A 117,350-nucleotide genomic window follows, 5' to 3' on the forward strand; every position below is an offset into this window, starting at 1 on the left:
TCACAGGTGAATTCTATCAAACATTTAGAGAAGAGCTAACACACATCCCTCTCAAACGTTTCCAAAATATAGCAGAGGGAGGAACACTCCCAAACTCGTTCTACGAGGCCACCATCAGCCTGCTACCAAAACGAGAAAAGATGTCACAAAAAAACAAAACTACATGCCAATATCACTGATGAACATAGATGCAAAAATACTCAACAAAATTCTAGCAAACAGAACCCAACAGCACATTAAAAGGGTCATGCAGCATTATCAAGTTAGGTTTATCCCAGGAATGCAAGGATTCTTCAATATATGCAAATCACTCCATGTGATGCATCATATTAACAAATTGAAGCATAAAAACCATATGATAATCTCAATAGATGCAGAAAAAGCTTTTGACAAAATTCAACACCCATTTATGATAAAAACTTTCCAGAGAGTGGCCATAGAGGCAACCTACCTCAACATAATAAAGACCGTATATGACAAACCCACAGCCAACATCATCCTCAATGGTGAAAAACTGAAACTATTTCCTCTAAGATCAGGAAGAAGACAAGGTTGCCCACTTTCAACACTGTTATTCAACATAGTTTTGGAAGTTTTAGCTACAGCCATCAGAAAAGAAAAAGAAATAAAAGGAATCCAAATTGGAATAGAAGAAGTAAAGCTGTCACTGTTTGCAGATGACATGATACTATACATAGAGAATCCTAAAGATGCCACCAGAAAACTACTAGAGCTAATCAATGAATTTGGTAAAGTAGCGGATACAAAATTAATGCAAAGAAATCTCTTGCATTCCTATACACTAATGATGAAAAATCTGAAAGAGAAATTAAGGAAACACTCCCATTTGCCATTGCAACAAAAAGAATAAAATACCTAGGAATAAGCCTACCTAAGGAGACAAAAGACCTGTTTGCAGAAAACTGTAAGACAGTAATGAAAGAAATTAAAGATGATACAAACACATGGAGAGATATACCGTGTTCTTGGATTGGAAGAAGCAACATTGTGAAAATGACTATACTACTCAAAATAATCTACAGATTCAATGCAATCCCTATGAAACTACCAATGGCATTTTTTACAGAAGTAGAAACAAAAATTTTACAATTTATATGGAAACACAAAAACCCTGGATAGCCAAAGTAATGTTGAGAAAGAAAAACAGAGCTGGAGGAATCAGGCTCCCTGACTTCAGACTATACTACAAAGCTACAGTAATCAAGACACAAAAACAGAAATATAGATCAATGGAACAGGATAGAAAGCCCAGAGATAAACCCATGCACATATGGTCACCTTATCTTTGATAAAGGAGGCAGGAATGTACAGTGGAGAAAGGACAGCCTCTTCAATAAGTGGTGCTGGGAAAACTGGACAGGTACATGTGAAAGTATGAGATTAGATCACTCCCTAACACCATACACAAAAATAAGCTCAAAATGGATTAAAGACCTAAATGTAAGGCCAAAAACTATCAAACTCTTAGAGGAAAACATAGGCAGAACACTCTATGACATAAATCACAGCAAGAGCCTTTTTGACCCACCTCCTAGAGAAATGGAAATAAAAACAAAAATAAACAAATGGGACCTAATGAAACTTAAAAACTTTTGTGCAGCAAAGGAAACCATAAACAAGAACAAAAGACAACCCTCAGAATGGGAGAAAATATTTGCAAATGAAGCAACTGACAAAGGATTAATTTCCAAAATTTACAAGCAGCTCATGCAGCTCAATAACAAAAAAACAAACAACCCAATCCAAAAATGGGCAGAAGACTTAAATAGACATTTCTCCAAAGAAGAGATACAGACTGCCAACAAACACATGAAAGAATGCTCATGAAAGATGGTTATGTGTCTGTGTGTGTTCTTCCCTTAATCTTTTTCAATTTTCCAGAGCCTAAACATAATGAAAATTTAGGGCTGGTTGTATTCTGAATACACAGCATTCCTTTCAAACCCAGCTGTGTCATCATCCATCATCTAAGTTGCTTTATGCTGCTGCTGCTCTTGCTTATTGTTTCTGTTCCTTTTTTTCTTTTTGAAACCACACTACCTTCTCATGTAAATTGGCACTTCAGGTCTTCTTTCTGTTTTCATTTCATAGAACACTCAGTCTATCTTGGATGGTTATCACTGTACTTCTCCTCTCACTAGAGTCATCTTTCCCTTCTCCCAGGTGGTTGTGCCATGACCCTTCTTCATTGCACTCATCTGTTTTGGGGTCTTTCTCCAACTAGAGCAGTCCAGAGAAGGAGTAAGCACCTACAGGTAGTCTGGTTCCCTGCCAGCCAAATATGAAAGGATTAGGTCTTCCTCCTCTTTGAAAGGTTTTGTCAGGGAACGTTGCTTTTGAATACATTGTATTGGCTGAGGATGGGGTCCCCTCAGCCACCGGCCATGTGTCTTTTCAATTCCTTGAGAGACCCTGACCTTGGTAGAACCAAGAGATGGACCCAGGCCCCTGAAGGCACCTCAACCCCCTCCAGAGCTTTTGGAATTGCTTCCCCAGGACAGACAGGCTTAACAATACAGCTCTGAGACAATGAGGTGGACAGGATAGGTGCACACCTTTGTGCCATATAGGTGACTGGACCCTCTTCAGGTCTCTATAGAAACTTTCTTTAAGATGATGATGGACTGGTGGGGCAAGACCTACTCATCTTGCGGCCACCCAGGACAAACATTGGAAATAAGTTCCTTGGCTTGTGACACCTACCTCCTACCAATATTGTGTGGTCTACCCCTTCTCGAGTTTCTCCATGGTACATGAGCAAGGGGGCAGGCTTCAGATCACACTTGAAAAAGCCCCAAATTGTTGAGGACTAACAAGCAGACCCTGTCTCAGCAGTCAAACTTAGTATATGAATTATCAGGAACTCAAAGCCCAGGAAAGGAAATGCTTTAGGGATGGGATGCAGTGAGGACCAGGAGATGATGAGAGATGTGGGAAACATACACAAGGAAATCTAGGCTCTAGGCTTTCTCTCAATTCTGGTGGCACGGGCAGCTGAGGGGTAAGGGGGTCACATGATGCTGCACTTGGCCTGAATCTTTGCAGCAGGGAGGAAAACCCAGTGGTAGACCCCAATTGCCAGAACCTTTATACCCACCACCCAACCCTCCCACATGTCCACCTTGCAGCTGTAAGACAGGGTGTCCTTTGTATTTTATCAGTTATCTGTTTGAGAATCCCTTTAAAAGGAAAGAATGTTGTTCTTTAACTTGCACCACACACAAAACTCAACTCCATACCAATGAAAACCCAAATCAAGGACCTGAATCTGTAACATTCCTAAAATAAAAGCCAGTTCCTATGGTCCTTGACAAAAATGTCCATCTGAGGATAAATGGATTTAAAAAAAAATTAACAAATACATCTTCAAAGGAAAAAGAACAAAGATGAAGTTTCTCTGGATACCAAAAAATGACGGACTTAGAATGTAGTATGGTCCCAAAATAAGTCAGAAGCAGAAGACAAATTATCTATTATTTAAATGGTATGGGGACCACAAAGAAAGAAAGAACGAAAGAACGAAAGAAAGAAAGAAAGAAAGAAAGAGAAGAAAGAAAGAAAGAAAGAAAGAAAGAAAGAAAGAAAGAAAGAAAGAAAGAAAGAAAGAAAGAAAGAAAGAAAGAAAGAAAAAAGAAAAAAGTAGTCATGAAAAAAATCAAACTACAAAAACACAAGTTTAAAGATTCACAGGGCTGAGCTCTGCATTTCTACTGGGAAGATTTTCAAAGGAAGTGCCCTATGAGAAATTGGAGAATAACAGTATGATATCAGAAAGAAACAAAGTGCTTTTGTTTGCTTGTTTGGTTTTTGGTGAGCATGTATATGAAAAAAAGAATTTCAAATACAGTGTTGTAAAAATGAAACCTCTAGACTACTGTTCCAGTGATTCCTAGGTAAAAACATAATATCAAAAGGCGTTACTCCATTGCCTCAAGACACCTCACTACTTATTTTGAGTATTGTTCTACCTCTCTGAGGAATAAGGGGAACCACCTTATTTAGAAGAAACCAACCTTAAATGCACCTCGGCTTCTCCTATGTGTCAATAGGTTCTCAGAGAAGTGGGTGCTCTACCACCTCCACTGGAAATGGTGTAGCAACCAAAGGACTCAAGCAGGATTAACGAGGAAACACCTTGCCTAGCTGATTTTTATAGGGCTTTAAGGTCACGTGATCTCCTTGAGAATTTCTCACCCAAGGAACCTCATCTCTCACCTTTCTTCACACCTTACATCAAAGGATGGGACTGCAATTTGTGTTGCAGTGTTTTCATGACCTTTCGGCTTAGCCAGACAACTGTGTCTCATTTCCCCAGTACACTTATTTCCGGAAAGCGCAACTAATTACTTTTTACATACGCCTTTTTTTTTTCTGAATTCCACAACGTTTATCATGGTAAAAATATACATAATACGATATTTACTACTTATGTCACTTGAAGTGTGTTTCACATGGCTTCCGTTATCTTCATATACTCCTGCAACCAGCAACATCACTGAGTTCCTACACTGTAACGAACACACCACCATCTAATCGAATAGCATTTTTATTCACAAAAACGGGAATCATAAAAACATGGGATGGCTTCATTTAATGTTCTGGCAAGGGCTTTTGGAAATCAAAGAGAGTATGCTTCCTTCTTGAAAAATAAGTCTTCCCATATGACATCAGAGTAGTCTACTGTCATTTACAGGCGTGCTTAAGGAAAGCTTTTCTCCTCCACTATAGACTAGTAGAGCTTCACAGCCATGTACTTGAACTCTTTCAATTGATCTTTTACCTTTCTTTGCAAGTTCATTTCCTTTGTTGTACGGTCGAATGAAGAGGTAGGAATGAATAAACTGTGTTTTTGGCTTTTGAAAGCTTATAGAAAATATTTTCTCCAGCATTGCATCATGGCTCTTCCAGTGCCAGTTATGAATTGTAGTTGCTGATTTCAACGTCATTTCAAGGCCATCGTTCATGAAGGCAATGCCATGGAGAATGATTTCCCAATTACCTGTAAATAGGAAGAATTTGGGTTACACTCTTGCAACTACCCGAAACACACATGAAAGAAACTTAAGGCTGCAAAACAGGACCAGAATCAGTACCATATCTAGAAGAAAAATTAGGTGATACAGTCCTTCGTATGGCTGCCCATCCATGGATAAATGCATAAATGAAGAACTAGTAATAAAGTAGCCATGTTCATTATACTGAACCATAAGCAGGATGGAATCTAGCCTGATTTCAGAAAAACGAGGAACCTTGAATGGACGAAGACACATACATGCACCTTCACTGGTTAGGAGAAACGCCAAGAAAAGAAACCATGAATTTAAATTCAATAAAGAAAACAAGCTTCCAAAAACAAGCTAAAGATACACAGGACAGAATTGGGCATAACTTCATGGAAGTGTCTGTGGGGGTGGACACAACGAGTAAATGTCTTGAGGAGCATGCTGTCAGATCGAAAGTATGAATGATGGGTGGAGCGTGTGTATGGAAGAGAGACATTCAGATAAGCATTGTGTATATAAAACCATTCTTCCATTATAACAATAAGGCCTACGTAAGACTTCAAAAACAGGTAAATATATTTAAAAAAAAAAAACAAAGCAACACCCATAGTCCATTTCCCATACACAGGTCACGAACTAATTGGAGTACTCTTCTATTACTCAGATGCATAAGCTGAAGAGCAAATTTATAAGAAACCAACCTGAAATTCAGCCCTGATTCTCCTACCCGTTATGAGGTCCTGAGCAAGGTGGGTGCTGGAAAACTCCCCTGAAGGAGGTGCAGCTTCCAGGGTGGCAGGGACAGTTTCAGTGGGGAACCTTCCTGACTGCAGACCTATAGAGGGCTTTAAGATCACGTGATCTCCGTGAGTCTTTCGCACCAAGGGACCTTCTCTCTCACCTCGTTTTCACACCTTACATCAAAGGATGCGAGTGCAGTTTCATGGTCGGCTTGTCCGGACATCTGGGTCTATTTTTAGCCATATATGTATTTTCGGAAAGAACTATATATTTTTTTAAAGTAGGTTTATTTTTTTTTTCTGAATTCCACGACGGTTTTCATGGTAAAATATACAGAATATAATATGGACTATTTAAACATCACTTGGAGTGTATTTCCCAGGGCCTCCCTTAGCTTCGTATATTCCTGCAACCAGCCACATCACCGAGGTCGTAAACTCTCAGGACCACACTACAATCTCCACAGACAGCAAAGAGTTATAGAATTTTTATTCCCCAAAACGGCAATTGTACAATCACGGGATGCCTTCATTTAATAATCTGGTACAGGCATCTGAACATCAACGACTGTATATGCTCACTTCTTGAAAAACAGGCTTTCCAATCAAGGTCACACCCAGGGGAGTCTAGTGTCATTTACTGGTTTACATAGGAAAACTTGTCTCCTCCTCCTACAGGCTAGTCGCTTTGTAGCTGGGTGTTTGAACTCTTTTATTTTTCACCTCTGTGTGTGATTACATTTCCTTTATCATACTATCAAAAGTGGAGGTTTTAGGTAAGAATGAACCAAAAACTATTTGGCCTTTAAAGAATCGCTGCAGGATGGCATCATGACACTTTCAGTGCCACTACTGAATCACGATGTTGATTTTCTTGTCATTGCATGGACGTCTTCATGAAATAAAGAGCATGGAGAACGACATACCTTATCAAGCTGTTTCAGAATTTCCCATAAATAAAAAGAATTTCCATTATTTTCTGGCAAGCGAATTTTGGAATGTGAAAATGTGTGAAGACGGAACCCAATCACCGGGGACAATGATTGACAATAGCAGCAGATCCAAAAATTCCTGTGAACCTCTGAATTTGCCTTTCATCCCACTGCCCCCTTGCTTCACAGGACTCCTTCCAGGTCCTCAATTTTGAAGGAAGGGCAGCTATTTACATAAATAGGAGCAGGGTACCCTTGTGTCCTTTATAAGTCCTGTGCACCTGGCCCCTGAACAGTCGGCCAGCAGTTTTTGTGCCATCTGTGTGAATCGTGGATTCACCCAGCTCATCAAGCTGTATGTTGATTTCGGCCTCTGGGCTCTGTGGTTGGGGTCATCCAAATGCCTTGATGCCCTCCCAAGGGTTGATCATCAAGACATAAATGAGCACTGAGGCTGCAGGGTCAGATCTCACCAGGGCCGTGTTTCAGGAATCAGTCCGGCAACATGGTGGACAGTGGCTTCAGCACTTTATCTAAGTTGGTAACCCTGCTGCCCCTCAATAGCTCCTCTATTGATTTGTTTTCTTTTGGTTTGTTTTCCATTTGAACTGGCTAATTTCTATTGTATCACTGGAAATGCACAACATCCAATTCGTATGAAGATGGGAAGAGAGTGTTCCTTGAGTGAAACTGAAAACTAGAGCCCAAGAGACACAAATTCCAGAAGCACGTGAACTGTCTTCCCCTGGAGTACAATGTGGGCAGGTGGGGGAGACTTAGAAAAGCAATGTCTGCAATAAGATACTTCACTCCGTGGCTCCGTGAGTTATTTCCAAGAATTATCATTGGAGCTGGCAAGAGAAGCAAGGGCCCCTGTTAAGGAAGTCTTGGTTGGGGCCTGAAACCCTTGCCTGGCCCCTTCCAGGGAAGACCTTGAGACCACGGGCTGGCAGCTGCTAACAGGTATTCCTTGGGATAAGGGTGGTGTTGGTCCCAGAGTTGGAGAGAGTTCAGGAAATTAAAGGTCTCAGGGGTTCAGGGACATGCCTGAAACAACACCCACCTTGGTCATCCCGCCCGGCTCCCTTCGGACCACCTGAAACCAACACACTGCTATTCCTTATCACCACAAAGACCAAACATCAACTGGGAAAGGGTCCAGGACTTCAGGGCTTTCAAGGAGAAGGAACAGCATGTACCCACAGCAAGTCAGCATGACCTTGACGCCTACAAAGTGAAAGTCCGATTCCGAGGAGTAGAGCAGGGGGTGCCATCAGAAAGGGTACCACATTGGTCCTTACCTTGAACATGGATCTTCAAAATAACTGAATAACACGTTCCGTATTTTGTTCTGTTTTTGGTTTTATTTTGTCTCCTTTCCTTTCAAATCGTGAAAGCAGATGTGCCCTGTACCTATGATATGCCATAAGACAGGCTTCTCTCATTAGCATAGAGATCAAAGTAAGTCTTGTAGAAGCCATCAAGGGTGTTCCAGGCATCCATAAGATGGAGACCTCCTTCTACCTTGTTGCCCTGTTTCTCTAGGGCTTTCCTTTTTTGTTGTTGTTTCTGTTTTGGCACGGATTTCTATGGATTATCAGTGAGTGGTAGGGATAACCTGACCCATAACCTCAATGATCATCTTGTCTAATAGTAAGCATAGCTTCAACCACCAGGGTCCCATTCAGCATGGCTTTCACTGTACCCAACTTTGTTCCATATGCAGAGTCAGCTCTGGACCCAGAGGTCTTCCACAGGTCACAATGACCACAGCTGAGAGGGCACCATAGTTTCACATCTCTATGGAATCACCCCCCCACCATAGTTTTCCCTTGCATCCTCTCAAGAGGATCACAAGAGAAGGAAGCTTGTTCTGAAGCTGAGTCTGAGGAACACTCTACAAGCACTCTTGCAACAAAACCCCTACCCTAGGATAACGGCCGGAGAATGACTGGCCTGAGAACCGGGCATTCCAGAAAGTAGGATGGATTCAGTTGCATTTGAGGGTCTTGATTAATTTCCTCTTAGGGGCCACATCCAGATGCAATCTGGCTTAAGCAATGGGAAGCTCTTTCTCTTGATGCTTCCCTTCTGGGTGCTTGAGACATCATGGACTCAAATCTTGTTAAGACAGTGCATCCCTTGTGTAAACGTTGTCAGAATGTGCTCTGTGGTGAGAGGTCCATTTGAATGAGTTGCCAGGGAAAGGGTCAGGGAACAAGAAGCTTGAGATGCCAGTGGTGCCACGGAATTTCTCCTGTATCCAAGACTTCCCTCTTTGGTCAGGTTGGAGGTCAGTCACAAGAGGAAGATGGTTAGCATTGGAGCACAGCACCTGGGACCTTACAAGGCCTTGACTTTTACTGGCATTCCAGTGAGCCAGCTTTCTTCACCATTGAAGTTTGAGAGTAGATTGAAAATCCTGTTTCTTATTTACAGTAAAGCTTCCATGGGCCTTAGTGAGAGCACCAGCTTTCCTGATGGAAACTTTGTTGAGGACCAGCTATTAGGTGGTTCAATTTGCCTTTCTCCCCTTTACTGAGGTTGGAGGACCAATTGGTATGTCAGGAGTGCTATGGTCCTCCACCAGGCTTTCCTCTCGCTTCACCCTGCCAAGGTATCGTTCATCATCTTTAGTTATCTTTACATGTGCGCTCATGCTTCACCTCCCCAGCTTGGTGTTTTGACCTGGACCTCTGCTGCACATTCAGGATCCCACCTCAACCACCGAGCAGCCTTTCCCTTCATTGTGCCTTCTCGGCTTTCACCTACACCCTTACTCATACATGTGTTGCACACTCTGTGGTTTGTTTCTCAAGATAGGTCAGGCAGGTTTTCCAATACTGCGGCTGACCCCGTGTGTGCCCTTCACTGTGACTGCTCAGTTTCTAGGAAGGCATATATAGGAAGACATATATATAAGAACAGTCATTCTCGTGAGAGGTGGCCCAGCTCCCTTTGTGAAACCGGCAGGCACAGTCACTAGGCAGGGATAAGATTAGCTCCCCAGCCACTGCCAGCGGGCCTGTAATACTCAGGGAATGGCCCTGCCACCCTCGCTCCTCTTGAGAAAGAGGAAAAGATTCACCCCAAACAACGTTCCCAGTGGCCTTCCAAGCTGTCCCAGAGCCAAATGTGTTGCACTTCCGCAGCAGAAATGCACCTGAATGTGGCCAGTCACCCTCAGGGGGTGGCCCCACTGACCCCACCCTTGGCCCCAACCACCTACTGCCACAAATCCCAAACTCTCGGGGAGGAAGTAGGAGGAGGGAGGACAGGTGGAGGGATCATTGGGAACAGGGACCAGGAAAGATCTGCTGGGCCACCGACACAGCCAGAGATACCACTGGGTTGAATCACCTGTGCAGACTCCACCTGTTTACATCATAATGGCTTTGCTGCTTTCTTGACCCCTCTATAAAGTTCTCATCTTTTTCTTACAGTACTTGACTATTGGTATCCTGCCAGCATTGAGCCTTAGAAGGAACTTAACTCCCACTCTGGGCTGCACGCCCAAGGCAACCTAATTCCAGGGAGACACAGGCCTGGGACACTAGTGGCCACTTCCACCCTTACCCAATCCAGAGGCCGGGCAACAATCAGAAGCCCTTGAGGCCCCCATGGGCAACACTAGACTGTGGACCTTCTGCCCACCACATTTCGGGGTCCCACTTGCCATTACTGAGGGAAATCTGGTTACGTTCCTTTCCTCCCCTGGCCAATGTCACTAAATTCAGCAAGTCTCTACATCTGACCTGAGGTCACATCTCAGAGGGCAGAGAGGAATGGAAGGTGGGTACACACACACCTGGTGCACACATGGACAGAAGGGGCTCCCAGTCACTAATCCATGCATGCCTAAGAGAGCCCACAAGAGGGACAGAGAGGCTGGTGCAGGCTTCAGAGGAGGACCTCCATATCTGGTGGCATACCAGGCCAAGCCACAATCAAACACCTTGGCCTTCACTCAAACACAGGTCGGTGGGGGGGGTGTGTCACACGATGCTGCCCATGGCCTGAGACATTGCAGCAGGGAGGGAAACCCAGTGGTAGACCCCAACTGCCAGACCCTCTTCCCACACCACCCAACCCTCCTACATGTCCCCCTTGCAGCTGTAAGACACCCCAATGAGCAATGAACACCAGACACCCCCAGCCCTGGGCTGGCAAGCATGAAGTGTGGTATGGCCACAACCGAGGGAACAGCATGTGGTGATGAACAGAGAGGCGTCCCACACATCACTGCCAGCCACACAGCCCTGGGGCAGAGCCATGCACAACATCAACATGAGCCACCCACCCAAACAGGGCTCACCAAAGAGTGGGGGAACGTAGGGACTCCGTATCACAGAAGACCTGGTCAGGGCTGACTGGATGCATGGCAGACAGGGCCATATGAGCTCTCTTCTCTTTGCAGGCACCCCAGGGCTTTATCACCCTTACCTCCCACATGGCACAATACCAAGCAGGCAGCAGTGTCACGCCAAAGGGAAACTGGGCATGGGTTGGGGGCACTATGGCTGTACTCATGGGGACTGAGGGCACAGAAACCCTCCAGTCACCACCACCCCCACAACCCCACAAAGGCACACAGCATGAGAGGGTAACTGATCACGGGATGCTCAGGCAGGTAAAGAACCCAGGCCACCAGTGTGTCTGAAGTGTCAATGACCATTGATTTTATCCTGCAATGCACATTAATTCTCAAAGCTGCCACATTCTAATGAACACAGGAGCCAAGTGATCCACTGCTGATTTTACAAGCCCTTTTTATTTTGGCAGGGTCCCCCCAGAGGGGAAGCCTACCCAAGAATGGCATATCCCCTGGAGGGGTGCCCCTGCCAGCCACACCTGACAAAAGTCAGAGCAGAGGGCAGAGGTTTCAGGACAGGGAACCCAGCCCAACCCCTGGGGTAGACTCTGATGCCCCACCAGCACCCTGGGGTCCCCACCAGCGTCCCCAGACAGAGAGCATGTGTGCACACAGTGTGGCCCAAAGATGCAGTGTAGACCTCTCCCAGCGGTCACAGTGTGGCACCCAGTGTGGAGGCATGGTCTGTGGGAAAGGGGACAGGCTTCCCAACACCCTTGGGCCAGACTTTCCTGACACCAAGGCAGGAGGGTGACCCTCAAGGGCTTTTAAACCTCCCTCCACACCTGGGTAATGCAAGGTCCCTAGAAAGAGGAAGACAGGCAAGGCAGGGTTGGGGGCACCCCACTGCCTCTGTCTCACCACTGACAGCCACACTCCTGTGGCCACCCAAGGGAAGCAGACCTCAGCACTGCAGGCCTGTGACAGGGACCCACCAGGCACTATCCAACCCCTTCCCAAGTCCTGCTGCTCTCCAATGCCACCCCAACACACTAATGCCCATACGCTCCTTTCCCCTCAACTCCCAGGCCTCCCTGCACCCACCCCCAGGTCTTACAACAGAGTGGGAGCTATAAAACAGGAAGTGGCACACAAGTGAGCAGGGCATGAGGGGAATACAGACAGACAGGCGCAGGCCCAAGGTTCAGAGGGCAAGAAGAAACGGGGGGCAGGATCAGAGCTGATGACCAGGGAACCAGCCCAGTGTGGGCAGCAGCAGGCAGTGGCAGCCCCATGGCAGTCAAGGCCCTGCGAGACCTCCACCACTGCACCACACAACGCAAGAAGTACTGAAGTCACCATGTGGTTGGTCACAACTCACAGGGGTGACCAGGCTAGAGACAAAAGTACAGGGGGCACAGCCCCCAAAACCTCCACCCACCTCCCAGGAGAGACATGCCAGACATGCCTCATGGACAGGGGGTCCAGGAGGAACAGGGGGAGACCGGCAGGGAAAGGCAAGAAGCCTTCTCCCCAGTCCCTTCACACCACCCCGTCTCTCCCCGTGTTGAGTCAAATTAAGACACAGGCTCCACTCCTCGTGGTACTCTTTCATCATTTTAAGTTTCAGCTTTGCAACCATACTCCCCCCAGAACCCAGAAACTTTTGTTTTCCAGAAGCTGCCTGGCACGTCATGGGAATAATGCCACCACATCACCACTCAGCATCACTTATGGTCAGAACTATGACTATCTGGTCCTCTTTGAACCTCCGACTTGCATTCATGATTAATGAAAACACTTGGCAAATGCTTTCACTCTGGTACATCTTGCACCAGTCCACGAATTTCACCTATAGTGGCACAATGTGACCATCCCACGTGTCTCTTAATCATGGCCTGTTTTGAAAACCAACAAAATAAGACCACAGTCCCAGTCCACTGTTCCTAGCTCTAGCATTCCAGGGAATCAGACCTGCTTTGAACACTCAAGTTTTTTTCAAGGTAAATGCTTCTGGTCCCACAGACACTCAGCTAGGAACATTGAGGGAGCAGCGAGAGGCAAGGGGCAGGGGTGGGCAATGACTCACTGTGTGGTGCACCACTGCCCGTTCCCAAGATCCAGCTACAAGCTTTTCAACTGCAGCATTAGAGCTGGAATTACTGCTTGCCCTCCAAGGGATCCTTGTGGAAGGATTTAAACTGGGCCCGTTCCATTTATAGGCCTTGAAAGGGTCCTGTTGTATTTCTACTTTCCTGGGCCAGGGGTGTGTCAGCTGCACGCCTGCTACCTTTCTTGGATGTGGTGGCCATCTATCAGGCTCCCGCTCCAGACTCAAACCCTGATTCCCCATCACCCATTGCAGCCATGGTAGGTATGACAACTACCATCAAATGCTGATCAGGCAGGTGCTTGAATGAGTCACCAGCATGGTGGAGGGTGTGTGATTGGCACGAGTTACCTAGTGTCACCAAAGCCAATGGCGCCTGCCCCCCAGGGAGGGTCACGGGGAGGCTGAGTGTGGTGGTTTGGTCTGATAAATGCATGCATTCCCCCATGAAGGTGATCAGCATCCACTGGCATGTATTAGCTCTGAAATTGCCTCAGTTATCCAGGTAGGAGAGGAGCGAGTGACCAAAGGAACCATACCTGATTTAATGAGCCATTCAGCTTCACACCCACGCATACCTCAGCATTCATGCCTTAATCTTTGAGAGCAGCGTATGCTACTGGCAGAAACAACCAGGTAGATGGGCACACTGCAAAGAACCAGAGGGAGATAGCCAGCTCTAAAGCATGTGGAACACAGGGCACTGGGAATCCAGCAGTGGGTGGCAGCACTCTCCTCAAGGTGAGGGAGGCCAACACCCTGCCCAGGGTCTGACCGCCTACCCTGCCCAGGACAAGGATGGCTAACCACCCACAAGCAAACAAAAAGGCCTTGGTGGCATCCCCAGGCACAGTCCCCCATTGTGGCATGGAGTGGGTCTGGGGCACCAGGCAGTCTCCTCAAGTCTAGCCAGCACATCCTTGCTCTTGTGTGGACAGGGGGCAGTGCGGCTATAGTGGCCAATCACAAAAACTAGCTGGAACCCAGCTTGCACTCACATTCAGGAGAGCCCACAAGAGCCAGGCAAGTCAGGGACAGCAGTCCTTCACCCATAATGCTGCCAGCTGTCCAGGGCAGCAATGGACATGGAGAGGGGCCATGGTGGGCCCAGGAAGCAAAATGCACCAGGCCACAGAACTGAGGCTGGCAGAGTGGACAGATGGAGAGAAGGCTGGCATTGAGGATAGGCACTGGGAAAGCAGTGGAGTAGGTAGGCTGAGTGCTGCTGCAAGGAGTCTGGGGCCGTCTAAACAACCTGGACACAAGTCAGCTACCAGGGCACACCACCAGGTCTCACTGTCACAGGCCTCCAGCAAGGCACAGCCCAATCCATGCACAACCACAGGCTGTGACTCTGGACAGGAACAGGCAGGACAGCTGCTCACAGCAGTGGGACAGGGGAGTCAGGATGCAGCATTCCACCCCCCCCCAACCCCAGCACAGCATGGGGGAAGCACACATACATACAGACACACAGCCCTACACTGGATGCCAACCTCTCAGAACCCTGCCCTGACTCAGAGTGGGGAGGCACAGTTTAGTTTAGACAAAGCGCCATGCTCAGCCCCACCACAGGGCCAGCATACACTTCACAGGAAGGTGAGGGGCTCTGCCCACATGTTGTGCCAGTTGCAGCAGTGGCTACTGTATACTTTGGAAGGGCAGAAGCTGGCGGGGGGGGTTGTCTAGCACTCCAAGGCTGCCTCTCTGATCACTAGAGACCTTCTCAGCAAGGGCACATTTTCTCCTACACTCATTCTCATCTCACAGTCAGGCCAGCAGAAGCACTTCAAGAGATGGCAGGACTGGGCTGCACCTGGGGTGTTTGTGGTATGAGTAAGCAAAGGGTCAACCTGAGTATTTATGGTGAGGACTCTGTGCTGCCTCAGGCTCACCTGTTTGTCACATAAGAGGGCTTTTCTGAAGTCTGACTGAACCCCCTCTGCATTGCCCAGCCTGCCACTATTGGTCACGTATCCTGGCAAAGAAGGTACTCATGGCATTCACCTTGCCAAGTCAGTCCCCCCAGCACAGTGGGGATGACCACGATGAGGTACCTGTCCCACTTTTGTGCCCCCTTTACCTAGGCCCCCAAGAATGCTACTCACAGGACACACCATCACAGTTGTGACACAAATGGGGGACAGCACTGCTTGGCTTTTAGCACCTGAGGTACAATCTGGACAACTCCAGGATCACCACAGAGAACAGGTGACACAGGTTCACACACCAAGGGGGGCATGCTGCACAGCAGTGGGAGGGCTCTCCCCAGGACAGGGAAGGCCACTTGCAAGACACATACCAGGAAGGTGCGAAAAATCATCTGTTGTGTCAAAGGTTCCCCAGCTCCACTGATGACCTGAAGCAGAGGACAAGAGACTGAGGTCAGGCTAGATTCTGCACTCCTGCCTTCCACACACCACCAACAGGCAGTGGGGAGAGGCCAGGGGCCCAAGGGCAGGACAGAAAGAGTGGCCTCCTTTGCTTCGGAATTCCAGTACTCATCTTGTTCAACTGAGGCCCAGCCCTGGAGAGTGTGACCCCACCACCAATCCAGGTGCACGGAATCCCCAACGGGGAGACCCAGCGAGACCGTCACCAGCAGAGCCTGCTTCAGCCTCACCAGCCACATTTTCTCAGGTGACAGTACCCAACAGTCCTGAAAATTTACATCTGATACATGGCCTGACACCTATGAGATGGAGTTCTCACAGTCACAACAGGGTAGAGGACCCATACTGCCTGGCCTCACTGCCCTTGGGTTGCCAGATACCAGAGACTGAGTATGATGCAGGGTTGGGTCAGCTGGAAAAGCACCTAAGACAGCCAATGCACAAGCCCAGGCAGATAGCTCAAGAAACAAGGGCAGAGCCAGGTGTAAAGTTGTGGTCAAACCCAGAGCCCCATGTACGTCCAGAAGCCCAATGTCCCTGGCAACAGGTACTGAAGAAGACTGCGCTTATCTGGTGGCAAACAATGTCCACATTAGGTGAAAAAATGACCACGCCCAGCAATGAGGCCTACTCACAAACTGCAGGGGGGCCTCCGGAACCGCAGTCCAGCTACTGGTCCCCAGCACGACCCCGTCACTGCCAGCTCCAGAGCTCTCAGGGCCATCTCAGAGTACTGTGGTGACAAAGGGGGTAGGGGTGGGGGAAGGAGGACATAAGGGAAACAAAGTGGGCCAGGTATGCCCTCTCCAGTTTGCCCAAGTGGGCAGGTACCGGTCCATCCAAGTCTCTAGATAGGCGCTTGGGGAAAATTCTGCAAAGACGCCTCTGACGACTGGGCCCCAAGTGGGACCGTGCCCAGGCCCTTGCTACCCTATCCAGGTTCTCTCATGGCCCGGGGCCATCCCCACCTACTGAGGGCGGCTCTGACAAACCCATCATAAAGAATCCAACCACCAGGACTCAAATGTGCCCACCGCTGAGCCCATTGCACACTCCATGGGCCACACAAAGGTTTTTGCCTCAGGAGCAGGAAGTGTAGAGGGAGTGGGGAAATTAATAAGGTTGACACAGAACACCCGGGCCTCAGGCATCTGAGGGCGGGACACTCTCCCTTCCCCCCTCAGTGGCCTGGCTATCGTAGGGTGGGTCCATGCAGCCTGTGGGTCGATGGTGGATACTGGTAGACCCGGCCAGGTGGCCCCACAACCAGGCGGGAGCGCGGCGCCCATCACTCCCCCATAAGCCTGCACTCCCAGTCTCCGGCGAGAGCATGACACGCCCACATCCCTGTGCGACCAGGACAGTTGCTGCCAGCACCGCTGGCCTCCCGGGAACTCTTCTTCGGTGGTCTCGGAGGCCGAGTCCCATCCATCGCAAAGGTCGCCAGAGCTCCAGAGGGAAGAGACGATATAAAAGAGACCGCCAGATGGCGCCAGACAACCGGCGCAAACGTAAACGGGACAGATCCTGAACGCCCGGGGGTCGAGGAAGCAGCGCTGGCCGCCCCAAAGCCAGAGCTTGTCCCGGGGCGGGTGGAGGGCGTCCGCCCCGGCCCTGAGGCATCGTCGTGGGAGTTAGCTCTAGGTTTGGCATGGCACATCACTGCATGATCCGACCTAGGCAGCAGACAGGGGGAGAGGGGGCAGGGGGAGGAGGCTGGGAAGATATTGGCTGGCGTCTGCCGCCGTGGAGACACACTCCCCACGCGATTCCCTGGCTCCGGAGAGGGAGGGAAGATGGGGAATGTGAAACAGAAACCAAACAAGTGCTCAAAGAACAACAATGCATGAGTCGGTTTTGATTCCATACTTTCCAACGGAGAAGGTCTTTCGAAGGCAGACGGAAAGCCCAGAAGCTAGAAACGAAAAGATACGCTAAACCCATACAAGTGGAAATAAAATCTCTCTCTGCATAGACCGTGACAAAGTCCAAAGACAGCAAGTGGGTGTGTGGGGGACACTGGGGAAAATACACCTGTGGTCATGAGAACATGGATTTCAACATGAGTTACCACAATAACGGGGGAAACTGTGTGTGTGTGTCAATAGCTATCCACTATAAACCGAGTTCCAGTACATCTATATAATACAACACTGTGTGTTGTATGCGCTTGAAGTATGTTAAATGATGATGATAAACTGTAGTCCAATAAAAAACAAAACAAAACAACCAGCCAAACTCAAGTTGTAGAACTTCCAATGTCTGCCATTAAAAAATAAAAAAATAAAAATGGAAAAAAATATATATCTGATAAGAGGTTCCTATCTAAACTTCCAATGACTGCCATTAAAAAATAAATAGGGCCTCCCTGGTGGCACAGTGGTTAAGAGTCCGCCTGCCAATGCAGGGGGCACGGGTTCGATGGCCTGGGAAGATCCCACATGCCACGGAGCAACTAAGCCCATGCGCCACAACTACTGAGCCTGTGCTCTAGAGCCCATGAGCCACAACTACTGAAGCCCGTGCACCTAGAGCCCATGCTCTGCAACAAGAGAAGCCACCTCAGTGAGAAGCCCGTGCACCGCAATGAAGAGTAGCCCCCGCTCGCCACAAATAGAGAAAGACCACGCACAGCGATGAAGACCCAACACAGCCAAAAATATAAACAAATAAATAAATGTATTTTTAAAAATAAATAAATAAAAATGGAAAAACTATGTATCTGATAAGGGGTTCCTATCTAAAACAAACCAAGAACTTACACAACTCAATCTCCAAAAACCAAACAACCTGATTGGGGAAAAAAAAAATGAGCAGGAGATCTGAACAGACGTATATCTCACACCTCTGACAAACAGGGACCCCAAATGGATCATGCACTCCACATTCTCATTCGTCACACCATCTACAAAAATAAACTCAACAGGGATGGAAGGGAGACGCAAGAGGGAGGAGATATAGAGATAATATGTATAGCTGATTCACTTTGTTATACAGCAGAAACTAACACACCATTGTAAAGCAATTATACTCCAATAAAGATGTTAAAAATAAACTCAACAGGGATCAAAGAATTTGACCTGAGACCTGAAACCATAAGTCTCAGAAGAAAACACAAGCAGTATGTGCACTATTTTTCTCTTCTTTTTTATTGATGTATAGTTGATGTACAATATTATATAAGTTACAGGTGTACAATACAGTGATATACAACTTTTGTCAATCCTAATATCCCTAACTATCCCTCCCCCCATCCTTCCCCCCTAGTAACGGTAAATTCGTTCTCTGAGTCTGTAAGTTTGTTTCTGTTTTGTAAATAAGTTCATTTGTATCATTTTTTTTGGTTCCGCATATAATTGATATCATACGATATTTCTCTTTGACTTACTTCACTTAGTATGAGAATCTCTAGGTCCATCCATGTTGCTGCAAATGGCATTATTTCATTCTTTTTAATGGCTGAGTAGCATTCCATTGTATATATGTATCACAACTTCTTTATCCATTCCTCTGTCGATGGATGTTTAGGTTGCTTCTATGTCTTGGCTACTGTAAACAGTGCTGCAATGAATATTGGGGTGCATGTATCCTTTTGGACCATGTTTTTCTCTGGATATATGCCCAGGCATGGGATTGCAGGATCATATGGTAGCTCTATTTTTAGTTTTTTAAAGAACGTCCAAACTGTTCTCCACAGTTGCTATTCCAATTTACATTCCCACCAACAGTGAAGGAGGGTTCCCTTCTAGCATTTATTGTTTGTTCCTCTCTAGCATTTATTGTTTGTGGATTTCTTGATGTTAGCCATTTTGACTGGTGTGAGGTAGTATCTCATTGTAGTTTTGATTTGCATTCTCTAATCATCAGTGATGTTGAACATCTTTTCATGTGTCTTTTGGTCTTCTGTATGTCTTCCTTGGAGAAATGTCTATTTAGTTCTTCTGCCCATTTTTTGATTGGGTTGTTTGTTTTGATGATATTAAGCCTCACGAGCTGTTTGCAAATGATGTGTCCAACAAGGGATTAGTATGCGCACTTTCTGACATCAATCTGAGCGAGATTTTCTTTGGATCTGTATCTTAAGGCAAGGGAAACAAAACCCCAAATAAACCCACCCATGGAACTCCATCCAACTGACAAGCTATGGCACAGAGAAAAAAAACATAAACAAAATGAAAAGGCAGCATGCTGAATGGGAGAGAAGATTTGCAAAATATATATCCAATAAGGGGTTCTTATCCAAAACAGACCAAGAACACACAACCCAACCTCCAAAACCCAAAAAATCCAATGGAAAAAAAAGGCAGAAGACCCAGACAGACAGTTTTTTTGATTTTGTTTTTGTTTTTTTGTTTGTGTGTTTGTTTCCCAAAAACCACATACAGAAGGCCAACAAGCACATGGAAAGATGTTCAGTATCACTCATCATCGGAGAGATGCACATCAAATCCACGGTGAGATATCACCTCACACGTGACAGAATGGCTATCCTACAAAAGACAACAAATAAGATGGGTTGGCAGGTGAGGATGTGGAGAAAAGGAACACTTGTGCACTGTTTCTGGGAATGTCCATTGTTACAGCCACTATGGAAAACAGTATACTGGTCCTTCAAAACACTAAAAAATAAAAAAAAATTTAAATCTACCTTATGATCCAGGTAGATATCTGGATACTTTTCCAAAGAAAACAAAAACACGAAAAAATACATGCACCCCTATATTCATGGCATCCTTATTGACAATAGCCAAGATATAGAAACCATCTAAGGACCCATGAATAGATCACTGGAAGAAGAGTAAAAAGAAGTTAATGTTTATAGAGCTTTGCCTATGGATCTCCCTCAGAGAAGAGAGATTAGTTTTATTCCCTGTAGTTCTTACTAAGGAAAAAATTACATGAATCCAAGTATCTGTCAGTCTCTACTTTCTGTCCTTCTTAGAAAATAATCAGATTAAAAGAAAAAAATGTGAAAACTGTTTTCAAAGTGTATTTGACACGGTTATCTAGATTCTAGTAATCTTCCCAACTCTCAACAGTTTTGTACGTAAACAATGAAGAATTGTATATTATGATGTAATCAAGCATCAACTTTCTTAACTGACACAATTACACAATTGACACAATTACACACAGTCCTCACTTTGCAGGGTAGTTCAGGACCATAAAATGACCATGAAAGCTAAAGCTCAAAAAAGCAATCGTGTTAATCAATGGGAAAAATACAATTGTTCAATGATATTCAAAACTTTTGTCAAAACATTAAAAACCCTCTTACTTGCAATTAAAAATGTATAAAATATAAAAATACCAAAAATAGTGTTTACTTATTATAGTATAATTGAAAACATTTCAATGAAATCATCTTATTAATTTATAAAAAATATATTAACAGTAGTTTGTACAGTGCTTGCCTTATTTATGCAATACCTTTTTCTATGGCTTGATGAACACACATTCCTAAGTTAAGATCAACATTTTACCCTTTGGGCTTTCCATGTCCTGAAATATCTGTCAGTGTTCCTTGAATGGGAAAGTGTTCAGCAATGTCACCTCCCTGAGATGCCTTCAGCCTGTCCTTTTTCATGTTGTTGAGCTCTCGTGCCGTCAGTACTTCTGATGGCACATCTGTAGCCTCACGCATGGTGGCAGCATTGTCATACGCATGCTTAGCTGTCTCCTAACCACATCTAGTGTCATTGTTTTTTGTTTCTTTGCTTCCCTTCCCTTTTTCTTGGGCAACTCTTTTCAGCTTCATTTTATGGTGGAGACAAGGTGGCAACACAATTCCACCTGGAAAACAGATACACACCTAGCAATCAACAAAAGGCTCTGAAAGAGGACTGCTCACTGATCATGTTACACATTTGTTAGTTATGTAGAGACTGCAGACTGACAGGCAGCAGCAAGCTTTGTACTTCATGCAATTACAGATGATAATTTGTGGAAACTGAAATATGAACCACATTGTTAGGGTATTGGTGTCATTTAACTAAGCTACAGTTATTGAACATTTTGCACACTGGAACCATACAAAGTGAGACACCTCTTTCTCTCTCATTTTCTCCATCTGTATTTATATTAAAACATCTGCAGGAATGTGTTTTAGAATTAACACTGTAATGAAGAATTACTAGGCCAAGATCTCAGGTAGACTAGAAATCCAGAGAGTTGAATTTGACATTTCGAAACTGCCTTTGTAAATATAGGAGAGGCTAATGAGAGACTGACCTTCAATTTTGACAGATGCATAGAGCGAGGGGGACAAATGTTTGAATCCAGACCCAATAAGGCTGGAATGTTTGTAATCCCCCTTCCAGCAATTTGGAGTGGGATGCTGAACAAACCACATTATCAAAATAAAGGTGAACCAGAAATAATTACACTCTTGTGAAGACTGCAACTCAACTTGACCTTTCTTGTTTCCCACAATAATCTCAGTTTCCAAAGTTGGATTAAGAAGATTCCAGATTGATGGTGCCCCCTGCCAAAGACCTAAAGAAGATGTTTTAGGCCTCAACTTACCTCTACAAATTTACAAAAAATAAAAAATTAGTTTTATTCTTTTTTTTTGAAGATGTTGGGGGTAGGAGTTTATTAATTAATTAATTTATTTTTCCTGTGTTGGGTCTTCATTTCTGTGCGAGGGCTTTCTCTAGTTGTGGCAAGGGGGGGCCACTCTTCATCGCAGTGCGCGGGCCTCTCACTATTGCGACCTCTCTTGTTGCGGAGCACAGGCTCCAGACGCGCAGGCACAGTAGTTGTGGCTCAAGGGCCTAGTTACTCCGCGGCATGTGGGATCTTCCCAGACCAGGGCTCGAACCCGTGTCCCCTGCATTAGCAGGCAGATTCTCAACCACTGCGCCACCAGGGAGGCCCCAAAAAATTAGTTTTAGATGAGGTCATGAGGGTGGAGCCCCCACGTGCAAATTAGTGATGAGGACGAGGAAGAAGAGACCTTGTGAGAAGAGGAAGAGCTCATAGCCCCTCTCTACCATGTGAGGACAGAATGAGAAGATGACCGTCAATGAACCAGGAAGCAGCTCTTACTAGGAATTGACTCTGTAGCACCTTGATCTTGAACTTCTAGCCTCCAGAGCTGTGAAAAATAAATGTTTGCTGTGTAAAACAACCAGTCTAAGATATTCTGTTATAGCAGCCAGGATGGATGAATGCACTGTGTGTGATGTTTTAGGCTTCACCACAGGTAATTACAAAGGCTTTTATCTAACTGGCCTCATGGTGGAAGCTGCCCTCAGGCCCCTCTGGCCAGGCGTGCTCTTCCCATATTTTCTAAATTTATTTATTTATGTATGTTTTTATGTATGTATGTATGCATGTATGTATTTTTGGCTGCACTGGGTCTTCGTTGCTGCACACAGGCTTTCGCTATTTGTGGCAAGCGAGGGCTTCTGTTATTGTGGAGCATGGAGTCTAAGCACACGGGTTTCAGTAGTTGTGGCTCGCAGGCTCTAGAGCACAGGCTCAGTAGTTGTGGCGCATGGGTTTAGTTGTTCTGAGGCATGTGGGATCTTCCCGGACCAGGGATCGAACTCATGTCCCCTGCTTTGGCAGGCGGATTCTCAACCACTGCACCACCAGGGAAGTCCCTCTTTCCATATTTTCATTTCCAGCCCTGATACCTCCATTCCCAGGTTGCTTCCTCTGAGGCTTTGCACATATGTCTTCCTCAGGCATTTCTCCTGAGGCTTCCATATGGGGGAAGGAGATCGGGGAAAGCTTGAAGCCATTTTTTATTGACTCTGAGTACTTTTCCACTCCTAGTCCTTCAACCTCAGCCTCTCCATTACCCTAGTGTCTATAAAGCTGCTGGGCCATATTTTGGGGGCCCCCCTCCACAATGAGATGGCCCTCATGTCTGTGCTGATCCATATGACCCTCAACTAGTGTGCTGTTCTAGGGGGCCAAACTAAATAGAAGCAGTTGGCATTTTCTGCATTTCTGTACTATTGATTACACATCAACAGTACACATCACAGTAGGCGATTAAAGGATTAACTCTTTCATTTTTGGCTTTTTCTTTTAATAAGCTACTGCAACAAAGTGTCCTTGAAGCAAAAGGACACTAAACAACCACACAAAAGCATAAGAAAGTATAAATTTTACTGGTAAATATATAGACAAATAAAAAACAATGCAATACTGTAATGGTAGTGCACAAATCACTTTTAACCCTAGTTAAATATTTAAAAGACAAAAGTATTAATAACTATAACTACAATCAATCATTAGTTTAAATTTAAATGGATTAAACTCACTAATCATGTTTTTTTAATTTTTCTTAATAATTATTTTTTATTTTAATAACTTTATTTTATTTTACTTTATTTTCTTTCTTTCTTTCTTTCCTTGCTTCCCTCCTTTAGACAACAAATCATCACAAATTGAGGAGGTGGACTTTGAGAGCAAGATTTATGATTTTTTCCCCTTTTCCTCTTTTTGTGAGTGTGTATTTTCATGCTTCAGTGTGAGATTATGTCTGTATAGCTTTGCTTCCACCATTTGTCCTAGTGTTCTACCCCTCCGCTTTTTTTCTTAATAATTATTTTATTTTAATAACTCTATTATATTTTATCTTACTTTATTTTACTTTATCTTCTTTCTTTCTTTTTTTCCTTCCTTACCTCCTTCCTTCCTTCCTCCCTCCCTCCCTCCTTTCTTTCTTTCTTTCTTTCTACTTCTACTAATTCTTTCTTTCTACTTTTTCTCCCTTTTATTCTGAGCCATGTGAATGAAAGGCTCTTGGTGCTGCAGCCAGGAGTCAGTGCTGTGCCTCTGAGGTGGGAGAGCCAACTTCAGGACACTGGTCCACAAGAGACCTCTCAGCTCCACATAATATCAAACGGCAAAAATCTCCCAGAGATCTCCATCTCAACACCAGCACCCAGCTTCACTCAACAACCAGCAAGCTACAGCGCTGGACACCCTATGCCAAACAACTAGCAAAACAGGAACATAACCCCACCCATTAGCAGAGAGGCTGCCTAAAATCATAGTATGTCCACAGACACCCCAAAACACACCACCAGACGTGGACCTGCCCACCAGAAAGACAAGATCCTGCCTCATCCACCAGAACACAGGCACTAGTCCCCTCCACCAGGAAGCCTACACAACCCACTGAACCAACCTTAGCCACTGGGGACAGACACCAAAAACAATGGGAACTATGAACCTGAAGCGTGCAAAAAGGAGACCCCAAACACAGTAAGATAAGCAAAATGAGAAGGAATTAGAAAAACCAAATCCACATCTAAAGCCACACCAAATACATTATTTGATGTAACTAATATCATAAAATATGAATGAAATCATCTCTAGAAACCTTCGCATTTAAATCAATCTAACCATGTGATGCAAGTCAAACTCTGCGTTTGTCGTTTGTCGTGCAGACTCAGGATGCGGCCACGGTCCCCAGCAGGTGGCCGGAGCTGAAATCGAGCCATCGGTTTCCGGGTCACTTCAGACGCGCCCGGTGTGAAGAGAGGTCGGCCTGAGGCATTAGGAACACCCCACATCATGCTGAGCATGATGTTCTTGATTTGGGAGGTCCGCTTGCTGCAGAAACGGTGAAGCCCTGAGGCAGGGATGCTGCGGAAGCCTGCATAGAAGGGGCTCGGCCCCCTTGGTGAGGTGAGTGAGGCCCTGCACCCCGCCTCCTCCTGCCCCTCTGCCGGGTTTACTCAAGCAAGGAGGAAGGAACAGAAGAGAGCACAGCTCACGAGGGAGCCCCAGGCCCAGTCGGGGTGTCACTGTCTGCTCCTTGGCTTCTCTTCCACCCAGAAAGCCTGACCTGGGGTTCCTCACCCTAAGGAAGGTTTCCCTCCCTAAGGAAGGCTCCTAGGTGCTTTCCAAGCGCCTAAATGTTGAAGCCGTTTAAAACACAGGGCTGGGCAGCAGCAGACTGTCAGGAACAGTACCGTTTCTCGTGTTCTGATCAGATTCCCAGTTTAGAAAAGTGCCGAGAGCTGCACTTCCTCTACACGCCACCGGGGGGAGCGCGTCAGTCACTACTCCAGAGGCTGTTCTCTAGTAAGCCCAGGATGCGGATGCCGGGAAGGGCCGGCGTCTCCCCCAGGTCCGGGCTGTGGACACAGGGCTCTCTCTGCGCTGAGCATGGTCAGAACACGGCTCACTCCGAAGACAGCGACAACGGAGAGTCCTGGCTCTCAGCAGGGCGGCTCCTATTCCCCTGCTATCCCTGGGGTCTTCTTTCATGTCATCAGGAGTCTGTCTCCCCAAATCCCCTGGCCTGGAACTTGAACTGTCTTACAAAGACTTTCTTACATACACTGACTCAGCCTCATGCGTGATGGGCCCACGATAAGAGATTATTCTGTGAAGCGATCTTACCATATTGATCCAGACTCAGTATTTCAAACCCGTGGTAATTACAACATGACAAACAAGTTTAGTTTTCTACTTGTGAATAAGGACGTGCCGTGAAAATTAAGTCTAAAGTCCAATATTAAGGAAACTGTAACTGCCAGTTGATTATGCACTGCATTCAAATAATAAATATTATTACTCAGTCCCTTAAAAATGTTTTTGTCACAAAGCAAATTTTTTTTTTCAGTAAAAATTTGAGTCTTTTATTGCTGCTGTTACTAATGCTACCTTTTGTTGTTGTTGTTTTTTTTTAACATCTTTATTGGGGTATAATTGCTTTACAATGGTGTGTTAGTTTCTGCTTTATAACAAAGTGAATCAGTTATACATATACATATGTTCCAACAAAGTAAATTATAAAGGTTTTAGAAAATACTTAATTTACAAAAATTGAAATAAAACATCCAGAAATAACCAAGTTTAAATACTGGTGCCTATCTCCCCAATCTTTTTCTCATACATACACATGTACATTAGTATTCTTCAAACTGGGATCAGATGGTACACACTAATGCCTGGTCTGCTTTTGTAACTTTAAGTCATAAACATTTTGCCATATCAGTATATTTTTTTCTGTAACATTACTTTTATTTTTTTGGTCACACTGCGTGGCATGTGGGATCTTAGTTCCCGACCGTGCATCAAGCCTATGTCCCCAGCATTGGATGTGCAGAGTCTTAACCATTGGACCACCAGGGAAGTCCCTGTAACATTACTTTCACAGTATGAAATAGAGACTGTTTAACCAATCACCTATTTCATGTTTTTTTCAGTATAAGAGTATAAAAAACACCTTTGAATATGTATGTAAATTCCTATAAGGAGTATTTAATGAGTATTTAATCAAACAGTACATACCATTTTAAGGCTTTCCATATATAGTAAATGCCAAACTGGACTCCAAAAAAAGTGCTATCAAGTCACACTCCCATAGCAGTGTCTGAGGGGACGACGTATCTCCCTGATCACCTCACAACAGGTGGTTCTTACCCCCTGCACTGAGAAGAAGCTGTAAAAACACAGAAACGCCCAAGCTTCCTTTCGAACCCCCACTAGAATCCACATAAAGGGACACAACCGCATCTCTTCAAAACGACGCTCTTGCTCATCGGACAGCAATCCGCCAAGGACACGAAGCCATCAAACACCTCCCGCTCCTGGGGCAGAGCCAGAATTCCAGCGCAGGACTGATGCTGAGGCCACATTCCAGGCCGCCTCCACCAGGCCCTGGGGATCACGGTGGGCAGGTGGGCCCCGCATGTAGGTGGATGAGGTGCTTGGATTCTTAGACATCCCGGACCCAATACAGGATGGCCCCCAAACTTAGCCCAGACATGTGCCCAAAGCAACGTGGGCCTGAGCAGGACCACCCAGGACAGCCCTCCACACAGCAGCTCCTTCCACAATCGCAGCCAGCCAAAGCATGTCTCTAAAACCCAGAGAGCAGGTTAAGAAGAGACCTCAACATCGGGAGATGTCAGTCTTGAAATAAGTTAATTTCTCAAATTATACTCTTTCTTCTAAACGGACTAAACTGCTATTTCCTGACCTAGCGATATTCTGCCCTGGGATACTTGTTCTGTACAGCAGCAACGTTGTCTCCCCAGGTCGCCACGTCTGCTACCTCCCCCATGGGAGGAAGGGCCACCCTCACTCAGCAGCTCTGAGCAGCTCTGCGGGAGCAACGGCTGAGGCAGACACTGAGCTGCCAGACTTGCTGACAGTCAGAAGGAGACCCGGCTTTGCCACTCCAAGGAAGGCCCCCTTTGGCCACGTCCATGCAGAGAAAACCTAAGCCATCCATAAAACAGTCCAAATCAGGTCTCCCTAAATGAACACTATGCAGAGCTGAGGGAAATTATATCTGGTTTTATGACATTTTAAAAATTGCATGTAGGGCTTCCCTGGTGGCGCAGTGGTTGAGAGTCCGCTTGCCGATGCAGGGGACACGGGTTCGTGCCCCAGTCTGGGAGGATCCCACATGCCGCGGATAGGCTGGGCCCGTGAGCCATGGCCGCTGAGCCTGCGCGTCCGGAGCCTGTGCTCCGCAACGGGAGAGGCCACAGCAGTGAGAGGCCCACGTACCGCAAAAAGAAAAAAATTGCATGTAAACTTACTTTATCATAGCAGATTTAAAACTAAGACATTCTTCACTCTATGACATAAATCACAGCAAGATCCTTTTTGACCCACCTCCTAGAGAAATGGAAATAAAAACAAAAATAAACAAATGGGACCTAATGAAACTTAAAAGCTTTTGCCCAGCAAAGGCAACCATAAACAAGACAAAAAGACAACCCTCAAAATGGAAGAAAATATGTGCAAATGAACAACGGACAAAGGATTAATCTCCAAAATATACAAGCGGCTCATGCAGCTCAATATCAAAAAAACAAACAACCCAATCCAAAAATGGGCAGCTGACCTAAATGGACATTTCTCCAAAGAAGATATACAGATTGCCAACAAACACATGAAAGGATGCTCAACATCACTAATCATTAGAGAAATGCAAATCAAAGCTACAATGAGGTGTCACCTCACACCAGTCAGAATGGCCATCATCAAAAAATCTAGAAACAATAAATGCTGAAGAGGGTGTGGAGAAAAGGGAACCCTCTTGCACTGTTGGTGGGAATGTAAATTGGTGCCGCCACTATAGAGAACAGTATGGAGGTTCCTTAAAAAACTAAAAATAGAATTACCATACGACCCAGCAATCCCACTATTGGGCATATACCCTGAGAAAACTATAATTCAAAAAGTGTCATGTACCAAAATGTTCATTGCAGCTCTATTTACAATGGCCAGGACATGGAAGCAACCTAAGTGTCCATCAACAGATGAATGGATAAAGAAGATGTGGCACATATATACAATGGAATATTACTCAGCCATAAAAAGAAACGAAATTGAGTTATTTGTAGTGAGGTGGATGGGCCTAGAGTCTGTCATACAGAGTGAAGTAATTCAGAAAGAAAAACAAATATCATATGCTAACACATATATGTGGAATCTAAGAAAAAAAAGAAAGAAAAATGGTCATGAAGAACCTAGGGGCAAGGTGGGAATAAAGACACACACCTACTAGAGCATGGACTTCAGGACACGGGGAGGGGGAAGGGTAAGCTGGGACAAAGTGAGAGAGTGGCATGGACATATATACACTACCAAACGTAAAACAGATAGCTAGTGGGAAGCAGCCGCATAGCACAGGGAGATCAGCTCAGTGCTTTGTGACCACCTAGAGGGGTGGGATAGGGAGGGTGGGAGGGAGACACAAGAATGAAGGGAGATAGGGATATATGTATATGTATAGCTGATTCACTTTGTTATACAGCAGAAACTAACACAACAATGTAAAGCCATTATACTCCAATAAAGATGTTAAAAAAAAAAAAAAAAAAACTAAGACGTTCTTTCCAGATTCCCAAAATGGTTGGTTACTGTTAACTCTGAAACGTATTATTCTCTATTCTGGTCACGTAGCAGAAGCGAGGGAAAGGGAAATCAGAATCCCTGTGTTCGAATCCCACCCCTGCCACCAGCGGTGTGGCGCAGGGCAGGTCACTCGAGCTCCTCAGGGTCCATACTGCTCTGATCGGGACAGGTCCTGCCCACGCGTCCTCCTCAGGACCACCATATCTGACCCCGGACAGTGGGAGGCCAAAGGATGCATGTTAAATTCTTGAGAGACAAAACTTGAAGGCATGTTGTGTAATGCAGATGAGGAGATGTGCTCCGTTATTATTAACTTACGCTAAAGAGTCCTAGATTATCTTCATTATACGTTATAAATCATCATTTAAACAATCAGAAATAGCGAGTTTTCCAGATTGGTGAGTCGCTACCACATTTTAACAGAAATCTACGTTTTATAAAACTACTTTCAAGTGTTGCTTCCTTGTACGTAATGAGTTTTAAATTTTATCACCGCAACTGGAATTAGTTTGCTATAAGCCACAGAAAGGAGAGAGGCTTCAAAATTCAAATAATATCCTGATTCTGATTTTAAAGTGTTAGCTTAACAGAATATTACATCCCATTGGAACTAACATTAGTGAGCACTGGAAGTCATCCAAATACACTGGTTTTTACCAAACAATAGGAAAAACACATAAAATAATTTTTCAATTTTGCTGATGTTCCATTTCTTCCTCTTATCCTAAGCAACTGCCTCATTTCTCAGTTCTGCAGTGTGATGCTGAGATGGTGTTTATGATGTCCACCCACACAGGACAAGCGCAACTCAATCATGACAGGAATTATGATGCAGGATGCCTTTGGGAGGAGAAGAATGCAGGCCTGCCAGGACCTGCACCAGCTGTGACGTCCAAACACAAATGTGGGTCCTCACTGACTACTGACCCTGACCGAAGTCTCGTTTGCTTCTCCCCTTTCCAGAATGGCAGACTCAATGCACTGTGGAAGAAAGAACTGTGAGATGACAACTGAGACCACACCGGCCTCAGGGAGACACTGGGAGCTGGGGCAGCGGGACCACCTCACGGCACCACAGGGGCCAACTCCAGTGTCCATGGGCGTCATGACAAGGCCGCACCAAGTGCAGCCCGACCCCAAGATGCTCTGCGGGGTCCGCTCTGAGGGACAGAGGTGGCAGGAGGGCCGTCCTCACCTTCTTGAGCTCCAAGCACACGGAAACTTAAGTGCCCCAGGTCTGTTCCCACAGTGACATGCTGAGCTGGAGACAGTGCCTTGGGGAAAAGTGCCAGGCTCAGCAAACATTATCTTTGCCAGTTTTGATTACTACACCAATTTGAAACACAGGAGGATTTTTACAACTTTAATAAGAAAGTTTAAAGTATGAATAAATAAATTTTAACTTTTGTTTCCAACGTCTTAAAGGCAAAACAAAGCAGACATAATAAAGAAATAATATGAAGAAATGTTTATCCAACTGTGTTTCATTAATTCATTAATTCAATTTCTAGTTAAAATATTATAGAAGGGGAAAAAAAGTAAAAATACATAGGATTTCACTGCTGTTGGGACAGAGACAAATGACTTAGAACACATCGCCCTACGGCCTCTTCAGGTCCAGACCAAAGTCCCTGAGCTCCCCGATCCCATAGGTGGGGTTACGACAACGCTGGGATGAAATACTGCAGGGAGACGTCTTCATGGAGCAGGTCAAAATGAACAATCTTGTTCTTCACAATATCTAGGCAGAGAGGAAATCCATTACCATCGAGACCCATTCCGCACACACACTTTCAACCCTGAACACTGTAGCAGTTTCTCCCCCAAGCCTCTCCTGGAGCACCCAGGCCCTCCCAAGGTGACTGGTCTCAACTGGCCCAGCCAATGCCAAACCAGGGGCCTGGCCCAGGCTGGCTCACCTGCTGCCGAGGAACAGGCCAAGGTCTCCAAGGAAAAACCCACAGGGCAGACTTCCCAGAAGCCACATGTACCCAAGTCACCATCCTTCCAGGAAAAAAGCAGCTTCCCATCAGCAGGTGCCCTGAGTGTGCTGAGAAGAGCCAAGCATGCAGGGCCTTGTTAGAGAGCAGAAGGCAGCCTGCAAGGGCAGGCACCATGCAGCCTAAGGTGAGCACCGAGGCATGGGGCCCAAGACCAAAAAGAGAAGCCAGACAAGAGGAAGAGGAGTGGCCGCAGCATGAAAGCAGCCCAGCTGCCAGGGCCATATCACCGAGGGCAGGAGCTGCAGGGGGAGCCATGGGGAAGGCCACACCTGAGGAAAGCTGGCTGAAGCTAGAACGAGCCAGGCAGCAGGAGAAAGGCAAACAAAGAGCACATGCCCAGGCTGCTGAGAGACCAGTCCCAAGAGAATGGGAGGTTGGGAAGGGACACAGGGGACCAGCAGAAGGACACTTCAGAAGACATGCTGCACACACAGAGGTGGTGGTGGAGACTGAGGGCGGCGGGGAGAGCTCCCCAGAGGTGGGCAGCAGAGCCAACCACTGTTAAAAGTCAGGAGTCAAGAGGAAGCACAGATGGCAAGACACTGGACTACTGCAACAAGTCAGGCTCAGACACAGGAAGGAAAGAAATGCTTTGAGATGGAAACTTAAATCCAAGCCCAGCGGTATCAGAGACTCCACATACGTAAGGTTAGAGGAACACAGCAAGACTGGGCTGGACGTCCCTGCCCACATGCAGCTTCTCTCCAGGTGCAGACTCACACATGATGCCAGGCAAAGCAGCCCACACCCATTGGCCGGGAAAACCCAAATACCCGACTACCCCAGAAAACTGGAGTCCACCAGTGACCGAGCTGTTCCCTGCATTTACGAAACTGCACACAACGCTTAAGACTACAGCTGATGAAAGTACTTGAAGTGTGAAAAACGAATCAAAATGCAAACTTACTGCATGTGGCCTTTGTAGGATTTACTTGTTGTCCAGCAAGGAACTGTAGGAGCTTCCTAATGTCTATGTGCACTTCAGCCATTTGCTCTGAGTTTCTATCTTGAGAAGCATTTTCAGAAGCTAAAATGACAGAATATTTTAAGATACAATTATCTTCAAGTGGAACAGGGAACCCAGAGATCGTACGATGACTGTTTATCAATAAATCATTTAAATAAATGATTTACATGACCACTCACTTTAGCAGCCTAGAGAAATACTGCATGATATAAATGCAATCACTCACTAAACAAACATTTATTAAGTACTGACTCTTTTAAGGAAGAGGAATTCCCTGGCGGTCCAGTGGTTAGGACTCCATGCTTTCACTGCTGAGGGCCAGGGTTCAATCCCTGGTCAGGGAACTAAGATCCCACAAGAGTCACAGCCCCACAAAAATACTACGCTAATGTAAAGGGAATCTTTGATTATAGGGACCTGAAATATGACCCAATCTCCTTCTTAAGGTCAAAGAAAACAGTTTCTCTTAGAAACATATACAGGACTTCCCAGGTGGTCCAGTGGTTAGGACTCTGCACTTTCACTGCTGAGGGCCCATGTTCAATCCCCGGTCGGGGAACTAAGATCTCGTATACCTCATGGCATGGCCAAATAAACCCCCCCCCCCAAAAAAGACCATATACACCTAAAGCAAGGCCTCTCATTATAAAGTGGAATGAATGGGAAGAAAACATCCTTTCATCTCTGGGAAGGTATCAAAGACCCTCTTTGTTACTTACTAAAATAAACAAAATGAGGAACACCAAAATAAGTCATTTCATACAACTGTTGTCAAAGCTTTATTCACATGGATTTCACTTTGCTCCAGAAGCATGCCCATCACTATGAAGTAAAATTCCCTCACAATGGTAAGCTACAACGTGTCTCTAATAAGCAAACTTGTAGTAACGAATTTTAATTCTAAAAGTGGCAGGAGCCTTACTAGATCTACTTTGGAACACACGAGTGACTAAAACGGCCTTCACAGAGCGAGCACCGTCCCCAGGGCCTCTGCCTCGCTCCCTGCTGGAGCTTCCCTCCCACAGCCTGCCCACCACCGTGAGCTCCACAGCACAGGACTCTGATTCCTGAGCCAATCCGCTCAACCACCCCTCATCCACTGCTTGCTGAACTGATTCCTAGTCCCTTACCACCTTGTATGGGACAAGAAAGTTGATGATGCACGAAAAGCTAATATTTGCTAATATAGTTCTGTAAGTACCAAAGAGAGTAAAGTAGGAAAAGCGGGTGGGGTTGGAGACAAGATAGTAGAGTAGGACTTGAGCTCACCTCCTTACCTCCTCTCATGAAAACACCAAAATCACAACTAACTGCTGAAAAACCATCAACAGAAAAAGAATGGAACCTACCAAAATGATATTCTACATCCAAGGACAAAGAAAAAGCCGCAAGGAGATGGTAGGAGGGGCACATTCACAATACAATCAAATCCTACACCAGCTGGGTGGGTGACACACAAACTGGAAAATAACTATTATCGCAGAGGTTCTCCCAGAGGAGGGAGAATTCTGAGCCCCACATCAGGCTCCCCAGCCTGGGGGCCCAGCATCGGGAGGAGCCCCCAGAGCACCTGGCTTTGAAGGCCAGCGGGGCTTGAGTGCAAGAGCTCCACAGGACTGGGGAAACAGAGACTCCATCCTTGAAGGGTGCACACATAGTCTCATGCACACCGGGACCCAGGGAAAACTGCAGTGACTTCATATCAGCCTGGGCCAGACCTACCCGCTGGTCTTGGAGGGTCTCCCGAGGAAGTGGGGGGTGGCTGTGGCTCACTTTTGTGGAGAAAAGGACACTGGTGGCAGAGGTAACACTGAGTACTCATCGGCGTGAGCTCTCCTGGAGGCAGCCTTCTTGACACCAAGACCCGGCCCCACCCAACAGCCTTAGGCTCCAGTGCTGGGACACCTCAGCACAAACAAGCAACAGGATGGGGGAATGGCCCCGCCCATCAGCAGACAGGCTGCCTAGTCATCTTAAGTCAACAGCCGCCTCCAAACACACCCCTCCACAAGTCCCTGCGCACCAGATGGACAAGACCCAGCTCCACCTGATAGTGGGCAAGCACCAATCCCTCCCACCAGGAAACCTGCACAAGCCTCTAGACCAGCTTCACCCACCAGGGGGCAGAAATCAGAAGCAAGAGGAACTACAATCCGCAGCCTGTGGGATCGCAAACACAAAAAGTTAGACAAAATGGGACAAGCAGAGGAATATGTTCCAGATGAAGGAACAAGATAAAACCCCAGAAGAACAACTACGTTAAGTGGAGATAGACAATCTACCTGAAAAAGAAATCAGAGTAGTGACAGTAAAGATGTTTCAAGATCTCTGAAAAAGAATGGCGGCACACACCGAGAAGAGACAAGAAATGTTTAACAAACAGCTAAAAAATATAAACAACAGAGTAGAACAATTCAATAACTGAAATGAAAAATACACTAGAAGGAACCAATAGCAGAATAAATGAGGCAGAAGAACAGATAAGTGAACTGGGAGACAGAATGGTGGGAAATCACTGCTGCACAAGAGAATAAAGAAAAAAGAATGAAAAGAAATGAGGACAATTTAAGAGACCTCTGGGACAACGTTAAAAACACCAACATTCCCATTATAAGTGTCCCAGAAGGAGAAGAGAGAGAGAAAGGGTCTGAGAAAGTATTTGAAGAGATAATAGCTGAAAACTTCCCTAACCTGGGAAAGGAAATAGTCACCCAAGTCCAGGAAGTGCAGAGTCTCATACAAGACAAACCCAAGGAGGAACTTGCTGAGACACACTGTAATCAAATTGACAGAAATAAAAGACAAAGAAAAAAATATTAAAAGCAATAAGGGAAAAGCAACAAATAACGTACAAGGGAATCCCCATAAGGTTATCAGTTTATTTCTCACCAGAAACTCTGCAGCCCAGAAGGGAGTGGCACAATATATTTCAAGTGATGAAAAGGAAAACCTATAACCAAGAATACCCAGCAAGGCTCTTGTTCAGATTCAGTGGAGAAATCAAAAGCTTTACAGACAAGCAAAAGCTAAAAGAATTCAGCATCACCAAACCAGCTTTGCAACAAATGCCAAATGAAGTTCTCTAGGCGAAAAAGAAAAGGTCACAACTAGAAACGAGAAAATGAGGAATGGTAAAGCTCGCTGGTAAAGGCAAGCATACAGTAAAAGTAGGAAATCATCCACACACAAATATGACATGAAAACCAGCAATCGTGAGAAGACAAGAGTACAGTTTTGTATATATGTAGCCTGCCATATCAAAACATCATGGGAACTGCAAACCAAAAATCTACAATACATATACACACAAAAAAGAAAAAGGAATCCAAACACAACACTAAGGGCAGCCATCAAATCACATAAGAACAAAAGAGGAAGGGAAGGAAAAAAACCTACAAAAACAAACACAAAACAATTAACAAAATGGCAATAGGAACATACATACCAGTAATTACCTTGAATGTAAATGGATTAAATGCTCCAATTAAAAGACTTAGACTGGCTGAATGGATATGAAAACAAGCAAATAGAGAAAGAACAAACAAAACCCAAAGTTAGTAGAAGGAAAGAAATCATAAAGATCACAGCACAAATAAATGAACTACAGATGAAGGAAGTAGAAAAGATCAATGAAACTAAAAGCTGGTTCTTTGAAAAGATAAACAAAAGTGATAAACCTTTAGCCAAACTCATCAAGAAAAAAAGGGAGAGGATCCAAATCAATAATATTAGAAATGGAAAAGGAGAAGTTACAACAGACACCAAAGAAATACAAAGGATCATAAGAGACTACTACAAGCAACTATACACCAATAAAATGGACCACCTAGAAGAAATGGAAAAATTCTTAGAAAGGTACCATGTCCCAAGACTGAACCAGGAAGAAACAGAAAATATGAACAGACTAATCAGGAGTACTGAATTTGAAACTGTGACTAAAAATCTTCCAATGAACAAAAGTCCAGGACCACAGGTGTGTTCTATCAAACACAGAGAGGAGGAGAGTTAACACCTATTCTTCTGAAACTCTTCCAAAAATTTGCAAAGGAAGGAACACTCCCAAGCTCATTCTATGAGGCCACCATTACCCTGATAGCAAAACCAAAGATACCAAAAAAAGAAAATTACAGGCCAATATCACTGATGAACATAGACACAAAAATCCTCAGCAAAATACTAGCAAAAAGAATCCAAAAACACATTAAAAGGATCATACACTATGACCAAGTGGGATTTATCCCAGGGATGCAAAGAATTTTCAATATCCACAAAACAATCAGTGTGATATACCACATTAAGAAAAAATAAAGAAACCATATGACCATCCCAACATGCATCAACAGATGCAGAAAAAGCTTTTGACAAAATTCAACACCATTTATGATAAAAACTCTCCAGAAAGTGGGCACAGAGGAAACCTACCTTAACATAATAAAGGCCATATATGACAAACCCACAGCTAACATCATAGTCAACGGTGAAAAGCTGACAGCATTTCCTCTAAGATCAGGAACAAGATACGGATGTCCACTTCTGCCACGTTTTTTCAACATACTTTCGGAAGACCTAGCCAGAACAATCAGAGAAGAAAAAGAAATAAAAGGAATCCAAATTGGAAAAAAAGTAAAACTGTCACTGTTTGCATATGACATGATTCTATACATAGAAAATCCTAAAGATGCTACCAGAAAACTACTAGAGCTCATCAATGAATTCAGTAAAGTTGCAGGACACAAGATTTTTAATACACAGAAATCTGTTGCATTTCTACACATTAACAACGAAAGATCAGAAAGAAAAATTAAGGAAACAATCCCATTTATCATTGCATCAAAAAGAATAAAATACCTAGGAATAAACCTACCTAAGGAGGCAAAGACCTGCACTCCAAAAACTATAAGACGTTGATGAAAGAAATCAGAGATGACACAAACAGAAAAATATACCATGCTCCTGGACTGGAAGAATCAAAATGACTATACCACCTAAGGCAATCTACAGACTCAATGCAATCCCCATCAAATTACCAATGACATTTTTCACAGAACTAGAACAAAACATTTTAAAATTTGGATGGGAACAAATAAGACCCCAAATAGCCAAAGCAATCTTGAGAAAGAAAAATGGACCTGGCGGAATCAGGCTCTCTGACTTCAGACTATAGTACAAAGCTACAGTCATCAAAACAGTAAGGTACTGCCACAAAAACAGAAATACAGATCAATGGAAGAGGATGGAAAATCCAGAAATAAACCCACATACCTGTGGTTAATTAATCTTTTATAAAGAATCCCAAAATATACAATGGAGAAAAGACAGTCTCTTCGATAAGTGCTGCTGGGAAAACTGGACAACCACGTGTAAAAGAATGAAATTAGGACACTCCCTAAAACAGGAGTGAATAGGTGAAGGGGATGGATAAACCAGGAGTTTGGGATTAATGTATATAAACCAGTATATATAAAATAAATGACAAGGACCTACTGTATAGCAAGGAAACTACACTCAGTACTCTGTAATAACCCATATGGGAAAAGAATCAGAAAAAGAATATATATATGTGTGTGTGTGTGTGTGTGTGTGTGTGTGTGTGTGTGTATACACACACACACACACACACACATATAACTGAATCACTCTGCCATACACCTGAAACTAACACAACATTGTAAGGCAACTATATTCCAACAATTAAAAAAAAAAATGAGAGGGCTCACGCCAAGGAGTACTTCCCAGAACTTCTCCTCTCAATGTCCTTGTCCCCACGGTGAGCCACAGCCACCCCCTGCCTCTGCAGGAGACCCTCCAACATTAGCAGGTGATTTGCTATTATAAATAATGTAACAGGGAGAGGACTGGGGTTGGCAGCGTGAACACAGCCTGCACAGGGTTAGTGCACCACGGCTAGCCCGGAGGGAGTCTGGGGAAAAGTCTGGATCTGCTAAAGAGACAAGAGACTTTTGCTTCCCTCTTTGTTTCCTGGTGTGTGAGGAGAGAGGATTAAGAGCGCTGCTTAAAGGAGCTCCAGAGAGGGGAGTGAACTGCAGCTAACAGCGCGGACCCCCGAGACGGGCATGAGACACTAAGGCTGCTGCTGCCGCCACCAAGAAGCCTGTGTGCGAGCACAGGACACTATCCACACCTCCCTTCCGGGTAGCCTGTGCACCCCACCACTGCCAGGGTCCCAGGATCCAGGGACAACTTCCGGGGGATAATGCATGGCGCGCCTAAGGCTGGTGCAACGTCAAGCCGGCCTCTGCCGCTACAGGCTCGCCCTGCATCGTGTCCCTCCCATTCCCCGGCCTCAGTGAGCCACAGACCCCGAATCAGCTGCTCCTTTAACCCCGTCCTGTCTGAGTGAAGAACAGACGCCCTCTGGCAACCTACACGCAGAGGCGGGGCCAAATACAAAGCTGAGCCCCGGGAGCTGTGCAAACAAAGAAGAGAAAGGGAAATCTCTCCCAGCAGCCTCAGGAGCAGCTGATTAAATCTCCACAATCAACTTGATGTACCCTGCATCTGTGGAATACCTGAATAGACAACAAACCATCCCAAATTGAGGAGGTGGACTTTGAGAGCAAGATTTATTATTATTTCCCCTTTTCCTCTTTTTGTGAGTGTGTATGTGTATGCTTCTGTGTGAGATTTTCTCTGTATACCTTTGCTTTCACCATCTGTCTTAGGGTTCTATCCATCGGGGTTGTTTTTGCTTTGTTTTTATTTACTTTTTAAAAAAATTTTTTTCTTAATAATTATTTTTTATTTTAATAACTTTATTTTATTTTATCCTACTTTATTTTATTGTCCCCTTCCTTCCTTCCTTCCTTCTTTCCTTCTTTCTTTCTACTTTTTCTCCCTTTTATTCTGAGCCATGTGGATGAAAGGCTCTTGGTGCTGCAGCCAGGAGTCAGTGCTGTTCCTCTGATGTGGGAGGGCCAACTTCAGGACACTGGTCCACAAAAGACCTCCCAGCTCCACGTAATATCAAATGGCAAAAATCTCCCAGAGATCTCCATCTCAACAACAACACCCAGCTTCACTCAACAACCAGCAAGCTACAGCGCTGGACACCCTATGCCAAACAACTAGCAAGACAGGAACACAACCCCACCCATTAGCAGAGAGGCTGCCTAAAATCATAATAAGTCCACAGACACCCCAAAACACACCACCAGACGTGGACCTGCCCACCAGAAAGACAAGATCCAGCCTCATCCAACAGAACACAGGTACTAGTCCCCTCCACCAGGAAGCCTACACAACCCACTGAACCAACTTTAGCCACTGGGGACAGACACCAAAAACAACGGAAACTACGAACCTGCAGCCTGCAAAAAGGAGACCCCAAACACAGTAAGATAAGCAAAATGAGGGACAGAAAAACACATAGCAGATGAAGGAGCAAGATAAAAACCCACCAGACCTAACAAAGGAAGAGGAAATAGGCAGTCTACCTGAAAAAGAATTCAGAATAATGATAGTAAAGATGATCCAAAATATTGGAAATAGAATGGAGAAAATGCAAGAAACATTTAACAAGGACATATAAGAACTAAAGATGAAACAAGCAACAATGAACAAGACAATAAAAGAAATAAAAAATACTCTGGAAGGGATCAATAGCAGAATAACTGAGGCAGAAGAACAGATAAGTGATCTGGAAGATAAAATAGTGGAAATAACTACTGCAGAGCAGAATAAAGAAAAAAGAATGAAAAGAACTGAGGACAGTCTCAGAGACCTCTGGGACAACATTAAACGTACCAACATTTGAATTATAGGGGTTCCAGAAGAAGAAGAGAAAAAGAAAGGGACTGAGAAAATATTTGAAGAGATTTTAGTTGAAAACTTCCCTAATATGGGAAAGGAAATAGTTAATCAAGTCTAGGAAGCATAGAGAGTCCCATATAGGATAAATCTAAAAAGAAACACACCAAGACACATATTAATCAAACTGTCAAAAAGTAAATACAAAGAAAACATATTAAAAGCAGCAAGGGAAAAACAAATAACACACAAGGGAATACCCATAAGGTTAACAGCTGATCTTTCAGCAGAAACTCTGCAAGCCAGAAGGGACTGGCAGGACATATTTAAAGTGATGAAGGAGAAAAACCTACAACCAATATTACTCTACCCAGCAAGGATTTCATTCAGATTTGATGGAGAAATTAAAATCTTTACAGACAAGCAAAAGCTGAGAGTTCAGCACCACCAAACGAGATTTACAACAAATGCTAAAGGATCTTCTCTAGGCAAGAAACACAAGAGAAGGAAAAAGACCTACAATAACAAACCCAAAATAATTAAGAAAATGGGAATAGGAACGTACATATCGATAATTACCTTACATGTAAATGGATTAAATGCTCCCACCAAAAGACACAGACTGGCTGAATGTATACAAAAACAAGACCCATATATATGCTGTGTACAAGAGACACACGACAGACCTAGAGACACCTACAGACTGAAAGTGAGGGGATGGAAAAAGATATTCCATGCAAATGGAAACCAAAACAAAGCTGGAGTAGCAATTCTCATATCAGACAAAACAGACTTTAAAATAAAGACTATTAGAAGAGACACAGAAGGACACTACATAATGATCAAGGGATCGATCCAAGAAGAAGATATAACAACTGTAAATATTTATGCACCCAACATAGGAGCACCTCAATACATAAGAAAAATACTAACAGCCAAAAAAGGGGAAATCGACAGTAACACAATCATAGTAGGGGATTTTAACACCCCACTTTCACCAATGGACAGATCATCCAAAATGAAAATAAATAAGGAAACACAAGCTTTAAATAATACATTAAACAAGATGGACTTAATTGATATTTATAGGACATTCCATCCAAAAACAACAGAACACACATTTTTCTTAAGTGCTCATGGAACAGTCTCCAGGATAGATCATATCTTGGGTCACAAATCAAGCCTTTGTAAATTTAAGAAAATTGAAATTGTATCAAGTATCTTTTCCGACCACAACGCTATGAGAATAGATATCCATTACAAGAAAAGATCTGTAAAAAATACAAACACACGGAGGCTAAACAATACACTACTTAATAACGAAGTGATCACTGAAGAAATAAAAAAATACCTAGAAACAAATGACAATGGAGACAGGATGAGCCAAAACCTATGGGATGCAGCAAAAGCAATTCTAAGAGGGAAGTGTATAGCAATACAATCCTACATTAAGAAACAGGAAACATCTTGAATAAACAACCTAACCTTGCAACTAAAGCAATTAGAGAAAGAAGAACAAAAAACACCCCCCGAAGTTAGCAGAAAGAAAGAAATCATAAAGATCAGATCAGAAATAAATGAAAAAGAAATGAAGGAAACAATAGCAAAGATCAATAGAACTAAAAGCTGGTTCCTTGAGAAGATAAACAAAATTGATAAAACATTAGCCAGACTCATCAAGAAAAAAAGGGAGAAGACAAATCAATAGAATTAGAAATGAAAAAGGAGAAGTAACAACTGACACTGCAGAAATACAAAGGATCGTGAGAGATTACTACAAGCAACTCTATGCCAATAAAATGGACAACCTGGAAGAAATGGACAAATTCTTAGAAATGCACAACGCTGCCAAGACTGAATCAGGAAGAAATAGAAAATACGAACAGACCAATCACAAGCACTGAAATTGCAACTATAATTAAAAATCTTCCAACAAACAAAAGCCCAGGACCACATGGCTTTACAGGCAAATTCTATCAAACATTTAGAGAAGAGCTAACACCTATCCTTCTCAAACTCTTCCAAAATATAGCAGAGGGAGGAACACTCCCAAACTCATTCTACCAGGCCACCATCACCCTGATACCAAAACCAGACAAGGATGTCACAAAGAAAGAAAATTACAGGCCAATATCACTGATGAACATAGATGCAAAAATCCTCAACAAAATACTAGCAAACAGAATCCAATAGCACATTAAGAGGATCATACACCATGATCAAGTGAGGTTTATTCCAGGAATGCAAGGATTTTTCAATATATGCAAATCAATCAATGTTATACACCATATTAACAAATTGAAGGAGAAAAACCATATGGTCATCTCAATAGATGCATAGAAAGCTTTCGACAAAATTCAACACCCATTTATGATAAAAACCCTCCAGAAAGTAGGCATAAAGGGAACTTTGCTCAACATAATAAAGGCCATACATGACAAAACCACAGCCAACATCGTCCTCAATGGTGAAAAACTGAAAGCATTTCCACTAACATCAGGAACAAGACAAGGTTGCCCACTCTCACCACTCTTATTCAACATAGTTTTGGAAGTTATAGCCACAGCAATCAGAGAATAAAAGGAATTAAAAGGAATCCAAATCAGAAAAGAAGAAGTAAAGCTGTCACTGTTTGCAGATGACATGATACTATACACAGAGAATCCTAAAGATGCTACCAGAAAACTACTACAGCTAATCATTGAATTTGGTAAAGTAGCAGGATACAAAATTAATGCACAGAAATCTCTGGCATTCCTATACACTAATGATGAAAAATCTGAACGTGAAATCAAGAAAACACTCCCATTTACCACTGCAACAAAAACAATAAAATATCTAGGAATAAACTGACCTAAGGAGACAAAAGACCTGTATGCAGAAAATTATAAGACATTGATGAAAGAAATTCAAGATGATACAAATAGATGGAGAGATATACCATGTTCTTGGATTAGAAGAATGAACATTGTGAAAGTGACTCTACTACCCAAAGCAATGTACAGATTCAATGCAATCTCTATCAAACTACCACTGGCATTTTTCACAAAACTAGAACAAAAAATTTCACAATTTGTATGGAAACACAACAAAACCCATATAGCCAAAGCAATCTTGAGAATGAAAAACAGAGCTGGAGGAATCAGGGTCCTTGACTTCAGACTATACTACAAAGCTACAGTAATCAAGACAGTATGGTACTGGCACAAAAACAGAAATATTGATCAACGGAACAGGATAGAAAGCCCAGAGATAAACCCACGCACATATTGTCACCTTATCGTTGATAAAGGAGGCCGAAATGTACAGTGGAGAAAGGACAGCCTCTTCAATAAGTGGTGCTGGGAAAACTGGACAGGTACATGTAAAAGTATGAGATTAGAACACTCCCTAACACCTTACACAAAAGTAAACTCAAAATGGATTAAAGACCTAAATTTAAGGCCAGAAACTATCAAATTCTTAGAGGAAAACATAGGCAGAACAGTCTATGACATAAATCACAGCAAGATCCTTTTTGACCCATCTCCTAGAGAAATGGAAGTAAAACAAAAATAAAAACATGGGACCTAATGAAACTTAAAAGCTTTTGTGCAGCAAAGGAAACCATAAACAAGACCAAACGACAACCCTCAGAATGGGAGAAAATATTTGCAAATGAAGCAACGGACAAAGGATTAATCTCCAAAATTTACAAGCAGCTCATGCAGCTAAATAACAAAAAAGCAAACAACCCAATCCAAAAATGGGCAGAAGAACTAAATAGACATTTCTCCAAAGAAGATATTCAGATTGCCAACAAACACATGAAAGGATGCTCAACATCATTAATCATTAGAGAAATGTAAATCAAAACTACAATGAGATATCATCTCACACCGGTCAGAATAGCCATCATCAAAAAATATGGAAACAATAAATGCTGGAGAGGGTGTGGAGAAAAGGGAACACTCTTGCACTGCTGGTGGGAATGTGAATTGGTACAGCCACTATGGAGAACAGTATGGAAGTTCCTTAAAAAACTACAAATAGAACTATCATATGACCCAGCAATCCCACTACTGGGCATATACCCTGAGAAAACCATAATTCAAAAAGTGTAATGTACCAAAATGTTCATTGCAGCTCTATTTACAATAGCCAGGAGATGGAAACAACCTAAGTGTCCATCATCGGATGAATAAAAGAAGATGTGGCACATATACACAATGGAATACTACTCAGCCATAAAAAGAAATGAAACTGAGTTATTTGTAGTGAGGTGGATGGACGTAGAGTCTGTCATACAGAGTGAAGTAATAAGTCAGAAAGAGAAAAAGAAATACTGTATGCTAACACATATATATGGAATCTAAGAAAAAAAAAAGGTCATGAAGAACCTAGGGGTAAGATGGGAAAAAAGACACAGACCTACTAGAGAATGGACTTGAGGATATGGGGAGGGGGAAGGGTAAGCTGTGACAAAGTGAGAGAGTGGCATGGACATATATACACTACCAAATGTAAAATGGATAGCTAGTGGGAAGCAGCCGCATAGCACAGGGAGATCAGCTCGGTGCTTTGTGACCACCTGGAGGGGTGGGATAGGGAGGGTGGGAGGGAGGGAGACGCAAGAGGGAAGAGATATGGGAACATATGTATATGTATAACTGATTCACTTTGTTATAAAGCAGAAACTAACACACCATTGTAAAGCAATTATACTCCAATAAAGATGTAAAAAAAAAAATGAAAGAAAGAAAGAAAAACTTCTTACTTTTTAATACACACACAAGTAGGAGAAAATGAGTGTCATATACATGTCTAACTCCACCCCATGTGAGAAACTACAATCTTTGGGAGAAGGCACAGGATGTGAAGAGCTGGAAGGGCTCTTGGAGACTGAGCCCAAGCCCAGGTTTTATGGATGAGGAAATAACCCAGCAGGAAACTTACCTAATGGAGGATTTCCAAGATCTTTAAAATGAGTTGTAACACATACTAGTTCAGTTTCTATTTTCAAGTTCAATTCTCCATTTAGGTTTGCTTCAATAATCTGCAAATTGAGTATTTTACAGTGTTAAGAAAAGGAAAAAGGAAATTAAAAAGTGAACATCAGCTTCCAACAAACCAGGTGACAAGGTAGCCCCCCCAGACGCAGGGCACTCCTGACAGCACCAAGCCCCACATGGCATCAGCAAGAAGACAAGGTCTGAGAGCCAGGGACTCAGAAATCCCCGGAGAGCAGCCCCTCCACGTGCAGAGCGCCGTGGGAAAACCTGAGAACAGGTGAGGCTGGGGGTCCCTGCTAGCAGCTCTGACAACACAGACACTGTGTGACTCCTGCAAAACAGAGGGAGGAGAACCGGAAGAGAACGTGAAGTTAGAAGCTCACCACCTGCCTTATTTATTTATTTTTTTTGCGGTACGTGGGCCTCTCACTGTTGTGGCCTCTCCCGTTGCGGGGCACAGGCTCCGGACACACAGGCTCAGCAGCCATGGCTCATGGGCCCAGCCGCTCCGTGGCATGTGGGATCTTCCCGGACCGGGGCACGAACTCGCATCCCCTGCGTCGGCAGGCGGACTCTCAACCACTGCGCCACCAGGGAAGCCCCAGGGAAGCCCCACCTGCCTTATCTTTATAAATGGACCAAACCATCTATTACAACTGCCAATTCCACATAATCAGAAAGCCTTCAGAATATCAGGAGAACATAACCATCTACCTGAAAAATAAACTCAGACATTGGGAAGTGAGATTTCCAAATTCAGAAAGGCCCGAAGATGCCGTCAGGTGTCCAGGACTCCAACAAGCTGCGGGGCCCCGTGGCCGCTGGGCTTTCCGTACTCAGAGGACAGCTGGGCTTGGTGACCAATTGCCGTGGCCCCTACCGGCCACACCTCCCCCCGCCCCAACAGTGCCTGGAACTTCTCCCAAGATCAGAGGGGCCCTTTCCTTTCAAGCTCTGCCCTCCACCAACCAACAGGGTCTCTAAACGGGACAGAATCTAGAAATTAAGTTCAGAGAAAGATACAGGTACCACGACATGATACAGGTACCAAGATTTGGGCAATCTGCCCAGGGCACGCTGCACTTCGCCTTTTACCATCGGTATCTGGCCATCTCTAAAGCCTGGCAGGTCTTCGGAAAGCCCGTGCAGCAGCATGCAAGCCAGCATTTTGCTCAACCAACAATGCAAGAGGCCACCGAGCCGCCACAGGTGATGGTGGTCGTCTGGCCGAGGAGCCATTCCAGAGGCGCGGCAAGAGGGGCAGAGGCCATGGGTGAGCGGAGCACGGCCTGCTCCGCAGGGCTCAGCTGCAGCTAAATCTCAGACAGATTTACTTCGGAGTGTCACCTAGCAGACCTTATTCTTGTTCCTTAAAATTAGTGAACTCTGAATAGTTTCCATCCTAGTAACAAAATCAAAAAATGTTTTTAACTTGAGTGAGCTCTCATTTCTAAGGCTTTGACATTACACAGAAAACAGCCTCTACATTTCCTTGCTGCATCATCTAGTAAACGTACCTCTGAACGAGAAGAATTCATTATTCTTTCACTACCCAGAAACACACGGTGATGTTTCTAAGCCCGCTCTCTTATCTGGACACAATACTTGACTGAAATATGTAAAACAATCCTTGTGCTTACCGGGACTCTAAAGCTAACACAGGCCCGTCTGCTTTGAGTAAGCACACACTCAGTATCTACCTGTAAATTCTCCCCGCTTTTGAAAAACAGGTTTTATATAAATACAGATTTATTCAAGAAGGCAGCTTGCAAGGTTCTAGATTCACTCCAGACTTCAAACACTCTCGCAACTTTCTTCACATCCCCACCGCCTGAGTGATCAAACAGTAGCTCCACACCTCTGACCACACCCGGTGCCTGGTGTGGGGCAGTGTTCAAACAGAACTTGCCAAGGGAGTTCACGAGCAACACTCTGAACACTGGTCGCCGTGTTTATTTTGTGAGCGATGGCCAGAGTATTAGCCACGTCAACATACTTTGCTTCTTAGGGACTTGGACAAAGTCTTACCTCTTTCGGAGATTCCCCAAATGATAATTACCCACCATTTACGGAAGAGTGGCTAAACGCACTGGGAACCTAACATAAATGATCTCGATTCACAAAAAGTCACAGAGCCACTGTGACAGTTAGGCTGCCATTCTCGTGCTGGATAACACCCAGCACCGGGGCGCACCGCTCAGCAGGGGGCCCAGGGTGGCTGCAAGGACTCGGCTCCTCTGAGGCTGAGACAACATATAAGGTGTAAGCAACAGAGCACTGCTCCAACCACCAAGCACCGCCGACCCACGTGTCTACCACAGCAACAGCATCCCTGCGCGCCCGTCAGAAACTCAGCCTGACCCCACCGCAGACCTCCTGAACCAGAACTGGCATTTGGTTGGAGGGGAGCCCAATGCCTTAAAACCTGGCGGAGACTTCTGTCAGTCCATGCCTGTTTTTTCTGTTCCTACCTGAGTCGTACACGCAACCCACCCCCACTGGCCACGTCTCTCATTAAAGGAAGTAAGGTAAGGATGGCATCTCATCAAGGGCCGCTGGGGCATCTGACGGGACAGGGGTATTTTTAATGTGTTAAGTCCTAGTCATTTTCCTTAGGTCTCTTGCCTGTAATCTTCAGACACAGAATTCTGGTTACTCAAGTAGATCTCGTTATGCATTTGGCTACTCCAACTTTCCATATGCTTGATAACTTTCCCCTTAGTATTTCACAGTGCAGGAACCACTTCCACAAAATTCTGGCTTTTAAACACTCCAGGGAAGAGAAAAACACCTTTGATGATTTTATCTAAGCGACTTTGCTGACTCATTTCCCTTGGACCAAAAGAACAAACAATCGGATCCTTGACTTACTCGCCCTGCCTTTTCTCTCCTGGGCCTCTCGAACCTCTCTGGAGGTCCCCAGGGTATCCTCAGAGGAAGCTCCCAGCCTGACAACTGGATCAACATCAAGGCAGGCAGAGCAGAACACCCATGTCTGCCCAGGACACACTGCTTCATCTGAAGCCATCCTAAATTAAAGTGAAATCTATAAAGATGAAGTTATGGAAGAAAATTACTCTCAAGCGAGCACACCTGCGGTGATAAAACAGCCCATCAACGTTTTCTAGGCTTCAGGAAACTTTTGTAATTCCAAAGATCTCTTGAAACTAAGTTTCATTCCAGGTCCATGTGCAAACACCTATTACCCACGTGCTGACTGGCAACCCCACAGTGGGTGGCTGTCACGCAGAGACGGTTAAGACAATTTCCCTTTTCAGGAAGCTGCCACTTTAGGAGGGGTTCCCAGGTGCTAGCAGGTAACTTATGTAGTGCTGAACAGAGCAGCTCGGCAGAGGAGGGGCTTACAGCCAGTGTGGTGGGAGAAGGTCTGGGAATTCTGATGAGCAGTGAGAAGGGCTAAGTGCTTTCCAGGGGACAACGGGAGAGAAGCAGCCAAGTGTGAACGGCAGAGACGGGGCCTGGGAAGAACCGGTGATGTGGGGATGGACAAGAGTCTAGAGGAGTTCTGCAGGGAGGGGGCAGCCATGTGGCAGGTAACTGGCCTGCAGACACCGAAGAGCAAAGGTTTCACCAGGTGGACCAGGGTTTCTATAATGAAACATCCAGGGACACAATCGAATGAGTTTTGGGGGTGAGTGCAGAACTCAGGAGAACCCTGGGAGGGAAGGAGAATGACCCACACGATCCCCCAACACTGTCACTGTCACATATAGCGTTTCATGACATTGGCAGAAAACCTTCACAGAAGAAAACAGGGAAGTAAACATGACCCTCGAGCTGACCTAAGAGCTGCCTACAGGAAGAGGGGTGTGTCCTGGGGGATCTCCGTCCTGGGCTCACAGAGACATCTGGCAAGTAGAGAGGCCAGCATCAGTGATCATAAGAAAATATGTACATTATCAGATAAAACATGTAATATGCTGTCCAGAGCATATGGAAAGAAAGCCAAAACTGTTGAATATATCCTTAACATACTATTAATATAGATATGAGGGACTAGGGCAAATGCGAGTGAGGAAAGTTGAGAAGACCTGAGCAGGTTGCTACAGGCACCTGTAAAACTGCAGGCTCTCAACAACCAGCCAGGCCCCCAGAACCAGGGGGTGAGGGACGCCCCACGCGGACACCACATGGTAAATGGCAGGGCACCAAGACTCCATCAGACGAGCCTCCTCCCAGGACACGCAGCCAAAACCACACACTTGGGAGCTCTTTTCCAAGAAGTTAGGACTTACAAGGTGATTGCTGATGTTTTTCATCTTCTCCACAATGCTCTTCATAGTCTTCAAGACTGGTAAATAAATACTAACCTATAAAGCAAATGAGAAAAATCAGGAGTATTAACACATTGACATAACATAGTCAAGTACTGACAGGTGCTCATTACCTGTTCACAATGTGTGTACGCTTAAAAGCTCTGGAATCTTGTTTTTAAATTGCCTGAATACAGGTCCTTTTTAAAATATAAAAAGAAAAACAAGTTTACAACTTCACTCACTCATGCCTGCCTCTGGTGACATCAGTGACCATGTCCCTGCAGGCATTCCCTGCTTCCAAGACTGCAGCCCTGCAGCCAAGATGCCCTCTGCACGTGCCCCAGGGGACTAAGGCTCAGCACCGGGGGAGGCCGTCCTCCAGGGGTTCACACCCAGGCTCAAGGTCTGCCTCCTACCCTGTGCAGAAACACTGGGGGCCAGTCTCTGCAGCAGTGCCCAGACTGGGTTGCAGCAGTACTTGGTACGATGCTGGCTTTTTCCCAGCAAAGACGTCTTCTAGCAAAAGCCAAGTAAATATTCCATTCACTGTATTTTCACGGTCTCTTCTTCAATACATCGTGAGCAAGAGTTTGACCCTTGGGCATCATCTTTACTTCCAGTGGCTCTGGGACTCCTGTCAGGAGAACTAAAGCAGGCTCTCCCACACACCCTGGGCATCACTCCTTACGAGACAAAGGAAAAAACCACGTTCTGTGAAACCCAAGCTGGCGCCTAGGACCGCTACTCCCGATAAATGCGATGGTCCTCCAAAATACTACCTTAGTTTTACTTAAGCATTATTGGGCAAGACTTTCTCTCTCCTAACTGTAAAGAATGGGGCATTCCTATTATGTAAAACGCTACTTTAGGATGTTTTATGTGAACAACTAAAGACAAATACTGCAATTTTTTTTTTTTTTCTGGGAGTGTCCTTTAAAAATGACTATCTCTTGGGCTTCCCTGGTGGCGCAGTGGTTGAGAATCCGCCTGCCGATGCAGGGGACACGGGTTCGTGCCCCGGTCCGGGAAGATCCCACATGCCGCGGAGCGGCTGGGCCCATGAGCCATGGCCGCTGAGCCTGCGCATCCGGAGCCTGTGCTCCACAACGGGAGAGGCCGCAACAGTGAGAGGCCCGCGTACCGCAAAAAAAAAAAAAAAAAAAAAAAAAAGACTATCTCTTTTCAGGCACTATACATCTTTCAAATAAAACCTACGGCAAGACTTTATCTAAAGTCAGAGAATTCAAATCACACCATTTAATACGTGGTGAGTGACAGGACGCCAGGCATCACTCACGTCAGCGTCCGGGACCGTCGGTTCTTGTAAGTCCTTCCACAGTTTTCGAGGAATAACCTTTACAGGGATGTCATGTGTCACAACACGACTACTGCTTGACACGGATAACTGCCAACAGAAAAATTAAAAATTATTTGTATCATCCCGTCAACACTTAAAAAAAAGAACTGAAAGACTAAAAAAGTTGATACCAAATCTAAGTGGAATGTTCTCAATTCAACAAATATTTATGGTGTGCGTATCCAGCTTGGGGTCCTGTTAGGAGCTGGGAAGTGTGGTGAACAAGAATAAGATAAGGTTCCCTCTGTTCCAGAGGTACAGGTGGGTAAGGAAGGAAACACAAACTATACAAGCTGGGTGCACTACATATAATCACTACAGATTTGAAGAAAGCAAAACAGCAACCAGGCGGTCTTAGAGTGGGAAGTCAGGAAAAGCTTCTCCGAGAGGTGACGTTTCAGATAGGACCAGAACAAGGATGAGCTGTCAGTCATGGGAAAATAGAGACGAGGGGGACAGTGTTCTCCCAGGCAGGGAGAAGAGCAGTGTAAAGTCGTGAAGCACAAGTGACTTGCTATGCAGAAGGGACCAAGAGACTGTTCTGTGTGCACAGGACACTCGTGTGCTGCTGGAAGGATAAAACTCGACCTGTCTATGTGCATGGGCTCCTCTGAGACTCCACAGCCCAACATATTCTGCACTTTAAGAAAGAAAAGCATGATATGTTACTCTCTTACTTTTCCCTAAGTAACTTTAGAACCACACCACACTTATATTGTGAGGTGAAATACAGATTAGCTCTGAGAACTGCGTGACTGCAAAGAGCTGAGAAAAAGGAAGAAAGGTTGAGGAAGAGAGTGATCAAGACAGTGGAGGAGCAGCATGCGGGCTCGCCACCTCCCACAGATGCATCAGAACTACATCCACATGCAGAACGGTGCTCACAGGACACCTACTGAAACCTGGCAGAAGACCTCAGGCTTCAGAAAGGGCGAGAAAACCTCCACGCAACTGGGTAGGACAAAAGAGAAAAGAACAAAACAGAGAGGGGAATTGGGATGGGGCCTGCACCCCAGGGAGGGAGCTGTGAAAGAGGAAAGGTGCCCACACCCTGGATGTCCCCTCACAGGCAGGGAGATCAGCCTGGACAGAGGGGGAGCTGTAGAACCTTGGAAGAGAATCCAGCAACCAGTTTACAGAAGGCAGAATGGAGAGAGACCTGCACACACGGGAGATGCCACCGCCCTGCACTGCCCAGCCTGAGACACGTGTCTGCCGGGGTGGGTGGGGGCTGGGTGCTGAAGCGCAGGCTTCGGAGCTCAGACCCAGGGAGAGGACTGGGGTGGGCTGCCTGAAGGGGCTGGAGTGTGGTGTGGCCATGACCAAGGGCGTACCTGGGCCCACCAGAGAGGCAACGTGCCACTGTTGGAGGACGTGTGAAGGGAGGGGCGGGGCCGCCACAGGAGCTTCCTTCCACGTGCACACGCACTTTCAGGCAACACAACACCACCTATATGAGTCCCTGGGGCGGGCGTGAGCCACCGCTGCCGCTGAGAGTGTCAGGAGTGGGCGCCAGCTGCCACTGCCATCGCAGGCTCCAGGAGCACGTGCAAACTGCTGCAGGCTCTGGGAAGACACATGAGCTTCTGTTGTGGGCTCTGGGTGGGCAGGTGCCAGCCGCCACCACCGCTGAGAACTCCAGGAGGGGGCACCAGCTGCCCTCACTGCTGCGGCTCCGGGAACATGCAAAAGCCGCCGCATCTGCACACTCCCCATCAAGGGGGTAGTGGCCAACACGTGCTGAGGAGCGGCAAAAGGCATCCATACTAAAGGCAGCCCTCACACCAAAAATATTAAACCTACACAAGCTACACAGGGACACTCCCGCATATAAATAGCCTTCTAAGACCACAGTTGGTAACTGTTTCTCCTAAGCTCAGAGAAAGAGAAATACAAATAAAATGAAGAAGCTGAGGAACCACTCCCAGTTAAAAGACCAAGAGAGAATTCCCCAAAGGAACAAACAATGAAACAGACTTCTTCAGTCTAACAGAGAAAAAGTTCAAAAAGGTGGTGATGATAATAGTGAAGGTATTAAGAAAGGCTTTTGACAGAAGTGCAGACAGAGTACTGTAAAAAAGAACTAGAGACAACAAGGAGGAGCCAAGAAAAATTACAAAATTAATTTGCCGAGATGAAAGCTGAGCTCAAGGCAACGAATAACAGAATGAATAACATAGAAGAATGAACAAGTGAGCTGGAAGACAGAATAATGGAAATCACTCAATTACAACAGACAGAAAGCCAAAAGAAAAAAAAAATGAAAGCAAGATAAGAGATCTATGGGATAATATAAAGCATGCCAATCAATGCATAATACAGATTCCAGAAGGAGAAGAAAGAAAAGTGGATCAAAAATGTTTTGAAGAAATTATGGCTGAAAGCTTCCCAAACCTAAAGAAGGAATCATATATCCAGGTACAGGAAGTACAGAGGGTCCCAAGTAAGGTGAACCCAAACAGATGTGCACCAAGACACAATTAAAATGGCAAAAGTTGGGCTTCCCTGGTGGCACAGTGGTTGAGAGTCCACCTGCCGATGCAAGGGACACGAGTTCGTGCCCCGGTCTGGGAGGATCCCACATGCCGCATAGCGGCTGGGCCCGTGAGCCATGGCCGCTGAGCCTGCGCATCTGGAGCCTGTGCTCTGCAACGGGAGAGGCCACAACTGAGAGGCCCGCGTACTGCAAAAAAAAAAAAAAAAAACTGGCAAAAGTTAAAGAGAGGATTCTAAAGACAGAAAGAGAAAAACAAGGAGTTAATTACAAGGGAACCCCCGTAAGGCTATCAGCTGATTTCACTATGGAAATGTTGCAGGCCAGAAGGGAGTGGCAAAATATATTCAAAGTCTTGAAAGGGAAAAAAATCTGCAACCTAGAATATTCTACCCAGCAAGATTATCATTTAGAATAGGAGGAGAAAATATTTCTCAGACAAGCAAAATCTAAAAGAATACAGTGATACTAAACCTAGCCTAAAAGAAATATTGAAAGGTCTTCTCTAAATAGAAAAGAAGCAACAAGCTATAGGAAAGAGGGAATAACAAATGGAAAGTAAATCACTTAAGCCAACATACAAATTAAAAAGAAAAAAAAATTTTTAAATCTATCTGTGAAAGCGATGATAACCACAACAAACTAAAAGAATAAACATGAAGATGTAAAGACATCAAATTCATAAAACGTAGGGGAGGAGAATTAGAAAATGTAGATTTTTTTTAAATGTGTTTGAGCCTACAATGACTATCAGTCTAAAGCAAGTAGATATAGAAAGGGGTTAACATACTTGAAAAACAGGGTAACCACAAACCAACAACATACGATAGATTCACAAAAACCAAAAAGAACAGAACACAAGCATAAAATAAAAGGAATCAAACCACAAAAAGAAAAACAAGAAGAGAAATAAAGGAACAAAGAAGAAACATAAAATCAATTGGAAAACAAGGTTTAAAATGGCAGTAAATACATATTTATCAATAATTTCCTCAAATGTCAATGGACTAAATGCTCCAATCAAAAGACAGAGTGGCGGACTGGATAAAAAAGAGCCTGCAATATGTTGCCTACAAGAGACCCACTTCAGGGACTTCCCTGGCAGTCCAGTGGTTAAGGCTCTGTGCTGCCACTACAGGGCACAGGTTCGATCCCTGGTTAGGAACTAAAATCCTGCACACAGCACGGCATGGTGTGGCCAAAAAAAAACACTAGAGACCCACTTCAGGGCAAAAGAAACACAAAGATTGAAAGTGAGGGAATGGAAAAAGATACTTCATGGAAACGGAATTGACAAGAAAGTAGCAGTTGCACCACTCGTATCAGACCAAACAGACTTTAAAACAAAGGCCATAAAGAAGGATAAATAAGGACAGTATATAATGATAAAAGGATCAATACAAGAGGAGGACTTTATACTCGTCAACATATATGCAACTAATATCAGAGCACCCAAATACATAAAACAAATACTAACAAACATAAAGGAAGAAACTGATAGGAATACAATAATAGTAGGAGACTTTAACACCTGACTTGCATCAGTGGACAGCTCTTTGAGACAGAAAATCAATAAGGCAACAGAGATCCTAAATGATACAACAGAACAGCTACACTTAATTGTTGTTTTGGGGACATTACATTAAAAATAAAAGAAAACACATTCTTTTCAAGTGCACATGGAACATTCTTTAGGACTGACAACATACTAGGGCACAAAACAAACCTCAACAAATTTAAGAGTACAGACATTATTTCAAGCATCTTTTCTGACCACAATGGCATGAAAATAGAAATCAACCACAGCAAAAGAAATGAGAAAAAAACAATTACATGGAGACTAAACAACATGCTACTACGAGACCAATGGGTCAAGAAGGAAATCAAGAATGAAATTTAAAAGTACCTTGTGACAAATGACAATGAAAACGCAACCATACAAAATCTAAGGATGCAGCAAAAGCAGTTCTTGGAAGTTCATAGCAATACAGGCCTTCCTCAAAAAAACAAGAGAAATCTCAAATAAACAACCTAACCTACTGCCTAGAAGAATCAAAAAAAGACCACCACCTAAAGTCAGCAGAAGGAAGGAAATAATAAAGATCACAGGGGAAATAAATAAAATAGAGAGTAAAAAAATAGAAAAAATCAATAAAGCCAAGAGCTGGTTCTTTGAAAGGGTAAACAAAATTGACAAACGTCTGGCCAGGATCACCAAGAAGAAAAGAGAGAGAAACCAAACAAAATAAGAAATGAAAAAGGAGAACTATCAACTGATACTGCAGAAAAAAACATAAGAGACTGCTATGAACAATTATATTTGAACAAATTGGACAACCTAGAGGAAATGGACAAGTTTCGGGAAACATACAGCCCACCAAAAGTCAAATCAAGAAGAAATCGATAATTTGAACAGACTGATCACTAGAAGTGAAATAAAATCTGTAATAAAAAAAAAAATTCCCTACAAACAAAAGTCAAGGACCAGATGGCTTCACAGGCAAATTCTACAAAACATACAAAGAAGAACTTTTACAGATCCTTCTCAAACTCTTCCAAAAGACTGAAGAGGAGGGAACACTCCCAAAGACATTATATTAAGCCACCATTGACCCAATACCAAAACCAGACAAAGATACCAGCAAAAATGAAAATTACAGGCCAATATCTTTGATGAACACAGATGCAAAAATTCTCAACAAAATATTAGCAAACCGAATCCAATAACATGTAAAAAAATCAGACACCATGACCGAGTGGGATTCATCCCAAGTTAACAAGAATGGTTCAACATACGCAAACTGATGTTATACACCACATCAACAAAAGAAAAGACTGGGACTTCCCTGGCGGTCCAGTGGTTAAGACTACATGCTTCCACTGTAGGGGCATGGGTTTGATCCTGGTCAGGGAACTAAGTACCGCATGCCACACAGCACAGCCAAAAAATAAAAAAAATTTAAAAATTTAAAAAATTTAAAAAAGAACAAAAGAAAAGACAAAAACCACATGATCATCTCAATGGATGCAGAAAAAGCATCTGACAAAATTCAACATCCATTCATAATAAAAACTCTTACCAAAGTGGGTATAGAGGGAACATACCTCAACATAACAAAAGCTATTTATGACACACCCATAGCCAATATAGTAACAATGAAAAGCTGAAAGCCTATCCACTAAAATATGGATAAATACAAGGATGCCCACTCTCACCACTTCTATTCAACATATTACTGGAAGTGTTAGCCACAGCAATCAAACAAGAAAAAGAAATAAAAGGCATCCAAATTGGAAGGGAAAAGGCAAAACTGTCATTATATGTAGATGACATGATGCTACACATAGAAAATCCTAAAGACTTGACACAAAAACTACTAGAACTGATAAATGAATTCAGCAAGGTAGCAGGATACAAGATTAACATACAGAAATCTGTTGCATTTCTTTACACTAACAATGAAATATCAGAAAGAGAAAGTAAAAAAGCAAAAAAAAAAAAAAAAAACTTTTAAAATTGCATCAAAGAAAAATACAATAAAATACTTAGGAATAAACCTTACCAAGGAGGTGAAAGACTTACATGCTGAGAACTATGAAACATTAATAAAGGTAATTAAAGATGATTCAAAGAAATGGAAAGATATCTCATGCTCTTGGATTGGAAGAATTAATATTGTTAAAATGGCCATACTAAGCAAAGCAATCTACAGATTTAATGCAATCCCTATCAAATTACCCATGACATTTTTCACAGAACTAGAATAAATAACCCTAAAATTCATATGGAACCATAAAAGACCCAGAATTCCCAAAGCAATCCTGAGGAAGAAGAATGAAACAGGAGGCATAACCCTCCCAGACTTCAGACAATACTACAAAGCTACAGTAATCAAAACAGCATGGTACTGACACAAAAAAACAGCCATATGGATCAATGGAATAGAACAGAGAGCCCAAAAATAAACCCACACACCTAGAGTCAATTAATCTTTGCAACAAAGGAGGCAAGAATATACCATGGGAAAAAGACAGCTCCTTCAGCAAGTGGTGCTGGGAAACTTGGACAGCTGCATGTAAATCAATGAAGTTAGAACACACCCTCACAGCATACACAAAAATAAACTCAAAATGGCTTAAAGACTTAGAAGTAAGACATTGACACCATAAAACTCCTAGGAAAGAGCATATGCAAAACATTCTCCGACATAAATCATAGCAACATTTTCTTAGGTCAGTCTCCCAAGGCAATAGAAATAGAAACAAAAACAAACAAATGGGATCTAATCAAACTTACAAGCTTTTGCACAGCAAAGGAAACCATAAATAAAACCAAAAGACAACCCACAGAATAGGATAAAATATATGCAAATGATGTGACCGACAAGGGATTAATTTTCAAAATATACTACAATGAGCTACCACCTCACACTAGTCAGAACGGCCATAATTTAAAAATCTACAAATAACAAATGCTGGAGAGGGTAGGGAGAAAAGGGAACCCTCCTCTACTGTTGGTGGGAATGTAAGTTTTGGTGCAGCCACTATGGAGAACAGTATGGAGGTTCCTCACAATACTAAAAATAGAATTACCATATGACCCAGCAATCCCACTGCCGAAAATATATCCAGACAAAACTATAATCCAAAAAGATGCATGCACCTATATGTTCATAGCAGCACTATTTACAATAGCCAGGACATGGAAACAACCTAAATGTCCATCGACAGATGAATGGATAAAGAACACGTGGTATATATAAACATACAATGTTATAATACTCGGCCATAAAAAAAGAATGAAATAATGCCATTGCAGCAGCATGGATGGACCTAGAGATTATCATACTAAGTGACTGAAGTCAGAAAGAGGAAGACAAATACCATATGGTATCACTTATATGTGGAATCTAAAACATAACACAAATGAACCTACCTTCAAAACAGAAACAGACTCACAGACATAGAGAACAGGCTTGTGGTTGCCAAGGGGGAGAGTGGGTGGGGTAGGGATGGACTGGGAGTTTGGGGTTAGCAGATGTCAACTATTACATACAGAATGCATAAACAACAAGGTCCTACTGTATAGCACAGGGAACCATATTCAATACCCTGAGATAAACCATAGTGGAAAAGAATATTAAAAAAAAAGAATGCATACATATGTATAACTGAGTCACTTTGCTGTACAGCAGAAATTAACACAACATTGTAAATCAACTATACTTCAATTAAAAAAAAAAGTTGAGAAATCCTCTTCCATAAAGAGCATTAAACTGAATACAACACTCACCCGAAAAATAAAGTCCACAAATCACAAGGAGGAGAGGTGCCAGGATGAGGGAAGGCCAGGGAGGAGGCAGCACTGGCGCTAAAGGAAGTTAAGGCTTCAAAGAGTAAGAGGAGAGACTCCAAGGAGAAGACCCAGCATCCCCAAAGCCTGGGAGTTGGGAAAGAACGGGACACACCTGGGGAACCACTCAGAGGGCAGGTGTTTGCAATTTGGCTCTACAATGGGTTGGGCCACATGTCAAGGGCTTCGGACAGTAAGTTGGAAAAGTGAACTTCATTCTGTGAGCAGTGACAGCCTGTGGGGTAGATGTGTCCTGAAGAGAGCTGCGCGTTGGATTCATCTGGTAGTAGCGTGGAAGAAAGATGTATTCCTCGAGAACCAGAGGTCATTTTAAAGGTGTCAGCAACAGAGGCGTGGGATAGGGGAGGGACACACAAATGCTTCAAAAGTGAAAATGGAGAGAAACCATGGTTTCTAGACTAGGTGACAAAACCAGTAAAAGAAATGGAGATGCTGGGATTACGCAGATAGAGAAGAAAGACGCAGAAGTGTTATTTCATAGGAAAAGGAGTATCCTCGTTGAATATTATGGGATCATAATGCTATTTAAACATGAGGAGGACATGACTCCAAGGGAAAACAAATACTGACGTGCAGATCTTTCATTTTAATAAAACCAATTAGCTTTCCACATACTGTTAGAAAGCCTAGGCTTATAACTACTTTTGAATCCTCTGGGAAGTTTCAGGAACGCTCCCGTCGTACTCACCAGCTCTATAGAAACTGTGAGGCAGGGAAAGTGTTTATTAGTCAGCTTGATCTTCAAGACTCGGGCATTCTGGGCAGTTTTCAAGGCTCGAGATAAATTTTCCGATGTTAGCTCTAAATAAATCGCATTGTTTTCTGCGGAGACACCTTCCATTTGAAATTCGCTGAAGAAGTTCTCCTAAGGGAAGAAAAAGGGGGGACATCTGTGCTCTTTCCGGCGGCATTCGTGGCGGGCGAGGGTGGGGGCGGTTTGCAGGCCTCAGAGAGCCTCCGCTCACCTGCTCCAGTTCACACCACATGCTCACCCCTCCATTGGCCACCTTGTCAGAGAGGATGAAATTCAACTTATCCGGGCTGATACGCAGAGTGCAGGTTTTGGCAAGCTTGGCTATCATGTTACTAACTCCTACAGCGAAGGATTCGAGTAAGGAATTACTAAGAAGCACGCCAAGTATCCCAGACGCTAACTTAGCTCGCAGAACTCCTAGTTCGGCCCGACGAGCTTGCCGGTGGGAAAATCACGTTTACGCTGGTACCCACCGGGAAGCCTTTAATGCCGCTGAGGTCACGCCAGCCTCCCACCAACCCTGCGCCGTTCACATCACCAGCCATCAGGGCTGGAATAAGGAAACCGAGATATTCGGAAGTGAACTGGCGCCTACCGGCCGCCTTCAGCCCTCCCACGTCCACTCGGGGCCGCCGGGTGCTGCAGGGATCGGGGCAGGGCCAGGCGCCGCAGGGGGCGGGGGAACCAACGGGGCCGGGCTGTGAAGGGCGGTCTGCGCCAGATAAAGGTGTCTGTGCCGCCAGCGGCCGGGTTAAGAAAAGACACGAGATAGGACTCAATCTGCAGGGACAACCCTCGGCACCTGCGCCCGCCCCATCCTCCAGCGGCCCGCCAGCCCAGCGCGCCCCCATCCTCCTCGCGGGGCCCCGGCCGCTTGCACTGCCCCTTCCGGGCCTCCCGCCCTCCCCTCTGCCCTCCTCCCCGCCGCCCTGGGCCGACGCGGCCCCCACTCACGCGTGAAGTTGTTCAGACAGGCCGCATCCACGAGCTTAGCCCGAAACTTCATGGCGGGACGCAGCCCGTGCGGGGCGCCCGTAGGCGGCCGACTCCAGGGACCCCAGCCTTACGCTGCCCGCCAGAAACGCCACCGCTGGCCTGGGTTCCGCCTGGCTCAGCCTGACGCCAGCCGCTGAGGGGAGGAGGGCTTTCGGGTCGCGCCCCTGGGTGACGCGACCTCTGCCGGAAGTGACGCGTCCTCCGCCCGCAGGTACCGGAAGTGGTTCTGACGATTTGAAGTTTGACCTCCGTGATCCCTATTTCCAATTCTTTTTTACAACATGAGAAATAAAATCAATCCCTTGTTTATAAAGTATTGAGTAGAGTTACCGCTTAAATACACACCTCTCTGGGGTAGGGGGGTTTTAGAACCTCCCTCGGCTCAGACGTTCGCACTAGTACCCCAGCGGTGCGGGACCACGTTGGATGATGCTGTGAAATTGTTTCAAATTTAAACTTTTAAACTGTGCAAAACGCAGGATGTTTAAAGAACACTGATGTTAAGTGGTAATTTTGTAGTCTTATCTCAAGATGAACTTCACTAGAGCCTGTTAAAAAAAATCGCACAGCAGAGGGGCTTTCCTGGTGGCGCAGTGGTTAAGAATCCGCCTGCCAATGCAGGGGCCATGGGTTCGAGCCCTAGTCCGGGAAGATCCCACATGCCATAGGGCAACTAAGCCTGTGCATCACAATTACTGAGCCTGCGCTCTAGAGCCTGCGAGCCACAACTACTGAGCCCACGCACCTGGAGCCCATTGCGCTGCAACTACTGAGCCCGCGTGCCACAACTACTGAGCCCACGCACCTGGAGCCCATTGCGCTGCAACTACTGAGCCCGCGTGCCACAACTACTGAAGCCCCCACGCCTAGAGCTGGTGCTCTGCAACAAGAGAAGCCACCACAGTGAGAAGCCCCCATGCAGCAAGAAAGACCCAACACAGCCACAAATTAATTAATTAATTTTAAAAAATCTCACAGCACAAATGATATAAATAATGTGGTAGAATTTTGAAAAACAAAATGAGAAATAGAACAATTGTCTCCAACTTGGTTTTTCAGAGACAAGATTGTCCCTGTTAAGAATGTTTTATTTTTAATGTGCTTTGCAAATAGAAACCTACAACCTTGTTTTTATCTTGGTGTATAGAATCAAGATATGATAAACAGTAATAACAGATCCTTTTAAAAGTGCAAAATACGAAAATTATAAGCAGTTCTGCCTATTTTAAGACTATAGCACAAGGTAGACTCCAATCTACATTGTTACAAGTGTTTGCCAAGCCAAACGTGATTAATGTCACATTTAAATTTTTTAGTAACAAAACATGCTTTTTAGTACTTCACAAGTTAATTTTAAAATAGATAAATCATTAAATGAGGTGGTTGCTATGGAGGTCATGAATATGATTAAATGCTAAGTAAGCTTTGTAAACAATGTTTCATAATATATTGATATTTACTTCAAATCACTTATTTTTTTGCCATAAAATAAAAAACCCGATTTGTTTAGTCATAACAACATCAATGGTGTTGGGTGTTGTGGGGAAAATTGTCTAACCATGGATGATGAGTTGTTTTGTTCAAGAGGAAAAAAATTAAAGCTCTTTGGCAATATTAACCAAAAAAAAAAAGATTTTTTTTAAACTTCCTAAGAAGATACGTCAGTATACATTCTGCACAAAGGCCCAAATAATATAGGGAATTTTGACCCAACAAATATAAAATTAAGTTGAAATGATCTTTTCTTGAAAGATAATAGGAATCTTATGTTTTCTTGCAGTTTTCCTAAATAGGTTTGGCAAATTAATAATTCAGGCTAAGCCTGTCGTTAGGACTCAAGTGCTATTGTTACTTGGTTCCCATTCTTGAAAGAGTAGCAAAGATTGGTGGTCCAGAAACTAGATAATAGTCTTTGGTACAGGGAGAATTGGCAAGCTTAAAGCATTTGAAATGATTATAAATGTATTTGGATCAATTTTACCAAAGTAAACTAATTTATATTTTGATATCTCTCTAATTATAGGTATTAGTTGATAATCAATACATACTTAATGAACTGAGTTGAATTTCATTACACTAATGAGGCTGTGTCTTGCTTCAATCTTTTGGACCTTTTTGCTGTGGTTTGCTCTGTGCCATACCATCTCTCAGAGAGGCATGCCATCCTGGATCCATCTTTATTTATGAAGGTCATAATCCATACGATAATATGATTATAAATCAATAAAAATGGACTTTTTGCATGCTTCTTAGAAAAAATAATTCAATAATTTCAGTATTGATAATTAAATATATTGACACTACTTCCTTACATTTCTTCCAAACGTTTTGAAGGCAAGGAATGAGGTCACCAGAGCTCTCTAGAAGCCTGTGTGGTACTGAGTTTTCTAATGCAATGTGTAGTCATATTGTTGTCTGTCTAGCTAATACATAGTTTTCTAATGTATATGATTATAAGATCCGGGGAGCAGTGTTGATGTTATTCATTATGTTTGTTTATTGTGCAAGGAAATGCCCTCATCTTGAAAACGGAAATACAATGAGTGAAGCATACAAAACATCAGTCAGGGTGTGGAGCTGGAAGTAAGGAACTAACCTTTTTATAGCTGCAGAGATGGTAAACTCCACCTAGATAAGTATCATGCATTTAGTAGCTGTCACCCAAAGCTGCATCTGCCAGTGTCTGTCAGGTGCCTGCTTCCCCCTGCAGTCCCAGGGGAAGGCTATTTGCAGTCCTATTGTTACCAGTTAATGTTGGAAAAATTACCCAAGGGGAAAGATACTGGCATAGCTCAGAGATTCTACATCAGTCCTGATGGGCAATATTTGTCTTTTTTTTTTCTTTTACATGGGAAAACTGTAAAATGAGGGAAAGCATACTGCAGGGGTGGCATGAGTGAATCTCTTTCGAGAATTATACTAGTTTAAGGGTGGGTTTTGCTTAAACAATTCTTCAAAGACTCTTGTCATCTTTTAGATGTTAAAGGAAAAATACTTCAATACATTTCATAATTTTAAAAAATTGACATCTGTGGAGCCTGTTAGAAGTGTCAGGTACAGTGCTTGGGGCTCGTGCTCCGAGGAGGGGGCTCCTCCACCCAGGAGGGGGAAGACAGACGTTTGTTGGGTGACTCTGTGTTTCGTTTTGATGTAGTAGAACTTTTTTTTTTTCTTTTGTGACTCCTGAAGTCTGAGTCATGTTCAGAAAGGTGTTCCTCTATCCAATGCCATATGGGAGTTTTCCAAGTTTTCTTGTTATATTTTTATTTTTTTTATGTTTTTTTTACACCTGTAAATCTTTTCCCATATTGGGAATTCATCATGTTTCAAACTGAGAAGTATGGATGCAATGTTCTTTTCTTAATGAGGAGATAATTGTTCCAAGCCATTTTTTTTTCCCATCCCTTTTGAGATGCCATCTTTATCATATATACTATGTTCCAACATAGATATTAATCTATTTCTGAATATCAGAAACAGAAATTTTTGTTTGTTCCATTGGTCTGTCAATGTTCCAGTGTCACACAGTTTAAATTATTTATATCTATGTCATTAATAATTCTGGGACACCAGTTCCAATGTGTGGGGCTTTTTCCCCCACCCCAAGAAATTCTCCAAGACCAGCTGGGTGTCCTATGATTCAAGTCTGACACTACCTACCTGGAGATAGCATCAGACCCCACAGGTCCCACAAGACTGCCCCCCCCATTCAGATGACAGTCACAGTCCAGATGTCATCTGTGCTTCTGATCAACTGGCTGTAAATTGGGGTACCATGATCCCCTCCTTGGATTTGAATGTTTTGCCAGAGCCACTCACAGAACTCAAGAGAATCATTACTAGTTACATTACTTACTAGTTACAAGAGAAACATTTTACTCACTGGTTTATTGTAAAAGGATATAACTCGGGAACAGCCAGATGGAAGCAATGAATAGAGCAAGGCATGATGAAGGGGCTCAAAGCTTCCCTACTGCCTCAGAGCTGGCCATTGTTCCCTAATCTCCATGGGTTCACCAAACCGGAAGCTCTCCAAACCCCATCCTTTTGGATTTTTATGAAGGTGTCTTACATAAGCGTGATTGATTTGATTTAATCACTGGCCTTTGGCATTTGATTCAGCATCCAGCTCCTCTCCTGTCCCCAGATGTCGAGGGTTGAGACTGAAATTTCCAACTCTCTAATCAGTGGTTGGTTCTCCTGGCAACCAGCCCCCATCCTTCCCCAAAGTCACCTCACTGACACAACAAAGACACCTTGATCACTCTTATGCTCAGGAAATTCCAAGGGTTTTAGGAGCTCTGCACCATAAACTGGGGAGAAAAACAAATGTATATTTCTTACTGTAAATCACAGTATAACAGTCTTAGAGCTATTTCCCTTTGTTGATTGTCTTAATTTCAGGGGTTTCCTAGCTTCTCACTAAGTTTATATTTCCATGGAAACTTTAGAGTCAGTTTGGTTGAAAACACAACCCTTTGGTTTCTTATGCATATGTGTTTTAATCTTTTTAAACCTTTCTAAAACTGAAAATGTCAAACATATATACATGTAGACAGAATAGTATTAAGTGAAACCTTGTGGACCAACACCTGACTGCAATGATCATTTCATGACCAATCTTTTTCATTGATCCTCCCACCCATTTCCTCCTATATTATTTTGAAACATATCCCAGGTATATCATTTCATTTGTAAATTTTAAAACATATATTATAAATCTAAGTGATAAGAATTCTTTGTTGTAACAAAATCATAATACCATAATAACCTATTGTTTTTAAAAACAATTCCTTAATATTCCATAATTGTCTCGTAAATACCATACTTTTTTTCTGGCTTTTAATTGAGATCAAATTGAGTTTGTAGATCAATTTAGAGAGAACTGACTTCTTGACAGTGAAGTTTTTGCATCCACAGATGAGTTATGTCTTTCCATTTATTGAAGTCTTTTTTTCATTATCCACTTCTCTTTCATTGGCTCTTCATACAGTTTAATTCTTTCATTTGATTTTTTTAAATCTTTGTTGTGGCGTTTGTAAATTATATCCTCTTACTGGTTGTGGTTTGCATTTATGAATGATTTTGATTTATATATGATAATTTTGTCTCCATCTGTGTTTGTAATGTATTTTTTAATCGAATTTATTGCATTTCAAGGAATTCATCAAGTCATCTGCAAATTAGTCATGGTCAGACTTCCTCACTAATTTTTACCTCTAATTTTATTAGCTTCTCTAATTGTGCTGACAGTGTATCCAGATCAGTGTTAAATAACAGTTTTAACAGCAAACATCCATTCCCGGTATGGATGAATAATAAATGAAGGCAAAGATGCTATTATGTGAAAGACTGTTGAAAAATACCATCTTCTTCTAAATGCAAACTCATTTTTCAGTGCTTCAACAACATGATTCATCCTCAGAAGCTACACTAACATGGGACCTCCCTGGCGGTCCAGTGGTTAAGACTCTGAGCTTCCTCTGCAGGGGGTGTGGGTTTGATCCCTGGTTGGGGAGCTAAGATCCCACATGCCCTGTGGCTAAAAATTTTTAAAAAACACAGTAATGCAGAGAGATTGAATTTACTTTTTTATTTTTTTATTAGTAAAATTCATTCACTTTTTACTGGCAGGTAGGAACCACTTGGAGGTTTCTTTCTCACTTCTGATTTTTGATTCCTATAGGTGTGGTGTAAACTAAGGGAATCACTTGAATATTTTGGACATGTGGTCATGGGCTTCTGCACCAGTTCTTCTAGGTGTCATCTCTTGGGGTGCCATGAACCCTGAATCTATATAAACAAGTATACTTCGGGTGTCCCCAATTGCTAAGGATTTTAAGTTTCATACATAATAAGAATTCAGGAACTTCATGCTGAAAATACAGAAAAGATTGAAATTAATGTCTTATAAAATAAACCTTCTCAAAGAACCCTGAGTCATGCTGATGTAATAAAAAATTAAAACACTGTCTTTCCTTCTAAGTCAAGTGCTTTCAAGTACCAGTCTAATGGATGATGTAACGAGCTACTGTAAGTAAAGAGCTCATAAAAAGGCAAATACAGGGGAGGGAGATAACATGGTGGTCTATACTTCGAGGCCTCTCACTGCCTTGTCCAGCCTCCATGGTGCTCCTTGTTGGCTGCCCCAGGGAGGGATGTGGGTAAACAACTGAATGTGAAACTCTACAAGTACGTTCATTTCTGACACATATACTGCTTTCAGCTTAGATTTTCTCACCATTGGCCGAGAAGTGTAGTAACACACTTGTTTTTACATGGTTTGAGATGCCTTCTGCATCTCTTCATTACTTCCTGTGACTAATGAGAAATGATTAAATATATTTCATATGCCTTAATGACTTTCAAGGGTTTCTAAGTTACCAGTTGGTATTCTTTCCCCATTGAGTTAGGGTGAGAAGTGTTACTTATATTATTTGGTATTAAATATTTATTCTCTCCAAGTTCCTCTCTGCCCCCAACCATCTCATTTTGTACCATCATCATCCCCATCCCTTTTACGGAAGGAAGATGATAGTGACCATCACACCTAATCTTATCAAGGGAATCTAATAAGTAAGATAAGGATGAGAAAGAGAATATATATATATATATATATATATATATATATATATATAAGTGATAGCAAATGATGACGAATTTGGCTTAGAAATAAATTTTATATTTGCCTATTTTTTGCATTAAAACTTATGTACATGATTGGAGCTAAGAATTTAAATTCAGACAAGCTTTGCTTATCGCATACTTTTGTCAGAATTATTCTCACACACACCACTTTGCATCAAGCAATCCCAACAAATCCCTCCCTGGGATGGAGTCACTGATACCCTATCTTTTCCCAAGGGTCTCATTACCTGGAGCGCAAATGTTTGAACGGTGGTTCCTGTTTTATTATATATAAACTGACCTAGGAAAATTTCTTCTCCTTCACATTGTTTCGAGACGCCCTGTAAAGAAAACAACAGACACAGAGGTTGTAATGAATGGGTGTTCAGTTACAGTAAACGGAGGCAAGTGTCTGTTCAAGTAGCAACTATTCTCCAGACATCTTTGGGTGTCCTCCGGGGCACAGCGCTATGCTAGCTGCCAGTACTGCCCTATAAACCCAAAAGGTGTTTAACTCTGGTGGGGGAGCCCTTAGGCAAGAAACAGGCTAATCAAAGGGCCGAATAGATTCAGATAGAGAGATAAACAAAGAGGTGAGAAAGAGATGACAGAGCAAATTCCAAAATTGACTTTGGCCTCATAAATGTATTTGCTATACTTTGAATAAAATAAACACCAAATGAGTCCCCATATTGACCCAATATGCGTGAAACTTAACCAGTTTGCCAAACTTTGATCACACAAATAGCTCCATCCAAAAAGTAAGCTTTTGTTAATTTGTGTATGCAATTACCCTTGTGCTTTTGACCTTCCTTCTCTAACCTTTATTTATTTTTTTCCACTATCAAAATTTTTTTTTCTTATTAGTCATCCATTTAATACACATCAGTGTATACATGTCAATCCCAATTGCCCAATTCATCACACCACCACCCCCACCCCACTGACGCTTTCCCCCCTTGGTGTCCATATGTTTTTCCTCTACTTCTGTGTCTCAATTTCTGCTTGGCAAACTGGTTCATCTGTACCATTTCTAGGTTCCACATATATGCGTTAATATATGATATGTGTTTTTCTCTTTCTGACTTAATTCACTCTGTATGACAGTCTCCAGATCCATCCACATCTCTACAAGTGACCCACTTTCGTTCCTTTTTATGGCTGAGTAATATTCCATTGTATATATGTACCACACTTCTTTATCCATTCGTCTGTTGATGGGCATTTAGGTTGACTCCATGACCTGGCTATTGTAAATAGTGCTGCAATGAACATTGGGGTGCATGTGTCTTTTTGAATTATGGTTTTCTCAGGTTATATGCACAGTAGTGGGATTGCTGGGACATATGGTAATTCTATTTTTAATTCTTTAAGGAACCTCCGTACTGTTCTCCATAGTGGCTGTATCAATTTACATTCCCACCAACAGTGCAAGAGGGTTGCTGTTTCTTCGCACCCTCTCCAGCACCTGTTGCTTCTAGATTTTCTGATGCTGCCCATTCTAACTGGTGTGAGGTGATACCTCATTGTAGTTTTGATTTGCATTTCTCTAATAATTAGTGATGTTGAGCAGCTTTTCATGTGCTTCTTGGCCATCTGTATGTCTTCTTTGGAGAAATGTCTATTTAGGTCCTCTGCCCATTTTTGGATTGGGTTGTTTATTTTTTTAATATTGAGCCATATGACCTGTTTATATATTTTGGAGATTAATCCTCTGTCCGATGATTCATTTGCAAATATTTTCTCCCATTCTGAGGGTTGTCTTTTCGTCTTGTTTATGGTTTCCTTTGCTATGCAAAAGCTTTGAAGTTTCATTAGGTCCCATTTGTTTATTTCTGTTTTTATTCCCATTACTCTAGGAGGTGGATCAAAAAATATCTTGCTGTGATTTACCTCAAAGAGTGTTCTTCCTACTCTAAGAGTTTTATGGTGTCCAGTCTTACATTTAGGTATCTAATCCATTTTGAGTTTATTTTTGTGTATGGTGTTAGGGAGTGTCCTAATTTCATTCTTTTACATGTAGCTGTCCAATTTTCCCAGCACCACTTATTGGAAAGACTGTCTTTTCTACATTGTATATCCTTGCCTCCTTTGTCATAGATTAGTTGACCATAGGTACGTGGGTTTATCTCTGGGCTTTCTGTCCTGTTCCATTGATCTATATTTCTGTTTTTGTACCAGTACCATATTGTCTTGATTACTGTAGCTTTGTAGTATAGTCTGAAGTCAGGGAGCCTGATTCCTCCAGCTCCATTTTTGTCCCTCAAGACCGCTTTGGCTATTCAGGGTCTTTTGTGTCTCCATACAAATTTTAAGACATTTTGTTCCAGTTCTGTAAAAAAATGCCATTGGTAATTTGATAGGGATTGCATTGAATCTGCAGATTGCTTTCTGTAGTACAGTCATTTTCACAGTATTGATTCTTCCAACCCAAGAACATGGTATATCTCTCCATCTCTTGGTATCATCTTTAATTTCTTTCATCAGTGTCTTATAGTTTTCTGCATACAGGTCTTTTGTCTCCTTAGGTAGGTTTATTCCTAGGTATTTTTTTCTTTTTGTTGCAATGTTAAATTGGAGAGTCCTTAATTTCTCTTTCAGATTTTTCATCATTAGTATATAGAACTGCAAGAGATTTCTGTGCATTAATTTTGTATCCTGCAGCAATGCCGAATTCATTGATTAGCTCTAGTAGTTTTCTGTTGGCATCTTTAGGATTCTCTATGTATGGTATCATGTCATCTGCAAACAGTGACAGTTTTACTTCTTCTTTTCCAAATTGTATTCCTTTTATTTCTTTTTCTTCTCTGATTGCTGTGTCTAGGACTACCAAAACTATGTTGAATAATATTGGTGAGAGGGGACATCCTTGCCTGTTCCTGATCTTAGATGAAATGCTTTCAGTTTTTCACCATTGAGAATGACGTTTGCTGTGGGTTTGTCATATATGGCCTTTATTATTTTGAAGTACCTTCCCTCTATGCCCACTTTCTGGAGAGTTTTTTTTTATAAATGGTTGTTGAATTTGTCAAAAGCTTTTTCTGCATCTATTGACATGATCATATGGTTTTTATTCTTCAGTTTGTTAATACGGTGTATCACATTGATTGCATATATTGAAGAATCCTTGCATCTCTGGGATAAATTCCACTTGATCATGGTGTATGCTCTTTTTAATGTGTGGTTGGATTCTGTTTGCTTGTATTTTGTTGAGGATTTTTGCATCTATATTCATCAGTGATATTGGTCTGTAATTTTCTTTTTTTGTAGTATCTTTGTCTGGTTTTGGTATCAGGGTGATGGTGGCCTCATAGAATGAGTTTGGGAGTGTTCCTTCCTCTGCAGTTTTTTGGAAGAGTTTGAGAAGGATGGGTGTTAGCTCTTCTCTAAATGTTTGACAGAATTCACCTGTGTAGCCATCTGATCCTGGACTTTGGTTTGTTGGAAGATTTTTAATCACAGTTTCAATTTCATTACTTGTGATTGGTCTGTTCATATTTTCTATTTCTTCCTGGTTCAGTCTTGGAAGGTTATACCTTTCTAAGAATTTGTCCATTTCTTCCAGGTTGTCCATTTTATTGGCATAGAGTTGCTTGTAGTAGTCTCTTAGAATGCTTTGTATTTCTGTGGTGTCTGTTGTAACTTCTCCTTTTTCATTTCTAATTTTATTGATTTGAGTCTCCTCCCTCTTTTTCTTGATGAGTCTGGCTAATGGTTTATCAATTTTGCTTATCTTCTCAAAGAACCAGCTTTTAGTTTTATTGATCTTTGCTATTGTTTTCTTTGTTTCTATTTCATTTATTTCTGCTCTGATCTTTATGATTTATTTCCTTCTGCTAACTTTGAATTTTGTTTGTTCTTCTTTCTCTAGTTCCTCTAGGTGTAAGGTTAGATTGTTTATTTGAGATTTTTTTTGTTTCTTGAGATCAGCTTGTATAGCTATAAACTTCCCTCTTAGAAAGGTTTTTGCTGCATCCCATAGGTTTTGGATCATCATGTTTTCATTGTCATTTGTCTCTAGGTATTTTTTGATTTCCTCTTTGATTTCTTCAGTGATCTCTTGGTTATTTAGTAATGTATTGTTTAGCCTCCATGTGTTTGTGGGTTTTTTTTGTTGTTGTTTTTTTTTGTTTTTGTGGTATGCGGGCCTCTCACTGCGGTGGCCTCTCCCGTTGTGGAGCAGGCTCCGGACATGCAGGCTCGGTGGCCATGGCTCACGGGCCCAGCCGCTCTGTGGCATGTGGGATCTTCCCAGACCGGGGCACGAACTCGTGTCCCCTGCATCAGCAGGTGGACTCTCAACCACTGCACCACCAGGGAAGCCCTGTTTGTGTTTTTTACATTTTTTTCCCTGTAATTCATTTCTAATCTCATAGCATTGTGGACAGAAAAGATGCTTGATATGACTTCAATTTTCTTAAATTTACTGAGGCTTGATTTGTGACCCAAGATGTGATCTATCCTGGAGACTGTTTTGTGCACACTTGAGAAGAAAGTGTAATCTGCTGTTTTCGGATGGAATGTCCTATAAATATAAATTAAATCTATCTGGTCTATTGTGTCATTTAAAGCTTCTGTTTCCTTACTTATTTTCATTTTGGATGATCTGTCCATTGGTGTAAGTGAGGTGTTAAAGTCCCCCACTATTATTGTGTTACTGTTGATTTCCTCTTTTATAGCTGTTAGCAGTGCCTTATGTATTGAGGTGCTCCTATGTTGGCTGCATACATATTTTTAATTGTCATATCTTCTTCTTGGATTAATACCTTGATCATTGTGTAGTGTCCTTCCTTGTCTCTTGTAACATTCTTTATTTTAAAGGCTATTTTATCTGATATGAGTATTGCTACTCCAGCTTTCTTTTGATTTCCATTTGCATGGAATATCTTTTTCCATCCACTCTCTTTCAGTCTGTATGTATCCCTAGGTCTGAAGTGGGTCTCTTGTAGACAGCATATATATGGGTCTTGTTTCTGTATCCATTCAGCAAGCCTGTGTCTCTTGGTTGGAGCATTTAATCCATTCATGTTTAAGGTAATTATCGATATGTATGTTCCTTTGACCATTTTCTTAATTGTTTTGGGTTTGTTTTTGTAGGTCCTTTTTTTCTCTTGTGTTTCCCACTTAGAGAAGTTCCTTTAGCATTTGTTGTAGAGCTGGTTTGGTGGTGCTGAATTCTCTTAGTTTTTGCTTGTCTGTAAAGCTTTTGATTTCTCCATGGAATCTGAATGAGATCCTTGCTGGTTAGTGTAATCTTGGTTGTAGGTTCTTCCCTTTCATCACTTTAAGTATATCATGCCACTCCCTTCTGGCTTGTAGAGTTTCTGCTGAGAAATCAGCTGTTAACCTTATGGGGAGTTCGCTTGTGTGTTATTTGTCATGTTTCCCTTGCTGCTTTCAATAATTTTTCTTTGTCTTTATTTTTTGCCAGTTTGATTACTATGTGTCTCGGCGTGTTTCTCCTTGGGTTTATCCTGTATGGGACTCACTGCGCTTCCTGGACTTGGGTGGCTATTTCCTTTCCTATGTTAGGGAAGTTTTTGGTTATAATCTCTTCAAATATTTTCTCTGGTCCTTTCTTGCTCTCTTCTCCTTCTGCGACCCCTACAATGCAAATGTCGTTGTGTTTAATGTTGTCCCAGAGGTCTCTTAGGCTGTCTTCATTTATTTTCATTCTTTTTTCTTTATTCTGTTCCACAGCAGTGAATTCCACCATTCTGCCTTCCAGGTCACTTATCCATTCTTCTGCCTCAGTTATTCTGCTATTGATTCCTTCTAGTGTAGTTTTCATTTCAGTTATTTTATTGTTCATCTCTGTTTCTTTGTTCTTTAATTCTTCTAGGTCTTTGTTAAACATTTCTTGAGTCTTCACGATCTTTGCCTCCATTCTTTTTCTGAGGTCCTGGATCATCTTCACTATCATTATTCTGAATTCTTTTTCTGGAAGGTTGCCTATCTCCACTTCATTAAGTTGTTTTTCTGGGGTTTTATCTTGTTCCTTCAACTGTTACATAGCCTTCTGCCTTTTCATCTTGTCTATTTCTCTGTGAATGTGGTTTTTGTTCCATAGGCTGCAGGATTGTAGCTCTTCTTGCTTCTCTCTACCCTTTAAAATTGAAGATTTTTGAGAGGAGAGCGCACTGGTGGAAGTTAATTTACCCTGTAAATCTAAAGTTTATTGTTAGGTTCCTTGAATCATAGTAACACAACAAAATAAAGATTTCATGAGTTCAGTCATTTTATTCAATATAATGAAAATCATAATATCAACATTTAAACTATTTATAAATTAATTTATTAAAAGAATTGGATACATCATGACTAAATAATGCACTCACAATTTTATATAATATATATTATATATTCAATTATTTCTAATATATATTATATTCAATTATATATAATATATTCAATTATATATATTATATATAATATACACATTCATCTATATATTGACATATCAATATACATATTTCACATTTTATATATATATATAAAGTCTCATATAGTTCCTGTAGCCTGTTTAGAGGCATGCTACTTTTATTTCCACCTTCTTTATCATTCTATTTTAATTCCACTTGGTTCATAAATTCACTAATATTAGAGAAAAACAATGAGAAGTAATTTTTCTTACTAAAGGATTCTTGCCTGAAGTATTCATCCATAAAATCCCTCCATAATGAGCAACTGTGCACACTTTTGTGAGACAGGGTTTGATCTGCTCAAATCCAACATAGCTCAACTATAGGTGTCTGCAGACACTGACTGTGGATGGCATCAGGCTTGCATCAAAGGAGAGTAGTCTCTGTGTTTTATAACTCCAGGACCATGGCATTTAATGGTTTGAATGACACACAAGGCAGGCTGAGCACCCTTGTTTAACTCTGAGCCCTCCTTTGGATAGGAACACGAAGGGATTGAAGTAAGGCATAAACCTCTGAGGAAAACATGGGAGCAGACACTGAGAGAAAAACATCTGGAGATGGCCAAATGGTGACTGGTACAGTGGCCTGGAAAAAACTCACGCTACCCTGGCTGTAGGGGGAACCAACAGCATGCTGGTGCTGATGTTTACTGCAAGGGCCCAGAAAGGGCCAGAGCTGGGGCCGTGCAATGGGGCCCAGCATGAGGTTGAGGGGTCCCCACATCTGAGAGTGGGCTAACTGTCTTTTTAAGAAGCAGTTATACCCTCGTCATCACCCCTGCCCTTGTCCAGAAAAGGATTATCTTTTTCCCCCCAGCTCTACGAAAGTTGACCTCAGGAGCACCCTGCAAAACTAAGAGGTGAAGGTATAACCTCTGCATGAATGGTGGGCTGTGCACCTCCACACCCAGCACATTGGCCAAGCTGAAACCCCCTGGGCACAAGGTTGCAGGATTCCTGGGGTCAAACTTCTGGATACCACACTCTGCAGTCTCCAACCAGACCATCTAGCCGTGAAGCTCACTGTTGACTTGACTCTCATGTGTGCAGCAAAAGCCAGCCATCAGACACATGTGGAAAGCAACTAACAAGAAACATGGAGCCCCTGTTAACAAATAGGAAAGGGGGTACTTGGGAGTAAAGATGTGAGGGAGCTAAAAACATGGAACAAAACTGTAATTGCATCCAGTAATATAGGAAAACATATACACTCTAGAAAAAGGAGTATTTATAGGAAAAGAGTCTGAGAATAATCATGACAGCAGAAATGAAAAATTTAGCATAGGGTTTAAGATATAAATTGATAAAATATTCCAGAAGGTGGAACAGAAAACAAAGAAGAAAAATAAGATAGAAAAGATTTTTAAAATAATAGATTAGACAAAACTACAATGAGGTATCACCTCACACCAGTCAGAATGTCCATCATCAAAAAATCTACAAACAATAAATGCTGGAGAGGGTGTGGAGAAAAGGGAACCCTCTTGCACTGTTGGTGGGAATGTAAATTGATACAGCCACTATGGAGAACAGTATGGAGGTTCCTTAAAAAACTAAAAATAGAACTACCATATGACCCAGCAATCCCATTAGTGGGCATATACCCTGAGAAAAACATAATTCAAAAAGAGTCATGTACCAAAATGTTCATTGCAGCTCTATTTACAATAGCCAGGACATGGAAGCAACCTAAGTGTCCATCTGCAGATGAATGGATAAAGATGTGGCACATATATACAATGAAATATTACTCAGCCATAAAAATAAATGAAATTGAGTTATTTGTAGTGAGGTGGGTGGACCTAGAGTCTGTCATACAGAGTGAAGTAAGTCAGAAAGAGAAAAACAAATATCTTATGCTAACACATATATATGGAATCTAAAAAAAATTTTTTTAAATGGTCATGAAGAACCTAGGGGCAAGACAGGAATAAAGACACAGACCTCCTAGATAATGGACTTGAGGATATGGGGAGGGGGAAGGGGAAGTTGGGGCAAAGTGAGAGAGTGGCATGGACACATATACACTACCAAAGGTAAAATAGATAGCTAGTGGGAAGCAGTCTCATAGCACAGGGAGATCAGCTCCATGCTTTGCGGCCACCTAGAGGGGTGGGATAGGGAGGGTGGGAGGGAGGTAGACGCAAGCGGGAAGAGATATGGGGACATAGGTATATGTATAACTGATTCACTTTGTTATAAAGCAGAAACTAACACACCATTGTAAAGCAATTATACTCCAATAAAGATGTTAAAAAAAATAGATTAGATAAGTCAAATCCCCAGGATGTGGACATGAAACCCCCTGACAACAATTGTGCATTAGGCCTGGCCAGCAACCAGGTTGGAGCAGATGAGCAGTGCTCCAGAGGATATCTTTAAAAAATAAAAAAGAAATTATTTATAAAGTATCTGACATGAATGGGCAGAATGGGAGGATATTTACACATCTGAAGAAGAGGTTGGAAATGTTTTCATGATAGAAATATAGATAACTAAGCAAATTAAATTAAAATGAGGCAATTATCCTCAAGAACATCAAAATTTTCATGTAAAGAAAATAGTATTCCAGTGCATTGTATGACTCAACTAAAACAATATTGTTCACAGAGTCACAGTGAAAATGTTGGCTATGGATTGAAACTGAGATAAGCCGTCTGGCAGTGTCTCACACATGAAACACGGATTCATCATGTGATCTAGCAATTCCGCTCTGTGGCACAAACCCAAGATAAATGAAGCCTGAGGTCCACAGAAAACCTTGTACACAGCTCCTCACAGCAGATTTATTCATAATAGTCAAATGGGTGGGAACCATTCAAATGTCCAGCAACTGATGAACGGATCAATAAAAGGGGTCAATCCATATAAGAAAATATTATCCAGCAATTAAAAATATGAAGTACTGACACATTATAACATACATGAACCTTGGAAACATGCTGAGTGAAAGAAGCCATTCACAAAAGACCAGTACTTCCCTGGTGGCGCAGTGGTTAGGAATCCGCCTGCCAGTGCAGGGGACACAGGTTCGAGCCCTGGTCTGGGAAGACCCCACATGCCACGGAGCAACTGGGCCTGTGCGCCACAACTACTGAGGCTGCACTCTAGAGCCCGCAAGCCACAACTACTGAGGTCTGTGTGCCTAGAGCCCACGGTCTGCAACAAAGAGAAGCCACCACTCGCTGCAACTAGAGAAAGCCTGCGCACAGCAACGGAGACCAAAAGCAGCCAAAAATTAATTAATTAATTAAAAAAAAACAAAAGACCACGTATTATATGATTCCATTTTATGCAAAATATCCAAAATAGGGAAAGCTACAGGTACAAAGTAGATTAGTGGTTGTCCGCAGCTGGGGGAGTGATGTGGGGGATGGGAAGTGACAGCTAAGGGGTGCAGGCTTTCTTTGGAGAATAGTAAAAATATTCTAAAATTGATCATGTTGATAGTTACACAACTCTAAGTTGTGTACTAAGTGTACACTTTACATGACTGAATCACCAGAGTGTGAATTATACCTCAATAAACCTGTTTGGTTTTTTTTTTAAGTTAAGACATAAACATTTTGGGAGAATGGGAGAGGCATGGAAGAGAACTAATCTCCATTTTCCATTAGAGGAAGTCAGTAGATAATAATCAAAACTGAAAAATCAAGCAATAACAGTAAAAACAAACATGAAGTCAGTAATGACATAAGCATCTAAGACTGTTGCAAGTGGAAGCTTCCAGAGAGTAAAAATTGGGGTGGGAGAAGTGGGACAAGGGAAAATCATGTTTCCTTATAAACATGGAAATGTTTCTTTTTAAATTACACTCGTATAACTTTGATAAAAGTAAACAATAGAATTAAGTAATAGTAATCATCTGGTCCAAACCTCTTACTTTGTAGATGACAAAACAGAGATCCAGGAAGTAAGTGATTTTCTCACAGTGATACAAATGGTTAGCTGCACAGTTCAGATGAGATCCCAGCTCCCAGTTCCTAACCCATCATCTACTATAACCCCTTCTGAATGAAGATTTAGACAGCTTCTCACATAGACAGAAAATTCCTTGGGTGCGCTGGAGATGTTTCCTGAGGGAGACACCTTCTCTGAGATGTGCTCCATGGTGACAGCAGTTGGTATGATCTTCCTGGCAAGCTTGATTAGGGCATGACCCTGGGAACCTGGAAAGGCCCAGCACTTCCCAGGGTGGACATCCGGCTGGAAAGAAAACACTGCATTAATCTTTTATCTGCTTATATAAATCCACTCCTACAATGTTGGCCAGCTAATCACTATTGACCAAAGAACTTGCTTATGCCTATAATATGAAGGCACTGTGTGGGATGTATCAAACAGGAAAGCTTCCATGATACCCATAGTTTTGGTTGTGCTGATGTCAATCAGAGCCTTTTATTGTGTGAGTATGTTTTCTTTCATTGCTCTAACTAGACTGTAAGTTGCTACAGGCAGCTAGTTGGTATGAGTGGTGAAGGCACTGGTGAAGACAGTGCTGGTGGTGGTAATGAAGAGGATGGTGGCAGTCACTGTGGTGACAATGATGGCAGGTGATGATGGTGATGGTGGTGGTGATGGTAGTAGTGGTGATGATAATGGTGGTGATAGTGAAGCTGGCTATACTGGTGGTAAGGAAGAAAGATGATGTCTACCATTTTCTAGATCTAGACTGTACTCTGGAGTGAGATCTATACATTTGCCACTGAAGGTATTTCTAAACTGGAAATAAATTCAGGTGTGTAGTTATAGTTAAGAAGAACTGTACTGTCAGTTGGTGTCTAATGCCTTTTGAATTGAACTGAAATGATAGTGAAAATCTTACTTGGAAATTTCTCCTATTATAATTGGACTTTATAAAAATGTGTTGGCCTGAACAGCACATAGCACAGTACTTGCACTTGGGGGTCATGCATCTTCAACAAGTGTTTGTTGAGTGACTGAAGTTTTCAGTGGAAAAGGAAGACCACAGAATCAACTTAAAGAAAAGATATGGAATGTGTATGTTTTATTTGAGAAGTACATACTGTAGTTCAGTGATCTTAGAATAATAAATAATTATTAATTAATTAATTAATCATAGTTCATTGCCCATAAGTAGGAAATATTTCACGTATTTTGATGACTGTAAAAATGCAAGAGTACAGTTTCAGTTTCCCTGACAAGTTCAGAGTTGTTGCCATTTCAGACATTAAAATTTTTCCTGATAAGTGATAGGAACAGAATCCTAAAATATAAACAGGTTATTTTAAATCTAGCTTTTACCTGGAGAATGATATCTGGAGGCATTTCATAATTTAAGAACCCAATCCCATGCCAGTAGAGTTTTGCTTTATTATTTTTGTAACTTTCTGAGGTCCCAGCTTCAAGAACAGAGGCTCCTGAAATTATAAAATAATTTTTAAAATTAAAAAATCACACAATTCAAAACACCATTTAAATTTTAATGTTGTTGGGAAACTATTACTGGGCAACTTACAAATAAGGTAAAATTCATACCAGGAAACTGATAAGAAAAGTATGACTTTCAGCTTTCACTACCACTGAAATTTTGTCACTTTGAGAAAACCATTCTTACTCTGTGTCGTTTCACAAAATTTCTGGAACTGATATTACAATAAAAAATTGAAATCTAAAAAAAAAAAAAAAAAAAAAATTGAAATCTGTAGCAATTGATTTAGACATGGAAATATTATGTGTACTGTATTTATTAGCTAAGGAGACATATGGATCCCCATACTTCAACAAGTCAGTGATAAATAAGCCCAATTCAATCAAAAACAAAAGCAGAATGACCAGCAATGTCATAAATGTACTAACAAGTTGTATTCATAACAGCCATTCTGCAGATTTATTGAGCTTTCATTTTAATCAAAGAAATATAAAATATACTCATCAAATATTATCCTTTCAGGTTACTTCATTTTAGAAGCAAAATGTATCTGATACATAAGAAATAAAGAAAATGCAAATCACTTCCTTAAATTCCATCTGGATGTCACAATACAACATTAAAAAGACACATACGTGGTGAATATCAGATCACCAGTGCCTAAGATGGTAGGATTTGAAATAGTGGATGTACCCAGGGATGCAGGACTTAGCAAGTAGAAACACAAGATTCCCAGTTAAATTTTAATTTTACATAAACTATGAATAATCTTTTAGTACAGTTACGTCCCATACAATATCTGGGACATATACTAAAAAATTGTTTGCTGTTTATCTGAAACTCAAATTTCACTGAGCATCATTTATTTTACCTGGCAACCCTGTGAGTACCTTGTTTTTGAGTGCTGATACGGTCTGCTTGGTCAATGAATTTTCCTGCTGGACTGACTGGTTGGACGGGAATTAAACTTCCACATACCGATGTGAGGACTGACCCCACCCCAGCCATAATCTAGTTCAGAAAACGCTAATTGTGGCAGGTAGGGTTTTTAAGTAATTCAAATTCACTTTTCTCATTCTCATTTTTTAAGTTTCTATTCAGCTTTATTGAGATATACATACTACCCAATTTACTCATTTAAAGTGTACAATTCAGTGGTTTCTAGCATATTCACAGAGTTGCACAACCACGACCGCAATCAACATTAGAACACTTTCAATCAGCACCCAAAGAAACCCTATTGCACTCAGCGGTCACTCCCCCGAACCCCACCTCGTCCCTAGGCAATCACTGACCTACTTGCTATCTACATTTGCCTATTCTGGACCTTCTCTCTTGCTGTCTCTTTGTAGTCAATCGCAGTAGTAGCCTTTTGAATATGGCTACTTTCACTTAGCACAATTGATACATTTGAGCTTCCTGGCAGGTATAATGAATGTGTTCCTTCTTATTGCTGAGTAACATTCCACCATATGGATACATCACAACTAGCTATTCCTTCATCTATTTCCAGTTTTGGTGATAATGAATAAAGTTGCTGTAGACATTCTCAGACAGGTTTTATTGTGAACATAAATTTAAACTTCTCTTAGGTAAATATTGATACATAGAGGTGGAATTGCTGGCTCATACGTGTTATGTTTAACTTCATAAGAAATTGTCAAATGTCATACCCTAGTGAAGTAAGTCAGACAGAGAAAGACAATTATTGTATGTTTTCACTTATATGTGGAATCTAAATAATAAAACGAGTGAGTGACTATAACAAAACAGAAACAGACTCATTGATACGAAAGAGCAAACTAGTGGTTACCAAAGGGGAGAGGGCTGGGGAGAGGGGCAAATAGGGGAAGGGGATTAAGAAATGCAGACTACGAGGTATAAAATAAATAAGATACAAGGATATAATGCACAGCACTGGGAATATAACCAATATTTTATATGTAATGACTTTAAATGGAGCATAAGCTATAAAAATATTGAATGACTGTGTTGTATACCTGAAACTAATGCAACATTGTATATCAACTATATTTCAATTTCAAAAAAAAAAGAAAGAAAGAAATTGGCAAATGGTTTTCCAAAAATGGCTGTACCACCGTTACATTCTCTCCAGCCCCGTGTAAGAGTTCTGCTTGCTTTCCATTGCTGCCGCCATTTCACGTGTCAGGTTTTGTTTGTTTGCTGTTCTAATGGGTATATCTACATTTCACTCATGGATACTAATGATGAGCATTTTTTCATGTGCTTTTTTGACATGTATATATCTTCTTTGATGAGGTGGCTTTCAAATCGTTTGCTCACTTTTTATTGGATTGGCTGTTTTCTTACCATTGAAATTTGAGTGTTTATAAATTGTGGGTATAAGTCCTTTGTCAAGTATTTGGTTTGCAATCCTGTCTCCCAGCCTGTGAATTGTCTTTTCATTCTCTTCAATGGCTTTTTCCAAGCAGAAGTTTTAAATTTAGATGAAGTCCAAATTATCCATTCTTTTCTTTTTCCGGATCACATTTTGGGTATTGTGTCTAAGAAATCTTTTCCCAACTCAAAGTCACAAAAACTTTCTCTTATTTTTTCTTCTAGAAGTTTTATAGTTTTAAGCTTTATATTTAGATCATACTTTTTACATTTAACGCATTTTGAGTTAACTTTTGTAAGGTGTGAGCCAAGGTTTATTTTTGCATACGAATGTCCAACTCCTCCAGCACCATCAACTTGCTTTTTCTCCCTTGTCTAAAGTTAATTAGTGTGGGACTATTTCTGGACTTTTTATTATGTTTCATTAATTTAATCGACATCACATTCTCTCATTACTGTAACTTTATAGTAAGCTTTCAAATCAGTGTGAGTCCTCCAAATTTGTTCTTCTTTTCAAAACTGTTTTGGCTATTTTAGAAAGAGCTTGTAAAGGATCTTCTCTAGGCAAGAAACACAAGAGAAGGAAAAGACCTATAATAACGAACCCAAAACAATATAGAAAATGGGAATAGGAACATACATATCTATAATTACCTTAAATGTAAATGGACTAAATGCTCCCACCAAAAGACACAGATTAGCTGAATGGATACAAAAACAAGACCCTTACATATGCTGTCTACAAGAGACCCACTTCAGACCTAGAGACACATACAGACTAAAAGTAAGAGGATGGAAAAAGATATTCCATGCAAATGGAAACCAAAAGAAAGCTGGAGTAGCAATTCTCATATCAGACAAAATAGACTTTAAAATAAGGACTATTAAAAGAGACAAAGAAGGACACTACATAATGATCAAGGGATCGATCCAAGAAGAAGATATAACAATTGTAAATATTTATGCACCCAACATAGGAGCACCTCAATACATAAGGCAAATACTAACAGCCATAAAAGGGGAAATTGACAGTAACACATTCATAGTAGGGGACTTAAACACCCCACTTTCACCCATGGACAGATCATCCAAAATGAAAATAAATAAGGAAACACAAGCTTTAAATGATACATTAAACAAGATGGACTTAATTGATATTTATAGGACACTCCATCCAAAAACAACAGAATACACATTTTTCTCAAGTGCTCACGGAACATTCTCCAGGATAGATCATATCTTGGGTCACAAATCAAGTCTTGGCAAATTTAAGAAAATTGAAATTGTATCAAGTATCTTTTCTGACCACAACGCCATGAGACTAGATATCAATTACAGGAAAAGATCTGTAAAAAATACAAACACATGGAGGCTAAACAATACACTACTTAATAATGAAGAGATCACTGAAGAAATCAAAGAGGAAATCAAAAAATACCTAGAAACAAATGACAATGGAGACACAACGACCCAAAACCTGTGGGATGCAGCAAAAGCAGTTCTAAGGGGGAAGTTTATAGCAATACAAGCCCACCTTAAGAAGCAGGAAACATCTAGAATAAACAACCTAACCTTGCACCTCAAGCAATTAGAGAAAGAAGAACAAAAAAACCCCAAAGCTAGCAGAAGGAAAGAAATCATAAAAATCAGATCAGAAATAAATGAAAAAGAAATGAAGGAAACAATAGCAAAGATCAATGAAACTAAAAGCTGGTTCTTTGAGAAGATAAACAAAATAGATAAACCACTAGCCAGACTTATCAAGAAAAAAAGGGAGAAGACTCAAATCAATAGAATTAGAAATGAAAAAGGAGAGGTAACAACTGACACTGCAGAAATAAAAGAGATCATGAGAGATTACTACAAGCAACTCTATGCCAATAAAATGGACAATCTGGAAGAAATGGACAAATTCTTAGAAATGCACAACCTGCCAAGACTGAATCAGGAAGAAATAGAAAATATGAACAGACCAATCACAAGCACTGAAATTGAAACTGTGATTAAAAATCTTCCAACAAAGAAAAGCCCAGGACCAGATGGCTTCACAGGCGAATTCTATCAAACATTTAGAGAAGAGCTAACACCTATCCTTCTCAAACTCTTCCAAAATATAGCAGAGGGAGGAACACTCCCAAACTCATTCTACGAGGCCACCATCACCTTGATACCAAAACCAGGCAAGGATGTCACAAAGAAAGAAAACTACAGACCAATATCACTGATGAACATAGATGCAAAAATCCTCAACAAAATACTAGCAAACAGAATCCAACAGCACATTAAAAGGATCATACACCATGATCAGGTGGGGTTTGTTCCAGGAATGCAAGGATTCTTCAATATACGCAAATCTATCAATGTGATAAACCATATTAACAAACTGAAGGAGAAAAACCATATGATCATCTCAATAGATGCAGAGAAAGCTTTTGACAAAATTCAACACCCATTTATGATAAAAACCCTGCAGAAAGTAGGCATAGAGGGAACTTTCCTCAACATAATAAAGGCCATATACGACAAGCCCACAGCAAACATCATCCTCAATGGTGAAAAACTGAAAGCATTTCCACTAAGATCAGGAACAAGACAAGGGTGCCCACTCTCACCACTCTTATTCAACATAGTTTTGGAAGTTTTAGCCACAGCAATCAGAGAAGAGAAGGAAATAAAAGGAATCCAAATCGGAAAAGAAGAAGTAAAGCTGTCACTGTTTGCAGATGACATGATCCTATACATAGAGAATCCTAAAGATGCTACCAGAAAACTACTAGAGCTAATCAATGAATTTGGTAAAGTAGCAGGATACAAAATTAATGCACAGAAATCTCTGGCATTCCTATATACTAATGATGAAAAATCTGAAAGTGAAATCAAGAAAACACTCCCATTTACCATTGCAACAAAAAGAATAAAATATCTAGGAATAAACCTACCTAAGGAGACAAAAGACCTGTATGCAGAAAACTATAAGACACTGATGAAAGAAATTAAAGATGATACAAATAGATGGAGACATATACCATGTTCTTGGATTGGAAGAATCAACATTGTGAAAATGACTCTACTACCCAAAGCAATCTATAGATTCAATGCAATCCCTATCAAACTACCATTGGCATTTTTCACAGAACTAGAACAAAAAATTTCGCAATTTGTATGGAAACACAAAAGACCCCGAATAGCCAAAGCAATCTTGAGAACAAAAAAAGGAACTGGAGGAATCAGGCTCCCTGACTTCAGACTATACTACAAAGCTACAGTTATCAAGACAGTATGGTACTGGCACAAAAACAGAAAGATAGATCAATGGAACAGGATAGAAAGCCCAGAGATAAACCCATGCACATATGGACACCTTATCTTTGATAAAGGTGGCAGGAATGTACAGTGGAAAAAGGACAGCCTCTTCAATAAATGGTGCTGGGAAAACTGGACAGGTACATGTAAAAGAATGAAATTAGAACACTCCCTAACACCATACACAAAAATAAGCTCAAAATGGATTAAAGACCTAAATATAAGGCCAGAAACTATCAAACTCTTAGAGGAAAACATAGGCAGAACACTCTATGACATAAATCACAGCAAGATTCTTTCTGACCCACCCCCTAGAGTAATGGAAATAAAAACAAAAATAAACAAATGGGACCTAATGAAACTTCAAAGCTTTTGCACAGCAAAGGAAACCATAAACAAGACCAAAAGACAACCCTCAGAATGGGAGAAAATATTTGCAAATGAAGCAACTGACAAAGGATTAATCTCCAAAATTTACAAGCAGCTCATGCAGCTCAACAACAAAAAAACAAACAACCCAATCCAAAAATGGGCAGAAGACCTAAATAGACATTTCTCCAAAGAAGATATACAGACTGCCAACAAACACATGAAAGAATGCTCAACATCATTAATCATTAGAGAAATGCAAATCAAAACTACAATGAGATATCATCTCACACCAGTCAGAATGGCCATCATCAATAAATCTAGAAACAATAAATGCTGGAGAGGGTGTGGAGAAAAGGGAACCCTCTTGCACTGCTGGTGGGAATGTGAATTGGTTCAGCCACTATGGAGAACAGTATGGAGGTTCCTTAAAAAACTACAAATAGAACTACCATATGACCCAGCAATCCCACTACTGGGCATATACCCTGAGAAAACCATAATTCAAAAAGAGTCATGTACCAAAATGTTCATCGCAGCTCTATTTACAATAGCCCGGAGATGGAAACAACCTAAGTGCCCATCATCGGATGAATGGATAAAGAAGATGTGGCACATATATACAATGGAATATTACTCAGCCATAAAAAGAAACGAAATGGAGCTATTTGTAATGAGGTGGATAGACCTAGAGTCTGTCATACACAGTGAAGTAAGTCAGAAAGAAAAAGACAAATACAGTATGCTAACACATATATATGGAATTTAAGAAAAAAAAAAAAATGTCATGAAGAACCTAGGGGTAAGGCAGGAATAAAGACGCAGACCTCCTAGAGAACGGACTTGAGGTTATGGGGAGGGGGAAGGGTAAGCTGTGACGGGGCGAGAGAGAGTCATGGACATATACACACTAACAAACGTAGTAAGGTAGATAGCTAGTGGGAAGCAGCCGCATGGCACAGGGATATTGGCTCGGTGCTATGCGACAGCCTGGAGGGGTGGGATAGGGAGGGTGGGAGGGAGGGAGACGCAAGAGGGAAGAGATATGGGAACATATGTATATGTATAACTGATTCACTTTGTTATAAAGCAGAAACTAACACACCATTGTAAAGTAATTATACCCCAATAAAGATGTTAAAAAAAAAAAAAAAAAAAAAAAAAAAAAAAGAAAAAAAAAAAAAAAAAAGAAAGAGCTTGTAGATTTCTACAAACAATCATGCTGAGATTTTGACTGGGATTGTGTTGAATCAATAGACTGGTTAGGAAGAATTGCCATCTTACCAATAATGGTGCCTCTAATACACAAACTTGGAAGATCTGTCCACTTTTTTAGGTCTTCTGTTATTTCTTTCATTAGTGGTTTTTTGGGTTTTTTTTTTTTTTTTGCTTTTAGCATTTTTTTCATGTTTTTCACTGCTGTTGTGAATAAGACTGTTTTTAAAATTTATTTTTCCAATTTCTTATTACTAGCATCTAAAAATTATATATATACAGTTGAACTTACTAACTTCACTTATTAGTTCTAGTAGATTTTTTGATGATTCTCTACATAAATCATGTTGTCTGTGAATACAGAGTTTTTTATTTCTTCCTCTCCAATTTGCTTGCTTCTTTCTTCTTTCCCTCTCTTCCCCTCCCCACCCCCACTCTTCCCTCCCCTTCTCTCTCTGATTCTTGTCTTAATTTACTGTTAGGAATTCTAGTACAGTGTTGACTAGGACAGAGTATAGTTCTTTCATCTTCTCAGTTAAATTTATTCCTAGGCATTTTATTCTTTCTGGTGCAATTGTAGATGGAGTTGTTTTCTTTATTTCTGTTTCTGATCATTTGTTATTAGTGTATAGAAATGCAGCAGATTTTTATGTATTAATTTTGTATCCTGCAACTTTACTGAATTCATTTATTGGTTGTAATAGTTTTTTGGTAGAGTCTTTATGGTTCTCTGTATATGGTATCATGTCATCTGCAAATAGCGACAGTTTTATTTCTTTTTCTCCCATTTGGATACCTTTTACTTCTTTTTCTTCTCTGATTGCTGTGGCTGGGACTACCAATACTACATTGAACAGAAGTGGTGAGAGTAGGCATCTTTGTCTAGATCCTGATCTTAGAGGAAAGTGCTCAGCTTTTCACTGTTGAGTATGACGTTAGCTCTGAGTTTGTCACATATGGCTTTATTATGTTGAGGTGTGTTCCCTCTGTACATACTTTGTTTTTTTTAGTGGTTGCTCTGGCAATCTTAATACACATAACTAACCTTTCAAAGTCAATTTAGAGCTAATATTTTACCAAGAGGTCCCTTTAACTTCACCTATTGACCTTTCCTTAAGAGTTGTCCATCTACATATATTAAAACCCCATCAGCTAATGTTATAATTTTTCTTTTCAACAGTCATACCTATTTTAAAGAACTTAAGAAAATTGTCTCATAGTTATAGATATTTGTCTTATCTGTTGTTCTTTCTTCTTTCCTGAAGTTCCAAGTTTCATTTTGGTGTCATTTCCCTTAGCCCTGAAGAACTTCCTTTAGCAGATCTGTTGACAAAGAAGTCCCTTGGTTTCCCTTCATCTAAGAATGACTTCATTTCACCCTCATTCTCTTTTTGTTTTTTTTTTAATTTGGTTGCACTGGGTCTTGGTTGTGGCAGGTGGGCTCCTTAGTTGCAGCACACTGGCTCCTTAGTTGTGGCATGTGAACTCTTAGTTGCAGCATGCATGTGGGATCTAGTTCCCTGACCAGGGATTGAACCTGGGCCCCCTGAATCGGGAGCATGGAGTCTTAACCACTGCGCCACCAGGGAAGTCCCTCATCCTCATTCTTAAAGGATATTTTTACTGGATCTGCATTGGCATTTCCTTTATTTCACTGCTTTACAGTGTAGTTCCCCTCTCTTCTGGTCTCCTTGGTTTTCGATAAGAAATCTGCAGTCATTTGTATCATTATTCTCCCATATTAATGTGTGTGTTTTTTTCCTCTAGCTGCTTTCAAGACTTCCTCATCTTTGGTTTTGTGAAATTTATGATGTGTCTGGATATAGTTTTCCTTGACTTTATCTTGTTTCTGGTTTCCTCAGTTTCTTGACTCTATAAATTTACTTTTTTGACAAAATTTGGGATGTTTTCAGCTATTATTTCTTCAAATAAATTATTTTTCTGCATTTATCTCTTATTTGCTTCTGAGACTACAAGGATGAGAACGTTAGACTTTTTCATATATGTCCCATAGGTTTCTGAAGCTGTTTCATTTTTTCAAAATTGTTTCCATTTTTTCCCACTTCTTCAGATTGGATAATTTCTACCGATCTTCAGTTTCACTAATTCTTTTCTCTTGTCATTGTCCTATTATTAAGCCCATATAATGAATTTTTTTCAGGTGTTGTATTTTCATTTCTCAAATTTTCATCTGGTTATTTTCTATAGTTTCTCTGTCTTGGCTGAGAGATCATATCTTTTCATTCATTTTAGCTGTACTTACCTTTACCACGTGAAGCCTAGTTACACTACCTGCCTTCAGAGTCTCTGTGTGATAATCCAACATCTGTGTCCTGATGGAGTGGGTTGGCATCTGCTGGTTCTCCTTCCCCTTGCAAATTGGTCACATTTGCCTAGGTCTTGTTATGTCGACTAATTTTGAACTGTATCCTAGACATACTGAATATTATATTGTGAGACTCTGGGTGCTTTTGTTTGTTTCATCACACAATCAACCAGAAATGTTCAGACCATAAATGCCCCTCCTTTTCTATGGGAGGTGGTAACAATCTCAGTTCCATTTTCAGAGCCTTTACAATAGGCATGTTCTGCCCATGTGCCCCTCAGTGGACAGTCTAAGACCCGAGCTGTGGCTAAATCTTTGTCAAAATCTCAGAGCCGCTGCTGTGCTGCCGTGGGTCCATCTCCGTGAAAGAGAAGCAATGAGGCAAGCTGGCAGCAGGCCACATGCATGAGGTCAGGGCGTCTGCTCTCCTGTCCGGCCTTCTCAAGCCTTCCTCCTACACTCTCTGGCCAACAGGACTATTTTGTTCTGGTTCTTTCTAGAACAGTGGAGTTTCTCTCATAATTTTAGTCACCCACCGCACTGTCACCACCTTGCGGCTCTGTCACTGCAGCTCAAGCCTCAGCTCAAGCTTTGAGAGAAAAGAAAAACAGTAAACTCACCCCCTCATGGGCCACATTTCCAGTCTTTTACTTCCCTCCACAATCTGCCTTCTTTTGTTTACTTTTCATCATACTCAGGTAGCTGCTTTTTATATTTTGTCCAACTCTTTTAGTTGTATGTCATCAGCAGGGAAGAAAGGCTACCCTGGGCTTTTCTCCATCTCATCCTAACCAGAAGCTGGCTGTGCATCATGCTAACATTTATTCAGAAGCCATAACATTTTCTGCCATTTCTTGTTTTACACAGGGTATCTACGGACCTTTGTCATTATGGTTTTTCCAAATGGAATTGCAAGTATATTTAACAGAATAGGAAGAAGGCATCAAAAGGCTGTATCAGAATGCTAAGACTCGGACTTCCCTGGTGGTGCAGTGGTTAAGAATCCGCCTGCCAACACAGGGGCCACAGGTTCGAGCCCTGGTCCAGGAGGATCCCACATGCCACGGAGCAACTAAGCTCATGCACCATAACAACTGAGCCTGAGCTCTAGAGCCCGTTAACCACAACTACTGAGCCCACGTGCCACAACTACTGAAGCCCACGCACCTAGAGCCCATGCTCCACAACAAGAGAAGCCACCGCAATGAGAAGCCCGCACACCGCAACGAAGAGTAGACCCCGCTCGCCGCAACTAGAGAAAACCTGTGCACAGCAATGAAGACCCAATGCAGCCAAAAATAAATAAATAAATTTATGCCCAAGGAAACAAACAAAAAAAGCATTCTGTGAGTTACCTTCCCACCTTATTTAAGCTCATGCCTCTCAGGCTTCAGGGAATTCAAAGTCAGACGTCTGTCCTTTTGCTCTGTCTCTCAACACACACACACACGCGCGCGTACGCGCACACGCGTGCACGCGCACACACACACACACACACACACACACACACACACACGACTAATAATCATGCTGGTTCAAATGTTCTCTGCTCCATGCAGGACACAAATTTATTTCCGCAATATTAGTTTGGCTTTTGTCACTTGATAAAAATTAGCGCTCCTCTGTGTGCTTTGTATTTCCCCCCTCTTTCTCTTGCATCCTTTCCCCCTCCTCCCTCCCACCCCCCCAATGCTTCACTGAGCACATGGCCATACACTGCCACAGGCAGGGGCTTCTAGGCAATATTAAGATTAACGATTCACAGTCTAAGCACTTAAGAATATATTTTTGGAGGATACTAAGAACATTATATACAGTCTTGAGACACTATCACTTAATCGCTAATAATGCATTTAGATGAGTCATTAGTCGTCGTTTTAGTATACAGAGGATAGACTGTTATAATGCTTGTGACGCATCCCCAGCCTCCCTGTGCAGGCGCACCTTCTCTGTGGTGCTTTTGCCTACACATCTGCACTCACCCACAACCATTTCTATTCTCCTCTTTACTGTCTAGGTTTGTTAGTTTTTCCTCCCTCTCCAGTTACCAGATAGATAAACACCAGATAAAGAAACACAGAGCACATAGATGCTTTTGAAGCCTCGACTTTTTATACTGGCCTTGTCACTCCTTTACTCACCTGCAGACTTAAGGGCGTAATCGGCCATCTGGACTTGATCTCCTCTCAACTTTTTAAGTACATAATTTACCAAGTTTGACATTTCCTGTACAAATTTTAAAAAGAGTTTCCTGTTAACAATCTCTGTCAACTGCTTGAGTTTTGACAATTTACTTTGTTGATTTGGACCCAAATTCCCTAACCTGCAAAATGATAACAACACTGAACATTGACCAAGCTGCAGATGGAGCCCAGCACCGCATACAGATTCTTAACATCACCTTCCCAGGTCAGTGGGCTCGGTGTTTCTCAGGCAGCTGAGTTATCCAACCTGTGATGTTCGGCCGTTCACCAAGGCCACAGAACAAGGCTGGACTCAAGCCCCTTCTGAAGGCCTGACAACTACTCCATCATGCTGTCACGGTGGGGCAGTCAAATGCGGATGCGTGTGACCTGCTGGGTGCCCCTTATAGTGTCTCTGCTTAATAATAAAGACTTGAATGTTCTGTAAATATTTGGTTAAATATATATATATATATATATATATATATATATATTTTTTTTTTTTTTTTTTTTTTGAAGCTTGTGGGATCTTAGTTCCCAACCCAGGATCGAACCTGTGCCCCCTGCAGTGGAAGTGCAGATTCCTAACCACTGGACCGCCAGGGAACTCCCTGTAGGTATTTGGGGATCAAGGCAGTTTACATAGAGTACGTGATTGCTTGTGTGAGAAATTATTCATCATTTGGATTAATATTGAGTTCTTGAGGATGTTCTGAGTCTAGAAAAGCAAGTGTCCTGAGAGAACATAACAGTCTGATTCTAACTGAGGAAGCACTTTGTCCCAGGGCCGTGGCAGTGGGGGCCTTGAGGCAGTGGTGGTCAGTGTCAGCTTTCTGTGTCTTTCAAAAAGCAGAACCTAAGGAAAGGAAAGAAGCTAGTGCTAATAAGGGGGGAGAAGAGGCAAAACCAATCTCATTGGTCTTCATCATAATGTTGCCCGACCTGGTGCTAAGTAGGTCAAATACACGAGCTTTAGGTCCCTGAATAAAAATATTTTACTATTTGAGTATTTGTGTATGGACTTTCAGAGACTGTCATTTCTGAACGAGCTTTTGTTTGTCTTCTTTTGTTTTTAACTGCAAAATAAGACAGAATCAGTTACTTATTTGGGTGGGAAGTCAGTTTTCTTGAAATACAAAATCTTCCCTGTGACACAGCAATTATGAAAAAGTGTGTTTCCAGGGGCAAGCTTTAGTGAATGTAAGCTACTGCCGGGGAAGAATTTTCAAGAGGACACAGACCACACCCCAGCTGTCGCCCCATTCCCCACTCACGTAAGCTGTGGATGTGACAACTGAAGTTCGGACGAGCCCCGCCTCCCTGCCAATGCCCACATCACCTCGTCCACAACTTCAGTGTGGTCCCAGCCTTCAGCGGAGTCTCCATCTGCAGTCCAGCTGTAACTGTGCAGACCATCCCGTATATCTCTAAGTAAGGCCTTCAGAACATCTATTTCTTCAATTAAAAATAGAATTTCACGTAAGTTGTTTTCCAAAGTCTGGCTTTCCTTCCTGTGAATGGAGACCCTCACTGTGAAAGGAGGAAGCGGTGGGCTCCCTGCTGCCCCCCAGGGCTGGGCTTCAGGGCCAGCAAAACAAAGAGATGCTTTACGTTGCAGAAGAGAGAAACCCCAAGTGAGGGGCGCTCAGGAGATGCCCCTTCGTCTAAAGCACTGCCCTTCCCTACATGTGAAAAGCAAAGGCTTTCAGGGAAGCTGTCCTGAGGACATCCCAGGGCTTGGGGCGTGCTCTGTGTAGGCACGTCCCATCCCTCCCTTGGTGAGTGCAGCCACCCTGACCTGAGCTGGGTGATCTCACAGTGTGGATCTTAAATCCCCCTCTCACCTCCTTAGGATGGGGAACACCTTGTACTTTGAGTGGGGTACAGAGCTGGAGATTCCCAGACAAGCCCTGAGACTCTGTGGACCAGCCTCGGGCGGGCGAGGCGGGGGGCTGGAGGATCCAGCCATGGGTGGAGGTGGGGGGCAGCTGCCTTTCACCAGCTCCAGGGTGCAAGATTTTACTTTCCAAGTATGGACTCTGCTACTTGTACAGTTTGAAACTTATTAGAAAGGATAAGAAAATGTCAAGCCAATAGGTATTTCTTTATGCTGAAAAAAAATGGAAGCACTACTTATCTAGTATTTTCTCCCAATTTGTGAAACAATATAAAATTTTGAAGAAATAAAAACTTAAATTTTGGTGTGTTTGTAACAGTTTTTATTCCATGCAAAAATATTGTTACAAAATAATTTTGTGTCCCACTGCACTTCCCAGATCAGTAAACATATTTTAGAATTATTTTAATGGCTTCATAATTCTCCATTCCACATGTTTAACCTTCGACCTGTTTTTCTCATCTTGGTTGTTTCCTTTTTTAAAAAAATAATAAATAATATTGAAAGCACCTCCCAGTGTATATTTCCTTAAAGAATGATCCACAGAAGTAGGAATTAGTTTTATAATTTTACAAAAGCATTTCAGTGTTTGGACCCACACCAGAAAGTCCCACACATGAGAACATCTCACTCACTTTAAAAGTTCCAGTTGCTCTTTTGGCATTCGAAGCCTGGCCTGAAAAAAACAAAACAAAACAAAACAAAATCATTCCAAATCCTGCCTACTCAGGTGGAGTTATTTTTCCTATTTGTAAAGGGGAAGGAAATCACACTGCCACCCTCGATAGAGACGTGTGCCAAGTGGGACCCACAGCCTCTAAGACACCTGCATCTTCCTGCAAATAGTTATATTTAGAGGAGATGCGGAGGCATCCAGACCTGAGGTTTGTTCCTGTAAACAGTGAGGGGCATCCCCTTTCTCTGTAAGGAAGCCAATGGCTGGATTCCATTAGCATGCCATCAAACACATTGCAGGCCCTTACCTCATGCCGGCAGGGTGTCCCAACAGGACCGTCTCACGTTTGAACAGGGGGTGCCCAGCCAGGCTGACGACGTTGCTGCCGTTTAGGATGCACATGGGGCGTGGCAGAGGAGGTCCACATGGGACAGCGGACAGAGGGTCTGCTCCCAGGCTGCAGCCCCTGCCCACCCAGCTTCCTTCTGCCAGCTCCTCTGTGTGCGAAGTTCCACGAACCTCGTGGGTTCCAGGCTCCCCCACCAATGGCTGAAAACCCAGCAGCTTAAAATGACAGAAGTGGATTCTCTTACAGCCCTAGAGGCCAGAAGTCCGAGATCAGGGTGTCAGCAGGGCCGCACTTTCCTCTGAGGCTCAAAAGAGATTCCATTTCTTGCTTCCTCCACCTTCTGGAGGCTCCCGGGCTTGCTGTGGCTGCACTGTCCCCACACGCCCTTCTCCCCTAGGTGCTTCTCCTCTGTGTGTCTCTTATCAGCTGTGTGACACGTGTCAATGGGTGTAGGGCCCATCTGGGAAATCCAGGATGACTTCATCTCAGGAGCCCTAATTACATCTGCAGAGACTCTTTTTTCCAAATAAAGGTTCCATGCACAGGTTCTGGGGGTCAGGCCATGAAATAGCTTCTTGGGGGTCACTTTCAACCCACTGCAGTGACCAACCATGAGTTATCTGGGAAATAGTTCCATCCTTCTCAACGGACAAGTTTGCTTTTTTGTTTCAAAGACTCTGACTTCCCATCAGTTTGCTCTGCCCAAATGGTGCAAGGCAGGAGGGACATCTCATCCACACTGTTGTGTGACAATGGAGTGGAGTGGAACACAGCACGCCACACAGTAAGCAGTTACCTCGCTTTTGTTTTTCTGCTGAGCAATTTAATTTCAAAAAATATTTTATTGGAGTATTTTTGTTTTACAATGTTGTGTTAGTTTCTGCTGTGCAGCAAAGTGAATCAAATTATACATATACATATATCCCCTCTTTTTTGGATTTCCTTCCCATTTAGGTCACCACAGAGCACTGAGTAGAGATCCCTGTGCTAAACGGCAGGTTCTCATTAGTGGACAATTTAATTTCTTATAGGCTCTCCTCAACATTTTTATTTTGATGTGGATGTGGATGTGGGAGCTTATTTTTGGTAGGGAGAAATTCTTATTTCTAGTTTTTCAGTTTCTGTTTGAATAGGTTTCCTGTCGGTAGAGGCAGTGTGTTGCACTTCTGTTACTTTTTTTCTGTTCTAACCTTAAAAGAACATACAGAAAATATGCCTTCATTAATTTGCCGATAAATAAATTTGAGAGTTCTTTGAAAGCTAACATATTCCGGATTTTTAAAAGCATTTTTATTTGCCTCATTTCCAAAAGGATTTTAGGTGGCTTGCACTATAGGAGCAAATATAGTATAAAAAGCCATCAGACCAGGGCTTCCCTGGTGGCACAGTGGTTAAGAATCTGCCTGCCAATGCAGGGGACATGGGTTCCAGCCCTGGTCTGGGAAGATCCCACATGCCGCGGAGCAACTAAGCCTGTGTGCCACAGCTACTGAGCCTGCACGCTAGAGCCCATGAGCCACAACTACTGAGCCTACACTCTAGAGCCCATGAGCCACTACTACTAAGCCCATGTGCCACAACTACTGAGCCTGTGCTCTAGAACTCGTGCTCCACAACAAGAGAAGCCAACACAATGAGAAGCCTGCACACTGGAACGAAGAGTAGCCCCCACTTGCCGCAACTAGAGAAAGCCCGTGCACAGCAACAAAGACCCAACACAGCCAAAAATAAATAAAGTAATAAATTAAAAAATAAAAAGCCATCAAACCAAAAAAAAGTGAGGAAATGAACGTGAAGAGAAAAGAAGGACTGGGAAAGGAAGATAACACGTGAAAGATGGGTTGGCATCCACAGGGAAAAATGAAAACCTCAAAGATGCAGCAGAGGCTGCTTTGGGTACGGCTGGTGATCCATCCCTTCCACGAGGGTCCTGTGATAAGAATGGTGCTGGGGCTCCTAAGAACCTTTCTGGAGCTTCCTCCCGGGCAGGTGTACAGAGCCCCATGGAAGGTTAGGACAGATGTCCAGTGCCTTCAGTAGGACTGCACAGCATCTCCAACAGAGCTCCTGATGAAACACCTGCTGCCTGACCCAAAACATGCCCATTGAAGGAGGACCAGTTGGCATCTGCAGTCAACTGGACAGGTGTGGAATCAACAGCCTCCTGAGAAATGACAGGGCTGAGTAGAAAAGGCAGAGAAACAGCTGTGGGCAGGGCCACAGCCTTGTTAGTCATTGTTAACTATTTTACTCTTAAAAATACGGAAGCCTTCATGAATCTGCTAGTCATCCTTGCTCAGGGGCCGTGCTGATCTTCTCTGTACTGGTCCACTTTTTGTATGTGCACTGCCTCGGTGAGCACTGTTTTGTTTTTACAGGTAATGTCGACTGAGAATGTGGCTCAGTCAGATTCTGAGAATGTGGCTCCAATACTTCGAGCTGTGACAAATTGGATGCAAGTGTTCACAAATGCCCCACGTGGTCAGTACTTTTTTTTTTTTTATAACAAAACTGCCACAAGTTATCTAATTTTAAACCTTATAACTTCCAGGGAAGAGGGCACAAGCTCAGGTCCAAGGTCACTGACTGGATGGAGTTCATTGGTCTGTCGCTTCTTTCTGTGGAGCAGTGGTTGACTTGACTGAAGCTCCTGTCCTTCCTCCTTTCTCTCATCTTCAGAGGCCAAAGCATAGGACAAACAAGGTAACATCTGGAGTGCTGGGGTGCACCAGAGAGAGGACACCAGTGTCTGGTCTCAGGCTCAGTCCCTTTTGCTCTAACTAGCTTCAGGACAGATGGGAGGCCATTCTGTCCACAGCTCCAGGCTGTGGTTAACTGAAGTGTTAGTTGCCATTTTCCATGTGCTGAAGCTTCCCTTGGGGTGCTGGCTTAGTTTGTTCAGGCTGCTCCAGAATACCAGAGACTGGTTGGCTTATAAATAACAGTTTATTTCTCACAGTTGTGGAGACAGAAGTTCAAGATCAAGGCACCAGCAGATTTGGTATCTGGTGAGAACCACTTCCTGTTCATAGACAGTGTCTCCTCCTGTGTCCTCACATGGCAGAGAGAGGGCAGGGAACCCTCTGGGGTATCTTTTTTTATTTTTTATTATTTGGCCACACCATGTGCCATACAGGATCTTAGTTTCCCGACCAGGGATCGAACCCACACACCCTGCAGTGGGACTGTGGAGTCTTAACCACTGGACTGCCAGGGAAGTCCCTGGGCTATCTTTTTTATAACGGGCACTAATCCCAATCATGGGGGTTCCACCGTCATGACTTAATCACTTCTCAAAGACCCCACCTCCTAATACCTGGGGTTAGGTTTCAACATATGAATTGGGGGGGGGATGTAAATATTCAGCCTATGACATTCTAACCCTGGCCCCCCAAATTAATGTCCTTCTTGCATACAAAATACATCCATTTTATCCCAACAGCTCAAAAGTCTTTGTTCATTCCAGCATCAACTTAAAAGTCTAAAGTCCAAAGCCTCAACTAAATGTCATCCAAGTCAGATATGGGTGAGACCCCAGGTACAATTCATCCTGAAGCAAATTCCCCTCCAGCTATGAGGCTGTGAAATCAAACACATTAACTGCTTTCAAACATAGCAGCATAGGATAGACATTGCCATTGCAAAAGGGAGAAACAGGGAAGAAAGAAAGGGTAATGAATCACAAATCTAGTGTATTAGATTTTAAATGAGTGACATACATCACCTGGTAATTGTAAAGGTGTGAACCATATTCTGCAATTACAGCATAAAATTGTCTGGATTTTTGAGGAAACTCTTTTTCTTTAAGCCTCATGTGATTTCTAAATCCTGTTAAGGAAAAGATTGACTTTGATTAAATAGTTTATCTGGAAACAGTTATAAGATATTTTACATTGATGAAACAAAATTTATATTTTCAGGCAGGACAAAAAAAAAATTTAAGTTCTTTCTGTGTCCATTTGGGCCTTCTCCCTCCCTGCCTAATATGCAGTGTGCATCTGCATTACACATTAACCAGGGCTCCTCAAAGACGGGCGTGAACTTTATATAAATATCAGCATGTCATTTTGACGTATGAGCTTTTGTCTCAAAAATGTATATGTGCCTTCGACTTCTAACAGGTGGAACAGTTCTCAGAACTACTGAGAGTCTGTCTCCTGAGATATAATCCTCAGTTTGCCTTGAATAAAATTCCTCTTTTTCCTTCTTAACCTGATTGTTAATTGAATTTTTGTGGACAACATATATTAATAGAGATTTCTCTAAGCAGGGAAGCTATATCAGATTCTTGGGTGACAATAATTTTAAATGGCAGCATAAGGGGCTCAAAAACGTGTTCCTTCATTGAAACAATCATAAGCTTGCAAAGACTAACAGGACCAACTTTATTGGAATTCTGAAATCTAATCTCAAACTTACAGCAACCAGAGGACTGAAGAAAAGGGCAGATTAGTTTTGGAAAGAGAACAGTGTGGCATTATTGCTCACTTGCCCTACCATCTCCCACTCCCCAGAATGGTGGCAGTGGCTGTGCAGATGGCAGCCAATGTTTCTGGTGCAGATGTTGTGCCAGGGGTCTAATACAGACATTGTTCTTCAACTAGTGTGACTCTGAGTTTTGACCTGCCTAGTGTTCCCCTGATTAGCTGGTGCAGAGGCTGACCTTTGTTTCTACCCACTCCCTTGGGCTAGAACAGTTTTCTGGGAGGCTGCAATGTCTGTTGAAAGATTTCAAGATATAAACTGGCCATGACATCTCTGAGGAAGCCCAAACATTGGACTAACTAGAAAAAAACTTTATAACCCATCTGTCTTAAATATGCTCAAAAACTAAAGGAAACCATGGACAAAGAACTAAAGAAAACCAAAGAAATGAAGTATGAATAAAATGATAATACCAATAGAAAAATTATAAAAGGAACCAAATACAAATTCTGGAGCTGAAAAGTACAATAACTGAAATGAAAAAATTCACTGAAAGGGCTCAACAGCAGATGTGAGTAGGCAAAAGAGAGAATCAATGAACTCAGAGACAGAACAATTGAAATTATCGAGTATGATGATGAGGAGGAGAAAGAATAAAGAAAGTACACAGGGCTTGAGAGACCTGCAAAACAGCCTCAAACTTATCAATGTACACTATGGGAGTCCCAGAAGAAGACAGAGTGAAAGATATCTGAATAAATAATAGCTGAAAACTTCCCAATTTGATGAAAAGCATAAATCTACGCATCCAAGAAGCTCAACAAACTCTAACTAGGATAAACTTAAGGAGACTTATACTAGGACACACTATAATCAGTCAGTCAAAAGTCAAAGACAGATAATTTTTTTTATTTTTTTACATCTTCATTGGAGTATAATTGCTTTATAATGTTGTGTTAGTTTCTACTGCACAACAAAGTAAATCAGCTATATGTATACATATATCCCCATATCCCCTCCCTCTTGAGCCTCCCTCCCACCCTTGGTAGTGTATATATGTCATTGCTACTCTCTCACTTCATCCCAGCTTCCCCTTCCCAACTGTGTCCTCAAGTCCAAAGACAGAGAATCTTGAAAAGAGCAAGATAAATACTACTTGTCAAGTACAAGGAATCCTTAATAAGAATATTATCAGATCTCTGAATATTATCAGAAACTATGGAAGCCAGAAGTTGGTGGGATGACATATTTAACATGCTGAAAGGAAAAAAAACCAAAACATGCCAACCAAGAATTCTATATCTACCCAAATTATCTTTCAAAATGAAGAGGAAATTAAGACATTCCCAGAAAACAAAAACTGAAGAAGTTATTGCCAGAATACCTGCCCTACAGTAAATGCTAAAGGGACTCCTTCAGGCTGAAGTGAAAGGGCACTAGAGAGTCAATGTCATCTGGAAAATCAATATCTCCAGTAAAGGCAACTATAAGTTTTAATAAGTAAATATAAAAGCCAGTATTATTGTATTTTTGCTTCGTAACTCTTTATATTTCCTGCATGATTAAAAAGACAAATGCATAAAAATAATTATAGATCTATGTTAGTGGATACAAAATATGAGGCCACAATCACCCTGATATGAAAAACAGACAAAGATGTCACAAAGAAAGAAAATTACAGGCCAATATCACTGATGAACATAGATGCAAAAATCCTCAACAAAATACTAGCAAACAGAATCCAACAGCACATTAAAAGGATCATACACCATGATCAAGTGGGATTTATCCCAGAGATGCAAGGATTCTTCAATAAATGCAAATCAATCAATGTGATACACCATATTAACAAATCGAAGGAGAAAAACCATATGATCATCTCAATAGATGCACAGAAATCTTTCGACAAAATTCAACACCCATTTATGATAAAAACCCTGCAGAAACTAGGTATAGAGGGAACTTTCCTCAACATATTAAAGGCCATATATGACAAACCCACAGCCAACATTGTCCTCAATGGTGAAAAATGGTGAAACCATTTCCTGTAAGATCAGGAACAAGACAAGGTTACCCACTCTCACCAATCTTATTCAACATAGTTTCAGAAGTTTTAGCCACAGCAATCAGAGAAGAAAAGGAAATAAAAGGAATCCAAATTGGAAAAGAAGAAGTAAAGCTGTCACTGTTTGCAGATGACATGATACTATACATAGAGAATCCAAAAGATGCTACCAGAAAACTACTAGAGCTAATCAATGAATTTGGTAAAGTAGCAGAATATAAAATTAATGCACAGAAATCTCTGGCATTCCTATACACTAATGATGAAAAATCGAAAATGAAATTAAGAAAACTCTCCCATTTACCACTGCAACAAAAAGAATAAAATATCGAGGAATAAACCTACCTAAGGAGACAAAAGACCTGTATGCAGAAAATTATAAGACACTGATAAAAGAAATTAAAGATAATACAAATAGATGGAGAGATATAAAATGTTCTTGGATTGGAAGAATCAACATTGTGAAAATGACTCTACTACCCAAAGCAATGTACAGATTCAATGCAATCCCTATTAAACTACCACTGGCATTTTTCACAGAACTAGAACAAAAAATTTCACAATTTGTATGGAAACACAAAAGACCCCGAATAGCCAAAGCAATCTTGAGAACAAAAAATGGAGTTGGAGGAATCAGGCTCCCTGACTTCAGACTATACTACAAAGCTATAGTAATCAAGACAGTATGGTACTGGCACAAAAATAGAAATATAGTTCAATGGAACAGGATAGAAAGCCCAGAGATAAACACACGCACCTATGGTCACCTTATCTTTGATAAAAGAGGCAAGAATATACAGTGGAGAAAAGACAGCCTCTTCAATAAGTGGTGCTGGGAAAACTGGACAGGTACATGTAAAAGTATGAGATTAGAACACTCCCTAACACCATACACAAAAATAAGCTCAAAATGGATTAAAGACCTAAATGTAAGGCCAGAAACTATCAAACTCTTAGAGGAAAACATAGGCAGAACAGTCTATGACATAAATCACAGCAAGAGCCTTTTTGACCCACCTCCTAGAGAAATGGAAATAAAAACAAAAATAAACAAATGGGACCTAATGAAACTTAAAAGTTTTTGTGCAGCAAAGGAAACCATAAACAAGACCAAAAGACAACCCTCAGAATGGGAGAAAATATTTGCAAATGAAGCAACTGACAAAGGATTAATCTCCAAAATTTACAAGCAGCTCATGCAGCTCAATAACAAAAAAACAAACAACTCAATCCAAAAATGGGCACAAGACCTAAACAGACATTTCTCCGAAGAAGATATACAGACTGCCAACAAACACATGAAAGAATGCTCAACATCATTAATCATTAGAGAAATGCAAAGCAAAACTACAATGAGATATCATCTCACACCAGTCAGAATGGGCATCATCAAAAAATCTAGAAACAATAAATGCTGGAGAGGGTATGGAGAAAAGGCAACACTCTTGCACTGCTGGTGGGAATGTAAATTGATACAGCCACTATGGAAAACAGTATGGAGGTTCCTTAAAAAACTACCAATAGAACTACCATACGACCCAGCAATCCCACTACTGGGCATATAACCTGAGAAAACCATAATTCAAAAAGAGTCATGTACCAAAATGTTCATTGCAGCTCTATTTACAAAAACCAGGAGATGGAAGCAACCTAAGAGTCCCTCATTGGATGAATGGATAAAGAAGATGTGGCACATATATACAATTTAATATTACTCAGCCATAAAAAGAAATGAAATTGAGTTATTTGTAGTGAGGTGGATGGATCTAGAGTCTGTCATACAGAGTGAAGTAAGTCAGAAAGAGAAAAAGAAATACCGTATGCTAACACATATATATGGAATCTAAGGAAAAAAAAAAAGATCATGAAGAACCTAGGTGTAAGACGTGAATACAGACACACACCTACTAGAGAATGGACTTCAGGATATGGGGAGGGGTAAGGGTGAGCTGTGACAAAGTGAGACAGTGCCATGGACATATATACACTACCAAATGTAAAATAGATAGCTAGTGGGAAGCAACCTCATGGCACAGGGAGATCAGCTCCGTGCTTTGTGACCACCTAGAGGGGTGGGATAGGGAGGGTGGGAAGGAGTGAGACACAAGAGCGAAGAGATATGGGAACATATGTATAACTGATTCACTTTGTTATAAAGCAGAAACTAACACACCATTGTAAAGCAATTATACTCCAATAAAGGTGTTAAAAAAAAGGGTGTAATTTTTGACAACAGCATAAAAGAGGAAGGGATGTAGCTGTATAGGAGCAGAGTATTTATATGCTGTTGAAGTTATGTTGGTACCAATTCAGGCTGTATTTTATGAATTCAGAGTGTTAGTTGTAATCTCCTGGGTAGTCCCCATGAAAACTTCTAAAACATATCCACAAAATGAGAAGAAAATCAAAACAGTACACTACAGGGACGTCCCTGGTGGTCCAGTGGTTAAGACTGTGTGCTTCCATTGCATGGGGTGCAGGTTTGATCCCTTATCAGGGAACTAGGATCCCACATGCTGTGCGGCACAGCCAAGAAAAAAAAACACAAAAAATAATTAAACACAAAAGGCAATAATGAATAAAATGAGGACCAAACAAGGTATAAGACAGAGAAAACAATAGGAAAATGGCGGAATTCTTTTCTTATCAGTAATTACTTTACATGTAAATGGATTAAACTCTCCAATCAAAATAAAGACTGCCAGAATGGATTAAAAAAACATGATCCAACTATATGTTGCCTACAGGAGACACATTTTACAACCTAAACTGAAAACTATAAAAGAATGCTGAAAGGTATTTTTTAAAGATGTAAATAAATCAGGATGCTTACTATTGTTAAGATGAGAATACTACCTGAAACTGTCTATAGATTTCAAGCAATCCCTGTCAAATTCCAGCAATGTGGTCCAGGCATAGAGATAGACATATAGACCAATGGGATAGAATTTCACATCCAGAAATAAGCCCATACATCTATGGCTGATTGAATTTTTTGACAAGGGTGTCAAGACCATTCAATGGGGAATATAGTCTTTTCAACAAATGATGCTGAGATAACTGGATGTCCATTTGCTAAAAAACGAAGTTGGATCCCTACTTCATGCTATATACAAAAATTAACTCAAAATGGATCAATGAGCTAAATATAAGAGCGAAAATCATACAACTCTCAGAAAAGACATAGAAGTAAATTGTCATGACCGAAAATTTAGTAATGGATTCTTAGATATGACACCATTAAAATTAAAACATTTTGTGCATCGAAGGACATTACTCAAAAAGTGAAAGGGCAACCTACTGAATGAAAGAAAATAGCTGCAAATTATATATCTGAGAAGGGTCTAATATCCAGAATATATTAATATAAAGGACTCTTACAAGTCTAACCACAAAAAGACAAAAGCCCAATCAAATGGGCAAAGGACTAGAAGAGACTTTCTCCAAAGAAGATATATAGATGTCAAACAAGCACATAAAAAGTGGCTCAATATTAGTCAACATCAATCATTAGGGAAATGCAAATCAAAACCACAATGAGACGGCACTTCACATCCACCAGGATGGCTACAATCCTAAAAAATGGAGAATAACAAGTGTCGGTGAGGATGTGTGGAAACTGGGACCATCATACATTGCTGGTGGGAAAGTGAAATGGTGCAGCTTCTCTGGAAAAGAGTTTGGCAATTCCTCCCTAGCAACTTGCTAGTAGGAATATAACACAAAGAATTGAAAAGAGGTACAGTAAGTCCACTACATGTGAACGAGTTCTGTTCTGAGAGCTAGTTCATAAGTCCAATTTTTTCATAAGTCCAAATACTTATAATACTTTTCCCACAAATAATACATAAAAAACAAACAAACACAAAAAATAAAGAAAACATTTAAAATTCTACAGCATAGTGCCTTGAAAAGTACAGTAGTACAACAGCTGGCATACAGGGGCTGGCATCGAGTGAACAGGCAAGAAATAAAGATACTGTCCTACAGTACTCTATACAGTACTGTATAGTACACAAAAGCACAACCACTTATAGAGGATGCACACACATGACAATGTACACCAGACATGTGAACTAAGTTATGTGATTGGACATGTGAACGTACATTCAAATCTTTGGAAGTCCACAACGTGAAGGCTCGTATGTAGAGGACTTACCGTATTCAAACAAGTACATGTATACGCATGTTCATAGAAGCACTATTCAAACAGCCGAAAGGTGGAAGCAGTGGATGCCCATCCAGAGTTGACTGGATAAACAAGTTGTGGTCTATTCATACATGGAATATTATTCATCCACAGAAAGGAATGAAGCACTTATTCATCTACAACATGGGTGAGCCTCAAAAACATGATGCTTAGTGAAAGAAGCCAGACAAAAATGGCCATCCATTGTATGGTTCCGTTTATATGACACATTCAGAGCATGTTAATCCTTAGAAACAGAAGCAGATTGGTGGTTGCCAGGGGATAGGGGAGGGGCAATGGGGAGTGACTGATTAATGGGTGTGGGGTTTCTTTTGGGGTTGATGAAAATGTTTCGGAATTAGAAGTGGTAGTTGTACAACACTGTGAATGCACTCAATGCCACTAAACTGTTCACTTCTAAATGGTTAATTTTATATTATGTGGATTTCACCCCAGTAGATAAAAAAAAGGGATCTGAGGGGCTTCCCTGGTGGCGCAGTGGTTAAGAATCCGCCTGCCAATGCAGGGGACACAGGTTCCAGCCCTGGTCCGGGAAGATCCCACATGCCGCAGAGCAACTAAGCCTGTGCGCCACAACTACTGAGCCTGTGCTCTAGAGCCCATAAGCCACAACTACTGAGCCCGTGTGCCACAACTATTGAGGCTGCGCTCTAGAGCCGGTGCTCCACAACAAGAAAAGCCACTGCAATGAGAAACCTGCACACCGCAACGAAGAGTAGCCCCTGCTTGCTGCAACTAGAGAAAGCCCGTGCACAGCAACGAAGACCCAATGCAGCCGAAAATAAATTAAAAAAAAAAAAAGGGTCTGAGTCCACTTTAATTCCATTGAAATCATTCACACATCAGTGGTGTCTAAAATGGATCTGGCCCCTTTGTGGGCAAGTGGGCAAGCTTACAGTGGGGAAAGACAAAGAAGAAGTTTGCATGCACTGTGAAGAGGTATCTTAAAAGATATCAAAGGAATATAGGGTATTCATTTCCAAAACAAGGAAAATCCTGAGCACAAATAGTTCTACCGTTCACATGGCGTGTTCCTGACACAGGCAGGGAGGTGGAGCCTAAGAAGAGCAGACGTGGATCACTGTACATGGGGCTAGGGTGGAGCTGTGGGAAATCTCATCACAGAGGGTTCATGAGTCAGGGGCGGGCAGCAGCAAGGGGTCGGGGGTGCGGGGGCGGCCCCCTGAGGTTCACAGACTGAAATCAGCAGACATGAAGACCAGACAGCTGGAAGCAGCAGAGCCAGGCAGCGTGCAGTTCTCGGTAGGAACTGGAATATTCAAAGTCTAGTCTAGAGGTCTGCTGAGATGGGGTGGGTGCTCAGGGCACTAAGATGCAGCTAAAGGAAGGCTGGTGCAAGCTTCACAGAGCCCTCGGTCCAGGTATCTGCATGCAGTCCCACCTAAATAGCCCCCAGTACCATGTAAAACAGCATTTCGTGGTGGAACTGGGTGGAACTCTTTCATGGGCAGTCTACACTTCAGGTTGTCTGCATACCACAGAGCAGGTTTCCGGTGTGCTAGGGTTTGTGATGGGTGATATTTACAGTCAGAAAACTGCAAACGGCACGCTCCATCATTTCTTCAAGAATCCTATGATAAGCCAGAGCCTTTGGTTGTCAAAATCCCATAAGATGAGTCACCCAGATTTAGGAAAGGTCAATTGTATGTGTTTGCAATAAAAATATAAAGGATTCTTAACTTCACAGCAACTTCTTTCATTTTAAACTGTGATTCTAAGAGAAATAAAGTACTTGCTAAGTTTTCACAAAGATGCCCATATTACTTTTACGATCAGAAATAAAAGACAAAAAAAAAAAAGGAATGGTTCAAGAGCGTGCAGTCGCTTCCAGGCTCCTGTGGCTTTTATTACAAATGTGAGTCATTCCACTGTGATGTCTCTCACCACACACATCCTGTGAAATGGCTTCAAGGATCATTATTTAGGAGGACTCACCTAGAAGAAGAAATGTCAGTATAAACACCACACTCGTGACAGTCTTCCATGATCGAGTTAACCTAAAAAGAAGAAGAAGAACAGCAAAAAGAATTTAACAACACGCCACCCTTAACCTTTAATTTGAACTTTAACCTCTACAACCAAGTCAAGAAACAGGACTAGGCTGAGTATGTGAGTTAATTTAATTCCTAATCCACTATCTGTGAAATTGAGGGAAAACAGTATTCAGGCTGGTGTATATACATATTCACACATACACACACACCCCTCTCTTTCACACACATTACTGTCATGCTGTTGCATGTTTTTATGCTTATAAATGCTTATAAAGAAGAAAACAGAGGTCTGTTTTCTTAGAGGTCTGCAATGTAGCGTGAGCCAAAGAGAAAAAAGAAAAGTCAGAGTCTGATTTTGTGGAAATTCGGTATTCAGCTAAAGAACTACGACAATGAGCAACTATCTGATAAAATTCTTGAAAGCAATCCTAACCTTCTTTCCCGCTTTTTATTGAAGTACAACATACACACAGAAAAGAGCACAAACCATCACACAGCTCAGTGGACCTTCACAAAATGAACGTATCCATGTAACTTCACCCAGAACAAGGAAAGAGCACGGCGGCTGGTCAGCAGCCCCTCTGGGCCCCCATCAGACCCTGCATTTCCCGCCCCTGAAGGGCACCTCTCTCCCAGGCTCTGTGCCCACTGAGTAGGCTTCCTGGTTGGGAAGAATCGTAAACGGAACATATGTGTGGCTGATCCTCTGAATGTTTGCGAGCCATCCATGGCCTCACGCTGCGTGGCTGGAGCCCCTTCATTCTTATCACTGCAGAGTACCCCACTGTGTGAGTGCACAGACGGGTACCATCCTAACGCTGGTGGGCATTAGGGGCCGTGATGCACAACACCGTTGCAGTCTTACAAACGATGCTGCTGTGAGCGCTCTTGTGCGTGGCTTTTGATGAACGCACCGTGTGTATTTCATTTAGGTGAACTCCCAAGAGAGGAACTGCTGGGTGGTAGAGTCTGTGCACAGTCAGTCTCAGTAGATTTTTCCAAAGAGTTTTACAATGTGATCCCAGTTATAACCTTTTCACATCCAACTTTAAAGATTGTTTAAAAAGAAAAAAGAAGACAGTGGCTAAAATAGGCTAATCACGTTAAGACAGAAGGCTAGGAGCTTTGGGACAAAGTACCCTAAGGTGGCAGACTGAAATTTCTATTTAAAACCCCAGAACTGCCTGAAGCCTTTCAGCAAAGCCCTTTGGTAGGAAAGGTGGGGGATGGGCGTGGTTGGTTGCTGCAGGCTTCTTGGCGTCAGAGCCTTTGTTCTCGCAGCTGTCCGGGAAGGTCAGGTCACGATGTCCCTATAAACCTCCATCAAAACAAATGTTATCCTCTGTCCTGCAAGTTTTTATCTAAAGGTGTAATGCTCTTAAAGGTCGTAGACAAGAAAGAGAAAGACAGGCATTAAATTCCTTCTCCATGCGCCCTTGCGGCATCATCACCCCACATCTTACTTGTTCAGGTCCCATGTCTTGACTTTCGCCCTCCGAGGTCCAGGCCATGGCTGAGGGGACGGGGGTCCCTGTGCGGGCCGGTCACCCTGCCAGGGGGCGCTCATCCAGCACACAGTCTGGGTCTTCCTGCCAGTGCCCAGGCCCCGCTGAGGAATCTCAGCTGGCAGTGCCCTCAGGGCCAGGTTCCCAGACCTGCCCAACCATCATCACTGAGGGAGCCAGGTGCCCAGGACCCAGCCGGCCCTCAGCCTCCTCAGGCCACGCAAATGGGGACCAGGTCCCTCGGACCCTTGGAGACGGACGTGTGCCCACAGTCTGGCGACAACGGCCTGCTGCCCGCCCCGCCCCTATGGCACTGCTGGGCCTGAGTTTCAGCAAGTCCCTTGAGCAGTTTGAGTTTGGGGTTTTGACCTGTTATGAGCTAGTTTCCATCAACAGAAAGGCAGAATTCCCTGCTCCAGGCGAATGAAGAATGGCTGAGCAAGGGACCTCAAGTCTGGAAGCTGCTTCATTCATAGTGCTGCACCCTGCTCACGAGAGAGACCGGGCAAGAGGCCACTGACGAATGACCCGAGAGGCTGCAGTTTACAGTCATAATTTCACACTGCTGCCGAAGTGCACTTTTTAAAAAAGAATGTCTTTCTCTTTCAGAACCCTTGTCCCCCACTTGCTGTAATTAACCTAAAACCCCAGGCCACAGAAAGTAACATTGCTGTTTAACATTATGCGAACCAGACAGGAAACAGATTTCCTGAATTCGTTTGAGCTAGTTGACCAAATGGACAGATTTACTCCCTCAGGGATCTGCTCCTGAGCTGGACTGTCCATTGGGCTTGTAACCTGACAGCTCCCGAAGCAGCTCAAACCCCGCGGGGAGTATAGACTCAGGACTGTCAGGGAGGAAAACATTTTCCTCTCCCCTCCTAGGTTCCTCTGGCTGGTCTAAGAATTAAATGGACCTGAGACAGATTAAGCAAACACAAGTTTTATAACAGGTACGTGTGAGGGAAGCCAGGAAAACGAAGTCGCTCGCCCAGATGGCTGAGACCCTCACCTCAAATACCATCTTCAGCTAAAGGCAGAAGAGGAGGTCAGGGTTGGGACTTCAGAGGGGAGGGAGGCAGTTCACATGGGGATGGAAAAGCAAGTGTCTGGTACATAAAAGCGGAGACAGTGGGACACAGAGTGGACTGTGATGTCTGGGCCCTGCCGGTCCCCACCCCTTGCCCCAAGTCTTTGCAGACATCCCTCCCTGCTGATAGCTCTGTTCCAGGGACGGTCCCTTTATCTCAGTTCTTTACACAGCTAAGGGGAAGGTAAAAAGAACCTCCTGAGTCTTCTGTTTCTTCAAAATAATCGGCCTAAATGAACCCTCATGCCAAAGAGACATATTTTATGGGGGGGGGGGGGGAATTTTGTTCCTCTACAGAATGAGCCACCTAATTCCCCCCATATAGAATCTTTAAGTGGCTTATCCATCTACAAAAAGCAATCCTGTCTATTGTCCATCCAGGGTGGTGAGAATGTGCTAAAAGCAAGAGAGGAAGGTCTTCCCAGCCCTCTTCTCCGAACGTGCAGTCTTAAAACCACCTCGAAATCTCACTGGTCACCTGGGGGATCCACTGCCTAAAGAGAGTTACTCAGGTCACGGACCCCTCCCGAGGGACTGGCTTAGTGAAAATCACCACATACCTCATTAACCAAAGGTTAACTAAGCTTTTTGATTAAACCTTAGCTGTTACCATGGGGACGGTTACTTCATTGCTCTTTGTTTTGTTTTCCCAGCAGGCAGCTCCAAGGGGGCAGGTGAAGGGTCTTGGGTCTTTGGGCCACCCAAGTGGCCGGGGCTTTCCTGCTGTCTCCTCACGTGCTCTAACTAGAGGAGACAGTTATTAGCTCAAAATGTGTACCCACTAACAGCCTGTGTAGTCAATTCTCACCCAAGGACGTAACAAATGCCCTCTGTGTCCAGAGTCGTAAAGCTCAGCGCTGGACCCTGCACACGACAGAGACCGGGCAAGAGGCCACTGACGAATGACCGGAGATGCTGCAGGTTACAATCACATAATTTCACACTGCTGCCAAAGTGACATTAAGAAAGAATGTCTTATTTTTTATAACCCTTGTCTCCCACTTGCTGTAATTCACCTAAAAACCCTGCCATAGAAAGAAGACAGCAGTCCACAGAAAGTACTGGGATTCAGAGAAACTTCAGACGCTTTCTCTATAAAGGAGGGTTATTTTCCAGGTGAACAGAGCACATAGGACACATGACACATATACCACCAGATCTTACCGAATCCCCCCTGCAAGTATGTACCCGCTGGCGTCAGGGTTTTCCTGCTCGGAGAGCACAGTGCTCCTGCCTGGGCCACTGCTGTCTTCCTCAGAAGGAGCCCTGAAGAGCCAGGCGCTCCACCTCGACCTGGGACTTCCACTCATTTTCCCCACGAGGAACAAATTGCTGGTAGATGGAATACCGTCCGCTGTCTCTTTGCTACTTGATAGAAAACATGATGCGATCCATAATGCGCTTTGTGTTGGTTTGGGTTTTGTCTTCTTACTTCTCAGGTGGTTGTCCTTCGAGGAGGAAACCTAGTGAACAAACCTTGAGATGCCTCGGGCTCTTCTGTTGCATCACCTTCTGTGACGCATCACAATGGCCCAGCCCCACGCAGCGGGTGCACGCGGCCCCCTCCACCAGCCAGCACACGTCCTGAGTGTACATCGCATTGCTTTACGGCAGCAGCTCCCAAACATACCAGGAAACGCCAGGGTACCCGTACCCACTGTTCTCAATTTTTTTAAATTTTTTTTTTCTTTTGGCCATGCCTCACGGCATGTAGGATCTTCATTCCCCAACCAAGGATCGAACCTGTGCCCCCTGCAGTGGAAATGCAGAGTCTTAACCACTGGACTGCCAGGGAAGTCGCCGTACCCACTATTCTGCTACAACAAATCAATGTTTCACTGTGTTTGCTTCAGTACTTTTTAAAATTTATTTTTGCTGTGTTGGGTCTTCGTTGCTGCTTGAGGGCTTTCTCTAGTTGTGTCGAGCAGGGACTACTCTTCGTTGTGGTGTGCAGGCTTCTCATTACGGTGGCCTCTTTTGTTGCTGAGCATGGGCTCTAGGCGCTTGGGCTTCAGTAGTTGTGACATGCAGGCTCAGTAGTTGTGGCTCGCGGGTTCCAGGCACACGGGCTCAGTAGTTGTGGTGCACGGGCTTAGTTGCTCCGCGGCATGTGTGATCTTCCCGGACCAGGGCTGGAACCCGTGTCCCCTGCATGGGCAGGCGGATTCCTAACCACTGCCCCACCAGGGAAGCCCTTCAGTACTTTTTTTAAAAAAATAAAATACTAGGGACTTCCCTGGTGGTAAAGTGTTTAGGAATCCGCCTGCCCATGCAGGGGACACGGGTTCCAGCCCTGGTCCGGGAAGATCACACATGCCGCGGAGCAACTAAGCCCGTGCACCACAACTACTGAGCCCGTGTGCCTAGAGCCCGTGCTCCACAACAAGAGAAGTCACCGCAATGAGAAGCCCATGTACCACAACAAGTAGCCCCAGCTCGCGGCAACTAGAGAAAGCCTGCGCACAGCAATGAAGACCCAACACAGCCAAAATTAAATAAATAAATTTATTTTAAAAAAACAAAAAAAAATGTACCTTAACTAAAAAACACTTTAAAACAAAAACAAACAAAAAACCCAAACATGTAGTAGAACATCAAAAGGTTACTGCTAATCACAAAAAACAGACATCTCAAGTTAATGAATTTAGTGCTTTTCTATGTATGGGAAGATGCAAGAGTCTGGGCTCATTGAAATCATTCCTTTGATCTGCACCTCAGCTATCTAGGGCCAGTGTCCTGCTTTTCTCCATCCCAGATCCTCTCCGCAGTAGCCTGATGGTGCGGCAATATTCTTTGTTTACTGCAATGGCTGGCAACATTTTTTGTCCACACATCACAATTCACTCGCCCATTTTTTTTTTTTTTTTTTTTTTTTTGCCCTACGTGGGCCTCTCACTGTTGTGGCCTCTCCCGTTGCGGAGCACAGGCTCTGGACGCGCAGGCTCAGCGGCCATGGCTCACGGGTCCAGCTGCTCTGCGGCATGTGGGATCTTACCAGACCAGGGCATGAACCCGTGTCCCCTGCATTGGCAGGCGGACTCTCAACCACTGAGCCACCAGGGAAGCCCTATTCCGCCATCTTGAAGCTCCTCCTCTGTGGCTCTTTTCTTATGATGGCCCACCTGCTGACATTTGTGACTTCCTATTGTTTTATTCTCCATAGCGCTCGACTGTCCCTTCGTACTTGTTTTTGATTTTTTTCTCTTTTTTGGTTTTTCTGTCTTTGCTATGCTGATTTCAGGGTAAATTTGTAAGTGCTACTATATAACTCACTGATTTTCTTTTTTTTGGTTAATTTTTTTGATGTGGACTGTTTTTAGTCTTTATTGAATTTGCTACAATATTGCTACTTTTTAAAATGTGTTTTGGTTTTTTAGCCATGAGGCACATGGAATCTTAACTCCTGGACCAGGGATCGAACCTACACCCTCTGCCTTGGAAGGCAAAGTCTTTACCACTGGACCTCCAGGGAAGTCCCACTAATTTTCTTTTTAACTCTGTGAAGTATAGACCTATCCCAAGAAATCCCAAGATTCCTGATTTTTTACCTAATGGTCCCAAATTCAAAAGATACAAACTAATACATAGCAAAGTGTTGCCTTATTTAACCCACTTCTGCTTTGTAGTTATCAGTTCTCCACCCTCCTTGCATCCACGGGACCATTTTCTTTTCTTTTCTTTCAAAGATATGATATTCATGTACAAATACATATGTAAAATACATATACTTATGTACAAATATATGTGTGTATATATATGTGTGTATTCATCTCTCTCCATCTATCTGTCTATTCATCTCTTCACTTTGTTGAAAGTAAATGGTAGCTTGCTAGGAACCATGCTCTGCATCTTGCTTTTTTCACGTAAAGATATATCTTTGTGACCATGATAATGGTGGTGGTGATGAAAAAAGAAGAAACGTAAATAATAGCTTTGATTTTAGGGTAGTAACTTTTCTCTCTCAGTAAATGGTTTATGAAAGTTCCAAAGAGTCTTTAATCTTTTAAAAATGTATTCTAAAATCTGCCAAGTATAATAAATTAATTCATACTAGGAAAAAATATATCTTGGAAGTTTTTCTGACTCACTTTGAGATGATCTTCCTCATTCTTTCATGTCTTCCTAGGAATTCATTGTACGAATGTGCACTGAACAGTTTACCCTGATGACCATCTTTATACTGAAAACAGTGTTCAATAAATAAGCACATGCTGAAGTTATTCTGAGTGTACGAGTACATCTGCAAGAATGCACAGCCAGAGGAAGAACTGCTAGGTCAAAGTCTCTGTGTGTTTGTAATTTTGTTAAATGTTGCCTTTGTCCTCTGCGGAGACTCTACCAGTTAAGTTTCCACTAGGAATTTATGAGATTTTCTCCTGTTCGCCAACATGGTGTTTTATCAACCTTTTTATCTTTGCCAGTTGAATGGCTTTTAAAAAACTGTACCTCAGGATAGTTTCCTTTTGCATTCTGATGAGTGAGTTTGAGCTTTCTTTTTCCCACATGATTAAGACCCAAATTCTCCTGGGTTCTGCTTTTTTTGTTTTGTTGACCTGTCTTTTCTTTGTTTCTTTTGCTTGGAAATTTATTTTTAAAATCATTATCATTCTTTCATTTATGTCTTTAAGTGTATACTTATTTCTTTAAGTGTGTACTCATTTTAAAACCCTTTTCAAACAACTGGATTAAAAATAAAATCTGGCTGGAGATCATTCATTTCCTGATTAGTCACCATCTTTCCATGGCCTGTTTCCTCAGTGACTTAGAGTTTTGGATGGCAGACTTATTTTGAGTGGGGAGTTTCCTAGTTTCACTCCCATCTCTGATCTTCCGTGTTTATTGGCACCCCATGACTTCCAGACTTGTTAAATTTTTTCTATTTGTATTTTGTCTATTGTTGTTATAAATTTGGAATAAGGAGGTACTTGAGACCACAACCCCAAATCTGATATTTTTCAGAAGACCCCAACATATACATATATATATATATATATATATTTTTTTTTTTTTTTTTTTTTTTTTCGGTACGCGGGCCTCTCACTGTTGCGGGCTCTCCCATTGGGGAGCACAGGCTCCGGACGCGCAGGCTCAGCAGCCATGGCTCACGGGCCCAGCAGCTCTGCGGCATGTGGGATCTTCCCGGACCCGGGCACGAACCCGTGTCCCCTGCATTGGCAGGCGGACTCACAACCACTGCGCCACCAGGGAAGCCCCCCAACATATTTTTAAAAGCAGTATTGTGACACAGACCTTTCAGCCTCCTACCTGAAACTGGGTTTCCTTTCTTCTATGAAAACAAGTCAGAAAAACCTCATTTTAAATGGAATCAGAAAACTCCTGAAGGGGGAGCTCTCATGAAGTTGCCGGGAGGAAAAAGAGAGGTAAGAATTGCTGTAACAAGGCCTGTTAGTGTAGAATTGTCTTGGTCTCAACTTCTTATCCATGATAATAAGAACATTACTTTTCTTCTGGCACAAGGAGGGCATTCTTCAACATGGGAATTTCTTCTCCTGATTTTAAGGGAAGGAAGATCCCTCCCCACCCCAGTAACAATGCACTAACCACAACTTGCAGCCAACAAGAAACTGCCACAACCTGGAACTCTTGTTCTTTTCTAATGAACTTTTATTCAAAACAACCCTCCCCAATTTCCACCCAAAACCTAATAAAAACTGACCTTCCCTTTGTCTATTGGGACTTGCCTATGGTTCACCACAGTGTGGACAAAGAATGTCTCCTGCCATGTCAGTAAACAGGACATGTGGCCCTCAAAAGCCATCAGCCGCTGCAGTCTCATGCACTGTGCACCCTGAGGGGATCCAGAACAGAGAAAATCTGGACACTGGCCCTAGACAGCTGAGGTGCACATCAAAGGAATGATTTCAGGGAGCCCAGACTCTTGTATCCTCCAATACATACAAAAGTGCTAAATTCATTAACCTGAGATATCTGGTTTTCTTTAATTAACAGTAATCTTTCCATGTTCTGACTACCTGGTCTTTGTTGCAAAAACTCCTACATATTCTGGCTCCCCCCTTACCTTTTTTGGAGCAGTCCCTCAGAGCGATCTGAGAGGCTATCTTCTCTGCTTAAATCCTCAGCAAGTCCACTGAATAAAACATAAATTTCGACTTTTAGGTTGTGCTTTTTTTTTTTTCCAGTCGACAATAGCTTGTTTGTCCCAGATTGCAATTCCTCTGCTATTCCCAAATAAACTCAACCCTGCTTTTATAATTTGTCAATTATTTTATTTAAGATTACAGTTTCTTTGGTTCAGAAGGAATTCTGATTGGCCATAATCTATATTAACATTTCTCTTCCCCAGCCCTGCTTGGGCTGTGCCCTCTGAGACCCTTTCTTTTCAGGACCTTCCCAGCCCAGTTACTAGCTGTTCCCAGCTGAGCCAGGAGCAAGAGAAATATGCCATCCCTGCTAAAAGTTGGGGAGTGTTGAGGCTGGAAGTAAAAATTTGGGAGTCATCTCATATGGGGGGGGGTGGAGCTGGAGGAGATTGAATAACCAGTGAGTATGGATAGCACACAGAGATAGATGTCCAAAGACTGAGGTCTATGGCACTCCAAAATATAGATGCCAGGAAGAAATGTAGGATCCAGCGATGAAGACTAGCTTGCAGAATTAGCTTGCGAGTTATAGTGAAAACAGCAGAGTCCCAGGTCTTGGAAGGCAAGTAAAGAAGGTGTGCGGGACCACTTATCCAAGCAGTTGTAACTGTTAGTCTCCAGGTGCAACAGTTTCAAAGCTGTGAAAGCTATGGGAACTTCTGGTTCAGATGAATGATCCAAACATAGTTCTAAAAGCCAGTTCCTCCTGAAATCCTAAACATGATGCAAAGCCTTTGTCTTAGGCCATGATGAAGGCCACAGACTGGGTAATTTATAAACAGCAGGAATGCACTTCTCCCAGTTCTGGAGGCTGCAGCAGGTCTGGTGAGAACCTACTCCTGGTTCCCAGACACCATCCTCTCACTAACCCTAATCCCTGGGCAAACAATGCTGTGACTTATACAAAAGGAAGCCCTGTTATTCTTAGTGACAGTCTACGTGCCTCTACCTGCAGTGGAACAAACATTTGACATTGAAAAACAAAGTCTTGATTACTTTCAAGACTGGGCCAGCTGAGGATCCTGAAAATATTACATGAGAGCTGGATAAACCTCAGTTAGGGTTAATTCCCATCACAAGAGTTATCCTCTCGTTACCCAATTCATACATCACCTGTCTTCTGCTAGATTTCTAGGGCTTTACTTGTGTAGCAGAAGCAGCACCTTGTTTAATTCAAGTTGCCAAATGACCACCTTTAAAGACATTTTGATTTTTCTTTTTACTGCTAAAGAAAACCTTAGCTCCATACTACTGCCCGGGTGGTGGGAACCACAGGGTCTCCAGCGGCTAGTCCTCTCCATCATTCTGTCCGATGACCACGTTGTGGCCCCTGCTGCGGCCTCTGGGCTCACGGAGCAGAGTGGGGAGCACGACTCACAACAGAGACCGAATCCAGGTGGGACAAAAGTTCGCACTGAAGTCAAGCGTTGGGACTTTGAACACTGTTCCGAGGAAACACTACCAAAGACTTTTTTTTAAAGGATCTCTCAATTTCCAAACCAGAAATACTGAAAAAATAAAGTGTGTGGAAGACGTTTACATGGTAATTTTACTACTGATACACAGTTGGCAGAAATGGCTGTGTGCTGAGTTTTCCCAGGTACTTATTTGTCCTTTTTAAAAAATAATTAATATTTATTTTTGGCTGCGTTGGGTTTTCATTGCTGCGCATGGGCTTTCTCTAGTTGCAGCGTGGGCTTTCTCTAGTTGCAGAGGGCAGGGCTACTCTTCGTTGGGGTGCACGGGCTTCTCATTGCAGTGGCTTCTCTTGTTGTGGACCAGGGGCTCTAGGCATGCGGTCGTCAGTAGTTGTGGCTCGCGGGCTCTAGCGCGCAGGCTCAGTAGTTGTGACGCATGGGCTTAGTTGCTCCGCGGCATGTGGCATCTTCCTGGACCGGGGCTCGAACCCGTGTCCCCTGCATTGGCAGATGGCTTCTTAACCACTGCGCCACCAGGGAAGCCCTGTCCTCTTTTTTCTTAATGCATTAAATGAATGGGAGGTTGACAAGAAAATCTCTGTCGAATTTCTTGGACGTCAGGGAGGGGAAGGCGCACCAGAACTCTGAGGCCGGCCTCGTCCCCAGCACGCCCCATGCCTCGCCCCGCCAGCAGCGCGGCCTAGCCCAGGCCAGCACCGAGGCAACGCCTCTGTCAGCAGCGCAGTCACGTCCCCGCCACGCCCTGAGGCCTCGCCCGGCCAGCAGCGCGGCCACGCCCAGGCCAGCACCGAGGTGACGCACCGGCGCCGGGCAGTTGGTAGTAGGAGCCCGAGTTCTGCCCCTGGAGCTGACTGGCTGGCTGCGGCCCCTCACACTGCCCCGATTGGCTGCCGCTGCTCCCGCTGTGACCGCCGGTTGGCCCAGGCCGTTGCCCCGGCGACGCGGGTTGCTGTGGTTCCGCGCCGCGCTGGGAGTTTGGGGTTGGTCCCAGCCGCCCGCTGGAACAGAGTGGCCTCGG

General features: G+C 42.6%; 2 protein-coding genes across 3 annotated transcripts; both read right to left on the reverse strand.

Moving 5' to 3' along the window:
• Positions 1-29,217: 29,217 nt before the first annotated feature.
• HUS1 (HUS1 checkpoint clamp component) lies at positions 29,218-60,611 on the reverse strand. 2 transcript variants are annotated; one of them, XM_079931337.1, is made up of 8 exons: positions 60,301-60,603; positions 59,558-59,685; positions 59,281-59,457; positions 50,665-50,772; positions 49,347-49,421; positions 45,035-45,134; positions 32,273-32,392; positions 29,218-31,103 (listed from the first exon to the last, which is right to left on the reverse strand). In XM_079931337.1, exons 1-8 carry the CDS (start codon positions 60,350-60,352, stop codon positions 31,021-31,023), a joined length of 843 nt encoding a protein of 280 aa, XP_079787463.1. In that variant the 5' UTR covers positions 60,353-60,603; the 3' UTR covers positions 29,218-31,020. The 2 variants fall into 2 exon arrangements, with proteins under 2 accessions (XP_079787463.1, XP_079787464.1); XM_079931338.1 differs by lacking the exon at positions 32,273-32,392 and having other exon boundaries at positions 60,301-60,611.
• Positions 60,612-66,098: 5,487 nt separating this feature from the next.
• SUN3 (Sad1 and UNC84 domain containing 3) lies at positions 66,099-97,278 on the reverse strand (the record flags this gene model as incomplete). Its single annotated transcript, XM_079932281.1, has 8 exons — positions 97,186-97,278; positions 93,072-93,112; positions 91,879-92,050; positions 90,498-90,582; positions 78,659-78,774; positions 77,432-77,599; positions 67,218-67,310; positions 66,099-66,218 (listed from the first exon to the last, which is right to left on the reverse strand). Exons 1-8 carry the CDS (start codon positions 97,273-97,275, stop codon positions 66,099-66,101), a joined length of 885 nt encoding a protein of 294 aa, XP_079788407.1. The 5' UTR covers positions 97,276-97,278.
• Between the last annotated feature and the right edge of the window lie 20,072 nt (positions 97,279-117,350).

The sequence above is a fragment of the Stenella coeruleoalba genome (assembly GCF_951394435.1).
Source record: "Stenella coeruleoalba genome assembly, chromosome: 9".
NCBI classification, from domain to species: Eukaryota; Metazoa; Chordata; class Mammalia; order Artiodactyla; family Delphinidae; genus Stenella; species Stenella coeruleoalba.

What these genes read in the sequence shown, in the direction of transcription:
- HUS1 (XM_079931337.1), bottom strand. Translation starts at nt 60,352, where the DNA reads ATGAAGTTTCGGGCTAAGCTCGTGGATGCGGCCTGTCTGAACAACTTC. An exon ending in CTGTCTGAACAACTTCACGC is followed by an intron (nt 59,686 to 60,300) that starts GTGAGTGGGGGC and finishes CCTTCGCTGTAG; the next exon opens with GAGTTAGTAACATGATAGCC. An exon ending in TGTGGTGTGAACTGGAGCAG is followed by an intron (nt 59,458 to 59,557) that starts GTGAGCGGAGGC and finishes TTCTTCCCTTAG; the next exon opens with GAGAACTTCTTCAGCGAATT.